This window comes from Sebastes umbrosus, chromosome 8, assembly GCF_015220745.1.
Source record: "Sebastes umbrosus isolate fSebUmb1 chromosome 8, fSebUmb1.pri, whole genome shotgun sequence".
Classification (NCBI taxonomy): Eukaryota; Metazoa; Chordata; class Actinopteri; order Perciformes; family Sebastidae; genus Sebastes; species Sebastes umbrosus.
Window position 1 is genome coordinate 22,155,279 of NC_051276.1, and position 116,373 is coordinate 22,271,651.

At 40.4% G+C, this 116,373-nt stretch overlaps 12 protein-coding genes across 19 annotated transcripts in view; 6 read left to right on the forward strand and 6 right to left on the reverse strand.

Annotated features, from left to right (window-relative positions):
- wu:fa19b12 (uncharacterized protein LOC560551 homolog) overlaps positions 1 to 791 on the reverse strand; it is a 2,492-nt gene extending 1,701 nt beyond the window's left edge. Inside the window, exon 1 of the mRNA XM_037777340.1 lies at positions 282 to 791. Coding sequence (XP_037633268.1) covers positions 282 to 668 — 387 coding nt within the window. The 5' untranslated portion in view covers positions 669 to 791. The remainder of the gene's footprint in view (positions 1 to 281) is intronic.
- Positions 792 to 2,566: 1,775 nt separating this feature from the next.
- Positions 2,567 to 8,495, reverse strand: carnmt1 (carnosine N-methyltransferase 1). Of its 2 annotated transcripts, none has more exons than XM_037777337.1 (8): positions 8,300 to 8,495; positions 5,896 to 6,091; positions 5,016 to 5,182; positions 4,707 to 4,847; positions 4,269 to 4,447; positions 3,818 to 3,931; positions 3,273 to 3,376; positions 2,567 to 3,179 (listed from the first exon to the last, which is right to left on the reverse strand). In XM_037777337.1, exons 1-8 carry the CDS (start codon positions 8,440 to 8,442, stop codon positions 2,964 to 2,966), a joined length of 1,260 nt encoding a protein of 419 aa, XP_037633265.1. In that variant the 5' UTR covers positions 8,443 to 8,495; the 3' UTR covers positions 2,567 to 2,963. The 2 variants fall into 2 exon arrangements, with proteins under 2 accessions (XP_037633265.1, XP_037633266.1); XM_037777338.1 differs by having other exon boundaries at positions 5,016 to 5,201; positions 8,300 to 8,476.
- Positions 8,496 to 10,776: 2,281 nt separating this feature from the next.
- On the reverse strand, positions 10,777 to 13,764 carry LOC119492702 (hibernation-specific plasma protein HP-55-like). The gene is made up of 6 exons (XM_037777367.1): positions 13,619 to 13,764; positions 11,874 to 12,510; positions 11,694 to 11,764; positions 11,409 to 11,602; positions 11,138 to 11,285; positions 10,777 to 11,039 (listed from the first exon to the last, which is right to left on the reverse strand). Exons 2-6 carry the CDS (start codon positions 12,502 to 12,504, stop codon positions 10,845 to 10,847), a joined length of 1,239 nt encoding a protein of 412 aa, XP_037633295.1. The 5' UTR covers positions 12,505 to 12,510; positions 13,619 to 13,764; the 3' UTR covers positions 10,777 to 10,844.
- Positions 13,765 to 13,941: 177 nt separating this feature from the next.
- On the reverse strand, positions 13,942 to 16,464 carry LOC119492705 (dual specificity protein phosphatase 26-like). The gene is made up of 3 exons (XM_037777371.1): positions 15,984 to 16,464; positions 14,496 to 14,707; positions 13,942 to 14,417 (listed from the first exon to the last, which is right to left on the reverse strand). The coding sequence occupies exons 1-3, from the start codon at positions 16,160 to 16,162 to the stop codon at positions 14,224 to 14,226; spliced, it is 585 nt and encodes a 194-aa protein (XP_037633299.1). The 5' UTR covers positions 16,163 to 16,464; the 3' UTR covers positions 13,942 to 14,223.
- A 459-nt stretch (positions 16,465 to 16,923) lies between these two features.
- bag4 (BCL2 associated athanogene 4) lies at positions 16,924 to 22,866 on the reverse strand. The gene is made up of 5 exons (XM_037777368.1): positions 22,502 to 22,866; positions 20,535 to 20,654; positions 20,091 to 20,321; positions 19,090 to 19,359; positions 16,924 to 18,770 (listed from the first exon to the last, which is right to left on the reverse strand). Exons 1-5 carry the CDS (start codon positions 22,571 to 22,573, stop codon positions 18,306 to 18,308), a joined length of 1,158 nt encoding a protein of 385 aa, XP_037633296.1. The 5' UTR covers positions 22,574 to 22,866; the 3' UTR covers positions 16,924 to 18,305.
- Positions 22,867 to 24,229: 1,363 nt separating this feature from the next.
- On the forward strand, positions 24,230 to 28,171 carry lsm1 (LSM1, U6 small nuclear RNA associated). The gene is made up of 4 exons (XM_037777372.1): positions 24,230 to 24,391; positions 24,541 to 24,609; positions 24,793 to 24,908; positions 27,607 to 28,171. The coding sequence occupies exons 1-4, from the start codon at positions 24,346 to 24,348 to the stop codon at positions 27,775 to 27,777; spliced, it is 402 nt and encodes a 133-aa protein (XP_037633300.1). The 5' UTR covers positions 24,230 to 24,345; the 3' UTR covers positions 27,778 to 28,171.
- Positions 28,172 to 32,183: 4,012 nt separating this feature from the next.
- On the forward strand, positions 32,184 to 63,578 carry grk5l (G protein-coupled receptor kinase 5 like). Its single transcript, XM_037777359.1, has 16 exons — positions 32,184 to 32,735; positions 49,583 to 49,678; positions 49,768 to 49,880; positions 55,641 to 55,718; positions 56,067 to 56,164; positions 56,310 to 56,402; positions 58,194 to 58,257; positions 58,349 to 58,489; positions 58,576 to 58,766; positions 59,448 to 59,485; positions 59,629 to 59,718; positions 59,806 to 60,014; positions 60,113 to 60,250; positions 60,450 to 60,587; positions 60,712 to 60,843; positions 61,489 to 63,578. Exons 1-16 carry the CDS (start codon positions 32,684 to 32,686, stop codon positions 61,570 to 61,572), a joined length of 1,755 nt encoding a protein of 584 aa, XP_037633287.1. The 5' UTR covers positions 32,184 to 32,683; the 3' UTR covers positions 61,573 to 63,578.
- A 4,453-nt stretch (positions 63,579 to 68,031) lies between these two features.
- Positions 68,032 to 70,335, forward strand: star (steroidogenic acute regulatory protein). The gene is made up of 7 exons (XM_037777369.1): positions 68,032 to 68,230; positions 68,457 to 68,564; positions 68,663 to 68,790; positions 68,972 to 69,130; positions 69,240 to 69,424; positions 69,559 to 69,652; positions 69,750 to 70,335. The coding sequence occupies exons 1-7, from the start codon at positions 68,167 to 68,169 to the stop codon at positions 69,867 to 69,869; spliced, it is 858 nt and encodes a 285-aa protein (XP_037633297.1). The 5' UTR covers positions 68,032 to 68,166; the 3' UTR covers positions 69,870 to 70,335.
- Positions 70,336 to 73,515: 3,180 nt separating this feature from the next.
- On the forward strand, positions 73,516 to 90,702 carry elmod3 (ELMO/CED-12 domain containing 3). 6 transcript variants are annotated; one of them, XR_005207842.1, is made up of 15 exons: positions 73,516 to 73,618; positions 77,102 to 77,906; positions 78,708 to 78,779; positions 78,860 to 78,934; positions 79,023 to 79,092; positions 79,456 to 79,518; positions 79,626 to 79,714; positions 80,210 to 80,333; positions 80,449 to 80,571; positions 80,946 to 81,076; positions 81,365 to 81,441; positions 81,536 to 81,663; positions 82,057 to 82,351; positions 83,728 to 83,738; positions 90,679 to 90,702. XR_005207842.1 is itself a non-coding variant. In XM_037777365.1 (14 exons), the coding sequence occupies exons 3-14, from the start codon at positions 77,805 to 77,807 to the stop codon at positions 82,296 to 82,298; spliced, it is 1,296 nt and encodes a 431-aa protein (XP_037633293.1). In that variant the 5' UTR covers positions 73,516 to 73,618; positions 77,102 to 77,283; positions 77,372 to 77,804; the 3' UTR covers positions 82,299 to 85,930. The 6 variants fall into 6 exon arrangements, 4 of the variants coding, with proteins under 4 accessions (XP_037633293.1, XP_037633294.1, XP_037633291.1 ...); XR_005207841.1 differs by lacking the exon at positions 83,728 to 83,738 and having other exon boundaries at positions 82,057 to 82,348; XM_037777365.1 differs by lacking the exon at positions 90,679 to 90,702 and having other exon boundaries at positions 77,102 to 77,283; positions 77,372 to 77,906; positions 82,057 to 85,930.
- Positions 90,703 to 91,082: 380 nt separating this feature from the next.
- si:ch1073-459j12.1 (inactive carboxypeptidase-like protein X2) lies at positions 91,083 to 106,113 on the forward strand. Of its 2 annotated transcripts, XM_037777358.1 has the most exons (24): positions 91,083 to 91,237; positions 91,326 to 92,457; positions 93,502 to 93,672; positions 93,760 to 93,816; positions 94,970 to 95,386; positions 96,585 to 96,659; positions 97,204 to 97,269; positions 97,561 to 97,644; positions 100,038 to 100,109; positions 100,189 to 100,298; positions 100,677 to 100,816; positions 100,911 to 100,995; positions 101,091 to 101,235; positions 101,324 to 101,412; positions 101,877 to 102,000; positions 102,204 to 102,400; positions 102,558 to 102,734; positions 102,965 to 103,128; positions 103,286 to 103,413; positions 103,444 to 103,833; positions 103,971 to 104,110; positions 104,421 to 104,520; positions 104,647 to 104,813; positions 105,158 to 106,113. In XM_037777358.1, exons 2-24 carry the CDS (start codon positions 92,208 to 92,210, stop codon positions 105,536 to 105,538), a joined length of 3,729 nt encoding a protein of 1,242 aa, XP_037633286.1. In that variant the 5' UTR covers positions 91,083 to 91,237; positions 91,326 to 92,207; the 3' UTR covers positions 105,539 to 106,113. The 2 variants fall into 2 exon arrangements, with proteins under 2 accessions (XP_037633286.1, XP_037633285.1); XM_037777357.1 differs by having other exon boundaries at positions 103,286 to 103,833.
- pold2 (polymerase (DNA directed), delta 2, regulatory subunit) lies at positions 105,839 to 111,679 on the reverse strand. The gene is made up of 11 exons (XM_037777360.1): positions 111,531 to 111,679; positions 110,042 to 110,293; positions 108,590 to 108,711; positions 108,368 to 108,491; positions 108,154 to 108,268; positions 107,859 to 108,057; positions 107,645 to 107,725; positions 107,142 to 107,299; positions 106,907 to 107,034; positions 106,709 to 106,810; positions 105,839 to 106,552 (listed from the first exon to the last, which is right to left on the reverse strand). Exons 2-11 carry the CDS (start codon positions 110,283 to 110,285, stop codon positions 106,392 to 106,394), a joined length of 1,434 nt encoding a protein of 477 aa, XP_037633288.1. The 5' UTR covers positions 110,286 to 110,293; positions 111,531 to 111,679; the 3' UTR covers positions 105,839 to 106,391.
- Positions 111,680 to 113,840: 2,161 nt separating this feature from the next.
- Positions 113,841 to 115,615, forward strand: nono (non-POU domain containing, octamer-binding). Its single transcript, XM_037777361.1, has one exon. The coding sequence runs from the start codon at positions 113,995 to 113,997 to the stop codon at positions 115,315 to 115,317; it is 1,323 nt and encodes a 440-aa protein (XP_037633289.1). The 5' UTR covers positions 113,841 to 113,994; the 3' UTR covers positions 115,318 to 115,615.
- Positions 115,616 to 116,373: the final 758 nt, after the last annotated feature.

Genomic DNA, 116,373 nt, shown 5'->3' on the forward strand with positions numbered 1-116,373 from the left:
GGTTTTTTTATTTTCTTTTCTTTCTTTTCTTCCCTTTCCTCATAACAAAATAAAATAAAATGAAATATGGATAAAAATAAATGAAGAAAAATAAATTAAAGAAATAAAAAAACAAAAAAAAAACAAATAAATAAACAAATGAAGAGGAGTGAGTGTGAGTGAGTGGGCTATATAATGGGTGAAGGGTGACACCTAGTGGACATTTACTGCTATGACACTGACTCACTTTCTCTTAAACAGGCCCATTATCTGCACACTGTAAAACTTCTGCAATGACTTACTTTATCTTTAGGAGTAACAGTGTCTGAACAGTCATCTCGAGGTCGTTTCTTGGAGCTGGTGGGCGTGCTGGAGGAGGTGTGACGGTCCTGGAAACTACCAGAAGTTTGCACAGTCAAAACTGGAGCCGCATGCTTCCTGGTGTCGCAGTGTGTGGGCTTGAAGAAGAGAGCGGCAGCTTCTTCTTCTTCTTGTTTCTCTGGGTCTTCGAAGTAGTGCGGCCTCTTTCCGCAGCGACTGCCCATCAGATCCTGCAGGGACGGCGGACTCACACCCCCAGTAGGAGACATGCTCTCCAGCTGCAGATCAACACCGCTAATAAGAGAGCAGTGACGTTTTCTGGATGCAGAGTCGAGCAGCAGAGTGTCCTCGGCACTTCTCTTCGCCATTGAATGTCAGCTCTTGTTAGCACACAGGTATACAGCAATGAACCAAAAACACGTGGGGACTTCTGTAGTCACTAGCAAGGGATGTGTTGTCCAGCAGCTTCAGCACCGGTAGTAGTATTATTGCGCGACAGTGCGGTTAACCAATCAGAGGAGCGGATCTGCTGTCTAGCCCCGCCCACAACATCCTCTCTTCCGGTGGCGGTACATAAATGCTTTCATCTCATCCAAACTATATTATTGTAATCAGTTCCTCTTTTATTTATCTCTGTAACTTTACATTTTGACAAATACATAGATTTTTTTTTTTTTTTTTTTATTAAGTTAAATAATTTGAAAGTAAACAATAATAAAATCCCACAGGAGTATATTAAACTGCTCTATTACCAATGAAAACAAGTAGCTGAGACAACTAATGAGGTGTATCAGTAACATGTAGTAAAAGTGTTAATACAGTTTACACTGAAGCCTTTAATAAAGTGTTTTTAAAAATGTATCCAAAAAATGTCCAGTCACAACAAATAAAGTATTTAAAGGATGATTTTTCATATTAAAGCTGCAGTGGGTAGAAATGGAGACAATATGATTAAAAGAAAGTTATTTTTATAAAATGATCACTATATCCTGACAGTGGTGCATGAGACAGGTAATCTGGAAAAAAAAAATCATGTGTCTCTGTGTCCTCCGGTGCTCCTAATGGCATCTGCAAGATTTCACAGGCCGGAGGAAAACAACCAATCAGAGCCGAGCTGGAGCCTTGCCGTCTCTGAGCAGCTGTCAATCACTCGAAAACTCCGATCAAACTAGGCAGCGCTGATCAAATATGAATCAATATTCTGTCACTGTAATGCCTATTTCCCCCCTCAAATGTTTTCAGAAGCATCTTGTAGTGTAGTGCTTAGCTGTAAAATGAGAACGTTTGAACTGGCAGCCATGTTGAGATCAGTTGAGGAAATACCAAGCACCGCCTACGAGCCAGAGCACAGCTAATAGGAATGCTCAATAGGAACGCTCTCTCTGAAATGACCTGTGATTGGCCAAAGCCTACCATCACAGGCTAGATTTTTTAAAGCCTGAAAACAGAGCCGTGAGGAGGAGCAGAAGTCTAGTTATCTGTCAGAACACTTGAATTACAATATGCTGAAAGGTTATTGTGGAATGTTTGCCCAGTGATGCTAAAAACATTCTGCCATTGCAGGTTTAAGTGTCTATTTTTTTCTGACTCCCCAACATGAACGTCTTTCTTCACACTGCCAGGAATAAAATTCTGTATTAGTATTAGTATAGTATTTTTTATCAGGTTCTGCTGGACTGCACCTTAACCAAATGCTCATGTTATTTTCTCACACTGTGACTATCATACTTGGCATTCTGTTTATTACACAGGTAACATCCAATCTAGGTTATGTACCAGGTCAACTATTAAAATATCAACTGGCATATTTTTTTACAAAGCCGAACTTTGCTTCTGACATTGAATATTTCATTTAAAAGTTTACATTCATACATCATCCAGTAAATGTTAATACACATCTCAGCATTTAAACACCTTGGGTTGTTATGCAATTATTCCTCTATGTATTTAATCTAATATGTTTTTTTAAATCTCAAAATACCTTTTCATTGCGAACGTTTTTGAAAATGTCTGCAGTGAAATATACCTATTATGGTTTAGTACAAACTAAAGTGTATGTATCCTCTTTTTGACGCCTGTAACCTTCCTACTCCTAACTGATGAGCAAGCCTGATGTAGAACACAAAACACATTCGCTTTTTCAGTATTTGCACAAATGCTGAAATAAGTGAAAACACCTTTAAGTTTGTCTTTGGGCTGCGTTTTAGTATGCAAATGAGTAGACAGTTATTATTGGCACCATATTTGAAAAAATAAATACATTTCAAAAGTCTCTCTCTCTCTCTCTCTCTCTCAGGCAGTGAAAGTCAATGGAGATGTGAATTAGTAAGACCGCAGGCAGGACTGCAGTTAAAAGAAACATACTCTTCATGGTTTGTAGCTGATACACAAACCACTAAAACAAAAGAGTAAACAAGGCTAACTGACTCATCTCAAAGCCAGGCATCATGTAGTATTTTGATGTTTTTCAGGTGTTACACAGAGCCAGCGCAGTTGGGCACATTTCTCCATGAGATAAAAAATATAGATGACAAAAAACAAAATGTATGTCCACTGATTTTTTTTCCTTGTGTCCACTTTCTTTTTTCGTTTTTCAGTGTAGTCTTCGCTTAGTCAATGGCTGCGCGCCTCTAAGTTTACTGTTTTTGTCAAAGGATTTCCTGTCACGTCAGGCTGTCGGTACCGTCTCGCCGTGGTGACTTAGCTGCCCGTGGAGAACTCTGTTGTTGGTCGTCTTCTTCTTCTTCTTCTTCTTCTTCTTCACCGTTAAAGTACAGGTCTGCAGGTTTTCGTGCCACAAAGTAGACACAGTCGTAAACGTATCTCAACATAGAGCGGTCGTTCTCTGTGTAGGTGGTCTGAACCGACGGTTTCTCCACCTGTGGGAGAAATATAAATACTGTTTTACTACCGAAACCAGATTTCTGAAGATGATGTTAAGTCATGAATGTAAATCAAAATCCTTGGCTCACCTCAAAATGGAATCCAAAGTTAACAATCGCCGTCCTAATGTCTTCGTAGCTAAGTTCAACTGACAGCTCATTTGCCATGTTCTCAAAGTGGTACAGCAGTGGACCTGGAGGAACATTGAATTCAAACTTTGAGATAAGTTTACAGAGACCCGAACCGTAAACCCTTGATCATACAACTGTACTTTCTATTGAATAAGAAAAATTCACCCCACAACGCTTTAAAACAAACAGTAACATTGATGTCCCATTTTGTTGTTGTGTTATTTTCTTTTATTTGCAGATAAAAGTTCAAACATAGATATGATTACTAATGTGATTAAAATGTAGTCTGATAGCTGAACATATTGCAGATTTAACTACTTTGACTACAGTGGCCAACTTCACTAGTTCAGCACATTATCTACTCAAGGACAGCATTTTGTTTCTGTAAAGAAGTTTACTATACAGTACTACTGCGCGCGCGTGTGTGTGTGTGTATATATATATATATATATATATATATATATTATATACCGTATTATAAATATAAATAAAAGCTGACTCACCCAGGTTGATCCACACTCCACCAGGCTTCAGAATCTTCCAGATAGTCTCCACATACTCGATGACATTATGAGCTGTGTCAATAAAGAAGCAGGTAGCCACACAGTCCCAGGATTCTGACCGAAACAAATAATATATTATAACATGATCACTTTTAATTAATGTTGCTAAGGTGCGCAATTCACCAATGATCTATTTACAGTATATTCACATCGGAATGGTCCATTTTATTAGAAATAACTGCATTTGCAGTGGCTTCTCTAAAAGACTGGATTACATTTTTTGCGGCTTCTTTTTTTTTTTTATTTTGTGATGCGTCAGCGTTTAAAAACTGCAAGGCCACAGGAAGGAGAATTGTTTTGTGGAGTTTGCTGATGGCAATATACAGTATGAGAGTGAGATCTGCCTGAAAAGACATTTCAAAAAATGGAAAAAAACACAGCTTCTACTGACCTGATTCACTGTAGACTTCCACAAAGTCCCCTGCTACCATGGAGAAGTCTGCATCTAGCGGTAAGCTCTGAGGGTTGACATCGGGGAATATGATTGGTCGTGTTTGGTCGGCGGATTTCTTGTTGTTGCTAAACTGGTGGATCCAGGGGTACAGGGTCAGAGAGTTCACCTTTTCACACCTGAATGGAGCAGTCCAAATTTATGAGGAGAGGTGGATGGATTGAAGTGTTATTCAGCAGAGTATGAGGTCAGAAGTGTACTGCCAAACAACTGAATATGAATTGTGTGTTCTGTTTTTTACATGTGATCACTGACACATTGACAGTTATACCTCATGCAAGCAGAGATAACCTCCATGAATGTATGCATATGGAAGTGATAGTCCTAAAGTGTTGTGTAAGGCAGCTGGAGTCACAGGAGTGTTAGTGTATGCTGTACCTATTGAGGACAAAGTTTGAAGAGAAGAGCATGAAGAAGCTCCATTCGTTGCCCTGGCAAATATAACCCAGCCGTGCTATCTCCCAGGCTAGACGGCCAAGCCCAGCACCCGGAATCAGCACGCTCACCTTAGACACATCACTGACATAATAAAATGCACAGAATGCACATATCACATGGAAAACGTCATCAGAATTATTACAAGATGTTCTGATACCATAGCACATGGAAAAAGTGTTCACATATCTTTATGTCTTAGCATGCATGCAGGTGTTTGTGTGGTAGTGAGTGAGTATGTGTGCTTCCTACTATTGGTCACTTGGGAATAGTCTTTGGATCTCTTGAATGATGGGCTTGTAGCAAGTGTCCCTCTCAGCCCGGCCCGTCTCGCTCCAGTCTCTGACAAACTGCTTTATGGTGGACTTGAGCTTGTCCATGTCAAATGTAGTGGATTGTCGCACCTTCCGCGGATCCTCCTGAAAGTTGAATGAAGACCTACCTAAATTACTTGAGTAAATAACATTAAAAATTGTATACTGTACACATACAGTAGACCAGGGGTTATCAGACTTTTTGGGGCCAGGGACCCCTTACAGGGGAGAAAATTGTCCAAAGACCCACTCATAAATCGTATGAGTGGGTCCGTAAAGTACATGAAACAGGTAACCTGAAAAAAATCATGTGCCTCTGTGTCCTCCGGTGCTCCTAATGGCATCTACAAGATTTCACAGACCGGAGGAAAACAAGCAGTCAGAGCTGATCTGAGGTCTGCTGTCCAATGATGCCAAAAATATACTGCCTACTGCCACTTTAAGCCTATGCTACTACCATTTGTACTCTTATTAGATGCCATTGGAACTATTTGTCTTCTAAAACTTTTCAACATGTTGTACTTTTCAATGAACTGATCTAAAAAAAAATCAGAAAATGAACAGTAGCAAAACTAGCATAGTCCTAATAAATCCGGATATTTAAATTTACCAGTGTAAAGCTGACTTTCAGTATGTGCTTCAACTTAAAAATAATTAACTTCTTACAGTGTGTACTATATACTTGTTATATTGGCTCAAATGATCCCTATCTGCTCATATGCACTTTTTAATGATACAGTGCCACGAACCCCTAGGAGTCCCCGGACCTCACTTTGAGAATCACTGCAGTAGACTTCCTGGTGTAAGTCAAGCCTTACCCTCTCGCCATACTCGATGTTCTCAAACATGTGGAGGCTATTGTGAATGATGGCCTGTAGAATCTCCTGGTTGTGGTCCGCACAATGGCTGATCCGGGCCAGATTGGACAAAACATCTGGCAGCAAATTCTGGTGGCGCTGCGGGAGGCTAAGGAACTGACGCTCGGCACGCTTGACCTGCTCCTGGACATGGACCCTGACAAAAAGAAAAGACACAGGTTAGGTGTCCCTTGAAGGATAAGTCACTCATTGGAGGATTTTTTACATTATTCCACTCCTAAGTTTGTTTTATCTGGTGAGCAGTGTTAGGTGAGAAATAGTGATGTGTCGGTCGCAAATGAGCCAGTTCAAAGAGCCGGCTCTTTTAAGTGAACGATAAAAGCCGGCTCCCGTCCGAGAGACGTTTTTTTTTTCTTCTTTTTTTTTTAATTAATTCAAGACAGAATGATAGGACGATCTTCTCCGCACCACGGGCAATCCATGCACTAACTGTGACTGAATGTTGTGTTAATGACGTCCGTTGACCAATCAGGTGATGACAGACAAGGATCATACCATCGAGCAGGGAGGGGCGGGCGTGCGGATGGTATACAGGTACAGAGCAGGAGGGAGAGGAGGAGAGAAAGAGAGTGTGATGCGCGAATAGCAGACAAGATGAGTGACAATCGAAAAAACGAAGCAGCATGTAAAAGTATGGTATTCTGGAAATTATAAGGTTTAGTATAATTATATTGCTTTGTGGGTTCCATCTAAGGGCCTGCCTGGTGATGCTGGTACTCGGTTTCCGGAGTGTGTGGCCAATCCATCCCCATCTCCTTCTCCTGATCTCTTCTTCAACAGGTTTTTGACCTGTTCTCTGCCAGAGATCATTGCTGTTGATGTATCTGGCCAGTGGATGTTTAAAATCCGCCTCAGGCAGTTGTTTATGAATGTTTGTACTTAGATGGAACCCATAAGGCAAAAGAAGGAGAGGCCGGACGAAGAACACCCGGCGCAGGGACCTTGACACGAACATCAAACAGAGCAGGCTGACATGGAAACAACTGGGGAGGAAAGCCCAGGACAAAAGACTCTGGCGGACTGTGGTCAACGGCCTATGCTCCACAAAGGATCGATAGGCTTTGAATGAATGAATAATTATATTGAATAATTTAAGTGATATATGTGTACACATACTAATCATAGGTCAAAACAGTGCTACATTTGGCTCAATGATAAAAAGGCAGAAGTGGTAAAAATGAAGAGCCGTTTGGGAGCCGAAAGAGCCGGCTCTTCTTAGTGAGCTGAGCCAAATGATCTGGCTCACTAAAAAGAGCCGGAATTCCCATCACTAGTGAGAAAGGATGGATCATGAAGTAGAGGTGGTGCCATGACATGAGCGGAGCTAAAGTCAGAAAAATTAGCACATAAATGTTTGTCACATAATTGTTTGTCAATATTTGTGTTTTGAATATGGAATGCACCCAGTAATATGTGTAATTTGATTGTTATGTGTAATTTGATTGTAATGTAATGCATTCATAAGTAAAAGTGCAAAAATATTAGCATCTGAATACTTAAAGTACCAAACATAAAAGTACTCATTATGCAGAATAATGTATTCTAATTATTGATGCCTTTATGTGTTCAACTTTAATGTTGAAGCTGGTTAAAGTGGAGCTCATTTTAATGACTTTATATACTGCTGGGTAGTTCAATCTATAATAATACATAATTTATTAGTTGATTATATTTTGTATTAATAATCTGAATCTGTAAAGTAACTAAAGCATTATTTACTCTTCCTGTTGGAATAAAATAATTAATTATTTAACTGCAAAATAGTAATGTGTTTTTGATACCTTCACTTTTTTTTTGCATTAAACAAATTGTACAAATTGTCAATATTTGTGTGTTTTAAATATGGAATGCACCCAGTAATATTGTAATGTGTAATTTGATTGTAATGAGATTATACTTTGTATTAATAATCTGAATCTGTAAAGTAACTAAAATTGTCAGATAAATGTAGTGGAGTAAAAAGTAATATTTCCCTCTGAGATGTAGTGGAGTAGAAGTAGAAAGTAGCAGAACATGGAAATACTCATGTAAAGTAGAAGTACATCAAAATTGTATTTAAGTACATAGTTACATTCCACCACTGAGTACATCTTATACTCAAAGCATTATTTACTCTTCCTGTTGGAATAAAATAATTGTTAATTATTTAACTGCAAAGTAGTATTGTGTTTTTGATACCTTTGCATTAAATCATACTGTGATGTTTGCTGTAATTGGTTGGATGTGGCACCACAGCCCTGCAGAGACACATCTCCACCAGCCGCCACTGACGACATCGTTTTATTGACACACAAACTGTCGCATACCTGGCTCGGTACAGTGTTTTTAAGCATTGTTGTTATACCTGTAAAATCTAAAAGCATCGATTATTCTCCAGAAGTGCTTCCTCTCCAGCCTGGCCTCCTCCTCCGGGCCGTGCTTCAGTCTCTCTTTGTTAAAAAACGCTGCAGCTCCTTGCGGTCCTTCTCCTGTTGTTGTCTCGGCCATGACTGAAGCACACTCACAGCAGCCAGCCAATCACAACACGACAGACTTCTTCTTCGTGGGGTTTATTTAATTTCAGTAGAACAGAACTCCACGAGGCGTGTTGCTGCCACCCAGCGGTCAGATGAGGGGACTGCAGTTAGTTGCTCTCTGATACAGTATCTACCGGATGAAGGTAAATATTTATTAATATTATTATTATGTATTATTATTATTATGTATTATTATTATTATTATTATTATTATTATTATTATTATTATTATTATTATGCAACATATCATGTTTGCAAAAACTACAGCACAAATTGCACAGGAAGGAAAATGCTCAAAAAGTGTGTCAGTGGGTATTAATACTGTTCTACTAATACTGTAGCTGTCCTGTCAATAAGGATTTAAACATCGTAGTCTACTTTGTGTTAGAGGTTTGTTGTAATTTAAATTACTAATTATTAATTTAAATAAATAAATAAATAAATAAATAAATAAATAAATACATACATACATAAATCAGTCCTTCATGCAGGTAGCCATCAGGCTCCACAACGAGGAGGAGTACAGAGCCCTGGTGGAGAACTTCATAGGGCGGTGTGATAACAATCACCTCCAGCTCAACATTGGAAAGACCAAGGAGCTGGTGGTGGTCATCACCATCCGAGGGGAGGAGGTGGAGGTGGAGGTGGAGGTGGAGGTGGTGGACACCTACAAGTTCCTGGGAGTAGATATGAACAATAAACTGGACTTGACCGACAACACCGAGGCCCTCTACAGGAAGGGACAGAGCAAACTGTTCTTCCTGAGGAGGCTCAGGTCCTTCAACGTGTGCAATAGGCTGCTGCAGATGTTTTACCAGTCTGTAGTAGCCAGTGTCCTCTTCTTTGCCGTGGCATGTTGGGGGGGTAACACCAACACAAGGGATGCCAACAGACTGAACAGGCTGGTTAGGAAGGCTATCTCTGTGGTTGGATCTGAACTGGACGATCTGGAGGTGGTGGCAGAGGGGAGGATGAGGAGGAAGCTGGACGCTATCCTGGATAACCCCTCCCACCCCCTCTATGATGAGCTAGTCAAGATGAGGAGCACCTTCAGCCACAGACTCATCCCCCCTCGGCACAACACAAAGCGCCTGGGTCAGTCCTTCATGCTGGTAGCCATCAGGCTCCACAACCAAGGCTGACCCCCATATGAGAACTATGAGGACTTTAAGAACTTTAAACATGCACTATCTGCAACCATCTTGGACTCTAACCACTGCTGCACTTTACACTTACTTTACACTATACATCCTATATACCACTTTATAGACTGCACATAGGTACATATTACATTTATTTATTTAATGTACATACTACATGTATTTATTGACGGGCTGTACACACTAGGTTCACCCATTCACTCTGTATCTTTTATATCTTTTTTTATTTATTGTTTTTATAATTTTTGTACACCTTTACCTCTCCTGTGTTTCATTCTGTTTGCTGCTGTTGCTGCTTTGACACCTGAATTTCCCTCCGGGGATTAATTAAGGTTCATCTTATCTTATTTTAAATACAGCCCCACTTTATAAAGTTCATTAGTGGGGCCCCTTTCCCTCCTTTGATTGGTTCAGAAAATGTACATTATTACTCCAGTATGTCCCTTGGTGCCCCATATGCTTAGTCCAGCAGCTGTTGAGTCCCATCTTGTTTTCAAATTATGTTAAAAGCTGTTACTTTGTTTTACTACATAAAGCAATATGGAGCTTTTATTAAGAGGAATAAACCAAAACATTTTTATTAAAAAAAGGTTTGATTGTGTTGGGCTGCTTTATTTTAAAACTAACTAATGTTATTTCTACTATGGTAAGAGACCATCCATTTAAGAGATTAATACTTTACCTTTTATTTTTTGTTGTATTTGGGCTGTCATGAGATTTAATTTCCCTCGTGAAACCACCTGTTCATATATAGCCTATGCTTACTTGTTAAGTTGCTAACCAACCTAGGCACTGGATGATTTCAGAAAAAAAAAGCAAAAGCCTCACATATATTACGTACAGTATAATCTCCAAAAAAAATAAGGTTAATATACAGAATATCTAATTCAAAAAAATATATGTGTTTTCTGGCTGGGATATATTTATTTTTTTTAAAGAAGAGTCTAAAAAAAAAAATAGTTATAGGATAAATTTGAAAATTGCTTATTGTAAATGCTGATCTGTTATATAGAATACAAAATGCTAATGGAAATTCTTGCTGATAATTTATCCCTGTATTATTTTACCTTCAAAAACATAGATAAAAACAAATACCATGTTTGCTCTCTCAAACCAAAATCAGAGCAAGAGACCACAGAACAAAGTTTGTTTTCTGTTTGTTTTATATGTGATGCAACAGCTGTGCTTGAGCAAACACAAAGTGCTTATTCCATCAGATGTTTGGGTTGATAATCTTGCCCATGAACAGGATTGATTCTGTGTTGCGTTCAGTGATGATGACCATAAATGGATGATTGAACTTCAAGACTGGGATGTAGCGGAAGGACAGAAGTGTTATGCCGACACCTGTGACAGCTGCAGCGGTAGCTCCGGCCTCATCGACATCCAGGGTGGCTTGGTGCACAACCTGCGGTGTGATGGAGGCGAGGTTAGATGACAAATGGGTTACATATAGGGAAGGAAATATGTAGGAAATAAATAACACAATATGCTCTCTATCCTTACGTCTGAGACTGCCAGTTGTTGCCCCTCTGAAATGCCACTGAAATTTGCACGATCACCAAACATGTCTGTCATTCCCATTTCAGTCAGCACATCATTCAGCTTGTAGGAAGCCTTGATGGAGAACTTTGGAATATATACGTCATATGTCCTAAAAAATGGGAAATAAATACACAGTGATTAATCTGAAAGGACAAAGCTGAGTTGTTTATACACTGTCAAACTGTCCATATTGGAAACCAAGAATTTTAGGATGATTTTGGATTCTCCCAACCTGGATTTCATCCACTTCAACCATTTGGTGAGATGACCGGGGCAAATGGCGTTCTCCAGTGTTGCCATGTCGTCGGGCAACAGCAGCAGCATGGAGTAGGAGTTGTTGAAGGGCAGGTGGAGGACTGATGTGTTAATCGCCTGGTCGTAATAGGTATCAAAACGGTCCTCCATATTCATCATCTGGACTGGAACCTGGAAAAATGTCAATTTAAACATGAGGTCCCTTAATTGGAAAAGACACAATATGAAGGATACTTGATGATTCAATGGTGCAACTGTGAACCTTGGTGTTCTCATCCACCGTGAAGAAGTCCTCCTTGGTGAGCTTAGGGTCAAATGGATTCGCCCACTTTCCTGTTTGACGATGAGCAGAAATAAAACACAACTTATGGTTGAAACCTAAAGGTGTGACCTCAAAATTAGGCAAAATTCAAATCAGATCTCAACTGACGTGACCTTTTACCTTTGTAGTAGATGTAGCTGATGAGATACATGACTGTGGTTGGATCCAGGCTGTCGACCAGCTTGTCTATCTTCCCGTTGGTCTTCTCCTCCACATACTTATTGATGGTATCGGCACTGTCTTTGACCTGGAAGAAGTCGACGATGAACCCATCTGCAGCGTAGGACTGCTTCAAGGTCTCCAGGAATTCGGGTCGTGGACGAAAGCGTCTGTCCACGAACACAGCGGTCCCTTCACTGCTGTCTTCCTGAGACGCGTTGTTCGCCCTCTCGAAGAGCATCTGGAAGGCCTGATCTACATCTGACTGCGTCAGTAGGGAGTTGTTGAAACCCAGACCACTGAAAAGCTGACGGTGGGTCTCCTCCCGCGCGCCTACCGACAAGGCAGACAAGGCGACAGACACACTAATCGGGGAGAAGAAGATGTTCTTGCCCTCTGAGTCAGCATGAGCTGCTAACTTCAGGTACAGGCGGTAGGCAAACTCTTTGTTTGCTTGAGTCACCATCGAGCGGCTGTTGACGCCGGTGTCGACTGTGGTGTCTTGGTCAGCCTCATGACCAATGTGGTGATGGCCTCTCCCCACGCAGATCACTGCTGATAGGATCCAGACACCCACGGCTGCATGCATCATTGTGAACTAAGACAGGAGTTCAAAAGGGCAGTATTGTTCATTTGGGTTACACAATGTTTGCCATTGGAAATACTCAGATTTTCCTGAAGGTTACAATAAACATGTTGTTTTAAAGGCCCTGAAAACCTGTTTCCTTAAAGGAACAGTGTGTAACATTTCAGGAGATCTATTAGCAGAAATGGAATTTAATATTCATTATTATATTTTCATTAGTGTATAATCCCCTGGAACTAAGAATCGTTGCGTTTTCGTTAGCTTGGAATGAGCCCTTCATATCTATGTAGGGAGCGGGTCTTCTTTACGGAGTCCGCCATGTTGCTCCGCCATGTTTATACTGTAGCCCAGAACGGACAAACCAACCACTGGCTCTAGAGAGAGCCTTTTGTGTTTTTTACTTTTCCTGAAGGCCACCGTAGTTCTCTGACACGCTTGTGAAACTGTGGTAACATGAGCCGCAGGGTGTAAAACCATGGTACCGCCATCAGTTGGTTGCAATCTGCAACCACACCACTAGATGCCGCCAAAATCCAACACACTGTACCTTTAACTCTCTTACTATGACTGATGGGCTCCTGCATGGACGCACCATTTCATGCCAACATTGGAACAGATTTGGTTATTTTACATACTGGATAAATTTCTGTATTTCTTTATCTCTGTGCTTTTCTCACATCCGTGCACCAATCATGGTTTAGCAACATTTTAGTCAGAATCTGTTTGGTTACTGTCAATCAAATCTGATCAAACCACACAGTCCTCAAGTAGCAAATTAGCAGAATTATTTAAATAAATAAATAAAACTTAAAGATGTTTTTTTTTTTATTATTATTTGATTGATTAAAAGTCATGAATATTTGATGTTATTGAGAAATATGGAAAGTTTACAGCGGCCTTTATCTTAAATTCCTGAAATTACAACAATACATTCATTGAATAAGAAGAGTAAGTCTAATCACTTCTAAAGAATTTACATTTACAGTTGTAACATTTCCAGCGCGTCCAGCTACATCTCAAACTCAAGATGTCAAACATAGTTTTTAACAGTTGGCAGATTAGTTAATCTTGTATATATGAACAATTCATCTGAGCTCTATCAATCTTTTTAACCACGTACCTTTTCCTGGTTGAAGCGCAGACAGCGAAGCACAGGCTGGACACAGAGAGATGACCCTTTTATAAAAATTGAGCAGAGCAACTGAACTTTGGCTTTGTTTATTCTCTATCTCAGCCTCTTATTTGCTCTGCGCCTGCATTTGTTCTGTGTAATGATTACTGTCCAACCATGTCCTCAAGCTTACATAAATGAAAATGTTAGTGATGATTACTGTCGAGTCCAGACTCTGTATCATACAATACCATACAGTAGAAACCAAATTAATGGTTTTGTATGCAAATAGCACTGATGTGCAGATTGACTTCCAGACATTCACCAAAAGCTGCATCAGATTCGTATTTTTTTAATGTAAAACCTCAGTCCATTTAACATGTACAAATTGACAGAATATACATTTTTACCTTAAAGTTAAAGGCAATTAAAACATGATCCAGGAAATGATCAGATGCCGTAAGTCCCTTTCCAAAAACATCTGTACTACTAAAAGTAGGCTACTGTGAATCTCCTCTTTTTAACAATGTGGAATACACTTGAAATATCTTTATTCTATTTTTCCTGATGTTGTGGACCCATGAAATCTGCCCAGTAATGCTACCAGGCCGGGTTCAGTGTGTGCCAAACAGCTGGCCATCCAGCTTGATGAGCTGTCGGAGGAAACCTCGATTAGGGATGACACCCCGGTTATCTTTCACAGCAGAGATGGCCTCCACGAGGGTCAGGTGGTGCTTCAGCATCAGGTAAGCCAGGACCAGGGTGGCGGAGCGGCTCACTCCCACATGACAGTGCACCAACACTTTGCCTGCAGAGTAACATTATATTGCAATATTCATTTTCAAAAAAGACTGCCTTTAAATTAATTTCCTACCCCTTCTCTCACCTCCTCTGCTGAGAGCCCTGTGCATAAAGTCTGCTGCTGCCTGGAAGTTGACACTCATGTCAAAACCACAGGAGTCATGGGCCTCTACGCCCATGTAAGTGATGTCCATGCCCTCGTAGATGTCTGGCTGTACTCCGCGTTTACTGTGAGCTGCGTTCAAGATGTGAGTGACTCGATGCTTGGACAGGTCAGCCCGGTTCTCCGCACTGTGTCTGAAAAGCACAATGCTCTGCATTCACTGACAGTGTCTGACAATGTACAGTCAAATGTTGCAGGTGTTGGTAACACTTTATAATAACTATCATTTATAAATGGTAAATTGATAGTTAATTAAACTTAGTTCATTGTTATTTGACTGTTAACAAACAATGAAATTATAATTAACAATGTTTACTAATTATTAGTAATGCTATAATGTTGGTTATTTTATAATTAATTTGTGTAATATGAAATCATTGGTTAATTAATTAGATATTGTATCATAGCTGATATAGGACGATAAAAATTACATATTTATTAACAGTTTATTGTTGCATAACATTATAAAATGTTTTGTACTTTTGTAAATGATTACCAAATGATTTGTAAGCCTTTAAGACGTTGTTAGTAAACACCTATAAATAATATCTATCTATCTATAGCCATATATATACAGTACGTATATATATAATCTATATAATAATACATTTGTTTGTTGCTTTATTAACCATTAAACAAGGTATTATACGCTCAGTTGCAACTTTATTATAGCCAACCAAATAATGTTTATAGACACTTTAAAAAACAATTATTAACCATTAACAAATTGTTATAAATATCTGGTCTATGTATCTATAAAATGTTTATGGATGTTTTACAAACAATTTCTTAAAGCTTTACAAATCCTTTTGTAATCATTAAGAAATACTTATATATATAGTATATAAAATGTGCAATGCAATGCAATGCAACAATAAACTGTTAAAATAACAAATTATAGGATTACTAATAATGAGTAAACATAATTATCATTTAATATTTTGTTTAACAGTAAAATAACTAAGTTTAATTAACTATCATATTAACCATTTATAACTGATGGTTATCATAAAGTGTTACCCAAGTATTTCATAGTGATTGATTGATATTTAGAAGACAATTTTAGACATGCCAGTTGAACTTGACCTGAGACGTGCTTTCATGGCAAGGCTTCAGTGGAAACTCTCACATAGCAGAGCTGCAGTTTATGCAATGTGGAATGCAACTCCGTGGGATCTTAAATTACTCATTTAAATCTGATTTATGATCAGTTGCTCTTTCACATATGTGAACCTAATCCAATTGTCGACTGAGGTTATGTTTGTAAAAAGGTCTCAGTCCACTCTCTCAGTCATAACACAAGAATATTTGGAAAGTAACATACACAGCAAAGAGTTACAAAGAAGGACATGCTTCATTCTTGTCAGCCAGTCTGTGGGTTTTTAAAAAGAAAAATAGTGAATTACTTACTGGTCACCAATGTAAAGCCTTGGCCACACTTCATCTGCATGGCTGATGATGGCTTTGCCAGTAAACAAGAGTCTTTCCAACTCAAACACTGCCAAGCCAGGTGAACTCAGGTCAATTTCCACCTTCCGAGGAGGAGGTTTATCATTCCAGGACGCGGGAAGTTTGGATGTGTAGGACATTGCTTTTTCCGTGCGATTCTCTGAGGTGACGCAGTAGTTTTCCTAACTTATGAGGCAACTTATTGTCCTTTAAAAATAGACAGTACTTCTTCGTTTACTAAAATAAATGTTAGTCTTCCAGAGGAAAGCTGTAAAAAATACAGTATTTCACACGAGTTGTCCAGATCGACTGCGGCACACTGGGCAGAATGAACGGCACAGGGGATTTTAGTCTCAGATGTACCCACCACAGGGTGTCCTAAAGTTTGTCAGGCCATTTGACCCTCGCATTAAATCCAACCCGTGTGCTTCGCGCCCTCAGGGGCCTGTGTTATGCTTTTGCATCAAAATAGCTGTCTATTTAAAGATGCTGCCTAGCAGATGGAGAGAGAGTGGACCCATGCAGCAGTTTCCACTTGACAAAAAAAAAACAGGCAATTTCTCATTCTTTAATTTCTATAAGAGAGGTTTCTATTTCTTTTTAAGAATGGAATATGCTTATTTATCCGTAGCCATACAAAGATAATTTTCTTAGATAAATTTGTTAACTGTATTTGATTACAATATAAAACAAAACAAAAAATAAAAATCATTTGATCACAAGTTAAAAAATATACTGACATTTAATTTTTTCTCTGAAATTTTCTCACTCTTAATAATTGCAATACTTAATCAGGCAAGGATTCCCATCTTGTGTTGGAAACATGCATTACATGTGAAACTGTACAGTTGTGCTCCATCTAAAACAAAAACTTGACGTCACAAGAAAATGAACACATATGACGGGTTTTTTCATGCAAAGCTTGTGATCTTATTTTTATTATTTTTTTTTTCTAATTATATAAAACCATCCCCTGAAATATGGCACTCTTTTTTTTCTCTAAATCAACACATCAATAATGATTGAAAAAAACAAACAAAAGACTCTTAACGAGAAAATGGATTACAATGCAAATCTGGATTTGTATAACAAGGATATTAAGTGCGACAGAAAAACAGAAACAAGGTCCAAATTAAACACTTGATCCAAGTGCTGTGACCAACATTGTCCTTAAGCACAAAACATTACTGAAAATGTTAAAGTACATCCTTTCCTTTATCCTTTACAGCAACTGATTGAACACAATACAATTCCCTTGCTTAGTCATGTATATATTCCAAGTGTTCAAAAAGGGATAAAAAGAATATAACTTAGCATCTTTTCAAGTAATTCTTAAACTTTTCCTTATGTCCTATGTATCTGTAATAACAGTAGTTCCTATATTGAAATACATGGCATTCATATGTAGGTCTGATTCTAGGTCTAGGTCTGCACCCAGGAAGAATTTTCATCCAAGAGATGGAATAATGGGGACAGCAATCTTTAGGGGGTTTTCACTAAATCTGCTACGCTCTAGGCCCAATTATGAGCTTTGAGATGTCGTGACTGCATCGAGTGTTTGTCTGACATTACAGTGCATGCAGGGAACACAACTGAAAAGGAAAGCTTTGCACCTATTCCTGCAGAGACTTGGAGAAGTAATGGGCAACTAAGTGTATGGCCTCTATCGGGAGGGAGGGGGTGAGGACAATATCATGCAAACAGACTGTAAGATGTAATAATAGACGGCTGATGAAGTGCATGTGTTGTTAGATGTAGGATCAGGCTAAAACCGACCCACAATCCTGAGGGACAGCCTGACCATAAACTGGATATGTATCACAGGTCAGAGAACAGTTGCAACGTGGCTCTGAATAAATCCAGCTTCCTGCGACTCTGCCCTGCATTATGCTGGCAAAGTTTAAATGACGTCAAAGAGGAAGCTGAGCGAGAGTGTCAGGTTGTGTAGCCAGCACGGTCGCTCACTGAGGCTGAAAGTCACTTATGATATGTACAACCGTCAGTCTACACTTCTAACACCATCACTTATACCAGCATAATTAGGCGTTAAAGGTTGATTCCATGTACCAGTAATTGCTCTGTCTTGGTCGCGGGTCCATGCCACTTATTTCAGGCATGTTATTATATCATGGTGGTGGAAAAAAACCTTAAGATAACACAGCTCAGAGAGAGAGAGAGAGAGAGAGAGAGAGAGAAGAATAGACCCTCATTGTGTCCATGGAAGATCTGGAAGAAGAAAAACAGCAAGACTTGGTGACCCACAAACCAGTAAGTAAGTCCAGTTCAGAAGGCTTTCTTCTCCAGCCGATCCAGAATGGCCTGGACCCTCTGTACGGCCTCCTTCCGGGCTTGCCGGACGATCTCCTGTCCCTGAGTCTCCACGGAGTCCAGCTCCAGCAGCTCTTTGGTCAGCAGTTCCTCCAGACAGCGATAACTCTTGTCTGACTTTTTGCCGACAAACTCGTCGACGTCTTCCTGAAGCAGCATCATTCTGGCCATGACGTATTGGACCTTGGCTAGGCCGGGGTTATCGCTTAGGGGGTGAGGTCCAGCGTGGCCCGGAGCCGGAGCCTGGGCCGCGGCCGACGGCGGGGGGTCACCTTGCGAAGGGTTAGGCTCACCTCTCCCGGTTTTGTTGTACATTTGGGGCGGCGAGCTTATTTCGGCGGGCTTTCCATTGGGGGGATTCAGGGATGGGGCCGGCCTGGGTTTAGGTCCCACTTGAGGGGCGCGTTGGTGCTGTTGGTCCTACAGTAACATAAAACAAAAGACTGTTAAGATATTTGATAATCCTCAATCTCAATACCATATAAACACAACATGTAAATTGTACTGATTTATAAATCCAGTTCTCCAAAATTAGTTTTATAAAGTCACATCACTGCATGTCTATGCTTGACCTGAAAAGAGGTCTTGTGGGTTCCATTTCTTCTTCTGTTTACCATCATTACAGCTTTTATGCAAAATGTACGAGCATCCAAAATGTATTTTACCGGCTCACTTGATCAACAATACCAAAGAATCATGAAAACCACATTGAAATAATACAGTAGCTGCAGATTCATACCTTGGGTTGGTAAGGTGGTGGAGCGCCAGTTCCGGTCCCCGGCCACGCTGGAGGATGCGGTGGACGGACAGGATTTCCGTAGTGGCCTTGCTGAGGCTGCTGGCCTGGCTGCCATTGCTGCTGTGGGGGGGCGTACGCACCAGAGTGCGCCCACCCATCGGCCTGGGGGTTTTGGTGGAGAGCCTGGCCAGTGGGGTATGGGGGGTTCGAAGGTATTGCATGACCACCTTCACTGTAGTGTGGGTACGCCCCAGGAGGATATCCAGGAGCCTGGGAGCAGAGGCAAGACAGATATATGAAGCATTTCCAGAAATACTTTGTTTCTTTTGGATGTGAAGGTAATTTTGGGTCAGAGAAAAAAAAAAGAAGCAAATTATTTTTATTACTATTTTACTTCAGTATATCACAGTCAGATACAATCAATAGTAGGGCTGCACGATTATGGCCAAAATGATAATCACGATTATTTTGATCAATATTGAGATTACGATTATTTATCATAAATATTCATTGATTTTTGCAAAAACATTTTTATTGCACTTTCACATTAAAATAAACAGAGCACTGCTTTCACTTCCATGCTGTGCTACATTCCTGCTAATGCACAAATTAGGGCTGTACGATGTTGGAAAAAACTGCTATATACAGTATATATACAGTATATTGCAATGTGAAAAAATAAAAGGAATATTTCCCCTACGCTTTTGTTAGCTACATTTTAAAGTTAAATGCTTCAATCTGGTGCACTTCGAGAGCAAAATTAGCAACATTAAAAGCTAAATAAACAATGTTATGCTCTCAATTTAATCATAAACACATTGGTTGTATCTATGAGCAGAATGCATATTTTAAACCTTAATATAATATCGCAGGCGATCATGTTCATTTAATTGTGGCCAAAATCGTGATTTATATTCAATTAAATGTGCAGCCCTAATAAATGTTAATGTTACAATATTATTTCCAATATTTAACCATGGTGTGTGTTTGAATAAACTCACCCCTTGACAGTGTGGACCAGAATAGTGATGATGTTGGTGTTGAGCGTGTGGCTGTCCAGACGGCCCGCTGCTCTGCTCCGCTGCACAGACCTGGTTAGGATAAGGACCTTGAGCTGGTCTCTGAGTGTCGGCACAGTAGAAAGGGTTGGAGGGGTGGAAACCACTTGTTGAATACTGACTCTGCGCTGGGCTGTAGACACCATGGCCATTTGGATAACCTCCAGGCATTACCTACATGGAAAGCACGAGAGGGGGGATTAATCAAAAGACATGCCATTGCCTGTATATAAATGTAACTGTAGTAGCTGACTGTTGGAAAAATGTGAGGGAAAGGTGAAAGCACTTAAGAGTCTTAAGGATAATGAGTAGATTTGCTGCTACTGTACAACCTCGGATTTAGAGGGCCAGGTTATGTTGCTGCATCATGAGCACGCTTAGCTGTACCTGTTGATTGTACTGAGGCTGAACTTCTGATCCAGAGGGATAGGTATTTGCATAGTGTCCTGTGGAATGAGATTGGGGATACCAGTAGTGTGAGGGGTAGCCTGGATACTGAGGAGCGTCCTGTGAACACAGAGTATATCACACAGCAGAGTTATTTTCAGAGAACATATCTGTTAAGATAAGATATTCCTTTATTAGTCCTGCAGTGGGGAAATTTGCAGTGTACAGCAGCAAAGGGGATAGTGCAAAAAACAAGATGCAACAGCTAACACATAAAAAAAAAGGAGCTAAACAAAGTGTAACAAAATGTGAACCATTTAAATAGAAAGGAGTAGTATATACAGTATTGACAATAAACAGACTATTAACAAAATTGCACAAGTGGAAAATGATATTGCACAGTGAGAATTACACCTGAGTAGTACTGATAGACAGTAAAGTGCAGTTCTTGTCAGTTTTTTGGTGGTTAGATAGATAGATAGATAGATAGTAACTTTATTGATCCCGAGGGAAATTCAAGTTTCCAGCATCACAGTTCCATAGTGCAAAACATGTTAGTAAAAAGAGTTAGTAGTGCAAAGTACAAAGTACAAAAAAATATACCAGATATAAAAATACAAGGAGATGAAGAAAACTGTTAAAACTGAATATAGTGCAGGGTAACAGCTGTGATATAGGACGATTAAAAAGTGTTAAAAATAAGTATAGTGCAGAAGAGACTGTTAAAAATAAGTATAGTGCAGAAGAGACTGTTAAAAAGTGAATAAAGTGCAGAACAGACTGGTACAAATAAGTATAGTGCAGAAGAGACTGTTAAAAGTGAATATAGTGCAGAAGAGACTGTTAAAAATGAATATAGTGCAGAAGAGACTGGTACAAATGAGTATAGTGCAGAAGAGACTGTTAAAAGTGAATATAGTGCAGGGTAACAGCTGTGATACAGGACTATTAAAAAGTGTTAAAAATGAATATAGTGCAGAAGAGACTGTTAAAAGTGAATAAAGTGCAGAAGAGACTGTTAAAAGTGAGTATAGTGCAGAAGAGACTGGTACAAATGAATATAGTGCAGAAGAGACTGGTACAAATGAATATAGTGCAGAAGAGACTGTTAAAAGTGAATAAAGTGCAGAAGAGACTGTTAAAAGTGAGTATAGTGCAGAAGAGACTGTTAAAAATGAATATAGTGCAGAAGAGACTGGTACAAATGAATATAGTGCAGAAGAGACTGTTAAAAGTGAATATAGTGCAGAAGAGACTGGTACAAATGAATATAGTGCAGAAGAGACTGTTAAAAGTGAATATAGTGCAGAAGAGACTGGTACAAATGAATATAGTGCAGAAGAGACTGTTAAAAGTGAGTATAGTGCAGAAGAGACTGGTACAAATGAGTATAGTGCAGGGTAACTCCAGCAGCTTAGTCTATGAAAGTGCACTGTGTGCATTATTATCTGTCCTGCAGACCGTCCTCCTTTGTATGTGGTCTACTGGGAAAGTTAAGTACCAGGAGTACTATTTATATTCTAAGCTGTCTTTGGTGCAAGCTAACAAGAAACTATATAACCAAATGCTTTCAGCATCTATCCCAGACAAGACAACAAGTGACTCATTGATTGCATGCTGGCAGATAAATACTGTATGAGCTAACAGAGAACAGGCAAAGAAAGACATTTCTCAAACATGTACGTTTTGGACACAACTGTTGTACTGATAGCAGTGTTGTCACATCAAGACAAACATGACAGGAAGTCAAACAACAGCTGAACTAGTGAGCAGTGTAGCAGCAACTATTACATAATGCTAGTTAGCTGTCTGTTAGCCATCCAGCTAGCATGTTACTACAGAGCTCTACTGTAACACAAGCTGGCTGAGTAACTATGTGTTTCTGTGTAGACTCAGGTTGTTTAATGAAAACTAAACACACTGAAAAGACTGCTTAATGTCTCTAAGCTGTGTCCACATGATATTACCATGGTGTTGTTCCAGTTCCCGTTAGCAGTCTCAGAGTTAGAGGGCCAGCCGGGCTTCAGGTTTGGCTGCATTTGATGATGTTTCTTCAGCTAAACACGCTCCACAGCACATGTCCTGTTATCTGCCATTATAAACAACTATATAACAAGACTAACGTTACTTATCTGTTAGTCCAGACTGTTAACAAACGATGCTGCCGTGTTTTAATCTAGAGAAGTAGATGATCGCCTGGTTTGAATCAGGAAAGGATAGAATGGCAACGCAAGGCTTATAGAAGGAGGATGGGTCACTGGTGTTGGGATGTGGGGGTATAACGCATGCGCAGTGCTGGTCATGTTTAACTGCGTATGTGTGGTACCCCCCGAGAGTTGACGCATTGATGACGCGTGATTTAGCCTTCTTTCTATAGGCCTTGTTTGGCAACCGAGCTCAGGCTCATTCATGTCATGTCTCTTTAAATGAAGAGCACGATAGAACTACAGAGGTCTCACTCTGACGCTATTTTCTCGCACCACGAACGTCTTTAATGGAGTGAGGGAGGTTTTACTCATGATGCATAAAAGATGTGTGATTATGCGGACGGTCTACTGTTTGGGTGTGTTTGGATGATACGACAGGGCCACATTGAGGAAAAAAAAAAATCTGAGATTTTGTTACGAGAATAAAGTCGTAATTTTACGAGAAAAAAAAGTCGTAATATTACGAGAATAAAGTCGTAATTTTACGAAAAAAACTCGTAATATTACGAGAATAAAGTCGTAATTTTACGAAAAAAAAGTCGTGAAATTATTACTTTATTCTCATAATATTACGACTTTTTTCTCGTAAAGTTATGACTTTATTTTTCGTAATATCACAACTTTTTTCTCGTAAAGTTACAACTTTATTCTCGTAATATTACGACTTTTTTTCACGTAAAATTACGACTTTATTCTCGTAATATTACGACTTTTTTTCTCGTAAAGTTATGACTTTATCCTCGAAATTTTACGACTTTTTTCCATAAAATTACGACTTTATTCTCGTAATATTACGACTTTTTATCGTAAAGTTACGACTTAATTCTCGTAATATTACGACTTTTTTTCTCGTGAAATTACAACTTTATTCTCATAATATAACAACTTTTTTCTCGTAAAGTTACGACTTTATTCTTGTAATTTTACCACTTTTTTCTCGTAAAGTTACAACCTTATTATTCTAATTTTTACGACTTTTTTTCTCGTAAAATTATGACTTTATTCTCGTAATATTTCAACTTTTTTCTCGTAAATGTATGACTTTATTCTCGTAATTGTACATCTTTTTTTCACGTAAAACTATGACTCTATTCTCGAAATCTCAAATTTTTTTTTCCCTCAATTTGTCCCTAATACTCCAAACGTAGGATCAAAAGTAAAAATTTAAAATACAATTCAATTTTGATAATTTTATGGCTACACAAGCAAAAAGTGTTGAATCTTTCCGAATCTGTCACTGTCGATTGTAAACGATCTTTGGTGTCGCCCCAGCGTCAGATGACGCTGTTAGCCAATAGAAAACACGTCATAAAATATATCAATTGTTTTCAACATTTACTTATATTTTAATCTTCAAAAACTATACATTTCTAGTGTTACATGTTTTTAAAGATGTTTTCTTAAAAAAAATGTAAACATAAAAAATAAAAAATGTAATAAATAGACATTTAATTGTACTGCAGCGCTCAAAGGGTTAAAGGTCTACAGGAAGTTGATCCCGGGCGTGTATAAAGACGCTTCCGGTTCTCCTCTTGAAAGAAACATATTTTGAAACATTCATGGCTTAACGTTCCAAAAAAGATACAAAAAAGCAACAGCTCAAGATGAATTACGTTCCAGGGACGGCCAGCCTCATAGACGACATCGACAGTAAGTCTGAGGAGGAGAGGAGGATCAGATAGACATGGTTCACTGATAAATCGTGTCAAGATGTGGCATCGTGTCTGACACTAAACTGGATCATTTGTGACCGTTTAATGTTGTTGTTGAACATGTTTGTGTTTGTTGTTTTCCTGCAGAGAAGCACCTGGTGCTGCTCCGAGATGGCAGGACTCTGATCGGATACCTCAGAAGCATTGATCAGTTTGGTATATCTCATTTATATTTATCTCCCACTCGTTTCTACTCATATAGGGTGCAAAACAACAAGCCAACAGCTAATTACAGAAAGGCTCAATTAAAATGTTTATGCGATTCACACAATATTTTTTTCTTCTTTCTATATAACACTTTATTTCTCTAACCTGTTTCTCTTGTTGTCCCCCCACCAGCCAATTTAGTTTTTCATCAGACAGTTGAGCGCATCCACGTGGGGAAGAAATTTGGTGACATCCCCAGAGGAATATTCATAGTGAGGGGAGAGAATGTGGTGCTGCTGGGAGAGATAGTAAGTGGGAATATCCTCCTTGTATTTGTGTGTTTGGATCAAGCTGAAATGGATGGACAGTGGATGGTGAGCAATTAACTAAATTGCTACTAAATATTATTTAAAAGGGACTGTTTGTAAGAATCAGAATTGTTTGTTAACAGCGACACCTGTGGCCGTTAAGTCAACGAAAAAGTCAGCGTCGGGTTCGCGCTTGTGCTCGCTCTACATAGACATGAACGAGCATGGCTCAAAACAGTGAAGCAACACACGTCAGCTAAAACCACAATATCACTCTATAATCACCTGCTTGGCAGTAATGTTAGCTGACCAGACGAAGGTCTCTCCATGAATCACTGCTGATCCTAGTGTTGGCTTTTCCTGCTTCTGCTTCCCGACCGCGGTCGGAGGGAACAGGGGAGACACCGGAGTTTTGGTCGGAGATGATAACGTTTCTCGCTGCGGAGCCCCGTCATTTCAAAAGACATGGGAAACCTCTGTTGGTCTGGAGGAGCTGCAGCAGTTATTTCTGCACAAACATCCACTGTACATTCACTAGATATTCTCAGAGCTAAACTAACTCTTCTGCAGTGTGTAGTGTGCACGCATGCATGTAAGAGTGGAGCGAAATAGCGAGAACGAGCGCGGCGTATGAGTGAAGGCAAGCAGGCAGAGGAGCAGAGTACAGCAGAGACTCCGGTCCTGGAGACCAAAGCTACGGTCTCCCCCGCGTCCTCCGACCGCGGCCAACACTGTTTTGCAAGACGGGCTTCACTAGATATAACTTTGCGGTTTTGGTGCTTCCGTGTAGTTTGTGTTGGAGGCTTGTTTTAACGGCGTAGCCACACGCGAACGCGCATGGGGCACCGACCCTTATTGATTTATACGTGTAAGAAGTTATAAAACAGTCCCTTTTAAAATTTGCCTCAGTCAAAATTATGTCATTCACACATTACAGTAAATGTAGTAATGGGTGTGGGAGTGGAGATTCACATAAAGGGTCCAAATAAATTTAAAATAATGAGATTGTTTATTCTACATTTTTAGTGCTTATTCTATATATTTATTTTAAATGGAGACCTTTTGTTTGTAGGGCTGTGTTTTGGTAAGAATCTGGTGATACAATACGTATCACGGTACAGGGGTTACGATTTAATATATTGCGATACTGACAGTAAGGTGATATATTTTTTTAAATCTAATTTAAGGAAAACTGTCAATAGTATAAAGAACGCACCACCATACGCATAAGATCAGAGTTAAAAAAGTTTACTTTCTTTATGAAATCTTACTTTCTTTATGCAATCAGAACAGTGGGATCTGCATTTGTATTTATCACGGTCCAGAGGGCGCATCTCTTTACAAATTTAATAAAGTATTGACTGAGTTCATCTTTTCATGTAAACTATTAATTAAAAAATCAATAGTGTTTTTGAGAATCGATACAGTATCACAAAACATAATATCGTGATATTCGTTACTTTCGATATTTTCTTACACCCCTATTTGTTTGTATGGAACAGGTGAACATAATGTTTATAAACCCAGCTTATTTACCCAGGCTAACATTTATATTTTTATTTTTCCGGGCGGGACGTCACTAGGTTACAAACTAAGTAAATATAACAGCTCGGCTGCTTTCTAATAAATCTGCCCAGGTTATTATTATGGGATAAGGCTCATTAATTATAACACCGCTTGTTTTTATAAACAAAGATGCAGACTAAACTGTTGGAAGATGGGATGCTGAGATGTGTTTTATGCAGCTTCCTACATGGCTGGTTAAAACTGGCTTGAGTTTATGACTAGAATCACTCAGGAAAGCTCACACAAGCTATAAACTTTCAAAACATATTAATCCTGCCGTCTTGACGTACTGTGAAATACTGCAAAATAAAAACAATCTTAATATATCTGAAACCTACAGAAAAATGTAACTCCTGCGCCACTTAAACAGACTCTTAATCAGAACATTAGAGAAGAGTTAAAGTAACAGAGACATTAATAAAATTAGATTTTTGTTATCATCGTGCATCTCTAATGTGTGTGTGAATTTGTGCAGTGACATCTTAAACGCACTACAGGCACATAACAGTGACTGTATAGGACCTTCTAGGCCTGCACACATGACTCATGAACCCAGACTCTGCATGTCCCTCTATAAATATGCTTCATGCATTCAGTTACAAATCTGCATTTTGACAGCAGCATAGCCTCTACAGCTGCAGACGATGTACACTATGGCGAGTACAGCAGTTTGTGTAATTAACAAAGAATGGATGCATAGAAGTTACGGGTATCATAGCACGTACGCAGTTGTCAAGCTCAGTGCTCTAGAAGATGTTAACATCTTTTTTGTGGTAGGAGAGGTTTGCGGTAGTCTGATAATTACACTAGTTTCACTTCATTATTCATGTATTTATGTTTTAAATGCTGGAAAAAAAGGGAGATGTGGTTGGAGATTGAGTCTGCACACAGGCTGGGTTGTGGTTGAGTAGGACTGGTGCCTTTTTCATATCTATCTGGTGAGATTGGATGATCATATTTGACCTAATGCGGCAAGTCCTTATCGACAGGAAAATCCTTTTTTGTGGTTCTTTGGCTAAGCTTTAATCTGAAGTTGTTATGGGAGGAAAGAGTGAACAGTTTGCTGATACACATTATAATGTGTGATGAATTTATTACAAGCCTGTGACTGATGAAATGTTGACTTCTGTAGGATGTGGATAAGCCCTGCGACACGGTCCTGCAGCAGGTCTCCATCGAAGAGATTCTGGAGGAGCAGCGGTTGCAGCAGCAAACCAAGCAGGAGACGGAGAAAGTGAAGATGCTGGCCCTGAAGGACCGAGGCCTTTCCATCCCCAAAGCTGACAACTTAGACGAATACTAACCTCGATTCCACGAGCCTCTTTCTCAGTTTATCGGACTTATCATTTTTACTTTGAGTTTGATAGAGCTTGAGAGTGTTGTATTTTTTTTATGGGTACAAGGCTGCATCATGCTGGGCCTGTATACTGTATAGTGTACTGTATGAATTTCAGTTGAATTATTTGGAGAAAAAAATGTGATGGCTGCTCTCACTTCTGCAGATCCTTACAGCAAAATGAAAGAATCCTGTGTTTGTATAAAAGCACTCTGTTGGCAATTTAGCATTTATTTTACAGCAGCACTTTCTATTTTGTCAGTGATATGTTGAGCCTTTTCATTTGGAGATTATGCGGGCCTGATATTGACAAAAACTACACGCTATGCTCCATTAAAGAGTTTAGTTTTTCATTATGCAAGGCCTGCTTCGACAAATTTGTGTCATCACACCACCTCACCATGTTGCACATTCTGTTTTTCTTACTGTGTTTTAGTTAATGCGTTATTAAGGCATTAAAGCTGCAGTCAGTAACTTTAAGCAATATGATAAAAAAGTTATTTTCATAAAACTGTCACCAGTGGTGGAATGTAACTAAGTACATTTACTCAAGTACTGTACTTAAATACAAATTTCAGGTACTTATACATTACTTGAGTCTTTTCTTTTCATGCCACTGTATACTTCTACTCCACTACATCCCAGAGGGAATTATTATACTTTTTACATCACAATATTTATCTGACAGCTTTAGTTGCCTTACAAATTCACTTTTTTTTGCATATAAAACACAAGATGGGCTCTGGGTAATTGTGAAGGCATTTATCACTATTTTTACAAACCAAACAATGGATTAAAGGAGAAAAATAATCAGCAGATTAATCCATAATGACAGTAATCATTAGTTGCAGTCCAATAAAAATGAGCTCCACCTAAACCAATTACAGCAATAACATCCTGCTTTTACATGAATGAATGCCTGATTAATAATAATAATGTAATTATAGGTTGTATAATAGTACAACAGTCACAGGGGACATTATACTGCATTGAGTTCTTTTACTTTTGACACTTGGAGTACATTTTCCAGATTATACTTACATACTTTCACTTCAGTAACATGTTCAATGCTAAACTTTTACTATTAACAGTATTTTACAGTTTTACAAGAAAAGGATCTGAATACTTCCTCCACCACTGACTGTCATTACATCCCAACAGTAGTACATGAGACAGATAATCTGTGAAAAAAATAATGTTTCTCTGCCTCCTCCTCCTGATGGCATTTGCAAGATTTCGCAGCACCCGAAGGAAAACAACCAATCAGAGCCGAGGAGCCTATAAAGCCGCTGTCAATCACTGCGAACTCCAATCAAACTGTCAGACTAAGCAGCGCTGATCAAATATGAATCAAGATTCTGTTATTGCAACATCTTGTAGTGTACTGTTTAGCTGTAAAATGAGAAAGTTTGTGACTCGGCCGCCTTGTTGAAAAAAGTCGAGCCAAAACCAAGCACCGCCCACCAGCTGGGTCACAAACTTTCTCATTTTACAGCTAAACACTAAAATATGTTTCTGAAAACATTTGAGGTGAGAAATAGGCATTACGGTAACAGACTCTTGATTCATATTTGATCAGCGCTGCCTAGTTTGACCGTTCGATCGGAGTTTGCCAGTTTTGCAAGCAGTGATTGACAGCTGCTGTAGAGACTCCTCGGCTCTGATTGGTTGTTTTCCTTCGAGGGCATGCTGAAATCTTGCAAATGCACTAGGGGGACACAGAGGAATATGATTTTTTTCACAGATTATTTCCCATGCACTATTGTAAAGATATAGTGACAGTTTTATAAAAAAAAAACAAAAAAACTTTTTATCACATTTGCTCAAAGTTACCAACTGCAGCTTTAAAGGCTGAGATATTTGGGGCCCTACAGCAGCCACAGTGCCAACATGCAGACCACGTTGCATGTTGCTATGTGACATCAAACATGAGACTCATGCATTTGTTATGCCAAGATCTAATAAGAGGAAAGGGCATAATTAATGTGAGTAATTCAATGTTGGCATATCAGTGCAACAGATGTCCTGTTTATAAAGATCAGAGCTCGTCTGGAGAGATCGATCCTATCTGCCTTCATCAGTCAATAACAAGCTTGTTAATCGTTTGGACAGATACAGTGAGTTCATATAAAATAACAGCTGTAACAGCAGGCAGGTCGGCAGTATTCAGGCCTACTGGCTGGTATGAACTCTTCAACCAGTTATCTTGGTACCACGTGAACCAGCCTTCCGCCGAGATTCAATGTATGTTGAGGGTTTTTTTGTACTGTAAACACTGTACAGCAGCCTGCATGCAAAAAAAAAAAAAAAAATCCAGAAAGATGTCAAGCTCTGTAAACTACAGTTACACAAGTATGAATTCCAGGTAACCTTCAAAATAAAAGTCCCTACAGAAGGAGTTAGTAAATTAATCAGGAGGGGGGAAGTTGGATAGTGGTTAAAGGGGCTCTTTGTTCTGTGCCACTGACTGATCTTTAGGGTTTAAATAAGGAATAAGATTTGTCTCAACAGTTTCAAGCAAACATTCAAGATGTTTTTATTCATTACATAATGATGATAACCCACAGGTTACATCAGGCCAACTGCTTTTAGGTCATCTGGACATGATGGGAGATATGAGCCTCCGACTCAAATATAGAATTGTCATATTGCAATATTTACGATATTATTTAATATTATTATTATTATTATTATTATTATTGTTATAGAGGCACTTTTGGAGTCTCAGGATTTGGATCCAAACGAGGAGATAAAAGTGTTATGGGAATTAAAAACGTGCAGCCATACAGACCCAAGTAGTTTGTAATCATGGGTCATGGCATCATCTGTAAATGTCAGCTGTGACGTGCCCTCACCTGTGTTTCAAAAAAAGCCCCCAAAAAAACATTAAGGCTTTTTCTTTTTACTTTTAGTACATACTGCAGCTGCCCTTACACACTGTTGCATGCAGTGTGCATACAATTGGGACATACTACTTCGGCATAACATTGCACTTTGAACTGTGACCCTCTTGTTCATATATCCACTGTGCAGAGGATTGTGGGTCAGAATAGCCAGAAAAACATGCGGGCTTGCATACTGCAAAATGCGACCGGCTGTAGTAGGACATCCTGGTAATTTCTGGCATACTGCATTTGACATACTATGTATTGGGACATACTAAATACTTATTCTGGCATACTTGTAGTATGAGTATTGGAACGCACAGTACATCTTAAGAGGCATTGGTGCCTAATGCAATGTATCCATACTAAGACATTTCTATTATGTAGTTAATCATGTAGAAGTTCTACCACCAGAGGGCGACTTTACCTTTTTCCCCACTCTATGTTCACTACTACAGTGATTTGCTAATTTTACCCCCATAGCAATAGAGACAATGTGCAAAAAAGGGAAAAAGTCCAGAGTGCTCGGAAGTTCAAATCAGTGTGATGAAGGTGCTCTTTGGTGGGGTACAATGCTGGTACATGTAAGATTGGCTAACACTTACCCAATCTTACATGTACCAGCATTGTTTTTAGCATTTCATCATGAAATAGCCAATTGAATAAAGGCTTTCTATATTTTTTGCCAGAAGAGTGCCTTGGACTCCCCCCTTTTTAGAGACAATGTGCAGTTTAAACCAAGAGGAAGAAGAGAATGAGAATTTATGTGGCTTTACAACAAGTGGTTGAGCCGACATGCATCTATGCCCAGTAATGTAATGTGTGACAAAGAGCTCCCTCACAGTTGTTGTATCTGCTCAGGTTGGCACTATTATATTTTATTTTATTTATTTTATTTATTTTATTTATTTTATTTATTTTATTTATTTTATTTATTTTATTTTATTTATGTTTTTGCATCCTACAAAATACTCGTAATATGCTTTTATTTTGCCGGCACATTAGCTTCACTTCTGCTTAGGTTGGTTCTATTTTATTTTATTTTGTTTTATTTTATTTTATTTTATTTTATTTTATTTTATTTTATTTTAATTTAATTTAATTTAATTTAATTTAATTTAATTTAATTTAATGTTTTTGCATCCTACAAAATACTCGTATAATGCTTTTATTTTGCAGGCACATTAGCTTCACTTCTGCTTAGGTTGGTGCTATTTTATCTTATTTTATTCTATTTTATTTTATTCTATTTTATTCTATTTTATTCTATTTTATCTTATTTAATTTAATTTAATTTAATTTAATTTAATTTAATTTAATTTAATTTAATTTTATCTTATCTTATCTTATCTATCTTATCTTATTTTATTTTATTTTATTTTATTTTATTTATGCTTTTATTTTGCTGACCCATTAGCTTCACTTCTGGTGGAGTGGTTTGTGTCTCCATCTTGACGCATCTGTAACCGAGAGGCCCAGCCCATTCTGATTACGCACCAACAGAGGAAGGGGTGCTCGCTTGATGTTGCTGATCTCTGGACCATCTCAACCAACCAACCTCCTGCTGTTGTAATGTAAAGCTGCTAGTGTCCTGCTGGTGTAAAGAATCCGCTGTGAAAAGGAAAAGGAGCATACAATCAGCTCCTCCAACTTGAACACAACCTCTTCTGCGTCGGAGAGATTCCGCAGCCACATTACGCATGGACTGGTTTTGGGGTTTTGGGGGGATTGGAGTAGAAATGCAGCAACAAGAAGAAGAACCATGCACAGCTTACATTGCAAGCGAATCTATGACATCCTGTTTTTATCCACTACGACTTTGATATGAGTGAAATCCGCTCGGATACCAACGAGGAGTGAAGAGAAAACACACACACACACACACTCACAGACACAGAGCAGAGGCGCACCAGCTGAAGGACGTTGTTTTTCCTCTGCAGACGCTTGTGAACCGAGAAACCTCTGCATTTAGGATTTTTTTTTTTTTGATGGAGCTGGAGAACATAGTAGCCAACACTGTACTGCTAAAAGCGAGAGAGGGTAAGTTGGCACATAAAAGAAGCTTAATAGTTCAGTAGGCCTGGCTGTGTTACATTTATGCAGAAAAGGTGGGAATAATGGTAACGATGACGGCAGTAGGTGGGTAGCCTGTATACTGCTCAGTACAGCTGCAGGTAAATCCTACAGATGCAACAGAAAAACACTTATGCAATAATACAAACAGCATGAGCACATCTCACTGAAAATGAAATCTAATGCATCATTTTATCCTGGATGATTTTGACAGATCAAATGCGTTTTCCCACGTATGTAAGAGGAGAGAAAAAAAAAAATCTGCCTCCCACATCCGCTTCTCACTGTCTGCGCAAATGAATGCGCTCTTTCGCAACATTATACATGCTGAGGCACACACTGATTCAGGGAATAACTCTTTTTATACACAGAGAATAAATGAGTGCAGCCTGGCTGGCTGGCATTTGTGATGTGATGATGATGTTGAAATCTCTGTGTGGGGCCTGTTCTGCTCTGCACAGCTCTGGTTATCAGTGTCTGAGAAGGCCACATGTAGTCTGACTGGAATATAAAGGTATATGGTGTTATTAATAGCTCCTTTTCTAGGAAGACAGGGTCGTGCTGAGGGCAGGAGGAAAGGCCTGCAGGTAAACACCATGCAGTCTGACGCCATGATTGTTTCCCTTAAAGGGGATATATTATAAAAAAAGTGAGATTTTCATGTTTTTTTATTATAAAGCAGGCTTAAGTCCTATATAAATACGGTGAAAGTATCGAAACGCTCAATCCACAGGTAAATACCCACAGCCCGTATTCAGAAACTCTGCATTTGAAACAAGCTGTCAGGATTTCTGCCCATTCGTGATGTCACGAATATACAATATTCAAGACCCTTTACGCAGTTTTAAACATAAACATTCTAAATGTGTCCCAGTTTTTCCTGATTGCAGTGTATGTGAATGTCATCAGCTGACAGGAAGTACACATGGACCCAAGCTATTGCCTAGCAATGCAATACCATTGCAATTCCGTTGAAATGCGCTAAAACGGAGCGTTTAAGACAGAGGGTAAATACAGGCATATTCAAGCTGACAGTATGAGGAAAATAAAGGGTTTTTTGAACATTACAGCATGTAAACATGTTCTAGTAGAAACATAAAATACAAGTATGAACCTGAAAATGAGCATGATATGGGACCTTTAAAGTGTATAGGGAACTTACTTACTTACTTAGTCCTTGTTGCGCCTGGTGGCACATAGGGCAAGGACTAAGGATCTCCACTCATCTCTGTTGTTTGCTTTCTTCTCAAGCTGTTCCAGCTGTATCCTCTCGTCTTCATCTCTCCTTCGATGGTTCGCCTCCAGGTTGTTTTTGAGCCTCCATCTTTTGCGTTTTCCCTCTGGTGTCCAACGCAACGCCACTTTTGTCATGTCATGTCAGATGGTTTCCTTAATACATGTCCAAGCCATCTCCATCTTCTTGTTATCAATATTGTTTCCATGTCCAAGCACCCTGTCGTTTTGTGTAGTTCATGGTTTGTGATCTTCCTATAGGCCAGAATATCCTCATGATCTTTCTGAGGCGTGTATAGGGAACAAGTGGGTTAAAAACATCATACTTCCTTGGAACTCTGGATGTGTGCCATATCTTTTCAGATAAATTAAATTATGAAACCTTTCACTAGAAATACTTCTTAATATACACACACACTCTCACACAACTGCACACCATAGACTCTATATAAACAGTCCATGGTGTGCACACACAAGAAGTTTGGTTGCACGTGGTTTCATGTGGCAACAGTCTCTGTGGAGTTGCGGGGTGACGCAGGACAAGACTCTGGCAGCTCCTTCCATTTATCTCACATGAGGACATACTTGGGAGGAAAAAAGAAGGGGACAAGTCCAGGCACAGAGAGAGAGAGAGAGAGAGAGAGAGAGTTTCATGGGAATTAACGGAGTGATGAAGTGAAACAGGAAGCTGACATGCTGTCAAAACCCCTAACGAAGGACGCTGTTCGCCTGGGGGTCAGTCTGGACGTTTTTGTTACATAGGCAAGGCAGAGCACGACTCGGGCTGGGGTGAATTAAGCTTCATGAATTAATAAGAGCAGTTAATGACCCGTGACAGATCTCGCTTGTCCCAGCTGCTCCATTGGTGCTCATCCAGGCCCAGTGTGTGGGAGAGAAAGGGCCTTTTACAGTTTCACATTAAGGGATGAGACGGTTCTTTGAGTTAACAGCTGAAGCACGACTTTTCTCCGCAGCCTGATCAATGGCCCTACAAATGCAGCCGTGTGAGCGTATAGATCCAACAGTTGAATTCAGATTTGTTGCACTGAAGCGTGTCACAGGTTGTTGTGAGTGTCCTTTTAACTGTGGGGATCATTAGAGGTTTTATCTTACAGGGCCCAGAGTGGTAACTCTCCTGCTTCATCACTCATGTGTATGGCAGTATACACAGAGTTTCACTTTAGGCCACATACCAGCAGCAGCGAGAGGATGTGAATGGAGCGAAGAAACTCCTGTTTATTCCCTGGTTGTTTATGCGAGTGAGAGCCGAAGCGAGAGGCATGCATCCTCTTGTCCAAAACGCTCTCAGGGACGCACAACAGGAAGGCCCAGTTTCCACTTTGCCGCGTTTCATGCCAGCGTCCGTCCTCACACCTCCCAAAATCAGTAAAACAGTGTGAGTGGCAGCGAAGCGTAGAAATAAAAAAAGTGATTGATATCCCCCCGGGTCAGGAGTTAGAGCAAAACAGGCCCCTGTGCCAACTTCCATCGCTCTTTGGCTCTTCTGTGTCACACAGTACTGGTCTGGATTTTACCATCAAGTGGACACTTCTCATTGATTAGAGAGGTGGGAGATTAAAATCAGCCGGTTTTAAACTTAAGGATCAGAGAGGATTTACGACCAATACGCTGTTTCACGTTTATCACCGAGTGGAAAATCTAACTCATATGGATTTCCATAGGAAAGTAGATCATATTGAACCATCTCGTCGAGTGACCACTCTCTTACGTAAAGCCAAATGGTATTATGCACTATCAGTTAGATGCAGCCCATAAGCTATTTAATCAAATTGATCGTTACATAACAAACTGAGTGGGCTACTGCCATCCGAGCTCCATCTTCCTGTGGAGCTGCTCTCCGGTCTCTGCGGAAGATACTTTATGGATGATGAGCATGCAGTGAAATGAAACACCCCGATCTCCTGCGTGGTCATCTGAGTATCATCTGACGGTTCTGCTGTTAACCCATCGTGAAAGCTCAGCTGAGGAAATTGGGGGGTCGCAGCATGATCCAAAAGAAGTTCCGCCAAGTTATTCATGGCGGTTTGTTTCAGCGAGATCTGTTTGGATCTTTTTTAACGTTAGCTGACATGTAGTGACAGGGAGGGAGTAGGTTTAATACCAGGGTATACTGTAGATGAGGGGCGTGGGGGTGAATTCCTTTGTTTAAATGTAACCTGAACCCAGCTGCTCTGACGAGAGCAACATCAGCGCAGTAGACCCTGGGCTTATTATGTGTGTGTGTGTGCGTCCCCATTCACAACTCTTGCTGGCAGCAGCAGCAGATTCCAAGCCAGGCGAGCGAACGTCATCAGCTGTCCAAGTGAATGAGAGTGAGGGGGGAAAAACTGCATTGCTGCATCCAGATGCCTTCCCTTGAATTGCTGTAGCAGAGCCGGGGTATTTAGTTTGGGCCACTACACCGAATTCCACTCGGATGCCTGCTGCTGGCTTTTGCATTTGGGCTGTCTCTGTGTTTTTGGAGGTTGTGGTTGCGTGAGTAAAAAAAAAAAAAAATCCCTTCTGTCACATTTGGTGTAGAAGTCAGTACAGGGAAGAGCTTCATACTGCAGAAGCAGTACGTTAATGGATACCTCACCTGAGTAGTGAAGGATTAGTTTATTTCCAGGTGACTAAGCTGAGACATGATGATGGGAACATGGCAGCTGTTCTCTCCATTTGTTTTGCCTTCCGCATCATTTTCTCAAACAAAAGATTTAATGTCATCAGACTGAGAGCCAGACTGGTTGAAAGAATGATTTTGGAAGACATGTCTACAGTGATACATGTGTTTGTTTTTGGTGAAAAATATCGATCAGTGTTCCCCAAAGCACAAGATGACGTCCTCAAATGTCTTGTTTTGTCCACAACTCAAAGGTATTCAGTTGACTGTCATAGAGAGGTAAAGAAACCAGAAAATATTCACATTTAAGAAGCTGGAATCAGAGAATTTTTACTTTTTTTATCTTAAAAAATGACGCAAACCAATTAATCGATTATCAAAATAGTTGGCGAATAATTTAATAGTTGACAACTAATCGATTAATCGTTGCAGCTCTACTATATATGTATGCTTTGGATGAGGATTACGGTATAATTTAGAGCTGCAAAAAATTAGCTAGTTAATTAATTAGTCAATCAAAACAGAATTAATCGGCAACTATTTGGATAATTGTTTAAAGTTTTCCGTAAATCTTCAAGTCAAAATGCCCAAAATGTGTTGGTTGCAGCTTTTCCAATGTCAGAATTTGCTGATTTTTCTGTTTATATAATTGTAAACTGAATATATTTGGGTTTTGGACGGTTGGTCAGACAAAACAAGACGTTTGAGGATGTCACCTCGGACTCTGAGAAACATTTTTTTTCTGCTTTTTTGACATTTGATGGACTCAGTGATTAATCATAGAACATAATCAGCAGACCAATCGATAATGTCGTCGGTCCAGAATTATGTGGCTGTTAATGAACATCGGACTCATTTGTGTGCTAAATTACAAATGGGAGAATCCACAGAGAAAAGCCTTGCATGATTAGTAGCTAACTATGGTGGTATATCCAGTCATTTGGGATGCCCTGAATGGATTCTGTTGTGTTTGAAATCAATGATATCATGTGTTTTTGTTGTTTTATGTGGCCCCATTGCATGTGATACAAGATAACATGAGATAACAGGCATGAGGTATTTGTCTGTCCAAGCGATTTGTGTGGGCTCTGAACATGCACAGTGTCTTCGAGCTCTTTGAGGGGGTGGGGGAGTGGGAGTCGGGATGGTGTAGCTCCATCATGTGATGCTACAACAAGCCTCAGCAAGCTGGAGGAGCTGCTGTCGTCAGTACTGACAGATTTCTAGTGGAACGAGCCGAGTAACCTGTTTGAATCAAACACACAACTCGGGTCTTTGTTATCCCGTCTGATCCTCCACCTGTCAGCTAATGCTAACGTCAGTATGAATAATATACACCAGGCTCGCCTCTCACACAAAAAACTTTCTCTCCCACTTCCAAACAAACAAAAGCACTTTTCCGGAGTGCTCCTCCTCCCTCAGGACCCCTCTGAAAGGACGGAGACATGACATAATGCCGTCGACTTTTATTGGGTAGAGAGCCTTAATGGAGGGGAGCGTAAAATACACGAGGGGGAAAGCAGCCTGTCGTTTCCTCGCTGGGTTCTTCTGACGGGAAAGAAGCAGAAAAGAAAACCTGTGAAGAAAGTCTGTTGCAAATTGCTGCAGGGCTGTTCGTGACCCACTCTTACACATCTCATATTTATCACTTCTCTCAGAGGTGATTCACTTTGATTATTAAAGCCATAGTTGTGATTTTTTTATGTTTTTACTTTCCGGCATGTTACAGGAGTGCGTAGCCTGCAGCATTAGACCCCACAGAGTTTACTGAAAGTCAGGGTTACTGGTTACTGGTAATATTAACAGGGATGCACCGATACCGGATCGGATATCGGTGACAATGGGGCCAATCTATTCAATTCAGTTCTATGTTTATATACTATATACATTATAGATTGAATTGTAATTCTTATAAATTTTGAAGATTTTTTTTACCAAGTTGCTGGAGTAAGATTTATTATTTTAATAATAAATAACAATTCAGTAAATTTATATCTATGTAATTATTTCTCACATTTAGTTTGACAAAGTTAGTAAAGTAATCTTTAAATCAAGCCTGATGTTGCCTTACACATAAAAGAATGATCCCAGTCATTTCCTCACAGTGAGGCATACAGCTTATAAATTAAACACTGGTATCAGATCGGTACGCGGTATCGGACGATACCCAAAGCCCAGGCATTTGCTGCATCCATAAATATTAAGTCAGTGGCCCCCGAAAACAAACATTTTTAGCCATGCTAGTGGCGTCCGTCTCTTTGGTCCAGATTGAAATATTTCAATTTAGTAGACATCCCTATAGGATGAAGTTCGGCTCCTTCGCAATGCTTACATTTTTATGCAGCCGGGAGGCATATTCTTCTGATTCAGGCGGGAAGAAATTGTTTGTAACATAGATCAACATGTCACAGGAGTCACAGGATCTGTTTACTGATTGGTTGCAGGTCCTCTCTGGCCGTACTTCGCCGCTAAAAGTTCAACTTTTCCCAACTTTAGTTTGGCCGCATTTTGCCGCAGTATCAAACGGACGCAGCTCGCTGAGCTCTGGGGCGGCCGCCGCAGCTTTTCATAGACGTTGCATGGCAGCTAGCCGCAGGCCGCACTTCGGCATAAAGCCATATTGGCTGAACCTCATCCTCAACTTCATAACATAGGCCTTCATAAACACATACTTCCATATCACTCCTTCTCTGTCAAGACATTATTTGGCACGCAAGTTTCAGATTATCAGTCAGCAGAAGTTGTTCATTTCATTTTTCACTTCATCAACCTTTATTGGAAATAGTATAAATGCAAACTAGCAAATGTTAGCATGCTAATAAGATAATCGGAGATGCTAAACATCAGCATGTTAGCATTGTCATTGTGGGTATGTTGGCATGCTTAGCAAGTATTTGGTACTGATATTTATTCCTTATGAATGTGTTACGAGAATAGTTTTTTTTAAAGAAAATTAAATTTTTGCGTTTACTTTCAGATGTTTATGCAAATATTGCAAATTAAAACGATGAATCTCTTATATTTTTTCGACCAATTTTGTTTGCTTCTTTTTCATGCAGGTAACTGTACAACGTAATTATTTCATGCTGAGATATTTTCAGCACGTTTCAGTTGAAATTGACAGAAACTTTTCTGCTTCGACAGTTAAAATCCGTTTTTTTTTGTGTGAATCCTTCAGAATTAAAGCGCAGGGGCTTTTTCCTTGGCTCCCCATCTTCTACCAGCAGATAAACCTGGAGAAATAAACCAAAGAAGAAGTAGAGATACATTTCTCCATCGACAACACGCCACAAGGCTCGCTGTGTTTTGAGTAGGAGTGTGACTCATTTTTTCTTGAGTGGAAAAATTCAGCTCTCTAGCTCTTACTATCTCTATTGTTATTGCTGCTTCTACCCACACATACAGTATACATAACTCAGCTGGATGCAACAAGTTCACGCCTGTTCTCTGGGGGTTGTCGAGTGGAATTCTGGGAAATATAGGAGATAATTATCAAAAGTAGAAGTAGACAAGGTGGGCTGAGGGAAAGTGGATGCGGAGAAAATGTGAATTTGAATAGCTCGTCACTATAGTACTCCAGGAATGCACCGAGCAGCCAAACTGATGATATCTTTTTTCACCGTGTCAGACATACAGGTGATTACTTATGCACCATTCTATCGTGTCTTGATGCATACTATACGGCCTGAGATGTGCTTCCTGTGCTCTGCATTGCTGCCACATCTCTTTAATGGAACATCCAATGAATATTTGATGTGCATTAATCGTGCGATAATCAATACTGTAGCTTATGAAGCTTCCTTCCTAATGTCTCCTGTTGTATGAGGAGCTAAATGCTCGACTATGCACTTTTCAACATATCCATGGAAACTTATGTACATACACGCAATATGGTCAGACATTGTAGGGCTTGAAATTACATAAGGCCATATAATTTAAAGGGGACACATCATGAAAAACTCACTTTTTCAGTGCTTGTGCACATACGTTTGGGTATCTGGAGTGCCTACCAACCCACAAACTGTGAAATAAGACAACACAGTATTTTTTCTGTGGGCTGCCAAGAAGTGAAAGTCAATTGTTTATTCCATTGCATCATCAGCGCCCAGCAGTAAAGCTATGCTTCTGCCATCTTGGACTGAAAGCTGCTACCGGACGCCAGTAAAACGTCCGCTTAGAAAGTGCCGTAAAAAAGTAAAACAGAATTATTTTTATTCTATTGTCATATTCTACTGAAATGGTCTGTGTTGAACCATAAAATATTACAAATATTATTAGGGCTGACCAGAATGCTTCGAAGCTTCAACCGTTGCCATGGTATTCGACCTCCAAATCACAATTAGAGTGCTTCGTTTAAAAAAAATGTTCTTCATTTTTTATATATAAGTATGTAATAATAAATTATAAATCCCAAAATATCCCATGAAATAAGGAATAATCCCACAACATTATTCATTATTCATATTCAACATTAATTATTATTAGTTTGACGGTTATCACTGTTTGTTGTGTGTAGAGGTGTGTGTGTGAAAAAATGGTATTCGGGACAGCCGTAAATATTATAAGCGTTTTCAGTCAAAAATGGAGGCAGCGGCTGTTGTCAAAAAAACATCAGGGTTTTGTCTCTTTGCTTCTACTATACTCCGCCCACAGCTTGAGAACTACCTTTGCAAAGGTGCACCACATTTTTCTCGCAAGCCAATCAGAGCAGACTGGGCTTTTTCAGGAGGGGGTCTTAAAGAGACAGGCGCTAAAACAGAGCGTTTCAGACAGAGGATGAATACAGGTATATTCAGACAGACAGTATGAGCAAAATCATCATGTTTTTTTTTACATTAAAACATGTTGTAGTAGAAACCTTAAATACAAGTATTAACCTGGAAATGAGCACGATATGACCCCTTTAAAATCTAATGAATTGTGAGTTAAATAAAAACAAAGGGATCTTTTCACCATGTTTATGTTTTTAGGAGGAGGAAATAGTTATGTGTGTGTGAGACTATAATCCCACTGTAGGTTATTTATGGGAACATATGACCTGGGGATTCTTTAAACGTGCATTTTGGGAGAAAAATAGAGGCGTTTATGACATCTAATACTGTAAAAACTAATAAATCTCAGCTCTTCCTTGAGGCCTGCTGTGAGTTTCCAACGGTACACTCTCTCAAGTAGCCTACCTTTTTTTTTTTTTCGAGGTATGTTGCCAAAACAGAACAAAAGAATAAGGAATGTCAACACAGGAGCGAGACGTGGAACAAACATCTTCATAAAGAGAGAGTGTGTGTGTGTGTTTGAGGACAAAAAGGAAACAGCTAGAGAGGATAGAGGCCGCTTGAGAAGGGCAATGTAATCACTTTAACCCTATTTCCGGGATGGGTTTTTGTGCGCATACACACACACACACACACACATGTTCAATAATGTCTATCCACATGCAGTACAGTGCATCATGTGCTCCATCAGTTTGATAAGTTGGACCTCTTTGTTTTCATTGGAAGCACTTTGCTCGATGTTTGCTCACTTGTGATGTAACTGCAGAGTTTCGCTCCGAGCGAGAGGAAATAAAATCATCCCTCACGGAGCCTTAGGATTACATTTCCATAATGTTTCAACCCTATCAAAACATTTATGGAGGTGAACAAACACACTGACGCCGTGTCAGAGCGTAGCAGCGTCCCATTATGGCTATAGCTTCATGTGGACTATGCTCTGTCCTCTTGGATCTTTATGGATGAGCAAACAGCGTGTATTACCCAGCGTGCCCTGGGCTGTGTGTGTGGTGCTTTGACCGGACAGCCTGGTGGGTTATATAATGTCACTCTATTGAATGTTTTTCCCCCTCCTTCACATTCCATATTTTATATATTTATAGGACAGGAAACTTGTGGCACATGACTCTGTCACAGACAGGAAATGTACTTCTGCTGCCTTTGTGAGATTTCTGTCCTTGCATGCTTTCTGCATTGCAAGTTTTCACACCAATTACCTTCCCCGCACAAACACACACGGTTGGTCACTTATGTTCTTACAGACACGGTTACTCTAGCGACAACTGTCGCAGCTCACCAGCTTTGAGGTCACGGACCGGTTTGACCACCTCGGTTTGTATTAACACACCGCTCCTGCCCTTGGGCCGGTTGCTATTTTTAGCAGCAATGTTTACAAGGACATAAAGAGTCACACTTGTGTATTTTTTTTCTTAAAAGCTTTGAGCTGTGAGCAACATGTAACGCACTGATTTCATATGTAAATCAATCTTAACATGAACATGTAGCTTTCATGATAAATACAGCTTAGTCAGGTGTTATTGTCAACGCAGCACACTCGGGACACAGCTGTGCTCCTAGCGCCGACACTGCTGATAAGATCTCTCTTTAATTGTTTATGACTGATTTAGATTTTATGACCCTTCATTAAGTGGTTTAACATGTGACACCCGCGGCAGCCAAAAGAATAGTCGAGTGTTGCCAGGTAAAAGGTGTATACGTCACCGATGTGCGCTTTGAGAGCGTTAGCAGATGTTAGATTGTGCCGTTATTACTGCGATAATGAGGAATACGTGGTCGGAGAGGCTCGTTCGGGTTGGCAATAAGGCGGCTGGACAGAGAGAGGGGGCCTAAGTGACATCATGGTGGAACAGGGCAACAAAGAGCTTCTTCCTGCTATAGTCCTCCCCTTCTGCTCAGGTCTGGGCAGCGTTTCCCTCAGCTTCCTGTGGCACACAGACCACACACACAAACACACACTCGCTACTGTTAAACTGAACCCGAGGGCTAACCAATGACCTCGTTTCAATAACAGGTTTTTTACACTTAGAGATCACAGTTGCTAAATAAGGCCTCAAAATTTACTATGGGGCTGAATCAATGAAAAACTAGTACAGGATTTATTACAGTGATGTTTGCTGGACTGCATTAGCTTGTACATAAACTGTACAATAAACTTGTAAGATATAACATATATATTATGGATGCACTGATCCAACTTTTTCAGTCCCGATACCGATGAGTGATACCCGGGCTTTGGGTGTTGTCCGATACTAGTGTTAATTAATAAGCTGCAGGCCTCACTGTGTGGATTTGACTTGGATCATTCTTTTATAAATTTATGTAAGGCAACATCAGGCTTGACTTAAACATTGCTTTCCTAACTTTGTAAAATGAAATGCAACAAATAAATACATAGATACAAATTTTGTGAATTGTTATTTATTATTAAAATAGTAAATATTACACCAACAAGTTGGCAAAAAAAATCTTCAAAATTAACAGGAATTACAATTCAGGTGTAAAGTAAACCTTTTTTATTGCACGGCTTTGTTGAATACTCAAATCTGATTGGTCAATCACGGCGTTCTACGGTCTGTTATTTCTTCATAGTAGATTGTTGTTATGTATAACAGACCGTTGCTATGTATAACAGACCGTTGCTATGGGCGCAGTTCTGATTTCTAACTCCGGCAGACCGCTTTGTGTCAAATTATTGATTTCTTAAGTAAGTAGCCGTGTAATAAGCGGGATAATATACAGCTAGCAGTCATTGTTGTGAAATAAGGGGTTTATTTCACAACAATGACCAGCAACAAATTGGTCAAACCAATTAACAGGAATTCAAATTCCAGTATATAATGTATATATTATAAAAACATAGAATTTAATTAAATATATAGGCCCCATTGTCACTAATATTCGATCCAGCTGTTTGAGTCAGTAATGGCCCGATATCCGATCCAGTATCGGTACATCCGTAACATATATATTAGTGTTAAGTTTATCTTCCATCTGTATTCATCTCTACATCCCTGCTCATACTGTATACATAGTAACATGCAAACATTTGCTGCACAACCCACAAAAAGCACATTCTGCAAAGGTGTGATTTATTTCCAACCATCTCAGTCTTTATTTCGCAAGAGATAGATATCTAGTTTGAGATGTTTAAGCTGTTAAGTATCACTCTGCAGGGCCCTGAGAAACAGGAAGAGGATGTTTTTTACAGGGAGTGCCAATGCAAACTTCTCTCCTTCGCTTGACAATCTGCTTATTGTGTATTTACAACTTTTGCATACACAAGAACACGCGCCCTTACCTGCTGCGGCTCTAATGCAAATACATTCCAAGTGTTGAACAGTTGGGCGTTGTGGGAGAGGAGGAAGAGGGAGACTTTGAGTGAACAAAGGCGTTTGTATCATCGTCTGGTGCCGGTTGGCTTCGCTGTCGTTGTTGGTACCTCGCTGACCACCACGGTGTGTGACTCAACCGCGAGGCCGACATTTAACGGATCAGACAAAGGAGGTGATGTGAGAATAATCAGAAAGGGATAATCGGTTGTTTGTGAGCAAGGATTGGATTTTAGGTCGGCACACGGGAGGAGATGTGTGCAAAGAAGAATCACAGAAATCTACCTCCCTTTTTCTGCACAGTGTAGGTGTAGAGAACAGCACATATTCATAGCGCTCCTCTCTGCCAGCAGCAGCACTCACACATCACATTCTGCCGCAGATGTTGTTGTTACATGTATGCCAGATGCACAGCGTGAGCTTCAGGATGTGGTTTTCGGCTGCTTGTCCACAGCAGATCTGAGTGCACGTCTGGAGTGATAATGCAAGTGGAGGTGTGTGAAACCTCAAGAGACCCTGTGTGAGTGTGTGTGTGTGTGTGTGGATGCTTTTGCGTGTCAACACTTTGTGAATATAACCTCACAGCTAAGAGGACGTTTTTGAACGTGTGGATGGATGATGGGGCCCGCAGAACTGCCCCGAGTCGGTTAAATTGAGTGCGAGGACATTACTAGAGAGAGGTCACACTGGAAACAACACACAGATGTTTGGGATGCCGGTAACCCCCTGGTGTCTCGCCAGACGGATGTCGTTCCCTCTCTCTGACCTTATTTTTGCTTCACTTGACATGCCTTCATGATGTCAGAGCTGCTTAGCAGAAACATAAATAAAGGGCGGTGACCACACTGCCCTCATGGAACAGATTAGACTAACAAGTTCCTGTGCTGCGTACCCACGCCGGCGCGGTGCATATTTCTACTCGTGTGTAAGTGACAGACCATGAGAGAGTGAGAACTGTCTAATAGAGAGAGAAAGAAATGCGGGGAGCGAGCACAAGAGGGTTTATGGACGACATTTACGAGCATATTCAAACTTTTAATAGCCCAGTGTTGTTAAACATGAACCCACAGTTGATCTGCACATAAAACACTTGTAAGTGGATCTTTTCTTCCTTCAGCTTCATACCACAATATTAAAATCTCCCTTTTAAGTTGATATTTACAATCCTTTTTGTAAAATTCCCCACCCCCCAAGCCACCCAGACCTTGTTTGCTACATCCCGCCAGAATATTTCTCCTCCAGCGAGCCGATATACAACAGCTGACGGCCACCAACAATGCATCAGAAAATTTAAAGTCGTTTGACCTGACATCAGAGACGTTAAAAGACACTGCGGCCATGCAGGAAATTGCTCGTTACATCCAGATGGACGAGTCTCTGATATTTGCATGTTTGTGGGAGAAGTTGGGTGTGTTTGCGTACAAGTCTTTGCACCCAACTAGGCCACTGCTGTTACTCATATTCCTTCATGGAATGAAAGAGTTTGTTGCAGCTGGCTGACAAATTAAACATGCTGAAAGAGGTTGTCAAGCAGTTTGGATGTTTTCATTTCCGCTAACTTTCCCACGCCCTAACTATCTTTTTTTCACACACATTTATGGTTTTATTCACCATCATGAATATGCTATATTTGGCAAAATGAGGGCCCTTAATTGTACACCATCTTCACTGACTAGTTCTAGAGATGAGATGAATAACAGGATATGAAAGCAGAAAAACTTTTTTTTAAAGAGGACCTGTTATGCTAAATTGCAAGTGCTTCTACTAGGACATGTTTACATGTTTTAATGTTAAAAAAAACACTTTATTTTTCTCATACCGACTGTGCTTGGCGTGGACTTTGGGCTTTGTAACTTTGCAGAACTTTTACATGAACAAAAAACTATATAACAAACTAAACTAAAGGGAAAAGCACAAAAGCATAATAGGTCCCCTTTAATTCTAGAGTTGGCTCTAATCTTTGCTTTTTTCAGTGAACTACTTGATCATTTTATCACCCCCATCAGTATACATCACTTTGTTTCATTGGTCAAAAGGCCAAACAGGAAGTGAACCACTGATCTATAGCGATGTTCTGTTTATATGCCCATAAAGCTGTAAACACATGACCTTATCCAATCCTAAAACAAAGGAGGTTGACGGGCCCGAAGCGGCGAAATGAGGTCAGTCATTGGCTGGCAGCGATGATGTAGAGGTGATGGTTGGTGACAGAAAATCCCCAAGAGAGTCTGAAAAGTAAAAAAAGAAGCTGAATTGAAGGAAATCAAGAAAAGAACTGAAGGTGATGGCAGATGGCAGGAGAGACGAGGAAGCGGGTGGGATGAGGAGGGAGAGAAAATGAAAAATAAATAGGTTTGGAGAGCAGTGAGAAGGAAAGAAAAAAGAGGAACTACATTATTTGTGGTTGTCTCAGCATTGTGTAGAAGTTGAATGCCTGGGTGGAGCGCAGACGTTTGGTACAATTATCTGACAGGGCATTGACCCTCCACAGGAAATCTACGCCATTTGCTGGACGCTTTTTATCCGCAGACACCTTACAGTAGCATTAATTTTTAGCCTGGTGGCCCCCGTGGGGAATGACCTTCTCCGCTCACTGCAGACGTCATGTTTTTATTAAACATATTGGACCACACAGCAACACAGCAGAGTGAGGTTTTGCTGTGGACTTTACATATTAACTGTTTTCAGAGAACAACTGGTGCTTAAATAAGGAAGTGTGCCTGTTTATAGCTTGTTTGGTCTACAGTGATGTTGATGAGGAGCAGGTGCTGGGAGTTAATGATTCTCTTAAGGGGTATTTTGACTTGAGTTATTAATACATTCATGCTTGGCGTTTGTCCGTGGTGATATGGCTCCTACCACTCTGTGTGTGTCGGCTGTGGTGACGCAGGGTCATTGATCTAAAAACATACCTGAAGTTATAATAAGGGTTCCTATAACGCTGCTTTTTTGTGGATTTTGTGGATCAAATGTGTTAGGAAAAGTGTGTTTGACTGCCCTAACTTCATGTACCAAAACATATGTAAAATCAGTGCTGACATTTGCAGGAATTTAACTTTTTTTGTATTCACTGTATGAAAAATACCGCAGAATGGTGCGCATCTACCTGTGCATATATTCATGCAAAAAAATAAGAAATATCGGTAATTGCAAAAAAGAATTGTGCATTTGACAAAAATACAACACCTTAAAGGGACAGTGTGTAGGATTTGGTGGCATCTAGTGGTGTGGTTGCAGATTGCAACCAACTGAGTACCCCTTCCGCTCACTCCTCCCTCTCCAAGGAGCGGTAACGTGAGCCGCAAGTGCAAAACCATGGTAACGCTGTTCGCCTCGCTCAGAGGTTAGGAGCAATGGAAGTCAGACAGCGGCTGGCGGTACCACGATTTTGCACTCTGCGGCTCACGTTACCGCAGTTTCACAAGCGTGTCGGAGAACTACAGTGGCCTTCAGTTAACGTAAAAATGAGAAAGGCTCTCTCTAGAGTTTGGTTTGTCCGTTCTGGGCTTCTGTAGAAACATGGCGGTGCAACATGGCGGACTCCGAGAAGAAGACCCGCTTCGTATGTAGATATGAAGGGCTCATTCTAAGCTAACAAAAACACACCGATTCTTAGTTTCAGGTGATTATACACTAATGCAAACATAGTTATGAATATTATATTGCATTTCAGCTAATAGATCCCCCAAAATGTTACACACTGGCCCTTTAAAACAAATAAATAGCCTTGAAAAGTTTTTTTTTTTTTAAATAGCAGCAGCTTCACCATAACTGTTTGACATAACAATAAATGAGGCCTGTATGATGTCTAATATCACACCAAAATATAACAATTTGAGTATTTAATCTTAACATCTTCACATCTAAATTTCTTGAATTTAAGTCCAAGTGAGTGTATCATATCATATTAGCAAAACAGTGTATTAGAGATATAGGTTTCAAACAGCAGAGGAGGGAAGGATGAGGCAGGAATGCAGAAGCATTGATGGGAAAACCTGTGAAAGCTTTCACTCAGAGGCTCCAGCATGACGTAGTGCCTCTCGCATTCCTGGCTTATTACTTAAAGATGTCTGCTCGTCATTGCTTCTCCTGCTCTCAATGTTGCCTCTCACAAGCCGCTCGCAGCCAATTTCCACAGCGGAGAGCGGTTAAAGGAAATCCCTGTCAGTTCATTAGAGCAGTCTTCTCGCATTAAGAAAAAAATAAAACTGAGGCGAACATGACGTAAGGCACGGCAAGCTGGAAAACAGCGAAATGAGTTCTCACAGTTGTGTTTAAAGAGAGGAGGTGATTTTTATATGGTTCAGATGGGAAATGTGGAGGCGGTCACATGTGAAAGGCAAGATAAATTGCATTAATGGATGACTGCACTGTAAGTTTTCCTTTAGGATCTAAGTGATTTTTGCTCATGGTGGTGTTACGTTGCTGGAGGAAGCTGATCCATGATTATTCAGAGCCGTGGAATCCAGTCTGGCAAGGTCCCGGGTTCTGATGGATACTGAGCCGATCAGAAAAGGCTTTCTGTCTGTGTGGACACACACACACACACACACACACACTGTTCCACTTTCAGAAAAGCTACTGAGTGAGGGAGAAAGTCAGCAGAGAGAGGAGAGATTTACGGAGGAAGTGAGACGTAATCTATGAATTATATATACACACTGAGACTATGATTTCATTCAGGGGAGAGCCCACACACAACCGCCCCCCCTCCTCCTCCTCCTCCTCCTCTTCCTCCCTCTCCTTCTAGGCCTTCATTTGCTCCTCGCTGATGAAAATAAACTTTGACAACTTTATGAAGTTTTCTCATTATGTTCATTTTCACCTCTTGTTTTTCAGGTGGAGGAGGCAAACGGAAAGGGAGGAGCAAAAAATGGAAGGAGATCCTTCGCTTCCCCCATATAAGCCAGTGCACTGAGCAGGGAAACGGCCTCGGTACGTGTTTGTGTGCTCACCTTCGTCTGAAGAGAGTGTGTTTGTCTATTGGTGTGTTTTAAAGTGTGCTTTTTTTTTTATTTCTGCAGAGAGGGACTATGTCAGCATCTGTGAGAAACAGCCTATCGGACGGCTTCTGTTCCGCCTTTACTGTGAGACCAGACCGAAACTGCAACGATGCATCCAGCTACTGGACGCAATGGTAAACACACACACACACACACACACACACACACACCGCACTGAGTGGGTGTCTTTTAACCAAACGTTTGCCATTACGAATCCCGGAATAACCCCAGGAAAATATGGGGCAAGTCAACTCTCTTTTTCCTTTTAATAATTACCATCAAAGTGACTGTGAACAAAGCATTTAACCCCTAAATGACTGTCATTAAGGCTATAGCTCTAACCAGGAACAGCTGGCCTGTTAATATTTGGATTTCTCCAGCTGCTAAACGCATAGGTCTCTAATAAGAGATAGCCTATGTATTGGTATCTCAGGGGATGGTGGTGGGTGGTGTCTTTTTATAACCCTTTTCCAAAACACAAAACACAAGAGCAGAAGTATAAGGAATGGATTAAACAGTATGGTTATCCATCTCTAATGTGTTCATTAGCATGTCTGGCCAACTATTTTAGGCTACTACCTAGAGGAGTATAGGCATTATTTCCAAAAGTAACGGTCATATCTAATAACATTATTTTGTTGCGTTTACAGGTTTGTAAAATAGCATCTACCCAACCAAAGGAACATGGAAGTATATAATCGTGTGTAGAGTAATGATAGTGGCTCTGTCCTACTCTTAATCTTGGTTTGGGGGAAGTTCAGCAACTCCAGCCAAACTTGCCTTAGATATTTTTACATTTGCTTGGTAATCCTCATCCTCAAATCCCTTTCTCTTGAAAAAGTGAAGCATACTGTTTGAAAACCCAAACAGTAAAGCATAGATCTAAAGCATTAGTCGTCTACATGGATCACCAACTAGGGATGTCGACTCTCTGCCTGGGACATGTAGCTTTAGCCTAGTTTTTTAGCATTATATAGGCTACTGTATATGGTGACCATGTGCATATTCAATTATTACGGAATTAAGGATCCTTACTATTAAGGATTACGGAAAAACTACCGGCCCGATTTTCATGAAACTTGGTGGAAGGGTGTAGCAAGGGATTTTTGGAGCGGATCTGCATCACGGGGCTGCTACACGCATGATTTTTCACTTATGGAAACGGCCTTGGTGAAGATCTGCACCCTTCTAATTGTAAACTACATATTGTACCGTTATATAATGGAAAGCTTGACAGGCGTAGCGACGGTAACTAACAGGGGGAGGGGCTTAGCAAATAGTCAATTCCTCCGATGTTCCCAGGTGTGACTAGAGTAGCGGGAAAAGCAGCACTCTTTCCTGGATGAATGCAGGTCTGGAAAACAACCCCATCCACTTTTTCAGTGCACTCACTTTCATTACAGCGTAGCCTGAAAGCACCTCGGTGCTGGGTCATGCAGCCAGAGGAGACAATTAAACTGAGTAGTGATTATTCAACCAGCCCCCCGCCTCCTCCCTGCTTGTTGTCCCCTCTCCCCCTCCCTCCAATCTCTCTTTCTCTCTGCGTCTAGACGGAATAGCTCCCACATGACACATTTAAGTCTTTATCTATGCCCAGAATATCTTTGCGGCCATGTGTCAGGACAGAAAGGACAGCATTGTTTCCCACATCACCCTCTTCCGATCCCTGCACCCCCCCCCCCACCATTCGCTGCCCCCTTCAACCACCCAGCCTTAAAAATGACCGTCAGCCTCCGCGAGGGGGAAACCACTTTTACAGGCACTCATCCCAAACACATGCTGGCGCTAATTCTGCGATCCATGTGACGAACTCCAAGGCCGCGCTCAGTCACCACTTTACAGTCTATAAACCAGGCCTGAGGGCGATTACAACCAGGCAGGTGCTTGTATCTCAAGTGATTAAATAACATGTGATTTCTGTGCAGTTTATGAGGTTTACTAGAAACCGTTTTATTATGTAATCTAGTCATCATGCATTTCCAGGAACTATAAAAAAAGTATATTAGTTTGTTCTTTAGTGGGATACGCAGGAACTTCAGTGTGTGCACTGCAGGAACAGCTTTGTAGTTGGGTTAACATTAACATTAAGGCATTCCTTTACCTGGCCGGAAGGATTTTTCCACCTAGGAACAGAGATCTGTAATATAGGTGACCTATATATATATTAAGATGAACTTTGCCTCATTTGCACAGTTACAAGCACGTTTGTTTTTACAAATTTGAGACTATGTCAGGAAGCATTATGCCTAACTTTGAAATTTCGAACAATCATGAGTCCCTGTAGGCAATAAATAAATAAATTAGATCCTGTTACCCGCGGGGCGATCTCCCTTCTTCCTTCTTTTTTTATCAGATCCTACATAGCAGAGATCTGTTGAGCGCATCAGGACTCAAACAGGCGTGGGCGGACGAGCTGCATGTACATCTAAAAGATGAGGTCGAATGGGACGAATGTTTAAAGAGATGATTGTCCGGTCAGTGTCAGTCAGACAGTTTTATACAATTTAAAATGTTACACAGACTCTATTATTCAAGGAGAAAGTTACACAGCTTTTTATTGATGTTTCACCCGTTAGTAATCAATTTAATGATCAGTCATTTAACACATTCTTTCAGATAAACGTTACACTTCCAATTTTATATTGGAAAAGCATCTTTTATTGTTTCAAGGACACTTTTGGGAAGCATTGGGAATAGGGCTGCCCCCTCTTAGTCGCCTAATTGGTCGTTTTGGTCTTAGTCGACTAAAAGTTCTTTAGTTGATTAGTTGATTTTAATGCTTTTTCATGCTGAATGACTTATTTCCAAGAAACTCATCAAGTGGTGCTTTTGTGTGATTCTTTGTGGAGAAACTCAGTTTTACAGATCTGTCGATTAAATCAACTAATCGATTACTCAACAAAATTGTATGAGCGTTAGTCGACTATGAATTTCTTTGGTCGAGGACAGCCCTAGTTGGGAACCTAATGCGCTCATAGCCATCCTCGGAGCTCCTTATCTTTTGCCAATAAGTATGAAAAAATGGCTGTTTTTGTTTGGAATGGTGATTGCAGAAAAGTGTGAGTGTGGAAAATGGACTCTGTACCCACGTATGATTTGCAAACACATTACATCTGGAGACACTGAGATTGTATAATGAAGATAGAGGAGGTGTGTTCGATAAGATCTGGGACCCTGCATTGAATTTTTTTCAGGACTAATGTGTTGTGTCCAATTTAAAGCACCTTGCTGTATATATTTCTTTCTTTTTTTACTATGTACAGTAGGTACTTTTGTACTTTTTAAAGAAAAACTGGAGATTGCATGTTCTCCCCATGTTAGCGTGGATTTTGTCCGGATTTTGTTCCTCCCACAGTCCAAAGACATGCATGTTAATTGTTGACTCTAAATTGCCCGTAGGTGTGACTGTGAGCATGAATGGTTGTCTGTCTCTATGTGTCAGTCCTGTGATAGTCTGGCGACCTGTCCAGGGTGTACCACGCCTCACCTAATGTCAGCTAGGATCGCCTCCAGCACCCCTGTGACCCTGAATAGGATAAGAGGCTACACATAATGGATGGATGGATGGTTATTGTTATTAAGGTGCTTTGTCCTTTTGTGTTTTCTTTTCTTGTTTGTTCATATTCCAGCTATGCTTTTAAAAAATAATAAACACATATTTTAAACTGAGCAGGAGTGCGTAAGCCATGAGAAAGCATGAATGCGACCGTTTCGGAGGAACAGGTATTGTGTGTGTGTGTGTGTGTTTCGGTGGTGTGTGTAACAGAGGAAGGAATGTGCTCGGGGGTTCCACTGGTTCCTCTTACATCATGACAAGAAGACTTTTACTTGTGCATTTGTGTGTATGTTGGGTTCCCTCTGCTTCCTAAAGGCTAAAGTCTTCTTTTCCCTTTGGCTGACCCCCCACCGGCAAAGGGTGGGAGTCAGACCGCTCATTTACTCTGTGTGAGTGTGTGTGTGTAATTTCTATGCAGCCTCTGATAACAAAGCCTCAGTTAATCAACGCTTGGCAGCAATCACAATTTGCTCTTTCCCCCCTCTCTCTCTCTCTCGCTCCGTGTCTTTCACTCATACTCTTATATATATTTGCATTTGTATATATGCAGTATGTATTTATTTCTGGACTTCTTTTGGCTTTGTTCTGAAGTGTCAGTGACGCTGTGTCTTTTTAAAGCTTGTTTTTCCTTAAGCACCAGGCTTATGTGTGTATGTACTGAATATATATGGGTCAGTGTGTGTGTGTGTGTGTGTGTGTGTGTTTTGTAGTGGAAAGCTGGTGACGCTGGTGTGACACACTGTGACACTCCAGGACCTCAAGGAATCCCGTCGTGTTTACTGTGTGGTTGCCAGGCAACACAGGACCGTGTTGGAAAAAAGAGCCCCTGATAGAAAGAGTCAGGCCAGCGTGCAGCACAGGCGCCATGTTGCTTCCCCCCCTCTTCACCCCCTCTTTTTTTGAGAAGTTAAAAGTGCTGGCTACGAAATGCGTCAGAGCAGAGCGCTCTTCATGTCGTTGCCTCTGCGAGAGAGAGAGAGAGAGAGAGAGAGAGAGAGAGAGAGAGAGAGAGAGAGAGAGAGAGAGAGAGAGAGAGAGAGGGAGTCCAATATGTCCAGCGTGCAACGTCCAAAACCTGTTTGTGTCAACAGCTTCGTATGTTGAAACACGGAGCCAAGAGCAGCATATGTTTATGTGAGAGTGACAGCGACACACAGAGATGCAGAGTGTGAGGTGTCCCTGTCACCACTAAACAGCATCATACAAATTAAACAACAAATTATGCATTTTTTTCTCATTTAAGTCAGAGAGAGAATTTGACAGAAGTTTTGTTTTTTTCACAGTTGGAAAGCAGCGAGATCGTGATGCATCAGTACATTTTAACAGGATATACTTTTAAGTACCATTTCCCTCATCTCAGCAGACTTCTTCTGGTTGGATGAAACCAATAAAATCGTTCCTTCCTTTATCCAAATTGAGGGTCTGAGGATAGAGGATGTTGTAAGCTGTAAAGCTCTTTGAGGCAAATTTGTGATTTTGATATTGACTTCACAAGGAAGGGCGCCTTTTTGTGGTAAACTGTATTTTTCCAGGACAGAGGAGACAAAGTTCTTTATTACTTAATGTTTTATGTAAGAAATTAAGTTAATTTTTTTCTACTAAATGCTGTTATACCACTGCAAAAGTATACTTGGTATCCTTTAAGTCGCTCTGGGCTTGCTGCTTTTATGTATATGACACAAATATGCACCACTTTCTAATAAGTCACCCTTTATAAAGTTGTAACTAAAGGATATATTAAATAAAACCTAGATCAGTTACAAACGATTAATATAAACGTTTAGGTTGCCACGTTGTGAAAAATCCCCTTTGCTGACGTTTCTCTTTATCATTAATAAAGGTGACCTGAGCTAACTTTTTAAGTCATCAATTCTACAGTTACAAATGATGTCATTAATATATAAGCTTATGAGTTCATCAGTTTCTAATAAGAAACAAGTCTGCATTTAAAAATGATAGTAAATTGTGAATGCACTGCAGGTTTTTTCCCCAGAAGGTCAAACCGTCTTCCTGATGCATTAAAGACCTAAAAAGATGAAGTGTCATGTGGAGGAGAATAAACACTAGCCAGAGAAATATTTCACAACCTGGCAACCCAAATGTTGAGGTCATTAATATCTTACATCTGACCTATAAGGTGTTAGTAAATAATTTATTAACCATCACTAATGGTTAATACATCCTTATAAAAGGTGATTTATTAGAAAGTGGCACCCACAGATGAATAACGACATCTACTACGACACGTTTCATTTCATCTGTTGATATCGATAATACTGTATTTAAAAACAAAACAGTACAGGATGTTGTTAATGATGTGATTTATTTTGTTATTTAGGAAGACTATGAGGTGACACCTGATGAAAAAAGAAAAAGCAGAGGGGACCAGATCCTCAAGACTTTTCTCTCAAAACAAGTAAGTTTCTTTATCTGGTACATTTTTCCACCTTTTTTTTATTTCACATGTCGTTGTAAAATTGAATTTAGTAACCTCCTATAGAGATCGAATCCCGTGGAAAAAGCAGACAATAATGTTGAGTTACAGCTGAATGAAAACACTCGCAAGGGCATTTACAAGGGTGTAGTAGTCAACGTACACATACAAAAATAACAACGTCATGTTTGCACAGCGTGCATGTGTTGATGCTCTACGAGGAGTTATGTATGTCTCGCCTCAGTCTGATGCAGTGTGTGTAATAAAAAGTAATGTATTCGTGCATGTGTGCGCGTGTGTCACTGTGTGTGTTTACATGTGTTGATGTAGTCACCTCAGCGTGTAGACATAGCGGAGGTTTTCGCAGACCAGTGCAGAGAGAACCTCGAGCTCAGTCCTTGTAAGGAGATCTTCAGCAACTGCAGCAAGTGAGTCTCCGTCTTTATCCCCTCTCACCTGTCTGCTGGACTCTCACCTGTTTGTTTTTACCTCCTGTTGTGTATTTAACAAACAGCACAGATATTGCTGTCTGAATTACATTCTCAGTTGTAACTGTTTTGTTGTGGGACACAGGGCCGTCCATGACTACCTGAGTGGAGCTCCGTACCTCGACTACCAGAACAGCATGTACTTTGACCGATACCTGCAGTGGAAGATGCTGGAGAGGTACGCACATAAGCTCATTATTACTGAGGTCGTAGTTAAAGGAGCTGTTGTACAAATATACAATATATTGAGAGGCGTTTCTAATTTTTTGTCTCTGTTCACACACATGAATAATATTAGACACACTTCTCAATATAATGCATAACACCACCACTAACTGAACTCAATGCTATATGATATAATTGAATTAACACCCCTATGACAGTGTTTTAGGCATCATAAAAGTCAACTTTACAGCAGAACTGTTGTATTGGATTGCATTAGACTGCACAGGTGTACCTAAGAAAGCTGAAATAGAAAAAGAACTAAAAGTTACCCAACGTCAGTTCCTAATTTTAGCACTTTATGATCTCTAAAAAGCACATACACAACATCTTGCAACCTTTTACACACTTTAAAGGTCAGTAACATTTTAACCAGTGATGGAGGAAGTATTTAGACACTTAACTTAAAGGTACAGTGTGTCGGATTTGGTGGCATCCAACTGAATACCCCTCTGCTCACTCCTCCCTTTCCAAGACTGCGGTAGCATGAGCCGCCAAGTGCTAAAACCGTGATAACGTTGTTCGCCTCGCTCAGAGGTCATCCTTACCATAATAACACTACTTAAGGATCTATTAGCAGGAATATAATATGAATAGGTATGTTTTCTGTCGTGTATAATCACCTGAAAATAAGAGTCGTTGTGATTTCGTTACCTTAGAATGATCCGTTTATATCTTCATAGAGAGCGGGTCCTCTTCACAGAGTCCACCATGTTGTTCCGCCGTGTTTCAACAGTAGCCCAGAACGGACAAACCAAACTCTGTTAACTTTTCCTGCTTGGGCCGGAGTCGATAACATTACTCGCTCCCGTCGCCGCCGCTCTCTCTCTTGCTTCACCACTCACCTCCCACGTACACACACACACACTCTAAGCACTGTACTCTACTTACTACAACTGCCTCTAAAGAGGGCCATTCGCGTTTTCACAACGTCCTCCGTAGCAGTCTCACACGCTTGTTGTACACACTGCTCCTTTAAAGTATTTGTTGAACGACCCCTGTGATTGATATATTATTATATATCGTATTATTGGATAAATGCTACCAATGCATGAATGTGGAAGCAGCATTTTACTGTTGTTGTTAGTAAAGATGCAGCTACTTACCTTCTTTATACATTGTTGGGTAGTTTAATCTATAATAACACATCATATCTTATAAGGTGATCATAAATTGTATATGTAAAATCTTAATGAGTAAATTAAATAGTAACTATAGCTGTCAGATAAATGTAGTGGAGTAAAAAGTACAATATTTTCCTCTGAAATGTAGTGAAGAAGAAATAGCATAAAATTAAAATACTCAAGCAAAGTACAAGTACGTCAAAATTAAATTGCGTAATATGTGTACTTGGTTGCTTTGGACCTCTGATTTAAACACATGGAATTACTGTCAGATGTGATTTCCCACAACATTATCTCAGTTTGAAGAACAAAACAATTGGCAGGTGAAGAAACTTGACTTGGATAGACTCCCGCTTCACTTTAGAGACTCTTCAGAGGAGTGTGATGACTCCAGACAGGAAAATATTTTATGCAGAGTGCATATCAAAGGCAGTAAACAGCAGGCTTTTAGAGCAGCCTTGATTGAATCCGTGTCTGGAAAGTGAAATTGCGTCCAAGAGGCCCCACCCTCTGCACAGGAAACAGACTCAGGATGGTATTGAGTTCCGCTGATAACATCTCTGCCCTGATCGATACTATATGAGCGTCTATTAATGGGTTTTGCTGTGTCTGTGTTCTGTCAGGCAACCAATCACTAAAGACACGTTCAGACAGTACCGAGTGCTGGGGAAGGGGGGATTCGGAGAGGTAAGAGATGATGATGAAGATGATACTGATACATGTTGATGATGATGCTTTAAGTATGAATGACAGCATTGTGTTTTTTTGTTTACCTCAGGTGTGTGCCTGCCAGGTTAGAGCTACAGGGAAGATGTACGCCTGCAAGAAGCTGGAGAAGAAGAGGATAAAGAAGAGGAAAGGGGAGTCCATGGCTCTCAACGAGAAGCAGATTTTAGAGAAAGTCAACAGTAGATTTGTTGTGAGTATAAATGTTATCTGCATGTCTGCTCCTTTTGTCTAAGCACTTTTATACCATTTAACAATGCTCCTTCCTTCTTCTTCTAGGTGAGCTTAGCGTATGCATATGAGACCAAAGACGCTCTGTGTCTGGTGCTGACCATCATGAACGGTGGAGACCTGAAGTTTCACACCTACAACATGGGCACGCCGGGCTTCGAGAAAGACAGGGTCCAGTTCTACGCCGCTCAGATCTGCTGTGGGCTGGAGCATTTGCACAGGGAATCCATCGTCTACAGGTAGCACTGTCAATGTTACACGCTCTTAAATGCATTTTTGAGATGTAGTTCAGCTCCATTCTTGATTCTTTTATTGAGTTTTAAAGAGGACCTATTATGCTTATTTTCAGGTGTATACTTCTACTTTTTCTACCAGTACATGTTTACATGCTTTAATCTTCAAAAACACTTTTCTCATACCGGCTGTTCTGCAGCACCTCTTTTCATCCTCTGTCTGAAACGCTCTGTTTGAGCTCCTGCCTCTTTAAAATCCCAGTCTGCTCTGATTGGTCAGCCGGCCCACTCTGTTGTCATTTGTTCACCAGACCAAACCCTTCGAACTCCCCTCCAGCTCCACTCTACCTAGCTTTGTTTGAGGGTGTGCCAAACTAGCTGCTGGGCAGGTATTATGCAACTGTGTTACTTAGTGACATCACCACGTTACGGAAAAAAGGTGGGACTTCAAGTGAGGCGTTTCAGGCAGTTCAGGAGCAGTGTTTCTGTGGGGAAGAGTAACTCCCTTTGGGCTTTGTAACTTTGCCGACCTTTTACATACACAAAATATATATAACATACTAAAGGAAAAGGAAAAGGCGAAATAGGTCCTCTTTAATGCTTTCCCAGAATCAGGTTTCTAAATGATGTGAATTATAACATGTGAATCGATACTTTTGGTCTTTAACACTTGCTGTCTTATTGCAGGGATTTGAAACCGGAGAACATCCTGTTAGATGACAATGGTGAGTTTCAGCTCAGATTACTGGTTATTGCATTGCACAGCATTTTTTGTTTTGCTGCACAATTTCAAACAACATTATGGCTTCATAATCTACTGAGCTTTGAATAAATGAAATGCATTATGCCCATCGCTGTTGTGCTGCAGGACACATCCGTATTTCTGACCTGGGGCTGGCCATCAAAGTGCCTGACGGAGAACTCATCAGAGGCAGGGTGGGGACTGTGGGCTACATGGGTAAGAACACCTGTAATTTCCATGAGTACATTCACCTGAGTAATTACCAACTTTAAACCGTAACAACCTGTCTCCCTTCCTCTCCAGCTCCGGAGGTGATAAACAATGAAAAGTACGCCATGAGTCCCGACTGGTGGGGGCTGGGCTGTCTCGTTTACGAGATGACCGCCGGGCGATCGCCCTTCCGCGCCCGCAAAGAGCGAGTGAAGCGGGAGGAGGTGGAGAGGAGGGTGCAGGAGGAAGAGGAGGAGTACAACGACAAGTTTACAGAGGACACAAAGGCCGTCTGTAGAATTGTGAGCGTTGACGGACGGAAAAGTGTGTGTGCGTGGAGGGACGGACAAATGGCGATTAACTTAATGATTCATCTCTGCTTCTTCTTCTGCTCGCCCAGCTGCTGACCAAAGACCCTAAGCAGAGGCTGGGGTGCCTGGCGGATGGAGGGGCGGGCGTCAAGGCCCACTCGTTCTTCAAAAACATCAACTTCAAGAGGCTGGAAGCCGGAATAGTGGAGCCTCCCTTTGTGCCTGATGTGAGTAATGTATATTACCGTACACATAGCATGTTTTAATCAGTATCTCTGCACACAAAACTGCACACTTTTTCTGCATTTAGTGAAGACAATAAATGGTCCACTACAGCAAGTAAAACTCCATGATTATAAATGATCTGTTTAGATAAACTTGTTTCCTGTTTTTTCTCTCTTTTTCGTGGTCATTGCCCTCTCCCAGCCTCGGGCAGTGTACTGTAAGGATGTTTTGGACATAGAGCAGTTCTCCACAGTCAAGGGAGTAAATTTGGACCAAACTGACAATGACTTCTACACCAAATTTGCTACAGGCTGCGTTTCCATCCCATGGCAGAATGAGGTACGTCTGTGCACTTAATATGACATCTTTAAATGGCTCGGTGCAGTTTATACAACTGCTGGAAGTAACAAAGTTCACCACATTTTTTTCTCCTCTTCTCTCCGTTTTCTTTCCTCTCATTCAGATGATAGAAACTGAGTGTTTCAGAGATTTGAACGTGTTTGGGCCTCAAGGAACGAGACCTCCGGATCTGGACTGGAATCAGCCACCAGAGCCGCCCAGACGCAGCCTGCTGGACAGGATCTTCAGGAGGCATGTAAGTAAACACAAACACACACACACACAAACACTGATAAACTAGGGCTGTCAAAGTTAGCGTGATAATGCGATAACACGTTAACGCAAATTCATTTTAATGCCACTAATTTCTTTAACACATTAACGCAACTTGCAATTTGACCTCTGACCTCAAGATACGTGAATGAAAATGGGTTCTATGGGTCCCACGAGTCTCCCCTTTACAGACATGCCCACTTTATGATAATCACATGCAGTTTGGGGCAAGTCATAGTCAAGTCAGCACACTGACACACTGACAGCTGTTGTTGCCTGTTGGGCTGCAGTTTGCCATGTTATGATTTGAGCATATTTTTCATGCTAAATGCAGTACCTGTGAGGGTTTCTGGACAATATTTGTCATTGTTTTGTGTTGTTAATTGATTTCCAATCATAAATATATACTTACATTTGCATAAACCAAGCATATTTGCTAACTCATATGTTGATAAGAGTATTAAATACTTGACAAATCTAACTTAAAGGTACATTTTTAACATATAAAAAATGTGTGATTCATTTGCGATTAATCACGATTAACTATTTTAATCGATTGACAGTCCTATGATAGATGCATGCAAATTAACAAACGCACACTAATCTATATTTCTCTCTTTCTCCCCAGCACCCAGAGGTGTCTATTTCCAACAGCCGTGTGCAGTCTTCCAGTGTAAACTCTGTGGACTCTATGTCCAACTCTGCCCCCTAGTGGCAAAGTGACAGTGTGGGAGCCACACACACACACTCACACAAAGGGAAGGAGCTCTGAGGGGCTTCCCCGCTGCTGATTGGTCCACAGCCGGGGCCTGAGCAGCAGCCGGAGACAGCCTGTCTAAAAAGCCTAAATGGTCAGCCCATGGGTGGGTTTGGGGTGGGTGGGTGGTGGGTGGGGGGGTTGACCAGGCCCTGAGACCCCGGGCATTTGTAGTGGGACAGTCAATGTTGCAAAGACGTTTGAAAATATTGGGACAAACCTTACTTCACCCTCAGGATTGTTGGACTATAGAACAGAGCCACTGACGTTGAAGAAAACAGAAAAAGGATAGAAAACAAGCTAATATTCAGGGGATCCACTGTATAATAAAGACCACCACAGGGATTAGAAGATGGGGTCTTGGTGAATTTTGGATTTTTTTTCCAGAAAAATAATTTCTTTTTCACTCATTTTCAGTCCTTTTACTTTCTGGCCTGTATCTCTCCATCTATCTGCACCCTTCCGAGCATCACCGTCTGTACAACTCTATTTCTTTCTCTGCATTTCCACCTCCCATACCTCAGCTCACTCCTTAACATTCAGAACACATCACCTCAGCAACCTCAACACATAATGTACATTGCCTTGCGTACACTCAGGCCAAAGATTATAGTTTTGTGATACTGTTGTCATGTTGATTTATTGGTTTTTGGAAGGTTGGGAGGATCCGTTTTATACACTTTCTCTAAATATGAGCCTGCAGACATATCATACTGCTTAATACATACAATCAGATAGACATACACAGACAGAATTGTGAGAATCGTGTTGTGTTTTCATTGCATGGACAAAGTGTAAGTATGGACAGCTGTATTCCCTTTTTCGCTTCTGCATACCTCATTCCACTGATGTTACCATACCTACCGTACAACACGCAGACGTCTCCCTCGGTTTACAGTGTCACTTTATATTTGACATTATGTGGAATTAATATGCTGTACAGAAACAGAAATCTTGAATTTTTTTTTTTTTGCTCAACTTTTTCTGCACAGTCCCCCCAAACCCCGTGGAGTGGAGAGGAACACATGCACTCAGCCTGACTTCCAAGTTGCACAATTTAAAAATGTCATGCTGTTTCTTCACCAAATGAATTTTTACCTCTGATCATTAAGGCACATTGTTGTATTGATATTGTCACGCACCGCTTGTTTTCTACATCTCAATCTAAAGTGTTCTTGCTCTCCCTATGCCTTTTTTTCATTTCAAAGATATTGCTGCATAGCCATTGTTGTCACGTGTACAGTTTTCTAAATATATATATGGCCCCTTAACATGCTCTTCAAAATGCCTCCCAAAATTAAAGGGCCTTCCTCTTGTTTCGTGCCCCAACCGTAATCGAACACACAGGGTATCGACGGCTCCGTGAAAGGTTTATCTCCGCTGAATTTGATTTGAATCTGTCCAGAGCAGAAAAGGAGGAGGAAGACCACCAGGAGATCCGAAGAAGTTGCCTTCTCGCAGCAGCACAGCCAATTAAAAGAGAGGAAGAGCTCACTCTCTTCTGCTTGTTTTAAGAATGTGGTATTTTTCCCTAATTGAGGTAGTGAAAGCTGGTCCATGCAGTAGTTTCACAGATCTCACGCAAGCCTGTTTTTCTTCTTTTCTCTGAATATGAAAAAAAACAGAAATAATCTGAATCAGACTGAAGTGCCTCCTTGTTAGCATGATCTCCCAGACAATGCCCACACAGACATCAGCACTTTGTTTATTCCCTGACTGTCATGCTCTGTTTGTTTCGCCGAGGAACGCCGTGTCAACACAATACAACACAGACTCACAGTTCTGTTGGAAAGAGGAGCGAAGGATGGAGAGGAGAGGAGAGGAGAGGAGAGAGTCAACAAGGGCGTTCTCCTTCTTATAATGTGATGTACAGCAAAGTGCTGAGTGCATGTGAAAGCCAAACCCACTGTGTCCTTCAAGTCCCAATAAACTCTGTGCTATAGTTTGAGTACTCCACAGTTTGCCTGTCTCTTTATGTCCCTGTGTCCTCCGTCCATGTGACCACACAACATGTCATATTCAAATAAATGATTAGAGATTTTCCTACTTGTCATTTTGTTATAGATCTTCATGTATATGGAAGAGTAGGCAGCAAAGCTCTCATCTTTATAGTGACACAATACTGCTATAGTTTTGCAGTTTTTTTTATTTGCAATACTTTAATAACGAGAAAAACATTTGGCCATAGATGCCCCAGTGGTTTAAATTATTACTATTTTACAGTTTTAGGAAAAACATGACTTCCATATGTGACAGCAAAGTCATAGGTGACTTTCCCCATAACCATGTACTCCTATAGGCAATTATAAGTTTGCTTTGAATCTATAACTTTGATTTTATTTAAAGGATAGGTTCACATTTTTTTAAAGTCCGTCCTAAAACAACACCTTCATGTCCGTGGCTGCTGTAATCATTCCTTTGCGTCCTGGCCCGAAGAGATAACGTGATTTAAATGTAAGAGATGTGGGACAAAATCCATCAAAAATATATTCCGAAATTCAACCAAAACTGATATGAGGCTTATGCAAAATGAGATTATGACAAATCAAGTGGATGTTTTCCAAAGTTATCAGTGTTTTTAGTACCAAATTCTCACTTTGTGTCACTATACCTCCATCAAAACACTATAACTTTCCTCTAAGGAAGCCTTTTACTGTATGAGACTGGACATCACAGCAGCCCTGTAACGTACAAGGACTAGATGCACTTTGTTAAAGAGGAACTACGGCCATTTTCAAAATTCATACATGTTGTTCCTGTGTTCTAAGACAGTCCAAAAAATATTAGTAAACATGAACAACTCTCTCCCAAATCCAAAAAGCTACAATGATAAAACTCAGACTTGTGATGTCATCGGGTATAAAGTGTGGAGCTGCTCCATAGACAAGGAATAGGAGAGATGTTACAGATGATACTGAGAGCACCCAGGGGGATGTCCTGAGTATATGGGAACATTTTCTGTTTCACAGTTCACAACACTACAATAGAATAAAGCTCATTTGGGTATAAAAAGAAAACAACACAAAATCAGTCTCCCATTCATTGCCTATGGAGCAGCTCCAGACTTTACACCCTATGACATCACAAGTTTGGGATTTACTTCTCAGGTTTCTGGTTTTGAGAGATAGTAGCTCATGTTCACAAATATTGATTGAACTATATTAGGCCATGGAAATAACATATTGGAATTCTTAATTTAGGTGGTGTTCCTCTATTGAAACGCTAATTTACAACACCTGTCCACAGGAGGCCTTTTTAAAAAAAAAAGAGATTAAAAATACATCCACAAATACATCCACAATGGTACAAAATTATACAAGACTGTCTCCAGGTACATTTATTAACTGAATAACGTTACATCTAAAGTGCAACAACAGGATATTTGCGTTACTTCATGCACCATGGATCTAAAAAAAAGTTAAAGGCCAGCTCTTCCTCACAGTCACCATTATGAAGTTACAAATATGAGACGTGACCCTTTGGAAGTCCATCACATTGCAAATGGAAGCCTGAATCAGGTGGGATAAAACAAATGTACCTACTTCAAGGAATATGAATAAATGGACACAAACATCTTTTCCCAAAGCCACAAACTAAACTAAATGCAATGCATGTGACATGTGAGTAAAAGAAGAAACTTCTGTGTCCCAGTGTCATCATCAAATCCAGCAAGCCTCCTCAGCTGTAACACACATCATCATTTAGTAATGCTTCCATTGTCTGGACATCAAAAGCTAAAGTGCTTACAGGAAGGCACTTACTTCTCAGAGACACTTTTTTTAATAGGAAAGACTCTTTAACTTCCTCCAGGTTCCTCGTCACCAGTGTGGATCCACATAAGAGAGATGCAGTTTGCCCCATGCAGCAGGACTGAGGCTCATTAAAGCATAATGCTGCTCTTGTCAAATAGGGAGCCATTAGAAACAAGCAAATGACCCACTTTGGCTTCTGATTCTTTGTCTCATAAAAAGAGTTTTTTACAGTACAAGAGACAGGGCTGAGTAATGGGTCAGATAGTACGAGGCCTTGGTGTTCCCATATTAAATGAGAGACCTCACCCTGCAGAAGGCCAGAGCGATTGATGGATGGATATCATGCCATCCACCCAGAGGGACGCAAGGTTGCAGGTTAAGGTGACTTCAGTCTTCTTTTGGATTTATTAATGTGTTTCTGTGTTCTCTTTTCTCTAATCCAATGGCCTACAGGTTCCCATTCCTTTGGTCGTGTGCACTGTTGACTCTGCGCGCACATCTGACGTGCAGCTCGCTGAGGCAATATTGCTGTTAGATAGTTTGGATTGTGCTCGGACGGAGTAAGCAAGGTTGTCAAAACACATGAGCAGCTTGATAAAACATGTTATTAACAGATCACGGTTGCGCCATCGGACGATTAAGCAAGCTTTTGGAAAAAACATCCAAAGAGTGATTCAATTTCGGTGACAGAGAGGTCGAAAGCAGAATAATGAGGCTGATGTGTGGATGTGGGTATTATGAAATGATGATGTGTTTGACAAGTCTAACCGCCATGGAAAAAGTGACAGGGCTGCTCTTGAACAATATTAAATCCCCATTGGGTGGGTTTGTTTAACCTTTACTTTTACAGGGTAGGTTGATACTGTAGTGTACATGATTGTGTACTGTGATGCCCTGTACGCTGTATCATCTATGACTGTTATCTTTTTGCAAATAAGAAAACGTAGGTATCCAAATACGACACACAAAAGATTAAAAAATTGTGTTTAAGGAGACGCTTCTTAACTAAAATATTACAGGCTCAATTTGTAAAAGTGTCCATCAACAGTGTCAAAATGCCCTTGAACAAAACATGTCATCCCCACCTGCTCCTTCACAATGAACTGCAAAAAATATGAACTAAGAGTATACAGTATATTTTTTTTCTGACTGTGTTGAAGGTAGTGTGTTGGATTTAGTGGCATCTAGTGGGGTAGATGAAGATTGTAACCGACTGAGTGCCCCTCCGCTCACTCCTCCCTTTCCAAGACTGCGATAACATGAGCCGCCGAGTTCAAAACCGTGGTTGCGCCGTTCGCCTCGCTCAGAGGCCATCCTCACCATAATAACACTACTTTAGGAGCAACGGAAGTCAGATGGCGGTACCACAGTTTTGCACTCTGCGACTCACTGTACCGCAGTTTTACAAGCGTGTCGGAGAGAACTACGGTGGCCTTCAGGTAACGTAAAAATGCAAAAGGCTCTCTCTAGAGCCAGTGTTTGCATTCTAAGCTAACAAAAACACAATGATTCTTAGTTTCAGGTGATTATACACTAACGAAAACACAGTTCTGAATATTATATTCCATTTCTAATACAGTAGATCCCAAGAAATGTCACACATTGGTCCTTTAAAACCCAATATGAGAAAAAAAAATACTGACCTGGTGACCTGGCAACTCCTCTATTTAACATAAACTGGACTTGCACATTTGCTGGAGGTGATGAATTATGTTAGTGACATTGTTAATACACCAAAAAATAAAATTATGTCATGTTTACTACAGGCACAAATATATTTCTTTTGTTTGCCAAAAAATAATTCATTGACAAAGACGTATGTTAGTCTACATAGTGGTGTGACTTATGTTGGTGTTAATACGACTGATTGTTAGACCTTTTATGAACAAACTGTTGTAAAGCTTCAATAACAGAAATCCAAACGGTACTGTCAATACCAATCACTGATATAGAGCACATGAAAATCTATTGCATTTAACCATGTTTTACAGCTGGAGTCTCCCCAAACAGAAGAAATGTGTCTATTTCTGTAGCTGTCTCAGTTCAACATCATGTTTATAATTAATTCTCATAAAATTAACAAGTATCAAGGTGATAAAACAGTGTTAAGTATGTTTTCTTGGCTGTAAAAGAGAGCCTGAAGTCTCAATGACCCCGCATAGAACATTAGGGTTAATGGTCATTTCCCCTCAGTGATAATGACACTAGAGATATGCTTCTAGTTCACACTGAGATAGCAATCGTTACGGGGGAGAAACAAACCACACTGAACAGGGGTTTTTTTGCCCTTAAATTCCAATGAGCTCAGCTGTAATGGACCGTGAAGGGATGGATGAGTCACTCAAGGTCTTTCCCATTGACCTCTCTTTTAGGCATTGTCATCACTGAAGAGAGGCTGTCTCTCACCCACGGGTATGGGAAAGTGTGTGTGTGTGTGTGTGTGTGTGTGTGTGGGCTCCGGGCACTGGACGTTATCTGACACAGTGTCTGTGAGAGTTTGAGACAAGCTCTTCGTGTCCGCCAGTCAACCTTGGCGACATGGCCGTTGGAGCAGTGAGGTAATGTGTGTGTGTGTGTGTATGTGTTTATCTACGTGGTGATAGCCCGGCGGCCTTGTGGCCAGTGCTCTGATATATATACAGACGCGTTCAAACCTCCACAGATAGAAATCCAAGTCCTCTCTGCAGCACGTTGGTTCACATCTTTCAAGAAGTTTTACCGCTCAGCCAACTTGTAAAGCTTGCTTTTACACTTTTCCAGTCCTCTAATAACTGCAAGAAACTCCTATAACAGAAAAATGCTGCCTGCAACCTTCAAACTGTGTGCTGGCATCTCCTATCGGCACACGAGGAACATGACAGGTGAGTCGTGTTAAGACATTCTTGCCTGGTTTTCTCCTTGTTTTACTTTATGCTCAAAAATGCACATTTTCTCAGTGGAGTTCTGCATGGAGCCCAGGGTCAGAGAGGCTGAATGAATCAATGAAGGAAGCTAAAAGTGATATTGTTACATTGCTTTTGATATACTGTAAGTGTAATCATTAGATATAGAGTTGTAGTAACTGTACTTTTTGCCTCCGTCTCACAGGTTTGAGGAAGAACGCCATGGTGGCCATTCACCATGAGCTGAACAGACTGGCAGGTCATGGCACCAATAACTGGATCAGCCAGGTCCGCCGACGAAGCTCCCTCCTCAGTGAGTTGTTTCACATTGGGACAGATAGTGTGGAGTGCAAGACTTTAAAAATACAGAAACATAATAGTATAAGTTGACCGGCATGTTTTACTTTTTAGGTTCTCGGATTGAAGAGGAGGGGTACAGCGAGGAGGAGATGTCTTATGTGAAGCAAGGAGAGGATGCACTGCAGAAGGCCATCAGCATCCTCAGCGAACAGGACGGCTGGACCGTTGAAACTGTGGCCGTAAGTAATGAGACAAGTCACAGAATAGAAGAATATTTCACTGAAGTATTAAGTCATTCAAAAGTTGCAGCTGCTGCCACCTTGTGATCGAAGGCATGGTTCTAGCGATGAGAATGTGACATTATCCACTTTATGTTATCAAATGTAAACACTTCTAATACTTGTTTACTCCCCTCCTCAGGCAAACGGAGACAAAGTCCTGAGCAAGGTGTTGCCAGACATCGGGAAGGTGTTCAAGCTGGAGGTGATGTTGGAGCAACACTCTGACAATCTGTACGAGGAGCTGGTGGGAAAAATGGAGCGAATGGGGGAGTGGAACCCTAATGTCAAAGAGGTCAAGGTAAGAGAGAGGCACCACTGGGGGTTGATTAGATTCTGTTACACATTTCACGACCAATAACATGCTCTGTCCGAGAACACTGATGGATTTTCACACTGGAGTCCCACAGATCCTTCAAAAGATCGGCCAGGACACAATGGTCACCCACGAAGTTTCTGCGGCGACGCCCGGCAACGTGGTGGGAGCGAGGGACTTTGTCAGCGTCCGCTGTGCCAAGCGCCGGGGCTCCGCCTGCTTCCTGGCTGGGATGTCTACACAGCACGCCAAAATGCCTGAGCAGAGGGGGGTGGTGAGGTGAGCTCAAATCATTTACTTGATGTGATGCATTTATGTTGAAGGGATCAGATTATTTGTGTGGAATGGATGGGTGGATGGGAATATCTGCCATTTAAATTGATATTGTACATTGATCATTTAATTTTTTTCAGAGCGGAGAATGGGCCTACCTGTATAGTCATGAAGCCCTGTGCTGAAGACCCAAATAAGACCAAGTTCACCTGGTTACTAAGTATAGATCTAAAGGTAACCACACTGATTTGCACTGAAATGTATTCAAGAACTAAAAAACTGTGTAAAGTATCTAAACATCCCAATCTAACACCGTCTTTGTCGCCTGCAGGGCTGGATCCCGAAGACGATCATAAACAAAGTGCTCTCTCAGACGCAGGTGGACTTCGCCAACCACCTCAGGCAAAGGATGGCTAATAACGTTTCTATGGAGATGGCTCACGCCTGCTGACACAAGACGCTCTCTTGAGCTTTGGCACAGGGCGCTCATTCAACAGTGGCAGAGGAGCAGCCCGTGCTCATTAAGAAATCATACGAGTCAGCTTATAACTGCTGAAACAATATGAGAATCCAGAGGGTATTAATAAGGAGATCAGATGAAGATGATGCTTGTCTGAGATCTTAGGAAAATGTGAGCGCAGATGTTGGTTTCAATTGGCAAATGTGTGTTTTATCTTGCCCACTCTTAATATAGAAAATTAGATTTTACATACAGTATACACATTGATTGTTTCTGACACATTGATCCCCATCCCTCCACTCAGATGCACTGAATCAGTGTGAGCAGAGTCACAAACTGCACATTGTTTCCTTCTGATAACACCTGTCCTTTGCCTGATGCACGAATAAAAGCTCATAAAACATTTCAATGGTCATGCTTAACTAAGAAGATAGAATAAAAATCATACTTGGTCACACAGACTTTGAGTTATTCCACTCCCACAGGGAAATAATTACGCAAGCAAAGCTGAAAACACATCATTCATTAATTTGACTTTGACAGGGAGGAGATTTAAAAGTTCCTTTTTAAAAACTATGAGAAATTTAGTTCATAACAAAATGCCTCGACGGGTTTTCAGACTGACAGTTTGCCAGAAGGAGCAGGTGTTTGGCCATTCAGATGTGTGAGGAGCCCAGCAGCGAGCCAGCAGCACATTCCCTAAGATCGAGTAACGGTGGATTTCATCCCAAACAGGAAGTCTGTCCTCCATTATTGCCAGTTGTGTAACATTTGTTTTCCTATTTTGTGTGTCGATCCAAAATGTTTTGTAAAAACTGATTTTCTTGAATGTATAGTGCAGACTACAGGGGCCAAGATTAGTTCAATTTAAGAGTAGAGGTCTCACTTTCTGGCTGCAAGATATTCACCGTCAGAATTATTTAATTATGGCATGCTAAAACTAGACTAGACTCAGGTGAAGGTGAAATAGGATGTGACCTGTGACCTGTCCTGTTTCATAATCATTCTGAGAATTTAGGTCGAGGACAAAAATGCACAGTTTGGTTGATCCTTACTCCAGTGTGCTCTAAATAAAACACACTTTAGCAGAATAGTTCCAAGGGGCTGCCTTGTGCAATGCAAAAACAAACATTTTTTTTTTTCCTTGAAAGAATGTTCCAGAGAGTAATAATTGACATCTGCTTGAAATCCCTCAAAATCTGAACATAAGCAGATGTGAGGAGAGTTGTAGCCACTCGGAGATCTTGTTCCATTATTTGTGTAACGAGAGGAGCGGAGAAATTTCTGGGGTAGGGAAGGGAAAATTATTCATCCAGTGTGTAATATAAGTTGTGTAATAAGAACAGGAAGACAAAACAAGCTATCTGGCAGTCATTGAATGATGACAGCCCTCATTAAATCTTTTTTTTTTTTTTTATCCAGTTTCCATCTATATGTCCTTGACTGAAATACAACCCACAACATCAGCTTTTTTGTGTGTTGTAAGCCCAATCTTGCTCTTCGTAAACTTTCTGGGGGGGATAAAGCTTCAGTAGGCAGTATATTTTTGGCATCATTGGGCAAAAATTCCATAATAACCTTTTAACCTATTGTAATTCAAGTGTTCTGAGAGAAAACTAGACTTCTGCACCTCCTTATGGCTCTGTTTTCAGGCTTTAAAAAATCACAGGTCATTTCAGAGAGAGAGAGTTCCTATTGGCTGTGCTCCAGCTGGTGGGCGGTGCTTGGTATTTCCTCAACAGATCACAACACGGCTGCCGGGTCACAAACTTTCTTATTTTACAGCTAAACAGTAGACTACAATATGTTTCTGAAAACATTTGAGGCAAGAAATAGGCATTACAGTAACAGAATATTGATTCATATTTGATCAGCGCTGCCTACTTTGACCGTTTCATCGGATTTCGCGAGTGATTAACAGCTGCTCAGAGACGGCAAGGCTCGGCTCTGATTGGTTGTTTTCCTCCGGTCTGTGAAATTTTCTAAATGCCATTAGATGCCATAGAGGCACATGATTATATATCAGATTACCTATCTCAACTTCTTTTAATCACATCAAGTCTTTACTGTATTGTTATTGTTGTTATTATATATATATTGTCCTAATTGTTTTCTTATCACTATTATGTAGTCATATTATGTCTTTATATTAATCTTGTCTCTAGGTGGAGGCTTCAGATAAGCCAGTTTTTTTTTGCCTCTTCCTGCACTGTATATTATTTATTTATTTTTTGTTATATTGTATAGTCTTAAATTGTGCAAAACAAATAGTAAAAAAAAATAAAAAAAATATATATACATATATATGCAGCTTTAACTTAAAAACAATATTAACAATATTAATAGGCTTTTTCATATTTAATATAATCATAATTATGTTCAGAGAAAGAAAGCTGAAACTCTTTACTGTATTTTAAACAACGAATCTGTGCTGAAGGGAGGTGCAGTCAGAAAAGGAGGTCACACAGGCTCCCTGCTCTCTGAGCCTATACTGTGTGTGTGTGAGAGAGAGAGCTGTGTCAGCTCTGTCCACAGAGACAGGTGGAGACAGAGCAACATTTCCTGCTACAATGTAGCACATATGTAGAAATTAGGAAAAAATTCTTTACAAAAATTAAATGTAAACTCCAAGATTTTGATTCCTCTCACCAAAATAAAATACAACGTCTACTTGGAGAAAATAGTGTCATTGCCATAGAAGCTGCAGGATATGTCAGTGCATGTCACAGCCTAAGATACAACCACAACAGCACATAATAGATGTAACTCACACTCTGCCTTTTATTTACTCCTCTACTTCATGTTTTTTTTTTACATTTATCCTTTGATATTGCAATATATTGTTGTTAAATGTTTTTTATTTGTTTGTTTGTTTTATTGACACAACAAACATGAATTAATTCTTTATTGTTTTCTTCCATTTACATGCATGGGACAAAGGAGGACGGTCTGCAGGACAGATAATAATGCATACAGTGCACTTTAGACTAAGCTACTGGAGTAACCCTGCACTATACTCATTTTTAACAGTCTCTTCTGCACTATATTCACTTTTTTAATAGTCCTATATCACAGCTGTTACCCTGCACTATATTCAGTTTCAACAGTCTCTTTTTCACTATATTCACTTTTTTAATAGTCCTGTATCACAGTTGTTACCCTGCACTATATTCAGTTTTAACAGTGTTCTTCATCTCCTTGTATTTTTATATCTAGTATATTTTTTTGTACTTTGTACTTTGCACTACTAACTTTTTTGCTGCCTTTTTACTAACATGTTTTGCACTATGGAACTGTGATGCTGGAAACTTGAATTTCCCTCGGGATCAATAAAGTTACTATCTATCTATCTGTCTATCTATCTATCTATCTATCTATCTATCCATCTATCTATCCTTGTTCTTTTGAAATATATATATATTGTAATTTGCTTAATGAATTGTATGTACTGTATATATATGTTTTTTTATTTATTTATTTATTTATTTATTTATTTATTTATTTATTTATTTATTTTTTATTTATTTTTTATTTATTATTGAATTGACGCTTTGGCAATATTGTTCACCTGACAGTCATGATCAATAAAGCATATTGAATTGAATTGAATTGAATTGAGAGCAATGACGTAATGAAGCTACAGTCCGACAGGGAGAACTACAACTCCCATGATGCACTTGTGAATTACCGCTGGCCACTGGACGGGGGAAGGGAAGCTGAGATTGGAGAAACAGTAAGAGGTACTTTTTAAAACGCTTCTTATCGCATAATATAATCAGACAAGCCACAACACGCAATGTTATCTAGCATTACTTAACTACACCTTAAAGACAGAAGCAGATGAATCCGTTCGGTGCTGTGTGATTTAGACACAGAGACCTCCATCAGTTACAGTTCACCAGAGCTACACTCAGCTAGCACCGTTAGTTAGCCTGACAGCTGTCTTTCTCTGCTGTTAGCCTCCTCTCAACTACTTTACCAAGCTGCACATTCATGACAGAGGTTGTTTAGCTTGTTTGCACGCAAAATGTTGTCTGGCTTGCATGCAATATGTGCAGGTAGGTTAGTGGGTTTGTGTGAAGAAGCTGTAGCTGCGTCTTTGTGCCTGCGGGGTTGCTAGCTGACATATTGCTGCTGGAGGTTAGCAACAGATACTGTAGCTAGATGGTTGCTACTGTAGCTGTCAAAGCTGCAGACCACTGTCATCTGACAGAAGTTGCATTTATTATTATTATTTGTGATTTTTTTTTTCATGATACTGCATGCACTCTGCAGGGACTCTAATGTCACACTTTTTTTTTCACAGGCATTTTTTTATATTTTTGTGATTCAGACAACAGACTTGAGTAAAAGTAGTAAATAAAAGCATAAAAAATACTGCATTATAATTATTATTTATTATATATTTTGTGGTTTTGTCATGACACTGCATGCACTCTGCAGTGACTCTGATGTCACACATTTTAGGGCATTTTTGTCAAAGATGTGTTACAGTAGCAGGCCTCTGTCATCTGACAAAAGTTGCATTTATTCTTATTATTTGTGATTTTTTTTTTCATGATACTGCATGCACTCTGCAGGGACTCTAATGTGACACTTTTTTTTTCACAGGCATTTTTTTATATTTTTGTGATTCAGACAACAGACTTGAGTAAAAGTAGTAAATAAAAGCATAAAAAATACTGCATTATAATTAAAAGTCATGCATTAAAAATGTGAAGAAAAGGTTGCTACTGTAGCTGTCAAAGATGTGTTACAGTAGCAGACCTCTGTCATCTGACAAAAGTTGCATTTATTCTTATTATATAAAAATTTGGGATTTTTGTCATGACACTGCATGTACTCTGCAGTGACTCTAATGTCATACATTTTATGCATTTTTTTAATATATTTTGTGATTCAGACAACAGACTTGAGTAAAAGTAGTAAATAGCATAAAAAAATACTCCATTAAAATTATTACTTATTATATATTTTGTGGTTTTGTCATGACACTGCATGCACTCTGCAGTGACTCTAATGTTACACATTTTTATTTTTCTGTGATTCAGATAACAGACTTGAGTAAAAGTAGTAAATAATAGCATAAAAAATACTGCATTATAATTAAAAGTCATGCATTAAAAATGTGAAGAAAAGGTTGCTGCTGTAGCTGTCAAAGATGTGTTACAGTAGCAGACCTCTGTCATCTGACAAAAGTTGCATTTATTCTTATTATATATGTTTGGGGATTTTTGTCATGACACTGCATGCACTCTGCAGTGACTCTAATGTCACACATTTTATTCACAGAAATTTTTTATATTTCTGTGATTCAGATAACAGACTTGAGTAAAAGTAGTAAATAGCATAAAAAAATACTCCATTACAATTATTATATATTTTGTGTTTTTTTCATGACACTGCATGCACTCTGCAGTGACTCTAATGTTACACATTTGTATTTTTCTGTGATTCAGACAACAGACTTGAGTAAAAGTAGTAATAGCATAAAAAATACTCCATAACAATTAAAAGTCATGCATTAAAAATGTCACTCAATTTATCGATTTATTCTTATTATATATTTTTGTGATTTTTTTCATGACACTGCATGCACTCTGCAGGGACTCTAATGTCACACATGTTATGCATTTTTTTTTATATTTTTGTGATTCAGACAACAGAGTTGAGTAAAAGTAGTAAATAATAGCATCAAAAATACTCCCATTACAATTAAAAGTCATGCATTAAAAAAGTGAAGAAAAGATAACAAATAGTCTAGTTAGCTGTCAAAGATGTGTTACAGCAGCAGACCACTGTCATCTGACAAAAGTTGCATTTATTCTTATTATATATTTTTGTGATTTTTTTCATGACACTGCATACACTCTGCAGGGACTCTAATGTCACACATGTTATGCATTTTTTTTTTAATATATTTTTGTGATTCAGACAACAGACTTGAGTAAAAATAGTAAATAGCATAAAAAAATACTCCATTATAATTAAAAGTCATGCATTAAAAAAGTGAAGAAAAGATAACAAATAGTCAATATGATTAAGTTATATTATAAGTAATTAATTGGTATTCTGGATTGATAACAAATGTATATTTTGATAAGAATAATTATATCAGTAATTAATTTATATTTCTGTATGACACAGATTAAAGTTAATAATTATAGTTAGAATAATTATAAATAAATAATAATTATAGTAAGGAAAATTTAGGATACCACCAAAGCATCAAAAATAAAAGTACTCAATGCATAAAATAGTGATGTCATATTATTAATATGAAGTTAGCATTTTTTGACTATGTGATGTGCTGTTGTGTATTTTAATTCATAACATAGCATTAAACTACATAAGCTCCTTATACAGTATGTTATGTATGTAAAATCTTAATTTGTAAAGTAACTTATTATTTATAGATAACCATTCATCTGACTGGCTCATTGACATGATAAAATAAAATAGGATTTATTAATCACAAAGGAAATTCTTGTGCCAGAGATTACTCAAATATTACAGCAATATAAATATAAAAAAACACAACAGAGTAATACATGTAATGTGTATAATAAGTAATACTAACACCAGTGCAAAATAGTGTTGTAATATGAGTAAGATAAATTTAGTAAAGTATGTAAACTAAAAAAATAAAGTAAATTATAACAACCTAATTGTAAAAATGTAAAGTAAACAGCAGTGCCTAATTGATTAACAATAAAAATAAGATGAGTTATAACAATAAGATAAATGTGCCTGTGGTGTTTCTGACGTGAGTTCTAGGCATACTAAAATTTGCTAGTGTTTTTTTTTCCACCATATCTTTTTTTGTAATCAATTTTTAACTCCAAATTTGTCTGTCAAATAAATGTAGTGAAGTAAAAAGTGAATTGTGTTGTAGAAGTATAACGTAGCATGGCCTCAAATAAAGTACAACTACCTCAAATTTGTATTTAAGTTTATTAAATGTACTTATTTTACACCACTGAATTTAGGTCGCTCTGCCAAAAGATAACATACAAAGAAAATATTATAATATGGGACATTTTATAATGGCAATATAGCTAATAGTTTTATTTCATAGTATTGTTTTTATCAATTTTGACAACACGTTTTACTTCACGTTTTTTATGTTATATGCATTATAATGTAATATTTTGATTTGTGTGTTGCTCATTGACAGACGTTTACTAACTTTGTGTAGTTTTAATCATTCTTTTTTGTTCTAGTTTTCAGATAGTGTGTACATATGACAGCCCCTCCTCAGGACTCTGACCTTACAAGAACTCTATCCATGACCCACATCTCACTGGTCACCTTCACTTCTTACATTGGACGTGTGCTGCTGTTTCATGTGAGGCTGAAGACATAACACAACTTTGGTGCGAGTGAATTGAACTGGTGCCTCTAGGTGCGTACTGGATTTGTCTCGAGTGCCAAAGTAATGAAGTGTCTCGGTCGGGGAAAGCCCAGCCCTGAAAAGCAATGTCATTATCCAGCTTCTGTGTACGTGTGATGGGGCTGAGGAGCGGACCCACTGGCCAGGCAGATCTGCGGAGGAGAGGAAGGAGGCAGGTTTCCAGGAAACTTGTGCATTGATGGATCGCCATTTCCTCCTGTCAGCTCTTGCAGACTGATACCTGCACTGCTCCTGTCAGTGGACACACTCATGGTTAAACTTTAGAGTAGCTAATAAAACCAAGCTGCCATCAAAACTACACAATCATCGCTATTGCACAGAATATGATGTGCACAATATGGATTTCTTCTGCCAGTGACAGTTTTGGGAAATCCTACTGGTGACTGTGGACGTTGAGTTCTCTGTGTATATGAGGAGGAAAGGAGGAAAGCAAAGATACTTGCAGTCACTACAAATGTGCACTACGGAAACCATGGTGGTCCTCGCATCAGCTCCTCAGCCCATCTCAGTCCATGTCTACAGAAGCCTTTAGAGGCCAGGATCAGGAACACGCTCGCCAGCCAACACACTCATATGCAATGGAAGAAGACATTGATGTCACATCCCACACTGAGGTAATGTTATTTCACCTTTTGATCTTAAAGTTTCTAACCATTTAATCTCATTTCAGTGTTTGGGTTTACAGCAACTTAACACCATTAAAACAGAAAGCAACACCACCTGTGTTGGTCAACAGAATGAAAGTAGGTGCTGTCTTACCACTGTTGCTACACTGACGGAGTCTCCCTCAGGGATAAATGCTGTCCCACATTGTTGAATGATAAACAATTAAGAGCTAATTTGTTTAAGCAGTTCTGTCACATGTGTTTAACTTCTGGCCTAAAGTCAAAAGTTGTCCCTCTGCTTCAGCTGTAATCTCTGGTCTGGCTTGCTTGGCATGTTGCTATGGCGGCAGCCGACAGGGCATTTCCCTTATCCCCGGCTTGGTTTTCCAGCCGTAACATTACTTATTGCTCCCTGGCTTCTATCCTTGTGTATTGCTTCTTTTGTAAACACTTGGATAAGTGTGTCCCCTGGCTGGCTGGATGCAACGTAACAGGGCAGGGACAGTTTTCCTCACAGGAAGTGCACCCTTGAATTACCGAATCTACCTACCTAAATCTACCAACACAGGAAGCAAAATAGAAAAAGTGAAGTGTGCAACTTCTGAGACATCTCTGAGATTTTATTTGGCTTGTTGTGCTAAATATTCTTCACAAGTTTTAAGATTTCAGGGATTGCCAGAACTAGCAAAAAAATGAGAAAATGAAAAGAAGCGTGCCATGATAATGAGTTACCTGTCTTAAAAGCAGTGAAAGCTGCACTATTTTTACATCGTACACATTTCTCTGAAGCATCTGCTCTGTGTTGCTTAGGGCCTGAATGGTTTGTCCCATGAATGTAAACCATTAGAGGATATCACCAATGGACACTCCAACCATAAGCCTGTGAGTAAAAAAAAATCCCTTCTTGCTGATCTATTTTTATTTTATTTAGAAATTGACAATTCAAACTTTTGTCTCCGCAGGTCATGAACGGACTGATAATTAGTCATAATGTCAAAGACCACACCAACGGCAACGCACCGCTCAGATCCCTGCCGGTAATTACATTTCATTCTTAGCATCTCACCAGAAACCAACGTGTCCTTCTTTGAACGTAATGTAATGCATTATTTGGTAATTGTCCAGATTTCAGCACTGAAGCAGAACGGCCTCCTGCAGACCCTGGCAGCCGGAGGTGAACAGCCTCAGCCTGCAGGTAACACACATACTCTCACACAACCTCTCTTTTGTCTCACATCCTCTTCCCACAGGAATGTGAGACAGTGTATCCTAGATACCAGGCAGCTGCTGCAGGTAAAACCTCCCTGGGGGTGCAGGTTGCCTGCTTGGAGGAAGCACAGGGTCTCAGTGGCACTCTGAGTGATGCAGGTCTGTTAGACAGGAAGGATTTATGACTCAGGATGAACTGGATGGGTGTCGGCCAATGCACCACAGCCCATTGGCTGAGAAGATCCCCTGGCAGTGCTTCTGGTGAAGTTTGTGTGCGCGTGTGAGATTGTGTGATAGAGTTGGGTGTACTATTTTGCTTTCTTAACTTATTTTTTTTAAATCTCAACAGAGGAAAATGTGGAGTTGGAAAAGGCCAGACAGGAGTGGGAGGCTCTGGAGAACGTCCAACCAGGTCAGATGCGTCTTGCTGTTTCACCTGTTTTCATCAAGATGATGACGGCTTTGTTGATTTTTTGTTGCTGTTCTAAAAAGAATAACTTTTTGTGTAATATCCCCCAGCTCTCACTGAGGACTCCAACCCAACCCCGCTCATCTCCTTCAATGAAGCCCTGCAGTACTTCCAGACCACAGACCTCGGGGACTTGCTGGTAAGGAACACTGCATACCAAAAAATACTCAAATTAGAAGCTGATATTTTAATAATGGCCAAATAATAGCAGGAGGAGCTGTTTTTTTTGGAACAAATAAAGGCTAAATTCAGCACAATGTAGATCCAGTGAAACATCGTCTTACTATATGCACACTTTGCGTTTGATAAATTCCCAGTAAAAGCTTCCCAGGGATGAGAAGCATTTTATTGTGAAAGTTTGCATTAAAAGCAGACACAAGCAACAGCAAATTAACACAGCAAAGAAGAGCAAATTTGAAACAATGGAAATTTGTAAATGAAGATGAAAGAAAGACCTTTCTCAAATAAAGACATGTCACTTGTCGGTGAAGTAAATAAAGAATTTACTGGATTGAAATTGCGGGACTCTAGTCATTATGATATAAATATTCAAATAAGAATGAAGTGGATGATTGATAGCTCTAACTATAATTTTAAAGTGGTATTGTATTTCTGCCCCCACCCCCGTCCGTAGAAGAACATCCAGCCAACCATTCGCAGGACAGGTCTGGCCGCGATCACACACTTCCTCTTCGGACCTCCACGGCTGCACAGGGAGCTCCTGGAGGAGAGGGATCTGGTCTTTGCCATCGCACAGTGTGAGTGTGTGTTTGCTGGGCACGTTTATGTAATCATCCCGCCATGTGTGAAACTCACGAGTGTTTCTAATAAACCACTGAGTTTCACTTCTGCATATTTGTGTGTTTTCTATAGGCCACGTGGACAACGGCCAAACAGTCCACATGCGTGTCCTCCAGACCATTTATAAGAGGCTGATTGGCAGCAGGCTGGACTGTCCTCGCTTTGGTGCACACTGGGAAAACATCGGCTTTCAGGGTAACACACCTGTACACTCCTTCGCTATAGATACAGCAGTTCAAGTCTGTGATTGTTCATATTAAATTCAACTTGCTAGTGAACTGCTCTTTAATTTCAGTGTTATAGCTTTTAAGTGGTCAGAGATTTTAAGGTTCATTAGTAAAGGTCAATGCAACACATGGTATTTCTGCAGCATTAAGTGCTTCTCTAAATATATGCATCCAATATTTGAAAGAAATGGTCTGAAGCCTCTGTGTGATATTATAATATTTATTTTAGAAAAGAAAATCTGTATCCAAAATTATTGACGGTATTCACACCAAATAAGGAAACACCATGACTCAATGTGCTGTTGCATCGTCTCTGTGTTTGTTTGTGTTTCCGTACTTCAGGTACAGACCCAGCCACTGACCTACGTGGCACTGGTTTCCTGGGACTGATGCATACGCTGTACTTTGTGATGGACCCAGAGACTCTACCGTTGGCTAGAGACATCTACAAGTTATCACAACACCCTACACAGGTATCACCAGCTCGTATTTACTCATGCCGTAGTCAGTTAATGTGTGCATATGTTTTATTCAGGAATCAGATTTCACTAATCCTTCAGAGAACAACCTCCCACTCCAGGCGTGCTACTTTGTAGCTGACCCTGACCTTTGTCTTCCCTGCAGAGGAAACTAAAGCGAAAAAAAATGTTCCCCTCAGGGATCAATAAAGTCAGCCACAAGACAAGCTTGTTTCAGGCCTTGCTCTTGTAGCCCCTGTAAGTAGTCCGTGTGGACCTAAATTTGTATTTTCTCTGGTTTAGAACTTTCCATTCAGTGTGATGTCAATCAACATGACCCGCATCGCTCTGCAAGTACTCAGAGAGGAAGCCTTGTCCAAGTGAGTCACCGGTCCTCACAATTCTGTATCTTCTTGAGTATGCATGTGGCTTGCTGTCTATTTGTCACCAATGCATTGTCTTCGGTCACGCCAGGGAGTGCAATCGTCGTCAGCAAGTGGTTGGCGTGCTGAACGAGTTCTACGTTGCCACGTATCTGCACTTGTACCAACTGTGGAAGACCCAACAGAAGACCATCCTTGACTCTGGCTTTGTACTAAAAGGTAAAGAAAACGGTGTAGGGTTTCTGCTATTACTAAGCGCTTTGAAATCGTGCCGGTTCATTCATTTGTAATGAAGGATCGATCATTCTGTTGCAGATGCATTGTATTGTGGTGAAATTGTTGCGTGTTTCTCCTTATTTATTTTTTTATTTTTAATATGATAATGCAGGGGTAAAATAGCTAAAATGGCTGCTGGCTTTGGCTTCATATTTTATGGACAGATATGCAAGTGGTATCAATCTTCTCATGTAAATTAATGTATTTTCAAAACTGTCGAACTCTTCCTTTAAAACATGAGTCACGGGTCTATGCATTGAACTCAACGCTCACAGTTAAACACAGATTGTCGTCCCGGCATGAGTCCCACCATTTCTGTGTTTTCCAACCCTGCAGAAGTGGAGCTGTTTGCCAAAAAGAACCCCAAGCAGATGCTGCGCCGACTAGAGGTCTTCCTGAAAGAGAGGCGGGCAGGTGGAATCCCCCGTGGGACATCGCCAGACCCCCAGGCCCAACAGCCCTCTCCCAGCCTGGGGGCCAGAGCCGGGACGGGACAGGGCAGCAAGGGGAAGGAGATGCACTTCACAGGAGTGTGTGATCTACCGCCAGACATGGAGGGAGAGGCCAGACTCATCTAAGCTAGACTCTGTGTGAGTGAGTGAGTGTGTGTGCGTGTGCGTGTGTGTGTGTGAGCAATCCTATTTGTAAGTATCACGGTATGTGCGAGTGGCTTTACTCTCAGAGAGCTAGAACCCCACCAGTCCCTGATCTAGGACCTGCTATCTGAACCTATTCAAACACTTCCCCTCCTTCCACTGACGCTGGGGTGCTGCACTTTGATCAGATTTAAGCTTTCAGAGTTATATTTGATTTTTTTTATTTTTTTTTATTAATGATTAATTTATTTATTTTTAAAACAGAGAGCAGTCAAATATAAAGAGCTGATGCAGGTCAGACACACAAAGTGATTGTTTTGCACTTTTCTGTGGATTTAGTAGCCAAATTGAAAGCTGCCAAATTCTTGCGGTTAAACTCTACCTGCCTAGAAGTCCAAAACGTACACACTTGTGTCCCCTAGGGTCTCTCAGTCAGGGTATGTCAACACATTGCAGAGGGGGGAGCATCTTAACAGGCACGTCGCTCCAAGATAACAGCTCCATCACACGAGCACTCTTAACCGCTCATAATGCATATTGTTGAACGCTCTGTTAACTTTATGGTGATAATGGAGAAAGGAAACCTGCTACAGGGCAAACAGAAGCAGGTTATCTCCCAGCACGAGTGGAGAGCGGCAGATAGAAAATCCGGGAAGGTTTTTTTTTTTTTTTTAGGGGGGGGGAGCAGAAAATGCCAGTAGATGCTGTTCTCAAATATCTCACACAGTAGACTTTGAAGGTCTGATCACTTTGCATTCTCTATTAGAGCGTGAATGAAATCATGTGAAAGAATGGACACTCCAGTCCAGATGTGTGGAGGTATAGCCAGTCGTTTGGTGTACTCGTGTTGCCAGGGGTCTGATAGACTAGGTCCAGAGCTCCCACTTTAACATGGGGGAATATATTTTAAATAATTAAAAAAACAAAACTATTTTAGTCCTTTCTGAAGGGACAGCTGTCATAACTTCACAGTTATGTATAAAAGCAGAACTTTGTTATTAAACAGATGGCTGAGTGACCATGAGAAGGGGTTGTTAAATTTCACCAGAACGTCTGAAAATCTTTTTCGCGGTTAAAGCCAAGGAGACACTTCATAACAGAGTCTGTGCGCTTGGTCCCGGCTCAAGTTGAAGGTCTTGTATGAGCTTTCTCTACATTCCGTTATAAAGCATGTGATTGTACTTTTATTTGACCAGTTAAAAATTTATTCCAGTGTGCGTGCGGCTTGTGTGTGAAAATGAAATGAATGAGCTGATATTGATGAAGGGTGCCTCTCCTCGGAGACGTATGGTACAGTATGCAATCCCAGCTCTCACTCAATGATAATCAAAACGATAGTGCTGTGTGACGATAGAAATCGTTCCTAACTTCAGGGTTTGTGCGCTTGTGCGAGCGAGTGTTTTTGTGTGTATGTGTGTGTGTGTCGTATGACAGGAACTGACTACAGATGGGGTGCTTTCCTCTGCACACAATAAGCCAGCTTTACTAAGTACTTGATCCATCAAGCTGCAAAGACGGTACTACTTTTTGTCATTTTAAAAATGGTACATAACATTTCCGAGGACTAGATTTATCCCAAAACAAAGAAAAACAAACACATTCTTTGGGTTGCTTTTTCAAGAAAAAAAGTAACCAGATGTTGGTTCAGGTTCAGGACACAGCTGGAGTTAGCGGCTCTGTGGCCTGGGATGGGTAGAGCTCCTCAGCAAAGCTGGTTCCTGCTCTGTGCTAATGTGAAACCGTCTCCCATCGTCGTAGTCTCAATCTGTAGCATGTTCAGGTAGCACTAGTACTGTAGCATCCTATAGCCTCCTCCTCTTCGTAAAGCTTGTTGATGTCACGTCTCAGTTACAGTCTGTAGTGTCAATGGGTGCGCAAACTGTTACTACTATAGCACATTTATTTCGCATTAAAGCCTCCTTCAGTAGTAGACACACGTTTAGGTGGCCCGGCGTAATGTTTCGGAGCGATGTGGTATAGGCTTGACACGTCATTGAGCTCAACCTTGTCTTCTAAGAAGGTAACAGTAAACAAAAAAACTAAAAAAAAACGGTGCCTACATCCAGTGGAGCCATGTGGGGGTAGAGCCCTGGTTTGTCCTCGCTTCCTTTTTTTTTTCTTTTCTTCCATTTGAGCCACCGTGCCACAGTAGACTTCCTCCATTCATGTAACGCGGTAAACAGAGTCGATGTGACCCCCCCCCCTAAAACATGCAGGCCTAATGGATACACACATAAAATCATACACAGGCATGTACATGTTCTACGTCGACATCTACTCGAGATAGTTGCCATCTTCACCCTATGACTTCAACAAATGAGCTGATGTAGTTTCGCCAGTTGTTTGCGAGTGTATTTGATTGAGCAGGAAAATTTGCACTGTTGTAGATATTTGATAGTATGTGTGACGTATGCAAGAGGAAACAGGCCATCTTCAAATAGCCATAATGTTCATTATCGCCCGCCTCATGAAACAGGCTTTGTGGAGTCCGATTCCCCGCCTCCCTCTAAAAACAAAAAATTGCACCAACCACGGATATGATCTCACATTTAGTTTCATTAAATTTTAAACTGAGGAGCAGTACAGTGTATGTAAATCAGGAAGTTTGTACATAGAGAATTAATGATTGTAACTGTATGATTGTCTGTAGGGCATTATACTGAAACATTGCTTACCTCAAGACTTGAGACAAATCTCTCCTTTCTCTCTCCTGATGTTTGTTTGGCCTCTCAGTCAGACTCTTATCTTTTTACGTTTCCTTGTACCTAGGCCTTCTCTCATACCAATTGGACATGTTATATAATGTATATTCAACACCTAAAGCACTACGTAATAGCAAACTAACACAAAAGCTGGTCAATGTTACGTGTATTCTATTTAAAGACACATTTATAGACACTATATAGGCCCACGCGCGCTCTGATACACATCTGCAGATGATTGAAATCCTTTTTAAGAACGATCTATAATTGGCTGATGTTTACCATGTTTGAAATAAGCTGGTTTTCTCGTGGCTTCAGTGATAGTACAGTATACTTTTGCTGTGTTTAAGTGTTTGATGTCCGAAAAACACTCAAGAGACTTTACAGCTACAGTCACAAACAGTTCAATATATGATTGTAAAGATATAGGCTTGATTAGCAGTCATAATCCGGTGTATGCTTTGACCTTGGTATATATTCAGTATCCAAACAAGGCCTGATTTTATCCTCTCATATTACCAAAAGTTATATTTTCAGCAGTTGTGATAGATCATATTCTTATGCGTTGATCATCATTTGGAATCTCCTCAGTTGTGAAACCAGAACCAAGAGATAAAAACAAAAACAAACGGGTTCTTGCAGGATGTCGGATGCTCTGAGAGGTGTGGTGTGAAGTTCTGCTTCCCACAGCAGCAGCTCGGCAAATACAATCACTTCTCTCAATATCCTGCGCTTTATATGAAGGTGTTTTACTGTTGCCGTCGTCGTCATGTCCCTCAGAGCATTTTATGACTGTACCTTGATTGTAGAAGCCCTATTTTATACTGAGAGTTATTTCAGAATACAGTATGTGCTGTTGTACATTAAATGTATTGTATGGAGAAAGCTAAATAAATGCTGTTTAAAAACTAACATACTTTCTCTGTGGAATCACTGAGCCATTTGTGACTTTTTATTGGATCTAATGAATGATTGTACTGGTGCTGTCTCCAAACTCCACACTACGTACTAATTTATACATAAATACAAATATAAATTTTCAATAAACCCCCAATCAGTATACAACAGATTGATATATTTGACTGCCCGGGATCCCGACCCCCACTAGGGGTCGCAAAGGCTTCACAGGGGGTCGCAAGGCCTTCTTGATTTTAGGTGGCGTATGACAACTTTTTTTAAAAAACATATAAATATATACAGTTGGCCTTTATCTCAGCATTTATTTCTATGAAGAAATCTAAATAAAATTCTTATTTTTAATTAATTGTTTTAGTTATTTAAAATATAAATTTAAAAATTAGAAAAGTATGCAAACAAAAAAGAAGCTGTTAAGTATGTATGATTGTTAAAAAATGAATAAATAAATACACAATAAAGACAGATTTGTATTAAAAGTTCCTAAAAATGCCAGGAAAATTCATCTCTGATGCAAAATTCACAGGAAATTATCTGATCTAAATTCATCCAAAAGGCACATTTTACACAAACTTCTTGCAATTATTGCATTCACTATTTTGGTTAATTGTATAATTTAGCAGATGTTCTGTATTGTTATTGTTATGCATTGAATATGATATGACATATCCATAAAATATGTCACTTAGTCAGGGGTTGTCAGTTTACTCAATGATAGAAAAGGGGTTGGCAAACACTGCTGAATTAAAGCCAGGATTAATACTTAGGTTTTTTTTCCAAGATCTTCATGGTGTTATGTCACCACCGCACACATTTATAGGGCTGCAACTAACAATTATTTTAATTAATGATTCATTGTTTTGTTCTGAGAGCCCAGCCAAAGAAACAGAAAAGCAACAAATCTTCACATTTGAGAGGCTGAAACCGACGAATTTTTTCCTTGTCGGCCTGATTAAACAAATAAAATGATTAATTGTTTATCAAAACTGTTCCTTTCGATTGACTAATCAACTTCTTTTTCAGCTGTTAGCAGCTTTTCTTTGTGCAAAAGTGCACATCAGCAGCACTCAGAAATCAAGGGTTTTAGTTTGCATAATGACATTTTTGAGTACTCAAAAATTGTGTATAATTATGATGTAGTTTTGAATTGAGACATGGTTTGCAGTGGGCCTTCAGCTTTTCTGTAGCTTTTCTGTAAGTCAGCCACTAGAGTGCACACTTTGATAGATCTGCAGCTATACGGACCAACGCTATAAGAGAACATATTAGTCTACAGGTGCTACATTATTTACAGGATGTTTTATGTATTGAATACTACAAAATACCCTCACGTACACACACAAATATACTAAAGCAGACTCTTAGTCTGGTCAGTGGCAGATGTTTGATTTACACATCTCAACACACTTAAAACTATTTGTCAGTGCTTTAGCTTTCAAGGGAGTGCAAGTTCACTCCTGTGAAATTCAAACCTAATCTCTATTTATTCTCCCTTTGGTTGTTTAGTTTCAAGTGAACCTCATAAGTTCCTCTGGTGCTTCATCATTAGGGAGGAGCACCAGTACTGGCAGGCTGATGTGTACTAGATAGTCTCAGCCACAGTCCAAGGCTCTTCAGTGTGCGCTTCGTCTTTCATCGGGGAAACAGATTACTTAATAAGACGTCATTCAAGCACTATTAAACAGAAATTGTAGTATATTTGCCTCCCTTGAGTTGCAATAACACACGGCAGTGCAATGTTGAAATATTTGCAACCGATCAGAGAAAAAGGGGGGTTTTGGTCCTGGGTCAATAAAGTTGGGACGCCTCCAAAGGAATCTTGGTGCTGCGTGCTTCTACATCTGCGCTTAATCAGCCTCGTGGCTCCAGTCCCACGGAGCCAGATGACTGGGCTGTGGTGGACCTGCTGAATCACAGCACACACACGGTGGAAAAAATATTTCAGCCAACCTTTTTTTTAATTTTTTTATCACTAATCTGTGTCGAAATCGCAGTTCCTCAAGCGATTTTTCATATCTGCTAATAGTTTGCCGCGCCGTCTGTGCTTGTGTAAGTGTTCTTTGGTGTGCATGTGGTTTCAGTGGAGAGCAAAGGACAAAATACAAAACACAACTGCAATTATACCAATCAGGAGCCCATTAAAGGGTAAATAATCGAATACACAGACATCAGTTAGGTGTCAGCTATCCTGGAGTGTTTATGTTTCCACATGCTCAGTGAGAGTGAAGAGAAAAGAGCAGGATGGGGTTGTATAAATCTGTTTCCATTTGTACCTAGTGAGCCTGCTGGAATACAGCATGTCTTACTCTCCCGCCTTCCCTCCCCCAACTCTCTTTCTCTCCCTCTCTGATGTCATTGTTTCCTGCCCAGTAGATGCTGACGCTCAGCTCAAGGCTGTGTGTGCTCAGACCCTAAATTTAATGTATACCGCTCTGCTTTAGGAATTTACAGATGAAATAAAAGTTACCCGAGACACTCAAAGTCAGCAAAGTGTGCTGGTGTCTGTTGTCTGCATTGCAATTATGTGTAAGTGCTCAAGTGTGGCCGGTGTGAACAGTTGTAAGTTAAGGCCTCAGATGCTCATCCTCTCTATGTGATTATCATCCATTGTGCTTTTTTTCTGAAACAATACGCTCGAGCTTCTTGGAAGGATGTCACTCACTCTGACATACTGTCTGAACACTAATCACCATGTGTGAAAGGTCAGGACTTCTTATCCTTGATTAGTAGTTTCTCTGCATTTAAGTGTAACTTACACACTACTATTCTTGTGTACAATGGTGGGAGAAGTATTCAGTTCCTTTAGCATGAGCTGTAAAAACACAACGATGCAGACACAGTTAATCAGTCCACATATTTTCACCATATTAGTGAGCTTACTAAGTAGTGTGAGGACAAAAGTAATGCAATGAAGGGCATGTATCTAATCAGGAAATTAGATTCATACGATATAAGCAAGAACATCTTAGAGACGGTCTACAAAAGTCTTGTTGAAAATGTCTTAACTTTGAACATGTGTACATCATATGGGCACCATATGGGATGTATATATATATATATATATATATATAAAACACAGGTGAAACAAAAAGCCCTCGGGAAGACGCTGCCGCAGCAACCAAGAACATTTACAAAAAGTCTTTCATACCAAATGCAATAACTTTACTAAACTCATAAACACCATTCACACTGGGACCATGTCCGTTACTGCTATTTACTGTGATTTACTGCATGTTGTGCTATTTATTGTATGTATTGTGATTTACTACGATGTGTTTTAACCAACCTGTGAAGCCGAAAGCAAATTTACACATTTGTGAAAAATAAAGTTTATTATTATTATTATTATTATTATTATGATAATAGGCCTATATATAAAATATATCTATTGGATCTAAGTAAATGAATGGAATTGTTATCATCAAAATGTAAGTAGTAGTAAAAGTACACATTATGCAAGCACAATAGTATTGACAGTATTATATATTAGGGGTGGAATGTAAATAAGTACATTTACCCAAGTTACTCAAGTTTACTCATTTACACATTTTCACCAATTTGTAACCTACTTCTACTCCAGTATAATGCACTTTTTACTCCGGTTATTTTACAAGTTAAGATTTGCATAAAACATGATCAGTTTATAAAATATGATGCATCATTACAGATTAAACTACCTGCATGTCTAAAATTAATTACAACAGTGAAATGCTTCTCTCACATACATGCATTAAAAAATATTCCTCTAAGATATAGACTATAATACATATACAGTAATAATATATAGGCTAATGGTAGGCTATACCATTAACAGAGGATTTTTCTGCATTGAGTTCTTTCCTTTTAGCTAGACCTAAGTACATTTTGCTAATATTTGTAATCTTTACACTGTGGTATTACTACTTTTCCTTGAGTAAAGAATCTGAATACTTCTTCCACCTCTGTGTGTTAATGATATATCATTATTACAAAGGGATTAAAGCAAAGATACTCTAAGTCAGACTTAAGAAATAACATATTTTCCTCTCACAAATGAAGAGGCTGCTGCAGTATATATGCAGTATTATTATTTTAAAAGTTATCTACATAGTTCTGCTTTAATGAAGCTGTTGGAAATGGAGCTAATATTTGCTATCTTATTGGGTAGTTTAATCTCTAGTGTATCTTATTGTATAAACTGATTATGTTGTCGTAGGCTATGTAAAATAATCTGTATTGTAACTACTAGTAGCTATAACGAAGATGAGTAAGTATAATATTTGCATATGAACTGTGGTGAAGCAGAAGTATAAATGGCATAATATTAACTTTACAGTCTTGATCACCAGATTGTTATCAGGGAGTGGCTGCTGTGGTTTTCTTCTAATGCGTGTTTTATGACTAAATAATTGAAGTGATTCACATGTTGTTTTCCATGCTTTCATTTGGCTTTTATTACAGAGTGCATTGCCCCCACTGCAGATCTCTGTCTGCATTGTGAAATAGTTTGGGTAAAAAAAAAAAAGAGTAAGCATTTCCAGCCAGCTCCCCAGTGTGTGTGTCTGTATCCTCGCCAGTTGAAAAGGCCTCTGCTTGACCTTACTGTAGTCTGAATTATCTGCTGCATTCTTCGCCGCCTTAGTAATATCCTCCACATATGATCGCATGTTGCAATGCAATTTTCTTAAAATCAAATCCTTAATGCAATTTTGTTCCACTGTCTTCATAATGTGAGAGTGTATGTATGGACTGAATTATTTTAGCAGGTGTGTGTGTGTGTGTGTGTTTGAATGCACTTGGGTTTGTCTGTCTCGTCTGAAAATGTGCTCAGTTTGAAACCCGTATGCCTCTGCCTGAGTAGAGTTAATAGGACTTCAGTGCACTGTTTTATTCTAACACCATGAATTTCTGGATAATAAACCTCCTCTCATGAAAAAGTGCAGGTGACGATGGAGTTTTTTTGGTAATTTGGGGTAAAACTTGAGCTGAGGTCATTGCATTTTGTTGGAGTGTCTGAATCTGCCGGGTAACATGATGCCTTTTTCCACTTCTTCCTTACTTTAATTGTAATGCTTGTGAATGTTTTCTGTCTAACGTTTTCACCTGGACTTACATTTCAGGCCCAAGATGGATCCATCATATTCCTCACTGAGAATAAACAGCTCTGGGAGGACTAGAAAGATGAACCTTGACTAGACTGGATGTAAAATATACAACACGTCCAGCATTTCAAGGCCCTGACAGGCTCTCCAAACAGTGGACAGAGGAGGAGGAGGAGGAGGAGGAGGATGGGGGGATGGCAAGGAAAACACCAAATCTTAAAAGGTTATTATTCTGTCATCTGCTCAATCACTTCTCCTGTCCTGTGTGTGTGCCTCCATGGCCCCCTTGCCGATCATAACGTTTTCTCCAGAAAGGAGAAAAGGAGCTACGCAACACCACGAGGAAAGAATGACAGAGCACCACGGAGACGAGACGGAAAGCAAAGATCCAGTCCCAACCAAAACAAGTCCTGGGCTGAAAAAGAATTTATGTTCTACTCCTGCCTGTTTTCATTTTCTTTGAATTCCTCTCTCTGATGATTAGTGGTGTTTGGTTTTGTTAACACACAATCCCTATCCTCCCCTTTTTGCCCCTTCCTCCTCCTCCTCCTCCTGTTGTGGAATTCAATGTCCTAGGAGTCGCTCCTCTCTCCTGCTGTTCTGCTCTGTGGTGAGTCTGCAGAGTAAAAGCTCTCCACTGAGGAATTCGACAGGAGCTGCGGTCTTAAAAAGGAGCTGACTTCTTTCTCCAACACATGAGGTGTGAGCCCTGTAGTCTGAGGCCTCACCTGCCCTTCCTCATCCTCCTCCTCCTCCCCCCGTCTCCTGTCTGAGCCCCGCACCTGTTCTGACTCGTCGGCCAGGTGAAGGGGATCCTCTGGTCCGGTGCTGTTTTTTCAGCTGACCGTAGCTGCGGGGCAATTAGGAACCCAGTCTATTCATTTGACTGGATTGCTGCTTTGCTCTGCATCTCCCTATCTGTGTGTCTCTCTCTCTATAACCCACCTCCTCTCCCTCCCTGCATATCCCTACCCCCCTCCCACTCCATCTCCGTCTAGCCCAGTCTGAGCCTGGTTGACACTAAGGCTGGAGCTGCAGAAATTTCCCTGCTGGAGTCAAAGTGTGGATCACATTGCAAGGACACAGGGGGAGGACAAAGAATTCTTTTGGTGGACGAAGTTGGATTGAGCATTGGACGGCTGAGATAGAAAAGTAAAAACCAAAGGATCCTGCAGTTTGGAAGAGCTGCAGGTATGAAAAGCCAGACTGTGGTTGTGTCTGTGGGTCTGCTGGCCCTGTGCTGCCTGCTGATCCCCAGAGGAGGGGAGAGCGCTGGGGGGATAATTTCTCTCCAACAGACCGAAGGGGACAAGAAGGCAGGGGATCAGCTGCGAGATGACTCCCAGGATGACCCAGAAAGTGAGCAAGGACTCGCAGTGGACCCACACCCACTGGAGAACAGCACCAAGGACAAGAGAGACACAGTGGAGGCTGAACGGGCAGGTGAGTGGACTAAAAACTTAAAAAAGAAAATACAAATATGTTACACAGACAAGACATTTAAAGATGTTCAAGTGTGGTCTGAGCTCCAACACGACATGGAAGAGCAAACACAGACACAAACACACACTGATTCAGTGTCTGACAGCTCCAACAGGCATAAGGTGCTCACCTGTCTACTACTTCTCCACAGCGGGGAATAAAAACCAGACAAGAGAAGAAGACACTGAGTCAAGCATCTTGCAGACAGATTTTATGACCTGACCTTTTCCACTACCACCCCAGACTGCCTATAACCCAGCGTGATTAATGCTGAGTCTGGTGCACGTTCACACTGGAGGAACGGATATGGAAGGGCTGATGCACATTTTGCAATAAACTTCTTTTCAGGAGCTTTCTAACTAAGCTTCAAATGTAATACAAATCAACTCGCACTAGCTCTTTAATGAGTATCACTGATGGGTTTATGCGTTAATGGTACGATGTTGCTGAGGTGATAGTGATATGTTTATTGAGTATATGGGCGGATTTTGTGTCATTAAAACTGAAGTGTGGTTAATGGAGCACGACTAATGGAAAGAGAGAGAAGCGTTTTCCATGAAAGTGCCTCAAGACTTCAGACAACCTCAGAAGGAAATGCTGATGGACCTGAAGCAACCACTGAAATGCAACTGGCTGTCTGGATTTTTCCCTGGCTGCGTTGCGTTTTTGACATCGCAGGAAAGAAATCATTGCATAATTCAACTCTCACATTGCTCGTAAATGACACACAGTGTTACATAAGCTTTTGCTTCAGTGCTCAATATGAATGTGCTTTCATCGATTCATAATTTGGCATCTGATTGGTATTGGCCCGTTAAGAAATGTAGTAATAACAGCTGAAGAGGGTTCATTTCAAATTGAGTACCGGAGATTGATTGGGCTGGTGATGGGGGACAAGATGATGATTTATGCTTGAATATTTATTCTGATCATGAGGGCTATGTGCTTGATTTGATTCTGACCAAAAGTCCACATCTCTCCTCTCCTGTTTATCTCATCTTCCAGGTGTTCTGGGCAGGGTGAGGAGAGCACCAGACGAAAGCAAAAAGAAGAAGAAGGACAAGAAGAAGAACAAAGAGCCAAAGGACCCCAACGCCACCAAAAAACCCAAAACTGACAAGAAGAAGAAGAAGGATAAGAAGACAACCACCACAACTCAACCACCAACCACAACGGGTGAGGACAGAACAGAGCCTAGTTTGGTTTTGAATGAGTTGGACTTGAATGAATGTCTTTGACCTTGTGTCCGTCTGCTGCTTCCAGTGATCCCGACGGAACCTCCCACTGAGCCATACACAGACTACGTCTATCCTGATGTTGGTGAGTGACACAGACAAGATCCTCCACAGCATTATTAAAGAGGACCTATTATGCTTCTTTGCTTTTTCCCTTTCCTTTAGTGTGTTATATAGTTTTTTATGAATGTAAAAAGTCTGCAAAGTTACAAAGCCCAAAGTCCACACCAAAGGGAGTTTTTGAACATTGAAAGTTTTTTGAACATTAAAGCATGTAAACATGTTCTATTAGAAAACCCAAAATACAAGTGTGAACCTGAAAATAAACATAATAAGTCCTCTTTAATATATTATTCGGACCCTACCTGTGAACTGCAACACTCTCCTTTTAATATCTCAAAATATAGTACTGGGTTGCTATAACTCTTTCCACCATTACTAACCGAAAAAAGGCACAGCATGAACAATTTAATGGGGAACGCCACCCATTTTAAACATCAAAGCCTGCTTGCGTATCTTAAAGCCTTTTGTGGCTCCAGAGGGAGCTGTGTGTAGTCTGACAAATTGCCTTCAAGTGATGTAGCTTGAGGTTGAGGATGATGACTACAAGTTTGAAAATGAAACAAATCAAAGGATGTGGAGTTAGCAGGAAGTGAGTTTAGCAGATTTATATAGCCTGCTCCTCATCTCTACTTGAGACTCGAGGCTAAGATTAGCACACTCAAATCTCTGACTGAACTGTTGGCATACAAGTTGCATTGTGGGTAACGTAGGGGTCACATTTTGACAAGGAAGAAGAATGTGTGGAATTAAAAAGCTGATACGACCCTCCCCCCTTTCTGACCTCCCCTCCCTCCTGATCATTTGTGTCCAGTCCATTAGGAAATCTGAACCCCCTCCAATTTCTTTTTGTACTCACACCACCTTTATCCCACCCACAGATTTTTTATAAAAACTTTTAGTACTGTTCAGCTGTCATAATCATTCTTTCCCAATAGCCTATCTTGAAAGATAATTTTGTTCCATCATGCACAAGAAAAAACAACCAAATTGTCTACCATGCTTGCTTCAGTCTGCTTCCAATAAGCTGTATCATATTTCTAAGAAAGTGTTATTTGTTTGTAGTTGTGCATATTTCACATTGTCACATCCAGCAGTGTAGCAGTAAACTTGAGAACCATACACAATGTTTTAGTCTAGACACCTGAGGCTACCTTTTCCATCTGTTTCTCTGTTAGATGAGAATGATTACTGGAAACCGGACGATGACTACTGGGAGGCCGAGCCCACACCGGCCAGGCCTCAGCCCGAAGATCCGATCACAGATCTTCCATACGACTACCGGGAGCCGGATGAGGTAGACCCAGCTGCTCCAGTGACAGACGCCTACGAAGACTACTGGAAACCAGAGGAGAAAGATCCGTCCACTCTGGCGCCTGACAACTACGAAGACTACTGGAAACCGGAGGAGAAAGATCCGTCCACTCCGGCGCCTGACAACTACGAAGACTACTGGACACCAGACGGCAAAGACCCATACGCTCCCGTGACTGATAACTATGACAGCTACTGGAAAGAGGTGGACCCAACGCCACCTGCCCCTGAGGTTGATGGGAAGGTCGGGACAGGTGACACCGATTACTGGGACGCCACATGTGAGTCTTTGTTTCCCCCTGCTTTCATTCGATGGAGGATGTTTGTGGGGTTTATCACACATGAATAATATGAGATGAAACTATAATGATCCCTTGGGGCCATTATTGTTGCACTGATCGTTGCTTTTTAGATAACTTAAAATTTTAAAATGAGTTGAGCCAACAACTATTTAGTTACATTGCCAGGAGTTGTCTAATTTGATTTCCAATTGCATTTATTTTTCACGAGCAGTTCCAGGTTTGATCCCTTTATGCACCACACTGCCTCTTCACTGCTGCTTTTACTGTGTTGCTAACAGCCAAACATGGATCAGTGAACCCTGGTTTGAAATCTGTCTGAAATGTGTTTCAATGGAAGAGTGCAGGAAGTGAAAGCAGATTTGCATTGTGGATAACGTTGTTTTAATTCTGATCAGAGAGAAGACCACTTGACTCATCTGAAACATATTAACCATGTTGGAAAAAGATGCTTTCTGGAGAATTTGAATCACAGCTAAAGATTTCAAGTTATGGTGACTCACTCGCTGTTGTTGAGACTGGCTTGGTTTGTTGCTGCAACTGAAAAGTTTAGTTTAAATTATCTTTTTTTTCAGAATATCACAATTAAAAAATTTGAATTTTTACAGTGAAAAGAATTCAGTGTTTAAGTCTTAAAAAACAATATATCTGAAACAATATTTAGACCAAGTAGGGACACTTAGACTATGCAAGGATAATATGTTTCATGTGTCCACTGGCTGATATTTAATACAATATCTTCCAAATTCAGGCCCCTGATAGTCACAACACATTCTACCCTTTTCGAACAATCTTCAACTATTACCTGGTACAATTATCCTTTAGGATCTAATTCACAGACTTCATGTTGAAAACTCTTATGACCGACGCTATCTCTTCCAGCCTCCGTCCACCTGAAGTCAGCAGTGGCTGAACTCGTTTTTTCCACAGGCTCAGATGTAGGAAACAGTGTGTCGTGTGGCTCTGTGACACTCATCTGGACCGGACCGACATGATCTCATTACTCTGTGTTTCCAGCATACTGTACCGTACCTCTGCTCTCATAACATTTCCACTGATTCACTCACACTCCTGCCTTTTTCTGTCACTTTCTCCTGTTCCTCCGTCTGACACTTGAATAATCCCTCTCTTTGACCTCTTACATTTTTATATTATGTTGTATTTTTTTCCACTCTTGCAGTTGAAGAGCCGGAGAATCTTCCATTCCCTGATGGTAAAGAAGTGAGCCCTGAAATCAGAGTGGAAACTCTACCAGGTATCTGCTGTCACTCACACACCTTATAAATTCAATTGACAGCCATTAATCGAAATATCGGATTTTCAATTAGGCAGTGAGAAATCTCTGTAGACTTGTGACGCAGATGAAATGTTCGTTCCATCTGTGCCTTTAGGCTGGGAGCAGATGAGAAACCCTGAGCATTTCAACACATGGGAATAACATAATAGAGAGTCTGTGAGCTAACCTGCCCTACTTTTCAAACAGGAGTGGGTGGGTTTACTCGGCTCCACAGAGTCAACAAAACTTTCCTTGGTTTTGATGTGGAGTTAAAAGAAAGAGCCTTGTCATCAGATCACAACTGTTATGATTCTTGTAAATGTAAATTAAAGATTTAACAACTCAATTACATGGTAGGCGTCACAGTGGCATCCAAACAGAGAACAGTTGTCGTGGTTGAATAAATCAGGGCTGTAGTAACATGTAAAACTTTAATGTCATCTTATAAAATCTCTCTTGTAACGTAGTGTCGCCTCTGACTGATTGAACTGACGTCTGATGTTTCTTTTTCTTTTTTACACAGACGAGCCCACAGCCACTCCTCCCTATGAGGGGACGTGGTATGATGATTACGACGAATATGGAATGAGTATGTGCTCACACACACACACACAACTGAAACATATCCATACTGAATGTTTTATATTAGATCCATTAGTTAAGCTGCAGTGAGACTTCCTGCCAAAAAAAGCAGAGAGCTTTGAAAGGAAAAGGGATAAACAGTGGTCAGGTCAACAAGTTTCCAGATTTATAAATGATCCTTTGTGACCTTTTTGACTGTTTATGGTTCCTAATGACTTCCAAAAACCCAGAAAGACACGCACACACACACACAGTGTTGTATTTATAGGTGTTTCTATAAAAATGATTAATTCCATAGGGAGGAAAGAGGACGAGACCGATGAAAAATGGGTGGAGAAGGAGAGAGAGAGAGCAGCAAAAGAAAGAGCGAGGGAAGAGAAAGGTAAGGAAACCCAGATGTGACTCTCTTTTTTTCTCTCTTACATAACATAACTCTGCACAGTCATGTCCGAATACATACAGTATTGTAGTTGTCAAAGCAAAGAACATGGCCTGTGACCTGAGTGCAAAAGTACTGACAGATAACAGCTCTGAGGTGTTCCCTCCCTTGGATCACATTTCTGTTACAAGAGAACGCAGATGTGACTCCCCACCTTGCTAGTCAACGGGCCTTTGGTACTTGCTTTAACTTGCACTTGGGACAAAAGTTCATCCCCTCTGCAACAAAATTGAGGTCATTCAAATTAAGTTCAGAAAGCTCTTGTGAGCTGGACTGAAGCGAAGAGAGCGAGGTCGAACCGCGAATGCTCGGCATGCAGCAGATTAGTGTGAGTGATAAAGAAAAGAGGCAACCCGGGATAATTAGTAGGCCGAGGATGTTGCAATGTAGGGCTCTAAAGGATTCACATCAGCTCTTCTTTTGCCACGTGTCTGCTGCGTGTGCCGAGGTTAGCCGATGGTTAAGGCGAGCCTGGAGACAATGATATATAACACTGTCAGGACCGGTGTCAATAGGGCTCTTCCTGTGTGGACGGTTCACTGCTATCTGGGTTTAAGGTGAAAAGCAGTTTTAGCCAACAACAAGTTTCTGCAGCTTGAAACACTCATCTGTAACACACAAAGGCAGATGTGTGTCTGCACCCACACACATGTCGGTGTGTGTTAACGGGTGCATGTGTTTGTCTACTTGTGTATGATGTGAGTGAGCTTACAACATGTTACACATTCCCGCTGTCAGTGAGACTTACTACCAACAATAAACTACAATATGTCAATATACGTATAGCTCAGTACAGTGTGTGAGAATACAAATAATGTGTTTGTTAACCTGGTTTAAGAGACCAGACCAGCAGCCCTCACATCAAAGTGGTTAAAAGCAGCCTGCCTATTTACCAATAGTGTAAAGTTTCTAATCAGAATAGGCTGGCGTGAAGCTGATTCATCCAGCTATTAACTTAGCTTCTTCCTAAAGTCTTCCCCACTGCCTTTTCACTAGCACCATCAGTGACCTGAAATTAAAGATACTATGTGAAAATACTTTAGTTAATGTCGGCTTCCTTCTTAAATTAACACTTCATAAGTTGCTGCAAATTGTTTAAGTTTGTTGCTGCCAGGGAAATGTCCCTTTTTGAGACTAGAACAGGCTACATGATTATTTAACCCATTTGTGACCAATGATAAGGAAAAATGCAAAAACATATATCACACTTTTATTAATAGCCAGTCAGGATTTTTGAAAAAGGATGATCTAACATTGTGTTTATTAAATGTTTTCCATATATATTTTACACTGTGTGTATATCTTTGATTTACGACTTGTTATGAGTTCATAGATACCAAATACTTGATTGTGCTCCTTGTAGTTTCTTATCATACTATAACTAGTATTTGGGCAAATGCTGTTTTTTCTTAAAATATAATGAAGTCTATTGCAAAAACAGTTGTCCCATGTGCCCAAAGACTAGATATAGTATGATAAGAAAAACTCACTTTTCAGCCAAACAGTTTGACTAATTTTGAAATCTTCACATTTGTGAGAAGCCCTTTGACAGATTATAAGGAATATAGAGAAACCTTTACTTTAACTGCAGATAGGTTACCTTATTTCCGTTATGCAAACGCTTACAGCGATAAAACAATAATAATCAGATGTTAAAATTGCAATAATACAAAATCAATTCCATCCCTTTCCTAATTTCCCTGTTGCTGCTCTACTCACTTTCATAAGGTAACATTTGCTCTATATAATCATTAAGTCTTTAAACCTTTCTTTATAAAAATCATTAATAATAAACATTTCCATACAATCATTAATAGTTTTAACTTCACCAAACTTTGCTTGATTTAACACATTCATAATACAAACACAGGACAAATCACCTACTTTAAGCATTTGAAATCTCGTTCTGTCTAACCTCCATCTCCTCTTACTGCTGTTTCCTCATCCTTTCTTCTCATCCTGCTTGTGTGACTCATCAGGGCTGTTATTATATGACCTTCTCCTCTTATGGCGGTTGTAAGGCCTCCCCAATTTATCGTCGACATCCGTTTATACATCCTTTTTGACAAATGATAATGATAGATGGGATTCTTCTTCAATAGTAAACTCTGTGGGTCAGGAGGATGATCTGAGTTTGATAAGAGCACACTTGGAGTGGGAGGGAAATTACAACATCTGGGTTTTTTTACACTCCACTCACACACTTTGGCATATACAATTGACAAAATAATGATGACTTTCTGGATCATTCCTGGGCAGAAAAAGAGAGAAAATATTAAGCCAAGAAGACAGCGCAATTTATTTGGCTTTAAGACTGTTTTTCTGACTTCTGCCAGAGAGAGCGCAGAAGCTGAAGGAGGCAGAGGAGCGGGCCAGGAAAAGACCTCGTGTCTTCAAAGAGCCAAAGAGTAAGTCTGCTCAAATCTGGAAAACGTTGCATAAGCTTTGCTAATACAATTAACATAATCATTTGATTTTCTCTGGCAGAGTGTCCTCCGCTGGGCATGGAGTCCCATAAGATCGAGCCAGACCAGCTGACAGCCTCCTCAATGTCTCAGTACTATTTTGCACCTCAGAGGGCACGCCTCAACATGCAGGTACACAACAATCAGAGCAGGGCTGCTGTGGTCTGAGCGTTTACATGCAGCGCAGCTATCACTTACATACTGCCAGGCCGGGAAATAAACACCAGCTAACAGCCACATGTTGGAAAATACTGTTATGGCTGAGTCTGTCACTTCCATTAGCTGCTCTGGGTGTTTATGTTCACAATCTTTATAGCCTAAGAATCTTTTTAGCAGCTAAGTAATTCAATCATTTCTGCCTACCAATGTTGATTATTTTAGTCATCGTGACATCAGTGATGCATGTGCAGAGGATGAATTAAACGACTTGCGTGATAAGCTGATATTTGAAGTAAATGTGTGAGCTCAAAATGTGACTGATTCATGTGTGGTGGTCTCTGTGGTTCCCAGGGCTCGGATGATGAAGAAAAGATGAGAGGTGGAGCGTGGTGTGCAAACGCAGAGGACAGGATCCACTGGTTTGAGCTCGACGCTCGCAGGGAGACGGAGTTCACGGGAGTCATCACACAAGGACGAGACTCCTTGAATGAGTAAGACACAAACACACACACACACACACACATGGGTACGCTGTATTTTCCATTTCTAATCTCAACATGTCGCCTACGCATTGTCTCATTTCAGGAGCGACTACGTGATGTCCTACTTCCTGGCTTTCAGCAATGACAGCAGAGAATGGACCACCATCCACGACGGATACGCTGACTGGGTGAGTTCACCTAAAATGATGGCACTTCCTGGGGCACCATGTCTCCCTCCTCTTTCCCCTGACTCACTTTTCTCCCTCTTCTCTCTCGCCCCCAGTTGTTCTTTGGAAATAGTGATAAGGACGTTCCAGTGATGAACCAGCTGGCAGAGCCAGTGCTGGCCCGTTACATGCGAATCATCCCTCAGAGCTGGAACGGCTCTCTTTGTATGAGGCTGGAGGTCCTCGGCTGCCCCCTGCCCGGTCAGCACAGTAACACAAACTTATACATGCACTCAAACTAAAACGCAGTAAATTAAACATTACATTTTGTTCTTTTTTTGTTTCACAGATCCAGCGGATGCTCAGTACAGGCAAAATGAAGTGACTCCAGTAGATTACTTGAAGTTCAAACATCACAGCTACTCAGAGATGGTTGCAGTTGAGTATCCTCACATACGGGCCCCCTGCACGACATGTCTGCTGGCTGGTTGAATTCCACAGGAAATCCTCGGTTATTTTCCCAAAGACAAAACAAAATAATCTTCCAGGAACAATTAAACATTGAACCAGGAGGTCCACTTTAATATAAACTGATATTAAAAGCCCCGCAGAGGGCTCATTCCTTCTCAATTTGTTATTTCAACCACCACCAAAGGACCACATTACCCTCATCACTAACAGCGGCCACAATTTACACAATTTCTAAGAGCGCTATTGTTGATTTTTAGTGCTTTCTCAATAGCACATATAAATCAGACAGACCTGTTGTTAACTTAATAAGCTGCAGTGATGTTTAGGTGTGTTTGAATAAAAGCCATCATCCTTTTACATAAATAATGTGTAAATATAATGATGTACAATACTTGACTACACTGACTGTTTCCATAATGTCACTTGTTCAGCTTATGAAGTCAGTGAATTCAGAGTGTCCCAACATCACCAACGTCTACAGCCTGGGCCGCAGCTCCAAGGGACTGGATATCATGGCCATGGTCATCTCTGGCAGCCCCACAGAGCACGAAATAGGTGAGAATGTGTTCATACGACCATGAATCATACAGATAAAATTGTTTTTTTCAAGTGTTAAAAGCTGATTGGTTGAAATTAAACACCTTGGGCTTCGATGGCACCGCCGATGATTCCCGTAAATCCACATAAACACCAGGTGGAGGTCGGCGGATTATGGTTAAGGGACAAACAGCTACAGTCTTGTCCGGTTGTCTCCGCAGGCGAGCCAGAGATGCGCTTCACGGCAGGTCTCCATGGAAACGAGGCAGTGGGTCGGGAGATGCTCCTGCTTCTCATGCAGTACCTGTGCAAAGAGTACAAAGACAGAAACCCCAGAGTCCAGCGGCTGGTTGAGGGAATACGCATCCACCTGGTGCCATCGCTCAACCCCGACGGACATGTGGAAGCTTTTGAAGCGGTCAGTGATTATGATCATTAAAAAAAAAGCAGATGTTTCTACTTAACTGGCAAACAAAAGGGAGAAACAAACAGGAAATGCCAGTGAATCACACTGTGGTAGTGGTCATGGGTGACTTGGCTCCATGTCTCTCGCTTGACCAAATTCTCCCCCGCAGGGATCGGAGCTGAGTGGATGGACCACGGGACACTTCACTGACGACGGCTACGACATCTTCCAGAACTTCCCCGACCTGAATAGCATCCTGTGGGATGCTGAAGACAAGGGCATGGTGCCCAAACTCACCCCCAATCACCACATGCCCATACCAGAGAGCTATGAGACCAACAGCTCGGTAAGGAGGAGGGTACTGTTGTGTCTTATAACCAGCTTAGTTAGGACAGAAGAACTCCAGTTAAGGGTTGTTGTAAAGAAACTGTTTTCCCTTCCTCTCCTCTTATAAGAGTGGGGTTTTTTTACCATACAATGGATGTAAAAGACCTTTGTACTTTCACAAAGATGGTTGCGGTCTACTCAGTAAACAAAAATGAGGTGCTTACATCAGTCTTCCTGTTTTCGTTCCAGATTGCTGTGGAAACCAAGGCCATAATCTCCTGGATGAAAAGCTATCCATTTGTGTTAGGTGCAAACTTCCAGGGCGGGGAGAGAATTGTAGCCTACCCTTATGACAGCTTACGTTTCAACAAGCCCGCCGACAGCCAGAAACCCCACAGCCGCAAGAAGAGACAGTATGACTCTCCTTCTGCCACTGCGTTCTGTTGTTTCCCTGCTTTACACACATATTTATTTCCCAAACCCTCACTTTTCCGCCTCCTTTCTCCTGCGTAGCTCTCCATGAACTGCTCACACATGGTAAATAGTTCAACTAGAACCATTTCCTTACAGGTATGAAGAAGAAGGTTTCGACGTGACAGAGTGGGGAAGGGGCTACCAAGAGGAGCCAGAGGAAGACTGGCGAGGAAGGGGTTATTCAGAGCCAGAAGAGGAGCATAGGGGCTATGACCAGAACCCAGGCTACGAACGCGGCTACGATCAGAACCCAGGCTACGAACGCGGCTACGACCAGAACCCAGGCTACGAACGCGGCTACGACCAGAACCCAGGCTACGAACGCGGCTACGACCAGAACCAAGGCTACGAACGTGGCTACGACCAGAACCAAGGTTACGACCACGGCTACGACCAGAACCAAGGTTATGGCCACAGAGAGGAGGAAGAGGACGACAGGGGAAGAAGCGCCGGCTACCAGTACGCTGAGCCCGAGGATGAGCCTCGGGCGATCGCAGACGAGTCCCTCTTCAGGTGGCTGGCTGTCTCCTACGCCTCCACACACCTGACCATGACGCGAAACTACCACGGCTCCTGCCACGGGGACACCGCCACAGGGGTGCACGGCATCGTCAACAGAGCCAAATGGAAGCCAGTCACAGGAAGTAAGTAGAGGCTAGTAGGTTCATCATATGGTTTGCAGGTTTTCTTTTTAGCTTTCTGCATGTATTTATAACACACCCTGGTGGACATTATGTGTAGTACAGGTTGAGGTTAATGTGCGTTTACCCCCTCTCTCCAGGCATGAATGATTTCAGCTACCTGCACACCAACTGTTTTGAGCTGTCTGTATTCCTGGGATGTGATAAGTTCCCTCATCAGAGTGACTTGGCGTATGAGTGGGAGAAGAACAGAGAAGCATTGCTCATCTTCATGGAGCAGGTCAGTCACACTAACACACACACACAGCATGTGATATATACAGTCTGCTGTACTGTAATATAGACTTTCTGATAACATAGAACTAGTTACGTTCCCCCCTTTCGTTCCGACTGCCATTGGTTTCCTAAAAAATGCCCTGTAATGTTGTATGTTGTGAGCCTTTTGTATTTATTGCCTTTAATAGGCTATTTATTGTGTTTATTGTTTTTGTTTGATGGCTGTGTGGTACTGCTGACTGTACAACAAATCGCCCCTAGGGGACGATAAACTTTTCCTTGACCTTTAAACCATTCCCTCTCTCTCTGTCTAGGTGCATCGTGGCATCCGAGGCATTGTGAAGGATCAGCAGGGGAACCCCATTGCAAATGCCACCGTGTCTGTAGAGGGGATAAACCATGATGTCACTACAGGTCTGGTGGAAAGACTTCCCTCTCTTCACTTTCTTGCGTTTCATATGTTTTAATAGGTGCTTTGACACACGATATAGCAATCTGTGTGCTTAGAACGAAATGCCCGTCCTCTCTTTGTCATTGTAGCGCCAACAGGGGACTACTGGCGGCTGCTTAACCCAGGGGAGTACCGCGTGACGGCTCGAGCTGAGGGCTTCTCCCCTGTGACCAAACTGTGTGTGGTGGGTTACCAGTCAGGAGCCACGGCCTGCAGCTTCAACCTGGCCAAGTCTAACTGGGACCGCATTAGACAGGTACGGCAAAGCCATCCTGAACTGACCACACCCTAGATACCTTTTTTTGGGGGGTGGGGGGCTATTTTGCTTCCATAACATGTCTTCTTTTAGACTAGTGGAAAGAAAACATCCAAAATACACATTTAGGTGTTTATTTTACTACTTTGTCTGTTTGTGTCTGTAGACTTCTCCTAAACTCACCAAAAGTTAGCCTTAGATAATGCCTCATTTGCATATTTAAGAAAAAAAATTCAGAAAACACAAAAAAAGAATTGCCTTAATGTAAGTAATTAATTGGGGAAGTTTCATGGTGATATCTATTAGTTAAAATGTTTATCCTATTCACCTTAATGTCTCTGCAGATCATGGCCCTCCATGGCAACAAGCCAATTAGACTCACCTACAGCAACAACAGAGTACAGAGCCCTGCAGTCGCTAACGGCAACAGGCGTGTGGTTGACGGCAACAACGGGTTGTCAACGAATTCAGGAGTCAGCGCCGAGCGGCAGAGGAGGCTCAGGATAGCTCGTCTCCGTCGCCTTCGGCAACAGAGATTACTGAGGTTAAGCTCCACGACGACGTTACCCCCGACGACGACGATAACCACAATTCCTACAACACCAGAGACCACCACATTCTGGTATGACTCGTGGGGCATAGGGGAGGGACAGACCTCGACGCCTGGCGGTGTCACAGACTCCATCCTGGATTATAACTATGAGTACAAGATTGATGACTATTAATCTCAACACACACACACACACACACACACACACAGCTCCGATTCAGTAAACATGCGACTGTCCTCTCCTACAAGTAGTTCTCATTGACATGTACTTCGAGCAGGCTGATAAAGAATCAAATGAGGAATCCTGTCTTTGTACGACACATAAGCAACGGGAATATTACAGTAATTGTATATAGATAGCGTATCTATTACTTAACTAAATGCCTCTTCACAGAAAATGACCCTTTTAACTATAATAGTATTTCCGTTTCACAGTTCACATTGCGTTTTTCTGACTTCTTATTCAGTCTTTTTGCTTCATGAAAAGTTGTTTATTGTGGATGCACATTAAAAAAGTCATGACATTTTTTTTTTTTTTTTTTTTTAACTTCACAAGAGTTGAATTATTTACACTATTTTCATCCATGGCAGATTTTTTTTTTTACAGTATGAACAGTCAATAAAGGTTAAAAAAGCATTTGTTCAAAGTTGGTAACAGAGAGTGAGAGGAGGGAGGGAGTCTTCGGTCATGTTGCCTCAGACACAGCTGGAGTAGAGTTATTTTTCAAATAAAGGCTTGTTAATACGCAACGCTTGTCTCTTGTTTTTAACACCTTTGTGAACACTGATTTTAAGAGTAGAATACTGGGATATCAGTGATGTTTAGCTCTTACAGTCTTATGCAAAAACATTAGAAGTAACCTAATTTTAACAGCAATTCATTGACCATTATGATACTGGACAGCACCAGTGTAGCAAGGACTGTAATTCTTGGTGACTCCTCTGTGGTCAGGAAAACTTAGTCTGAATATAACATCAATAGTGTCCAAGAAGAGTCAGCATGTTGTACTGCATGTGGATATGGACCCTCAGTGGCTGACGTTCATCTCACTATCATCATCGTCGTCAGCGGAGAAGGCCGAGAAGCTGACTGGCTCACATGCGAGAGTACGTAAATTGACCAGGCACGCCGTCTGGGTGCTGCTGAAGTCTGGAACAGTAACCAAAAGGACTTCCTGGCCTTCAGCACCTGACAGGAAGAGAAGAAGAAGAAATATATTGGCACATTAGTAAGGAGGAAAACAGGTTGAATAATATAGCCAAAATAATATCAATATTTTCGAGTCTAAAGAAAAACCATAGTGATCGTCCGACAGGTTTCTTATGTGTACATGCACACACTTACCTTTAATGAGCTTGGACCCAAAGGTCGGAGCGTTGCCACTGAAGTAAACGTGGGGACACTCCTCCAAGATGAAAGGGTCTTTTTGGTAAAATGGGTAACAACCTGACACAAAACAGACATAAAAACATGTGTGAACACTTTGAACTGATATCAGCCAGAAGGTTCCTGTTTTATTCTGCATCAACTTGTCTGACTAACCCAGAGTATCCGGCGCCGTAGGGGCCAGGTGTCGGAGTCGTAGCGTGTCCTCCAGTATTTCCAGGTGATTGTCCTTGCTGCTATACCTCTGAATGTCACACACATTCTGGCCTGATGTGCCCAAGAACCTTGGTGGAAACACACACAAACACAAGGTCTTAAAACATCTGCACACCTGCTTGGGATTCGAGGCTAAAAGCAAGATGGAAGATAGTGACTGTATGGTATTGCTTACTTCACTCCATTAATGCTAGCTTGGTGTGGATTGGAGGCCAGCTGTAGTGTAGGGTACACATTGGACAAGGGGAACATGCAGCGGTGGAGAGGCTGCTGAGGGAGGGTGTAGTTGGTGGGGTCGTACTGGCCCGGCATTACATCCACTGGAACTGAGGCCTAGGACAGCAAGGCAGTGAAGCATTGACACTCGTAAGTATATTATTATTTCACAACAATGACCGGATCATTGTACGTTATCCCTTACTTTGTAAATATTCAATTAAGTCAATTAAGCAGTTTCTAAATCAATTAAGAAACTGCTTATGCATCGAATAATCAGACAACGATAATACAGCCACAGATATTGAAGAGAAAGCCACCACAGTGTAAACAATATGGGAAAATCTCTGAAGGTATACAAATACATACCAACTCAAATAAAAAATGCATATATATATATATATATATATACATATATATATATATATATATATATGTGTAGGGGGGGGGAGGCAGACTCACCACCAGCTGAAGCAGCAGCTCATCCAGCAGACGCATGGCGTCCACGCTGCCAGCCTGAGTCTTCTTGGTGAGGTACTTGGGCTTCACACACAGAAAGGATAAAACAGGTATTTGAATGTTTTTAAATGAGCCACTTCTTTCCCGAAAAAGTAAAACTAACAAGTGATATATAATGTAAATAAATGTGTGTCGAGGTTAAACCAGCTCCAGTTACCTTCGTTGAGGCGTCCTTGTCCTGGGTGTTTTGGCTCAGGAGGTTTCCAGCCAGCAGGACCCTGGAAATTGACGCTGCCCCGCTCTGCTCCCCCTGGTCACCGAGCTGACCGGTTACCATGTCAACGAGCAACTGCAGCCCCAGCATGCTGTCGGCATGACTGCTGCCTAGACCAAGTCCTGAGACCATGAGCACAAACCTGGATGGCGACACACAACCGCATTAGAATCTATTATCACAAAAGACTGGGATTTAAGCTGTGTTTGTGTGTGTGTATGTGTGTGTGTTTGTTTACCGGTCAGAGCTGAGCCCAGGTCTGGGTGTCTGCGGAGGAACATCAGCCACGCAAAAGTCCTCAACAGTGAACTTCCCGTCATTCTTTTCGGCTCCATATATTGCAATAACACTACCTGAAAGAGAAACAGAAGCGATGCCATGACATTCAAGAGACATGTCCACAGCTCCATCCTTCTTCATCCTGTCTAGACCTCAAGAAGAAAAATCCTGACCTGTGACATGCTTGTCTCTGTCAATTTTGCCCTCCAGTTTGATCCTCTGTAGCTCATCCTCCAGAATCAGCTCATCTGTTTCACTGATGAATTTGGCTCGTGCAGGTTGAGGCAGCAGGTTGTGCTGAAGGACAGAGAGGAAAACAAGAGACATGACACCTGCCAGCAACTTATTTTATTTTGTCTGGGATGTCAGCTGTTGAATTTAGCATGACTGCTAACCTCCTCACTGATCTCTTTCAGAATAGATGGCTGCAGTTCCATGCGCTTGAACAAGGTTCCCACAATGCAACACTGCTCCCCTGTCTGAAGATCACAAAGCTTCCTGATAAGCACATCTGATCCTGGCAGGGACAGAAAGAGACAGATTACTAGATACAGATTGATCCATTATAACTTTCTTCACACCACAGAGATTGCATTAATATAGACCTGAGATATTAAATATGTGTTTTAGATGTGGTATAAGTGGTATAGAGGAGGGCTCGTTTTTGCATTGCACTTGGTCATGTATAAAACTTAACATCTTTTGGCAGGACTTCTCTGATATTATGACAAGATTTACAGGATTTACCTTCCCATTGGATCCTCAAATTTGCTTATTAGGGAATTTCACAGTCATTAGTACGCCTTTTAAAAAAGTTTTTAGAAATAGCTCTATGCATCACCCGGAAGTGTAAAGCAATTACATGGAAGTCTGATTCCCATCTACTCATATCTAGATGGCTTTTAGAAATGAACACCTGCATTCCACTTGAAAAGATCACATATATCCTGAGAAATGAATACAACACCTTTCTGAAGATTTGGCAACCCTATTAAACCTATATGAACTCCTTACCAACACCTATATCGGATTTGATATAACAAAATTATCAGACTTGACACATCATTAGTCATCTGAATAAGTCAGAACACTGCATCTCGTTATTTATGATTTATTTATTTGTGTATTAATTTGTTTTTTCTATATCCTTTTTAATTCAATTGATAGTTAACTAGCCTACTCCTTTTGAGTATGGTTCTTTTTCAGTTTGTATGTGGGTGGGATAGGGAGGGAATTTGGAGCCATGTTTGTGTGAGTTTGTGTTTTGTATGTTTTGTATATTTGGTTAATTAAAAAAATAAAAAAAAATATATAAAAAAAAGAGACAGATTAGAAAACACATGGACATATAATTCAGATACTTTTGAGTCCCACACTACGTTCCAAATTGCATACTTTTTCTTTTTACTTCTAGTACGTACTGCAGCTGCCCTTACAAAGTACGTACTGTTTCATGCAGTACACATACTACTTCCTCATAACATTGCACCTTGAACTTTGACCATCTTGCTCATGTATCCCCTACACAGAGGATTGTGGGTCAGAATAGCCAGAAAAGGATGCTGGCTTGCATACTGCAAAATGTGACCGGGTGTATTAGGACATCCTGGTATTTTTTGGCATACTGCATTTGACATATTATGTATTGGGACATACTAAATTTTTTTTTTGGCATACTAAATAGTATGGTAGTATGGGTATTGGAACACACAGTACTTACTAAAGGCACAATGTTATGCATACTGCATGCAACACTACACACCTGCAGTATGTACTTAAAGTAAAAAGAAAAAGTATGTGATCTGGAACGCACCCTGATATAGGTTAAAATAATGCCCTGAGTTTACCCCACTTCTGCTGGGCTCTCTCTGACAGCAAGGGCCTCATCTGCATGAGTCGTGCAGCGTATATATGAGCATACTGGCGACTGAAGCTCCTCTCCCCAACTGTGTAGCGCTCGGAGCACAGACTGTAGTCCAGCGACTGCCTCTCAAACACCGGCCCCTGGTCCTGGTCCTGGTCCTGGTCCTCGGAGGCAGGGCGGCAGAGCAGTGAGGAGCCCTGCTTCTGGGCGCTCAGGTCGGAGAACATGACTTGTCCTGAAGCAGAGGAAGAGGTTTGAGGTTAGTAGAAATACATCTAATGTTACTGTGTTTACATTTTTTTATTTTTTATTATTATTTCAAAATGACAGTGTACATAGTAACAGCAGAAAACATTAAAAACATTTACATACAAAAGAAGCATAGCGAAAACATGAACAAAGAGCTGTGCCAAACATAAAAGGACAACAGAAATGAAACAAAACCAATATAAAATAATAATTTAAAAAAACACAATAAAAATAAATAAATAATAATAAAAAAAAGACAACACGAGAGAATGACAATAAGTTCACTTAAAAACTTTAAAGATATTTCATACATTCATTGTTTTCATTGCTTTTTTTGTTTTGTGAGGAAGAAATTGTTGAAAGATATAGATCCATTTTTTTCATAAATACAAAGAAATTAGTTAGTATAATTAATTAAAATTAAATGAATAAGAAAAAATGCATTACTGTCTTTGTCACTGTAATCATAGCAAACAAATATTAGTTTTTTTGAAGGACATTAAGAGTGACTTGATATTGAACAATCTGATACTGCTGGCACATTCTTTCATCCATGCATCCAAATGGAGGAAAATGAAACCCCTATTTTCTGTTTTCAAAAGGGACCTTGTGGAGAATCATCTCAGTGCTTTAAGACTAATGAAAGAACAACATGCAAAGTGTCTCCTCAGAGCTTATGAAGAACTGAACATATGATGAAGCTACTATGGAAGAGTGCAGTCTTATCATTATTTATCTATTTATGCATTTCTTTTTTTGTTCCTTGACAAACCTTCCTTTATTCTACCCTCTTCTTCTGACCCTCTTTATTTCATAAATACAAAGAAATTAGTCTTTTTTGGGGGGTAAATTTACATCAATGTGAATGTGGAACTCAAGAGAATTAAAATTAAATTAATAAGAAAAAATACATTACTGTCTTTGTCACTGTAATCATAGCAACCAAATATAATATTTCTATAGTACAGTGCAAAATCTGAGAAAATGTTAACAAGTATAAAATTATTGACATCTTTCCAAAATTCACATGTAAATGTACAGGAGCAGAATAACAGAGTTTCATGATGTGACTCTCTGAAGGAACATTTACATCTGTCTCTGTGTTGCTGTGGTTACATCATGGTGACAGATAACCTCAGTAACGTTGCTGTTTGAGCTCTTACAAGACATTTCCGACTGTTTTGAGAACATAGTCGCTAATGTAACAGATTAAACGACCTTACCTTAGCAGAGGGAAGCTGTTAGATGTTTTAAATCAGGTATGTAACTTATATTTTCTGCTGTGTTATTCCTTCTCAGCGAGCAAGAGACAGTTCCCGCGAAATCACCCGCTCAACGTGGTGTTCTCACGTATTCTCGCGAGAAGTTGTAGAAGAAGAACAAGAAATACGTCACAGACTTAAATTCATGAGTCGCACTAAATTGAGGTCACAAATGCATGGCTTTTTTTTTGTTTTTGTTTGTTTCTAAAGAGCTTTTATTTTATAAACAGTGCATCTAGCATTGCGGACAGCCAGGGCTTTTATTTTGAATTACATGAAGGTGCACTGTGGGTAACCTACACTAGAAAGAGACTTGTTTTTTTTTTTTATTATTGAACAAATTCAAATTTACAAACAACATGTCTCAGAGATCATTGCATTGGAGTAAAAGGACAAGGTGCATACAGAACAAGAGCAGATAAAATATGTAGAATTATACATGAAAATAATAATAAATTAAATTAAGGGCTATAGGGCAGTACCTGCAATTCATATTCTTCTATTATACTAAGAAGTTTAAAATGTTTTTCATGACTTTAAAGGCTTTTATGTAGGAAAGAAACTCAGAATGAAACACATTAAACCTAGGTTTCACTTTCATATACTTGGGATTTGTGCAAATAAAATTTTCCAAGAATGAGAATATTATTCACCAGAAAGTCATCTTTGTTATTGTCCATGACGAGACCATAAACAATGTGCTTTTGAGAGAAGTTTCCCAGATGGGGAAAAGCCAGTCATGTATATCAAGCCATAAAGCTCCAGAATACATACAATGAAAAAATAAATGATCAGTAGTTTCAGTATCATCACAAAATACATAGTTATTGGTTCCAGTTCCAAATCGTTGTCGCAACAAATCACTGGATGGATACACTCTGTTTAATATTTATTTATTTTGCTTTGTTTCTTTTGGTCCATTTTTGTATGACTCTAATATACCCTTTTCCTTGTTTTTCGTCTTCTTCTTTTTTTTTATTGAACAAATTCAAATTTACAAACAACATGTCTCATAGATCACTGCATTAGAGTAAAAGGACAAGGTGCATACAGAACAAGAACAGATAAAATATGTAAAATTATACATGAAAATAATAATAAATGAAATTAAGGGCTAGGGCTGTAAAAAGCCCTGAAAGTTATTATTATTTTCATGTATAATTTTACATATTTTATCTGTTCTTGTTCTGTATGCACCTTGTCCTTTTACTCTAATACAATGATCTATCAGCCATGTTGTTTGTAAATTTGAATTTGTTCAATAAAAAAAAAATGTTTGTGATATCTTACATTATGCTCAATACATATATAATACTGTTTCTTAAAATTGATAGCTCATTTACGTTAAGGTTTGTGGTCTGTTAGGTTTTTGTATGACTCTAATATTCCATTTTCCTTGTTATTCTTCTTCTTTTTTTTTAACAAATTCAAATTTACAAACAACATGGCTCATAGATTATCGCATTAGAGTAAAAGGACAAGGTGCATACAGAACAAGAATAAATAAAATATGTAAAATTATACATGAAAATAATAATAACTTAAATTAAGGGCTATGGATGTAAAAAACAAAACAAAAACAAACATATATATATATATAATTAAGGTTCCATGAGTGGTTTTCAAAATAAAATGATTTTGGCACCATAAAAAAAGAAAAAGAAAAACAAGTGTTATATATATATACATATATATATAATACTTGTTTTTCTTTTATATATATATATATATATATATATATTGAGCATAATATAAAATTTCACAAACATAAACAGGTCTATTTTTTGTTTAGAGTAAAAGTACTAGAGTAAGTAAAGTATTAGTATAAGTATTAGTAGTAGTAGTATTAGTATAAGTATTAGTAGTAGTAGTATTAGTATAAGTATTAGTAAGTAAAGTAAGTAAAGTATTAGAGTAAAAGGACAAGGTGCATACAGAACAAGAACAGATAAAATATGTAAAATTATACATGAAAATAATAATAAATTAAATTAAGGGCTATGGATGTAAAAATATATATATATATATATATATATATATTTATATATATAATTAAGGTTCCATGAGTAGTTTTCAAAATAAAATGATTTTGGCACCATAAAAAAAGAAGAAGAAAAACAAGTGTTATATATATATAAATATATATATATATATATTGAGCATAATATAAAGTGTCACAAACATAAACAGGTCTATTTTTTGTTTTTCTAGCACCGTCGCACAAGAAGTACGTCACACAGATTTGAAATCCACGAGTCGCACTAAACCGATGTCACAATAGCGTCGCTGGTAGCACGCAGCTCTTCGCCATCTTTGCAGCTCTTTGTGCGCCTCTCTCTCTCTCTGCTTTCAGAGTTCACCAGCTTTCTGTCGAGCGACTCGTCGACTCGGGGTTTTTAAATAACGTAGCTATATAAAGATAAAGATGCAAGGAAACCGCGGCCCGCAGCACAACCACGGCTCCAACCGGCCCGGAGACATGAAGAAGCCCGGAGGAGGAAGCAACACGAACGGCCAGCAGCCGGAGCAGAGCGGCAAGACCCGACCCAACGAGGCCCTGACTCTGGACCTGCAGAGCTTCAGGAAGCCAGGGGAGAAGACCTTCACCCAGCGGAGCAGGCTGTTCGTAGGAAACCTGCCCACCGGGATCACAGAGGAGGATCTGGAGAAGCTGTTCGACAAGTACGGCAAGGCCAACGAGATCTTCATCAACAAGGAGAGAGGCTTCGGCTTCATCCGGCTGGAGACACGAATCATAGCCGAGATCGCCCGAGCAGAGCTGGATGATGCTCCCTTCAGAGGCAGGCCCATTAGGGTGAGGTTTGCCACACATGGTGCTGCTCTAGCTGTGAAGAACCTGCCAGATTTTGTGTCCAATGAGCTGCTGGAGGAGGCCTTTGCTGTGTTTGGTCAGATAGAGAGATCTGTGGTGATAGTGGATGATAGAGGGAGGCCAACTGGGAAGGGGATTGTGGAGTACACCTCAAAGCCAGCTGCAAGGAAGGCTTTGGATAAATGCAGTGATGGTGCTTATCTCCTCACAGCTTTTCCTAGACCCATCACAGTGGAGCCCATGGATCAGCTGGACGAAGAGGAAGGACTGTCAGAGAAGATCATCAACAAGAACCAGCAGTACCACAAGGAGCGTGAGCAGCCGCCACGGTTCGCTCAGCCGGGCTCCTTCGAGTACGAGTACGCCATGCGTTGGAAGGCCCTGATGGAAATGGAGAAGCAGCAGTACGAGATGGTGGACCGCAACATGAAGGAGGCTCAGGAGAAGCTGGAGGCCGAGATGGAGGCGGCCAGGCACGAGCATCAGGTGATGCTGATGAGACAGGATCTGCTGAGGCGGCAGGAGGAGCTGCGGAGGATGGAGGAGCTTCACAGCCAGGAGGTGCAGAAGAGGAAACAGGCCGAGCTCAGGCAGGAGGAGGAACACCGGAGGAGAGAGGAGGAGATGAGGATGCGCAATGAGGAGATGCTGAAGAGGCAGCAGGAGGGCTTCAGAGGCAACTTCGCTGAAAACAGGGAGCAAGACATGAGGATGCATATGGCAGGTCACGGGATGAACAGAAACTTGCTGGGTGGCAACTCTGGTCCTGCTGGTACTCCTGGCATGGCTGCTGAGAATGCTCCAATGATGCAAGGGCAAGGAAACAACAACATGCAAGGAGGAGGCCAGGGTGGCTTCCCAAGAGGCCTCCCTGGGGTCGGGGACTATGGACCAAACAAGCAGCGCAGATTTTGAATCACATGTCTTATATTTTTCCCCCTTTTCATACTCACTGTATTTTAAAGTTCAAGTAGTGGGTGTTACTTTTTGGACTTTGAAAACTGTTGCATGTATTTTTTTTTTATTTTTTTTTTACTTTTTATTTGTACCTTTTCGAGTTAGTACTAAAATGTCCTAACTTCAAATGAGCCATGTATTTTACTTTATCTTTCACATTAGTGTATTTTTCATAGGGATAGAAAATGTTTTTGCCCTGGACATGTCTTTTTCTGGAATAAATTCATGATTCCCTGAGAATTGTTTTAACATTTAAGATTTCTTCATGTCTTTTTAAAAAGCACCGTGGAGCCAAATGTGACGAGACCCGTTTTATCTACATGATGGTACACGTATAGGGCGTGTCTCGTTCTGGTTCTTGGTTCCAGCTGTCAGCTGGATATATGGCATTGATTAAAGTATTGATTTTAATTAACCCAGCACCGTTGAATCATTGGCCTGAACACACAATTCCAAGGCAGATAATATCACATCAATAACATAGTGTCCACCGAGTCGGGCAGGATGTGGTGCAAAAAGTCATGAAATGTAAAGAATGAGCAGTATTGAGATTATTTTGGGATTATTATTGTCAATATCTGCTTGTGTGAATACCTAAATTCAACTTGCTATTTGATTATTGATTTTATTAGGCTCAGCGGTGTTTACCCTGCTGTGATACATTAGTGAAAAGGTTCAGTTGGTCATACAGTGATGTCACCGCCAGTCAGCGAGCATAGCAACCAATAGTTGTCATGTTATCATGACATTTTATAGCAGGAAAAGCCCTGGTTTAACATATTGGCGCCAGTACATTCAGGTGTGCCACTGTTATGGCAACATAACACAAAAAGGCTCACTGATTTTTATTGACGATTGACTCTCTGGGTAATTCACCACATTAATAAACTAGACGTTTTGTGATTCATCAACCTTCTAGGAAGGAGGAAGCTGTTGGTGATCACATTGAAGAATAAAGCACAGTCCAAACACTCACGCCCACGCAGTCTAAAGTGACAGAGGGTTAGGGTTGGA

Excerpts from the sequence above, each read along its gene's own strand:
- carnmt1 (XM_037777337.1), bottom strand. The coding sequence starts at position 8,442 with ATGGCCGAGACAACAACAGGAGAAGGACCGCAAGGAGCTGCAGCGTTT. Across the intron at positions 6,092-8,299 it reads GATGCTTTTAGATTTTACAG|GGTCCATGTCCAGGAGCAGG; the intron begins GTATAACAACAA and ends TCTTTTTGTCAG. Across the intron at positions 3,932-4,268 it reads GGAAGTCTACAGTGAATCAG|AATCCTGGGACTGTGTGGCT; the intron begins GTCAGTAGAAGC and ends TGTTTCGGTCAG.
- LOC119492702 (XM_037777367.1), bottom strand. The coding sequence starts at position 12,504 with ATGATGCATGCAGCCGTGGGTGTCTGGATCCTATCAGCAGTGATCTGC. Across the intron at positions 11,286-11,408 it reads TTGAAGTGGATGAAATCCAG|GACATATGACGTATATATTC; the intron begins GTTGGGAGAATC and ends CCCATTTTTTAG. Across the intron at positions 11,040-11,137 it reads AACAACTGGCAGTCTCAGAC|GTTGTGCACCAAGCCACCCT; the intron begins GTAAGGATAGAG and ends ATCACACCGCAG.
- LOC119492705 (XM_037777371.1), bottom strand. The coding sequence starts at position 16,162 with ATGTCCTACACATCCAAACTTCCCGCGTCCTGGAATGATAAACCTCCT. Across the intron at positions 14,708-15,983 it reads AGGCTTTACATTGGTGACCA|ACACAGTGCGGAGAACCGGG; the intron begins GTAAGTAATTCA and ends TGTGCTTTTCAG. Across the intron at positions 14,418-14,495 it reads CAGGGCTCTCAGCAGAGGAG|GCAAAGTGTTGGTGCACTGT; the intron begins GTGAGAGAAGGG and ends GTTACTCTGCAG.
- bag4 (XM_037777368.1), bottom strand. The coding sequence starts at position 22,573 with ATGCAGCCAAACCTGAAGCCCGGCTGGCCCTCTAACTCTGAGACTGCT. Across the intron at positions 19,360-20,090 it reads CTGGTCCACACTGTCAAGGG|GCTCCTGGATATCCTCCTGG; the intron begins GTGAGTTTATTC and ends CTCTGCTCCCAG. Across the intron at positions 18,771-19,089 it reads CACCACCTTACCAACCCAAG|GACCAACAGCACCAACGCGC; the intron begins GTATGAATCTGC and ends ATGTTACTGTAG.
- lsm1 (XM_037777372.1), top strand. The coding sequence starts at position 24,346 with ATGAATTACGTTCCAGGGACGGCCAGCCTCATAGACGACATCGACA. Across the intron at positions 24,392-24,540 it reads CCTCATAGACGACATCGACA|AGAAGCACCTGGTGCTGCTC; the intron begins GTAAGTCTGAGG and ends GTTTTCCTGCAG. Across the intron at positions 24,909-27,606 it reads TGGTGCTGCTGGGAGAGATA|GATGTGGATAAGCCCTGCGA; the intron begins GTAAGTGGGAAT and ends TGACTTCTGTAG.
- grk5l (XM_037777359.1), top strand. The coding sequence starts at position 32,684 with ATGGAGCTGGAGAACATAGTAGCCAACACTGTACTGCTAAAAGCGAGA. Across the intron at positions 56,165-56,309 it reads ATCTTCAGCAACTGCAGCAA|GGCCGTCCATGACTACCTGA; the intron begins GTGAGTCTCCGT and ends TGTGGGACACAG. Across the intron at positions 60,251-60,449 it reads AGCCTCCCTTTGTGCCTGAT|CCTCGGGCAGTGTACTGTAA; the intron begins GTGAGTAATGTA and ends GCCCTCTCCCAG.
- star (XM_037777369.1), top strand. The coding sequence starts at position 68,167 with ATGCTGCCTGCAACCTTCAAACTGTGTGCTGGCATCTCCTATCGGCAC. Across the intron at positions 69,425-69,558 it reads GAGCAGAGGGGGGTGGTGAG|AGCGGAGAATGGGCCTACCT; the intron begins GTGAGCTCAAAT and ends AATTTTTTTCAG. Across the intron at positions 69,653-69,749 it reads TACTAAGTATAGATCTAAAG|GGCTGGATCCCGAAGACGAT; the intron begins GTAACCACACTG and ends TGTCGCCTGCAG.
- elmod3 (XM_037777363.1), top strand. The coding sequence starts at position 77,805 with ATGTCTACAGAAGCCTTTAGAGGCCAGGATCAGGAACACGCTCGCCAG. Across the intron at positions 80,334-80,448 it reads GGTCTTTGCCATCGCACAGT|GCCACGTGGACAACGGCCAA; the intron begins GTGAGTGTGTGT and ends TGTTTTCTATAG. Across the intron at positions 80,572-80,945 it reads GGAAAACATCGGCTTTCAGG|GTACAGACCCAGCCACTGAC; the intron begins GTAACACACCTG and ends TCCGTACTTCAG.
- si:ch1073-459j12.1 (XM_037777357.1), top strand. The coding sequence starts at position 92,208 with ATGAAAAGCCAGACTGTGGTTGTGTCTGTGGGTCTGCTGGCCCTGTGC. Across the intron at positions 93,673-93,759 it reads TCAACCACCAACCACAACGG|TGATCCCGACGGAACCTCCC; the intron begins GTGAGGACAGAA and ends TGCTGCTTCCAG. Across the intron at positions 97,645-100,037 it reads AAGAGCGAGGGAAGAGAAAG|AGAGAGCGCAGAAGCTGAAG; the intron begins GTAAGGAAACCC and ends GACTTCTGCCAG.
- pold2 (XM_037777360.1), bottom strand. The coding sequence starts at position 110,285 with ATGTTCTCCGACCTGAGCGCCCAGAAGCAGGGCTCCTCACTGCTCTGC. Across the intron at positions 108,492-108,589 it reads TGAAAGAGATCAGTGAGGAG|CACAACCTGCTGCCTCAACC; the intron begins GTTAGCAGTCAT and ends TCTGTCCTTCAG. Across the intron at positions 106,553-106,708 it reads TGGGTCCAAGCTCATTAAAG|GTGCTGAAGGCCAGGAAGTC; the intron begins GTAAGTGTGTGC and ends TCTTCCTGTCAG.
- nono (XM_037777361.1), top strand. The coding sequence starts at position 113,995 with ATGCAAGGAAACCGCGGCCCGCAGCACAACCACGGCTCCAACCGGCCC.